Raw genomic sequence first — 144179 nt, 5'->3', positions numbered from 1 at the left:
TCTGTCTGACTAACTTGAGAGACCTTCTTTTTTACTTGAATCTTTTCCTCTGTCTGACTAACTTGAGAGACCTTCTCTTTTACTTGAATCATTATGTCTTCTCCTTCCTCTACCATTGTCTGAACTGAAGGCTTTGGACTAAGCAAACAAGATACGAACGTCCACAATGGCAATGTGCCAACTGGCAGAGTCCCTGGGCTTTTCTTTTCTATTCTTTTTAAATCTTCACCATGATGGTTCCATTGTGATATATTTAACAACTCCTCCTTAAAAAGCCATGGGCTACATTTTTGTATTGTATCAACGTATGCCCTGACTGTTCTTGATTTTACTGAGATGCCTCCTTCCTCTAAGAATTTACTTAACACTCTTTCAGTTTGTTTTTTACTAATTTCTGATCCCGTATTTCTACTATAATACAACCCAACAAGATGACGCCAAACAAAACCGAGACAGAATGAGATAAAAAGGGAACAACAAAAAGTCATTATAGCCTTTCTATCCTCCTGACATGTGCATCCGTCCTTTCTCCCTATCTGTTCCTCAGACGTAAATAGTTTTTCCTCAGATGTGAGCGGTTTTTCTTCCGTCTCACTCATCTCCAGGGACAGGCAACTTAAAACAAAAGTGAAACAAAATAACAAAAGAAGAATCTTAAAATGGCTACCCATCCTCTCGCCCTGCCCTCAGGGGCGAGCAGTTTCACTTACCCTCAGTCGCTCCCCGTGCGAGCCACCAAATGCCGCAGTCTGGCTGGGCACAATCAGGAGCCACTTGTCAAAAGAAACTAACTTTATTTTTAGAACCACACACCAAACAAAACAGCTCCTCAGGAAAAATCCTCAGAGCCTCAACTGCCACCACCGGCTTTTTTCAAGCCTCTCTCTCCCCCCCCAAGCTTCTTCTCCACCTCCCACAAACCTCCTGCTCTTGAGGCCGATTGGCTGGGTCACGTGGGCAGAGCCAAAAAGTCCCCCAATGAGCAGCTCCGTGGTCTGAAAGGGCAGGGAAACAGTCCAATGAGCATCACCGCAGAGGAGCCAATCAGCTAGATGTTGCTGGGGCCGAGGAGCCAATCAGCTAGATGTTGCTGGGGCCGCTGTGAGCCAATCATCAGCCGGCAGCTGGATTGCTGGCAGCTGGAAGTTTGCTGGGGCCCCTTCGGCTGTGGCTCTCAACAGTAGACACCACCCACATTGGAGTCTTAAGATGTTGTCGTTTGAATTGATCCTTATCTTTCTGACCCTTATCCTTTTGTATCCTTTATATCCTTATCTTTCTTGGCCTTTATTTGAACAATTTTCCTCTTTTTTGCAGATTTTCTACACATTCATTGAGTTTCATTTTCTATATTAAAGAAAATGTAGTTAAAAAAAACTACATCCAATTTATTCAGGGATGAAATCATATAGCCAATCTACCTATCCCGTTTGGGGGAACTGATTTTTTAAACTATTTTGTAGGACATATAAATTATGTGTGTGTATATACATACATATACACATTTTAGCAATAGTGTTTGTTCTGATAGTATGAAATCTATATATCACACAAAATAGTCACTGAATTTCTAAAATTCACCTGGGTAATGAATAATTATCTCAACAATTGATGGAATATTTGTTTTCATAAAGATGACTGAAGTATGACCTTTTGCACAAAATAGATTGTTAAAGTATTTCTTTGGAGCAAGATAGAATGAATATATCTCTGAGACTGCACATTTGTAGAGGCCTTTGTGCATTTCAACAAAATGCTATATCCGTAATTTTATTTGATCCTTATGATCGCTCTGTGGGATACTGGTGTCCACCCACTTTTACCTACAGGAGGAATAAGGCTCATAGAGTCGATGATTCATTCAACACCCTCCAGCTAGTACCCAAATTAAACCCATGGCCATTATCTCCACCTGGGCGCACATCAGAATCACCTGGGGAGCTGTGAAAAACTTCCATGCCAGGCTGTTCCCACTAATTAAAGCAGAATCTGGGGGTGAATCCAAGGCCTTGGTAGTGAAATAAGCCCAGCTTGGCGAGACCAATACTAGGATCCTGCTTGTACCTGGAATCTAAAAAGTCAGTCTCGCAGAAACAGCAGAAAGGTGATTACCAGAGGCCAGGTGGGGAGGGGAAGGAAGCTTTTGATCAGAGAGGACCAGTCTGTCTCCTTAGGAGGGGGGAATGGGTTTCAGTGACCTCGGCCGGGGGTCGACAGTTAAAAATAAGGCATGTTTCCAGATTGTTTTCAAAAACAGATTTTTAGCATTCTCAGCCCCCAAATAATAACGTTGCTGAGGTCATAGGTATGACTGAATCTTTCAACTCTGTACCCACAGATCAATATATCACTTTGTAGCTGGGTACAGTGGCGCATGCCCGAAATTCCCGCCGCTTGGGAGGCTGAGGCAAGAGGATCGTGGACATTCAGAGCCAGCCTCAGCAGCTTAGTGAGACTCTGTCTCTAAATAAAATTTTAAAAAAGGTGCAGGGGATGAGGCTCAGTGGTTAAGCACCTGTGAGTTCAATCCCCAGTACCTCCCCCCAAAATCACTTTGTACCCCATAAATATATACAATTATTGTTTGTTAATTAAATAAAGAAAGAAAAAGGAAATAAGGGAAGGAAGAGAGGAGAGGAGAAGGAAAGTGAAACAAAACCTTCCAGGGACTTTCAGTGTGAGCTAAATTGGAGATTCAGTAAATTATCCCCATGCTTTTCTGGAACCCTACTGTCTCCCAGATCCAACCCCCCCCCCAACCCCTTTTAAAGGGTTTTTTACTGAACTTTACAGGGGAAGATGAACCTCTTGGAATCAAGTTCCTTATAAAAGCAAAATTTTAAAAAAAGAACAGAGGAACAATAGCACCAAGTTAGACTGCAGTGTTCTCTCAGGCCTCTGATGGATGCTTCCACATTTGTGGCCAACAGAAAATAAAAGATGTCAAAAAGGCATGCAGCATTACTTGGTAGAAACACCAAAATGTTTGAACCCATTTTATGGGTTTTTACATATCACATGGACATTCATATTCAAATCTTTGAATATCATACGGGTATCATCTACTGTTTCCAAAGGAATTGAAAATATGGTTCTGTTATTGCAGCTTATCCCTTTATTTAATGGCTGGGGATAACATTAAATGATTTGAAGAGGAGCCCAGTGATCTGAACACTTGTCCTAGAAATGTACCCTTCATATATAACATCTGAGAACTGCTGGTTGTAAAGTAAATTTTGCATTCTCTGTTTGTCAGGGAGGTCTGAATTGGAAAATGAAAATTATTCTGCTGTGACAATGAACTGGCTCTGCTTTCAAACATGCGCAGGAAAGAAGCAATGTTGGGAAAACGTAAACCAGTGGCACATTGCAGATTTTCAATTAAAAGAACATTTTCCTTTCAAAGTTGGGTTATAAATAAAAAAATAAATGAAATATTCCCAGCATAATAGTATATTCTGGGACTGATAGTCATAGAAGAAGATTGAAATAATAATATAAAAATTGGATTTAAAAAAGAGGTCTTACGACAGTTCTTAATGATAAAAAGTCTACATTATTACATTATGATTGCAGACCACTGCCTCAGTTTACCAAATTAAAAATGAGAACATACCTCTGAAATTCACACAAACCCTGGAAAGTTTGTTTCTTAATTTTCTCAGCACAGGAAGAATAGAATGAAATCAGATTTTTTATTTTTATAAACTTATTAACTTATTTCCATTATGATAGTTTAAGTGAAAAAATTTAATTATGATTGCTTAGATGACCGATTTTAAGGAAGTTGTCAAAGATTACTCTTATGGCCATTCTTCTCTAGGAATTGAACTGAAAGTGTTGTAGGGGACAGATGAGGCAAGGCACCAAAGATAGCAGAAAACAATTGTATTTGGCTGCAGCCAGGTTCAGAGGGTACAGCTTTTGCTGTTGTAATCCATCAATCCCCTGAACCCAGAGTTCAGGAAGTTTCAGAGTTTTCTACCCAGCATGTAAGGGGAGGGGCTCAAAAGTTCACATCTGCAGAAGTTCACATAAAAGCAGCTTTTTCTTTCTCTGTTCTGGGCAAGTTAACTCTTCAAGGACAACACCTGAGAAGGGGAGAGCTTCTTCTCCCCTTTCTTCCCTCCCCCTGCCAGCTGTTACCATGGAGCCCAGTTGGTAACTTCTCTTATCTTAGAAATGTAGACATCTGTGTGAAGCCCAGCTCAAGGCCAGAGGCCTTGTTTGCACATTTCTACCACCCACTATACTGGATACGTTTGTGAAAAACTAGTAAGAGGGTGTCCAGCACCTGGATTGCTTCCCAGCCAGTGGCTAAGTAAGATAGGGCAACAGGAAAATAGGAAGTTTATCTACATTGAACTCTTTTGCAGAGACTTTTTTGCTGACAGCCATGGAGAAGATTTCTGGAGAAGCTAAGGCTTTCGTGGAGAGGTGGGGTGCCACTACAAAAGAGCAGAGAATATTTTTCTAGAATGTCATCATCACCAGACAAACTCCTGGCTCGAGGATGTGGCTCCCAGATGACCTGGGTATACAAGTGGCCTCTTTCTATTTCCCAGCATCCTCTCTGTCCCAATCAGTCGCTTCCTCCTGTTACTCCACCCACTCCTTCATGCTGATACCCAGACCCGTGTCTTTGTTCACGCAGCGTTCCCAGCTAGATTGCCTTTTCCTTCCTGTTCCTGGGGCACCATTACATCCCCTCCCTGAAACCTCCCCAGCTGCTCTGGACCACACTGGTCTTGCCATTCTCTAAGCCTTGGTTCCCCTCATTTACCATGAGAGCCATGTGTTCTCCTGGCCCTTGTGCAATTTTCTACCCCAAGCGGGGCTGTGGGTTTGAGCTGCGCAGGTGAGTGCACACAGATGCCCAGTGCTGAGACACAAAACCACACAGCACAGACAAGGGCATCGCGCTCACTGTGGGAGGGCAGGGCGCTTCTGTACCCGAAGGCAACTGTGATGGTTAATTTTCGTGTTCACTTGACTGAGCTATAGGGTGCCCAGACATTTGGTCAAACATTATTCTGCATGTGTCTGTGAGGGTGTTTCTGGATGAGATTAATGTTTGAATCAGCAGAATGAAAAACAGATTGACCCCTTAATGTGGCTGGGCCTCATCCTACCATGAAAGGTCTGAACAGAACAAAGAGAATAAAGAGGGCAGCTCCACCTGCCTGAGTGTCTCTGACCTGGGACATCAGTCTTCTGATTTTTAACCAAACTGCAACTTACAGAATCAGTTCTGGTTCTCAGGGCTTTACCTCAAACTGGAGCAATACAGTATTCTCTCCTGGGTCTCCAGCTTGCTTACTTCAGACCTTAAGACTTTGAGCCTCGTAACAACAGGAGCTGGGGTGACCCTGAGCAGATGGAGCTTTCTGCTCCTGCTGGCACAGCAACCTGCTGAAGCCATCACAACTGTAAGGGAGGACCATGGCCCCACTCCCCGTTCCATTCACTCAGGAATAGTTCATGCCTGTACCATGCTCCGTGGTTCAGCTGAGGCACCGCGTTGTGTCTCTGACCATGCCACCCTGACTCCGTGACCGGGTTAGCATCTTTATGAGAAGAGACACCAAAGGCACTCTCCCTCTCTCTGTCCCCCTGCCATGTGAGGACACAGCAAGAAAGTGTCCACACACTAGGGAGAGTCGGAGTCCTCTCCAGGAACCAAATCCTGCTGCAACTTTGAGGACTTCTCAGCCTCCAGAACATGAGGGGTGAATGTCCAGTGTTGAAGTCACCCAGCCTAGGGGATGCTGTGTGGCCCCAGACCAACTCTCCATTTGCATGGCCTTTTGATTAAACAGGAGTCACACTGCCCATCTACATGACCAGGTGGGTGTGTCAGTCTCTGAGAGGACACAAGGAAAGCACTGGAAAACGGCTCTCAGGATACCTTTCCTGCAGCTAGTGGGTCAGTGGCCAGCACACTCAGACAGCCGCCATAGATGGTGAATTACCTGATTCAGTGGCTTAGTCTGACTTCTATAACAGCTATCAGGACGACGTCTATGTGAACAGAAGGATTTCAACAGTACTTTTCTGTTGTCTTGTTCTTTGGGCACGAGCTCAGTGTGAAGGTGGGGGCGGGGGCCATGGGGAAAGAGGCTCCCGTTGTCATTTCCAGTCTGTCAGCTTCCCTGGGCAATTCGCCCCAGGTGAAAAGCAATGAAGCATGGATTCCACTTGTCAGGCCACAGACCCGGCACATTGACCCAATTATTTTATTAAACGAATTACCAAAAATTTTCTCATCAGGTATGATAGTATTACCATTGTATTCCCAAAACTGGAAAAGAAAATTGGAGACTAGATTTTTATTTTGTAAGTATCCCTCCTAGCACACACACAAAAAAAGAGACAGTTTTGATATTTAAAGTCTGGGCTCAGGGATAGGGAATGGGAAAGATTGTATTAGAATTCAATTCATCCAGCATTTGTAAAATGTAAGTGATGTGAAAAGCACTGGTCATGCTTTGGAAAATAGAAGAAAATCTGGGTCCAACTCTGCTGTGGACTGAGAAGCATGTATAGAAGAATTCAGAAGCAATGTGAAGCCCAGCCAGGAAATGATATTTGTGCAGACATTGAATTGCTCCTTCCCAGTCACTACGAAATGACTATAAAGATTAGGAAGAAAAAAAATATATACATATATCCAGAGTTTCAATTCAAGAAAAACACACACACCAATGCTCCTTGGCTTACAATGAGATTATATCCCAATAAGCCTATCATAAATTGCAAATGTCATTAAGTTGCAAATGTATTTTACACACCTAATGGACTGAACATCATAGCTTAGCCCAGCCTGCCTTAGGCACGCTCACAACACTTACATTAGCCTACAGTTGGCCAAAATCATCCAGCACAAAAACTATTTTAAATAAAGTGTTGAGCGTCTCATGTAAACTGTTGAGTATGGTGCTAAAGTGAAAAACAGAATGATCATGTGGGTGTTGAAAAATCACAAACAGAAGCACATGTCAGGGACCATACATATATCTTCCAGAAGTGGGACAGGATTGGATGAAAAGAAAGAACAATCTACTATCATGGCAAGTGGAAGAAAATCCAGCAAAAATTGCATGAAAATCTCATAATGCAGAGGAAGAAGCCTTACGGTGCTGATGGACCCAGAGATGTGGGGGGAGCTGGCCACATGGCCACATACAGCCGAACCTTTCCACCCGAGCAGCACCTATGGGAGATTTTCAGGAGCTGCAATCATAGAAGGGACATGTCAGAGACAAACCTCAGTGGACGTGACTTGGTAGGATTTGCTCTGGGCTTAGATGCTGTATGGTGCCTGTGTTGACCTTGAAACGGGATAGAGGTGAGGCATCAGGGCTCTGCTGTGAAGTAAACCCAGGAGAGCTGAGCTGTCCTGACTCCCTTCAACTAGACTGAAAGTTCCAGAAAGAGATGAGAGCCATTCATTCTTCAACAGAGCATGCACACAAAATCCTCATCAAATCTTACCTGGATTAGCCAACCTGGGCAAACAGACCTCCCTCCTCTGGGAGGAATAAAAAGAAACCTATTGAAACCTCTGTATTTCACATCAACAGAAACAAATGTCATCTTCTGAAATCCACCTTCATCAGAAACAGAGGCATTCTAAAGAAATTGTGCAATCTTTGTTCTTAGTTTACAAAAGAAACCACAGATAAGAGATAGAGCAATAAATAAACTATTAAAAATAAACCATTTAAGACCAGGAAGGAAAATGGTGACAAAACTACAATTTCTGAATTAAAAGTCTTCATGGAATATTAATACTGTGAAGATATTACAGAAGCTCTCCCCAGTGAAGGAGAAGACACACTGGAGGAGTTCTCCAAGAACACAGAAGAAATAAGTATAATGAATATAAGATATGAGACATGGTAAACAAAGATAAATAAAACACACTTCACTGTAGTCCCAGGAATAAAGGGCAGACTGAAACAATATTTTTTAAAAACTTCAAAAGAAAAATTTTCTAAACCAAAGGAAGATCTAAACCTGCAAGTGGAAAGAGCTTACAAGGTCAAGGTCAAAGACATCAGAGCAAATGTTTTAAGACTCAAGGTCAAATAAAATGTCCAAGAGGCATCCAAATGGAAAAGACAGCCACCTTCAAGGGGATGAAATCAGGATGACATCAAGCGTCCTCAGCATTCAACTCTAAAAAGTGAAGCCACACTGCAGAGTTTGTAGGGACACACTGTGACGCCATCATTCTGCACCCCCTTCAAGAACGTTCAAAAGAACAACGGAGAGGCACTGTCATACCTGCAAGGGACAGGAAAGTGTGTCATCTGCATGCTCGTCTGGGAAAAGTCACACAGAACTGTGCTGCAGACACAGGACTACATGAAATGAATGGGAAAAGTGGGAATAAAATGGCATGAAAATGTATAGTGAGGCACGGAACTTATACAGATTGACTGAAGTTATAAAAGTCAATAGAAATATGAAAAGTTTTTTAAAGAGATGGTTTATAATATGAAGGTAGTACCATAGGTCTCCAAATCCCATAGTATATAAATCAGCTTTGAGAATTTAGGATGGGGAATAGTAGAGGTAGTTGTGACAAAAATAAAATATGAAATGTCGTATCTCATGGCTATGTGTTGGTAAATCAATTAATGCTGTCTCCGTTTCTTTTGAGTTTAGGAAAAAATAGATTAAAATGTGATTTTTTTAAAACTTAACAGGTAACCAACAATAGAAAGAGCTTATAGATCGTTGCAGAGTAACTTAATATAAAATAACTCAAATTCATATGAAAAACTTCAAGAAAAAAACCAGAAAACTCATAAAAGTATGAATATTGGTCAGCATAACTTAAGATGGAAATTGTAAGCTAATTGGAGTAATCGCAGCCAATTTAAATCAGTAAACTCTCTTCTACCAAATGACAGCATCAAATTATTTCATGAAATGAATGCCAATGACATAGTTTTATTAAAAACATACAAAAATGATACAAAAAAAGTTAAAAATTTTAAAAGATACAAACACAAATGTAAAATATGAATCATGGAAATGTCAATATAAAAAAACCAAAATCCAAAGACAAAAACATCATATAAGAAAAGAATCATGTTCCACTGGCAAAATAGATCATCCAAAATTTAAAAATAGTTATCATAAACTTTTCTTTGCCATGCAACATTGTACCAAAATACACAGAGCATAATCTTCTCTGAATACAAATAAAAAACAACAAAAATAAAATATTAATGGAATTACTTTAACATACATCCTTGGTCTACAACAGATCAATGTGCAAAATATAAATGATTTGAATAATGCCCTTAATAAGATGGATTAGGTAGATAAAATAGGACTTTTAAACACAAAAATACTTTCTTTTTCAAGCATGCAAAAATGACTGGCATAATTTCCAGAACATTTTGTATTAGGTCATAACAAAAACCAAAATAAATATAGATGAGAGGAAATTGTACAGACCACAATCTCTTGACCACAATGCAATGGAACTAAATTTAATAGCAAAATTTTTTTTTAAAAAATACACAAATAAAAATATTCTGAAACTCCTGGACAATGTTCTAAATAATTCTGGGATCAGAGATCAATGCCACTATTACAGACTATCTGGGTTATAACGACAATGAAAACCCTGTGAACATTTACAGGATGCTACTAAAGTTACGCTCAAATGTGCTCTTTGAGAATTTCAAAGAACAAATTATTCCTGCAGGGTATACATTGCTCCAGAGCAAAGCAGAAGATGGAAAGCTCCCAGTTTCTTTTATGAAGCCAACATATTCTCACCCAGTTCTGAAAACGACAGCTCTAGAACGAAGGCTATGAAAATATGATAAAATTCTGCCGTCATTTAAAAGAATAACAGACCACAGTCAAGGAAGGCTCATCTGAAGACCAGAAGGCTGGCTTCCTATTAGGGAATCTATGGACATAAATCATATCAATAAAACAAAGAAAAAAATGGTGGTCTCATGAGAGGTGAAAAAAAGTGTTAGATAATATTCAACATCTGTGCCTGACACAAACTTTAAATAAAGGAGCATAGAAGTAGTACTCATTACATAATATAGAATATTTATCTTGAACTAACAACCATATCAGTCATATATAAATGCATTGTGATATGCTTGGCATTTTTTTAAGAGAAAGAGAAATAACAATTTAAGTAATGCAATTTATTTATTTAAGTAATTTATAATACCATAAAGCTATTTTGTGTGTTATTTTATGCACCACACAGTAAATCAATATAGTATATATTGCCATATCAGTGTCCCTGGGTTAAAGACGTCACACTATGCATACTTATTTTATGATCACATTAAGGAGCTAGCTGGGTTTAATGTTGTCTACACTTCATTTTGTCCTGTGAGTCCATCTATGGCTACTCCTATCACAGGTGATTCCTTGTATTAGTCCATTTCTTGCTACCATAATGAAGTATCTGAGGGTGGGAGCCTTTTAAAGAAAACAGGTTTATTTAGTTCACAGTTCTGGAGGCTGAAAATCCAAACAGCAAGTCAGGAGTTCTGGTAAAGACCCACCTGGCTGCAGCACATTGGTAGGAGCGTGTGCAAGAGCAATTACAGGGAAGATAGGAGGCCAGAGGGCAGTGCAGAGGTTGGGCTCAGACTTTTATAACTCCCTGTCACAAGAACTAACTCCAGATTCTGGGAGCACTACTTGACCTCCTCCATAGGCCAACCCACTGACCTAAGGACCTTCTGCTAGGCCCACCTTCTCACCTGGTTCAGCCCTCAGTGCCTGAACTCTTAGGGGACACATTCAAACCACATGAAACTATGGCACTGTTACATTTATTCAGGAACCTTTCCTCAGTGGCTCAGTTTCTAGAAGTAGAAGCCCTTTATATCCACACCTAATACCACAGAAACCTTAAATTTTTTAAAAAATGCATCAAAGTAGAATATGAAAAAGCACATGGGTCCTGCTGCTCTTCATTCCATTTCAGAAGAGAGCACATGTCCCGAGACTCCCTTTCAACAGCGATTTCCAATAGGTTCCTAACAGCAACCAACAGCTCATTGTTTTCATTATGAAAAGCAGTTAAACATTGTTATCAAGGATGAACCTGGCACAATAAACTGTATTAGCACCTTGTCCCTCTCATTTGGCATGAAGTCTAGAACAGAATAGATCACTAAAAGAGCAGATCCATTTGGGGACTTAAATTATCCAGATCTACCACAGTGGTTCACCTTCCACTCCAATTTATGTCAGTCAACCACCTCTGGACAATCTGCGCGCAGTGACTGATAAATACTGGTAATGGTACATCCAGCTCCCTTGGCTGAGCCAGAGGAGCTCCAGGCCAGAGGTGGGCCACACTCCTGTGGACACAAATCCATGTGCAGAACATGAAACACCAAAAATGGCAAGGAACCTGCCCAAGAAGAAGGAACAGGGTGAAAGAGCAGGGGGCGAGTAGACAATAAGGACGAGATTTAAAAAAGAAGAGATGCTCGAGGCTGCACACTGTGCCACTGATTCCAATCACAAGACATTCTCAGAAAGACAGAGCTGCAAGATCTGTGGCTGCCAAGGGTTGAGGGGAGCACAGGGGATTTTAGGGCCGTGAACTCTCCTGTCATGCTGTCATGGGGGACACATGGCCTTATGCTTTTGTCCAAAGCCATAAACTGCACAACACCAAGAGTGAACAGTCACATCACATCTGGGCTTTGGGTAATAATGAGATGTCATGTGGGTTGTTCAGTTGTCACAAACAGACCACACAAATGCAAGGTGCTGATACAGGGAGGATTCCAGGCTGGCGGTGTGGAGTGGGACATCCAAGCCATCTGTGTTCCCCTCTGTCTTTCTATGAACCTGAACCTGCTCTAGAGAAGCCCTCTATTCATTTTCTTTTTTAAGTGGATGAGTGCAAGAAAGACACCTCAGAGATCAAAAGAGAATCTGGAGCGGTCTGGTTCTGTGTGTGCGCTCTGCTCTCTTGGCGTGAATGCCCACCCCACGGGGCAGCCCGTGTGCTTCTCTCCAGGCTCCAAGGCCTGGCTTCAGCCTCCTTCCTGACCCTTCCCACCTTCTCCCCTGATTCCTGAAACCTGGGCTTCCCGTGTCTCCCACCTTCCAGGAGGGAATTCTAGCAAATGATCTTGTACACAATGTCTGTTATAACCTTCCTTTAGCAACAAGACATTAAAAATGTCAATGTCCTGTGTCATGGGCAGCTCATCCCAAATTGCATAAACAGATCAGGGAGCAGTCTTACAGTAGGATAGCATGCAGCCTACAAAAATATATTTACAGAGTTTTATAAAAAATTTTAAAAAATATCCTGCTATAGTCAGAATGTATTTAGGAGGGATCAAAAATACCTGGGTGTAATTCTGGCCCCATCATTTGTTTGCATTGTGACACACAGCAGGTTGCTTAACTTCTCTGAGCCTCAGTTTCCTTATCCATTAAAGGGGGACAGAATCAGCTACCTCTTAGGGTCACGCTGATGATTAATTTAGATAATATATGTCAAAAGCTCAGCATTTAGGGTATTTCTGTAAGAAACAACCCCAAATTCCCAGTGGCTTAAGACAGCAAAAGTTGATTTCTTGCTTATACTTCAAATCCATCAGGGTGGGCTGAGGGCTGTGCTCCAGATGATCTTCAGTCAGTCACTTGGGCTGGGCACATCTGCTATCTGGAACATCACCTGCCACCATGGCCCAGGGAAGGAACCTAACATCTTAAAGCTTCTGTCTGAAATGTCTCCTGGCTATGCCCAACCTCAAGGTCAGCATGAGTACACAATACCTGTGATAGGAGAGGACCCAGAAATAAAGGGAAAGAGTACAAGAGACCATTCCAAACAGTGTTCAGTGCCTGGCCCCAGGACACCTTCCCTAATAGATCCACGTATGGAGCTCTGGACCTGTTTACATGCATATTTTGAAGATGCTTTAACATGAAAATGAAATCTGTTATCATTTTAGCAGGAATGACTCAAGGTGATCAGATTATTGGTTGTCCTTTCCTGCTCCATACTTTTTCTATAATTGTGAGATACAATGGATTTTTCATCACTTTAATGAGATAAAAGAATGAGAATAATATTTGTTATTTTATTAGTTTATGCAGCTCTTTTTTTTTTTTTTTTTTTGGTACCAGGGATCGAACCCAGGGGCTCTTAACCAATGAACCACGTCCCCAGCCCTTTTCATATTATAAGTTTTTAAAGTTATTATTTGATTTAAATCATTCCTCCCTGTATTTCTGTCAAACACTACTCTGGATGCTCAGCAAATTACACACACACACACACACACACACACACCACACCCATACAAATTGCTAGCAGAAGAAAAATGAGAACATACACAGCATATGTATAGCTAGGATTAAAGATTCAAATGTTCAAGTGATAGCAAATGCCAAATATGGGAGTTGTGCTGCCCCCAGCGCTGTCATAAGATGCCACCATGAGAAACCTGTGTCGTGGGTAGCTCATTCCAAATTGCTTGATCAAAGTTTACATAAAGTACCCTCAAAATCTCCATTTACTTGTGTTCCATAAAATAAAAATCATTATATTCTCTGGCTGAAAATATCCTAAAGAGGCATATTAAAAATTATAGCTTTGTAATGTTAAGAAATAGCTGGATGTTTTAAAGAATTCCCCTAGGATAAAGAATCTCGAAGCTTGCATTTAATAAAATAGAAACTCCTTTAAATGATATTACAGATTTAATGTCCTCCATTAAATGTTCCCCATTCGTCGAGGAAAACCTTTCTTTCTGTCTCCATGTGCAGTTATCAACCGTGACCCTGCCCCCCCACCCCCCTCCCCCGCCCCGTCTGCCTCCCTGACAAATTCTGACCCCACAGTCTGGGGACAGGAGCTTGTTGCTTTGAGTCACAGTTGTCTGAGCCAAAGATGTCAGTTGTTTTGCTTTGTTTTGTTTCTTACTGAGAACAAGGTTATTAGAGAAGGGACTTTGAGTTAAATGGTGCTTATAAACCAGTCTGAGGCAGCATTATATTGTACTTCTTTCTACCAAAGAAGAGGACACAAGCTAATGGCCTATTTACCATCAACATTTTATCTTCTTTAATACGTTAATGTCGAGTAATAGGAGACAGGAGACTGGTTTTTATTTAAGAAAGAATTTTAAAGCATAGCAACTGAATGAAATGCGTTGCCCTTGATGGGTTCAAACAAACACAGATAGGTAATACTTGGAGGAAGAGTTGGAGAAATTTGTCTACAGACTAGGTATAAAGCAATGTCAAAGAATTATTAATTTTATTTGTTATAAGCATGTTACTGTGGTTATGTAGGCAAAAATCCTTACTTTTTAGAGGTACGTTCTGAAGCATGTAGCAAGGGTGGATGTCAAGTTATCCATAATTTTCCAAACCTAGGCAAGAAATGCATAAAACAAATGTTGCAAAATGTTAATAGTTTTTGGATGTAGGTGATGATGAGTATCTAGATGATTATTATACCATTTGGTCTACTTTCCTGTATGCTTGAATTTTTTTTCATTATAAAAATTCTCATTAAAATTATTTTTTCTATTTTAATTAAAATACATTTAAATACAAAAGTATTTATTTTAAAGTATTTATTCACCATTATCTACTTAAACTTTTATCACAATATTTAATGTCTAAAATTTTTAATGTCTAAAATTTTCATTATAAGAATTAAAATTTTCCATGGTAGGGACACGATAAGGTGTGTGAGTACCTCAATATTATTGGAGACTCTCCGAGCTGGGGAGGAATTCAGAGAACGTTCACTCCAACACCCTCAGTTTAGAGATGTGGAACTTGCTCCCTCAGGGCTTGGCATTTTCCTGCAGGCTGTATGTTTGTGACACCTCAAAGGAGAAACCACGGCACTCATTCCCAGTCACCCCTCTACACTGCTTGGGCTTCCCAAAGCCTGTCAGCCACACTGGCTTGAATCCCTGCAAGCTCACAAGACTGCCACTTCCATGCCATCAGCTGTGGACTTGGGTCCCATCACCACAGTGACAAGAGCTCAGTAACACCACCCCTGTGCCCACCAGGAATTCATCAGTGAGGAACCAGTACAGCCCCCTGTTCCCAACCTGGTATTCCTTCATCTTAGACCACCGACGTTCTCCCAGAGTAGGGGACAGTTCATTGCCACTTTTAACAAAGTGGATTTCCTCCCAAAGTCTTTATTCTCAGGAGAAATATTAATTGAACTACATTTGCATTTCTCTAATAAATGATTCTGCTTTTTTGGGGGGGAAGGGATATGAATCTTTAAAATGTGTTTGTTAATGAGCTAGAGAAAGAAATTACATGGATGAAGTATGTGTTCTTTCTCAGCAGGAAAGCCCCGCAAACTCTTAGACATGTTATAAAATTAAAAATGCCTAAAATTGCAAAAACAAAATTGGTTACATAGATCATACTGATGAGAAGAATTTAAGTTGTAAATTCAACTCTCATTTCAGATTCAGCATATTTCAATCTAAATCTTAATCTTCTTTTCTTCCTTCCTCTCTCTCTCTTTCCTTTAGCTTCTGGGAGATGTCTCTGTTTTTTATTTATTTATTATATATATTTAAGGTATACAGCATAATATTTTGATACACATTTACATAATGAAATGATCACCACAGTCAAGCTAATTAGCATATCAATCATCTCACAGTTAACATTTTTTTTAATGTGGTAACTGCAAATCTCAAGTATACAGTACAATACTATGTACTAGAGTCCTGAAGTTGTGCATTAGATCTCTAAGTGCATGTATCCTGCACAACTGTAACTTAATACCCTTTGACTTCCATCTCTCCATCCCAGTTGTTGTGAGAGTTGTTGATGGCTGAAAGCCAATAAAAATACTGTGCACACACAAAGAGAGAAGGAGAGGGAGTAATAGTGAAACATTGTTTTTTTCTTTTGTTATAACTTTGCTCTATCACAAAACTTTCATCAACCTGTGTTCCTTTGGAAGGCATTTGAGCTTCTTTGTCTCCACTGGGGATGAGTTTCAGCTGCAGAATTTTGCTACTTTCCAGTGCCACTCCTATGACAGCCAACAGGTAGCAGAGAGGAGAGTAAACCATCCTGGGCTCAGAGCCATCAGCTATATGCACATGTCCCACTCTGGAGCACACTGAGGTGGTGAACTCCTGTCCATCTTCCTGCTCTCCTGCTCTGTCTAGTTGTCTGCAACCTCACTCACAGCTCTGGGGACTGGCACCAGCTTCCAAATTCTCTCCCATCCCTGGGATTTTTCCTAGTCCTAAGCCTCCAACAACTGTCCCGTTATTCCTAGTATTTCAGTGTAAAACAACATACTGTGATTGAAAATAGCCCCCCAAATTCTACACCTAAAACAATTTTAAAATATTAAGAATTTAGTTTGAGATTTGTGCCCTGTTTTACTATTTTGGGGGTGGTTATTCTGGAAATTCAGTAATCAAAATGAATGCTTTAAACAGTAGGGTAGACAGAACTGAAGAGAGAATTCATAAATGAGGATAGGAAAAAAACAGAACTGCAAAAAAAATAAAGAAAGAAAAAAAGAAGAGATGTGGGAAATTAGCTCCAGAAGAAAAAAGAAAATGATAACAGCACAATCACTGAAGGGATAATGATTGAGAATTTTTCAAAGCCAATGCAAGACATTAGTCTACAGATTAAAGAAGCCCAGAAAATCCCAGGTGGATAAATACGAAAGAAACTCACAGATACATCAGAGTAAAGTTACAGAAAACTGAAGTCAAAGAGAGGACCTTAAAGGCAGCCAGAAGTAAAAGGATGGAGCATGTTTAAAGGAGTGAGAGTCTCACCCATTTCTTAGCAATGGCCTAAAGCTCAGAACACAGATCATCACCTTCCAGATACTGCCATCTTGGAATTCAATAAAGGTTGGGAATATTCTCCCAAGGTGAAGATTCACTGACAGTTTACAGATCAACAAAAATGATTGACAAAATTGTTCTCAGGAAACCAGTACTAGAAGAAATCTGAAAAAAAATGTCTTTTGGGAAGAAATAAAGTAATCTCAAACAGAAGTTGAAGATGCAGAAAGAAAGGAAGAATGACATAAAGGACAAAGATAAGGGTAAACTTAAATGAACATTGATGTATAACAATAATAGTGTCTAGCTTGGATATTACATATATCATTGAAATAATGTAAAATTCAAGAAAGGATAAAGAGATAAGTGTCCTAAGTTTTCAGAGGAGGGTAAAAATGATCAATTAATATAAGATGTTGATAGGCCAAGTAAACATGCTGAATTTCTAAGCTAACCACTAAAATAACAGCAAAACACTGCATCAATTCCAAACTAACAGAGAAAATAAATGGAATAATAAAATAATACATCCAAAGGGAAGAAAAAGCAAAAGAAACATGGAGCCAGTTGGGTAAATGGAAAGCATATGCTGCAATGAGAAATTTAAATCCACATTTTTACACTAGACATGAATGTACAACATTCTCCAGTTAAAAGCAGAAGACTGTCAAACTGGATTAAAACAGCAGCAACAGAATCCCCTCAGGGATACCTCTGGGTTCCATGAAGCAAGCTTCTCAGAGCTACACACGTGGGGACCTCCAATAATCTGAACTGTGGGCATCCAGCCAGAGTAGCTGGGACCTCCCCTCATATTCTTCCTCATTGGCCCTCTCATACGAATCAGGTACAATTTGGTGTATGTTTGTGTGGGGCGGTTTCGGCTTTGGCAGGTTGTATCTTTGTTAATGGAAGCTGAACTTTGCTGCCTTTTGAGGGGTTATATACACAAGCATTTCTTTTAACCTCTGGGATTTCAGGGCATGAAGCATGCTGTAATTCATTTGGGGTTGCCATTGGATGAAATTTTTTGGTTTGTGGGAGGGAAAAAAATAAAAACCACCCAGGTGTATCAAAAATTGAATTTAGGGAGTCATGATGTGTTAGACCAAGGTGGCCTCAACCAAGTCCCAGAGATGATGAAGGACATGGAGTTCCCTGAAATACAATTGAGAAAAGTGGGAGCCCAAGCTGAAGAGGAGGATTCAGGATGAGGAACTAACCTTCCATATGAAAGAATTAGTTTCTTCACTGAGGTTCATGCTGAAAGATGCTCCAAATCAAACCTCCTATCAGAGTACTTATATCCTTGGGAAATGACTAAGCATGAGGACATCACTGAAAATGATGCCCAGGTAGGAGTATCCTGGCTGAGCTTGGCCCTTGTGCCCTCAGACAGGCTTGACAACTTACATATTAGTCTCTCCCCAGCATGGCAGTCTAACCCAGAGCCACATTAGATAATGGCCTAATCTTGGGAGTGCTGTGCCATTCCTTGCCATATTCCTGTTATTAGAACTGAGTTACTAAGTCCATCCCACACTTAAGAGGAGGGGGCTACACAAGGTATGATTACTAGGAGGCAGAAATCCTTGTGAGCCTCTTAAAGACTTCCCACCACAGGGTTGGACTAGATGATATCACTCCGGAGACTTCAGCAGCCTCTGTGTGTAATAGACTCCCAACAGTGACACTGTGACACTCTGTGGCCAAGAGAAGAAAGGTAGATGGTGATAAAAAGAGTCAGTAGTTATTGAACATTCAGTCCATGCCAGCACTCACCAAATCAATTTAAATGTCGTCATGTACTGAATGTTTGTGTCTCCTGACCCCAAGTTCATGTGTCAAAATACTAAGCTCCATTGCAATGGAGTTAGGATATGGGAACTTTGGAAATGAACTGGATTTAGATGAGGTCACGGGGTCTGAGACCCCCAGTATAATTAGTGTGTCCTTATAAAAATAAGAAGTGAGACCAATGTTCTCCTTCTGTCTCCATCTCTTGAAGATAAGAGAAAAAGGATGTCTATAAACAAGGAAGAGAGCCCTCACCAGAAATCAAATCAGCTGGCACCCTGATCTTGCTCTTTCCAGGCTCCAAACCTGTGAGAATCAAGTATCTGTTGTTTTTAATCCATTCAGACTATAGTATTCTGATACATCCAATACAGCAAACTCATTTAATAATCACAATGACCTAATGGAGAACTGCTGTTATTAGGCACAGTTCACCATTGAGAAAAATGAAGTACAGAGAGGTTAAAGTAACTTGTCCAAGGACACAAGAGTAGTACATGGTATATATACTCAGCATTCAAATTCAGGAAGTTCATCTCAGAGCCTCTGCTTTTATCCACTCTACTCCACTGAGTGGACGCAGCATTAGAACACTGAATGAACGCAAATGTCGCCCTTCAGATTATGGAAACTGTGACATTTTGGAAAATTTGGAATGGGGAAAAAAAACTAAACTAAACTAAGATATCTGATTTTCTACTAGTCTAGCAGGTGGGGGCTTGTGCAAGTGTTAACCCGAAAATAAAGGGATACAGCTGCATCTGTGCCTATGTGTGCAAAGAGCTATGCGGTTGCTTGCTCAGGTCCTAGATGGCTCTGTAGGAGCTTGACTCCTGTGTCCTGACCTCCAGATCCCACTGCTATTGGGGAGCTGTGGTCTGTCTCAGAAGCAGGGAGGTGGAAAACCCCAGCAAAGTAAGCTATGGTTCCTACCAAACTGCTCACGGATTCACCCAAAGGAAGTCCTCTGAATGCAGCCTTCTCCCTCGAGAGCCTGTGGAGGAGTGGAGGCCCGGGGCAATACTTCCTTTTCCCTCATCATCCTGAATGTAAGCGATAGACAAGTCTGGGCTTTCATTAACAGCCTGCTATGCAAATGAGTTGGAACAAATTGTCTTGAGTCAGATACAACCTAAAAGCAAAGATTTTATTCTTCACTTGACACCTCTGGATTTATCCATCTTCAAAGAGCAGTCTCACCAGATACCCCTGCACCTGAAGTTATGGTCTGTCTGTTGGCAGCCCTCACCACCGTCTCCTCATAGGGTGCATGCCCCGTGTGCAGCACAACATGGGATAAGCCTTCTCACAAGCAGGGACTGGAACCTACAGGCCTTTCTCCCTACAAACGTGAAAAATCTGAAACCACTTAGGTCTGTTTTGTTTTTACCTGTGAAATCGAATCTTCTTACCTCTCCAGCTGGCTTAGCTCCAGGCGATCTTTCTTGCAGAGGAGATCCCTGTGGGTACCCAGAAGGACCCAGGATCAGCAGCTAGTAAATGCTTGTCAGATGATGCCATGAAGGAAGCCCTCCTCTGAATGCTTTGCACGATTCTAAGCTTTCATGGGCCTATAAGGAGAATGACTATTTCCATCTGAATTTGGCCTGGTATCAACACTTCTTGCATCTCTGGTTTGGATACCACTGCTACCACTGCCAGTTTCTCATAACTCATCTGGAAGCCTGGGACAACTCAAAATGTCCTTGATAGCCGAAGTAACTCTGGAGCGTGAGAGAGTAATTCTGGGAGCACCAGCCGGCAGCGCTCAGAAACTAGAGACTGGCTTAGATGGAAGCAAACTCTTCTTTTGGAATTTCCGAGCTAGAGGGGATATAAATTGCAAAGGGGAGATGTGTTGCTGGGGTTGAAGATCACTGTGTACCAGCATAAAAAGAAACTGACAGCTGAAAGTAGGAGGGCAAAAATGACATGTGAAAAAGCAGAGTCAGTCAGTGATAGCAACAGATGAAGGTCACATTTGCATGTGATTCAAAATGTAAGCCGCCCCAAGAAACTGCCATATAGCAATGTATGCCCATGTGCCAGTCTCCAAGAGACTTCCCCCTGCCCAACCCACCCACTTTTCCATACCAGCTTTGATCCCTACACATGTGGACTGTCTTTGGGCCCCTTGTAACTTCTGAGGTAGACACAACAACCACATCTAAGTGCTGGTGATGCCCGTCCGAGTTGCCTTTTAGCTGGTAGTGGGATCTGGCTCAGCATTGATTTGGATGCTGAAGGGGATGTTGGTCTTGGTGCCACTTGCCATCTTCTGGTGTCAGTGTGTTCCTTGTGTTTGTAGAATTGATTGCACTTTCAGTGACCAGTCATTGATAAAGGATGACCTCAAACTTTCATTTCATTGGTAAAAGAGCTGTGGGTGTTCTCAAGGTCCAACCATACTCAATGCCAAAAAATGCATCCCATCTCTGCATTGAATTTCTCTTTAGTATGTTTTACAAAGTGTTAATGTCATTATTCACATGCCTTGGGGATCTTGAGGTGTCTTATTCATCTCCATGCTTCAGGTATTCAGCACAGTGCCTTTCAAAGGGGGTATATATGTATGAAAGCCTGGAGAAAAGCCATCTTTAGCAATCTTTGTCCTATATTAAATCTTTAAATGATATAAACAACAGACTCAGGCAAATATGTCAAATGGAAGGAAACCTGTTCCACTCCCTGATCCCTTTACATTCCCTTACACTATTGTGAGGACTGAGAGAATGGGAAATGGGCAAACAGCCTATTTATGTGCTTACTATAGAAAAGTGCTCCTTTGGCTCCCTGATATAGGGTTCTATAGGAGAAATTCCAGAACATCATTAGAGGAGTTTGAAATACCGGGGGACTCCTTAATTGCTCTCACATGCACATTACCAAAGAATGTGTGACACCAAGTATGTGGCCAGCCAAACCGTAGAGGCAGAGGCCCAGTAGAAGCCAGGCCTAGGATGAATTACCCTTTGCCCTCAGTGCAGAACAACACAGTCAGTTCCTAGAGACTCTGTGAATTCTGTCATTCTTTGAGGTACACTGCTTTCAGTGGTGCACAGAAAAAGGCGTAGACACCCTCCCCTGGCAACTTCAGCCTGTGGGAGCATGTGTCAACAACGCAAGTGTCCCCTGGCAGTTCCTGGTACCAGTGCCATAAAATGTGACTCAGTAAAACTAGTCTGTAAAGGACCAAGTTATAATCATTTTAAGTTCTGTGGGTCATGTACATCTCCATTGCATATTTTTTGTCTTTTATTGCTTTCTTGTGTTTTTATAAACTTTAAATTGTTTTTAAAACATTCATAGATGGGGAACTTCTATCAAAAAAAAAATTAGGTAGGTGGCCTAACTTACTAACCCCTGAAAAATGTCAAATTGACCTGCTAGACATCAGCATTATTCTTTCAATTTAATGATATTCCCAACTCAACAACAAGTTCATTTTATTTTGGAAATTTTATTGAAAAGTGACATGACGTAGGTTCAGAAAATCTAGATTTTTTACCTTTAAGTCTGTGTGTGATTTGATCCAGCTCATCTGACTTCTCTCATCTTCATGTATCTCACCTTTCAGATGTGGACCATAATGTATATCATATAGGGTCAATCAAAGAATACGATGGGATAAAGGATTCTTTGAAACTATAAACTATTTAAATGCTCACTATTAATGTTGCTAAGGTTATTGAACTCCAAGGAAACATAATCGGTCTGATGACATATGGTTTAGTCTCTATGTATACAGTTCCAATGATAGAGTGTGGGAAAATCCCAAAGAAATATTGGTTTGAATCATAAATTATTAGAAAGCTTCGAACTTTTCTCAGAAACTATCATTTCGTTTGTGTGGGAAACTACTTGTAAGGGGAAAAAGTTGTGGTTTCCTAACTTTCCACATTCAAATGCTTACAAACCACAAAAGTAAAAACTTATTTTTGTAAAAATTATTTTTAGAGGTCAGTTTTCAAATGCCAAAGATTTCGTCCTCCTGAAATTGAAGAGTGAGGATTTATTTATTCCTTTATAAAAAGAAAAATTGAGATTTTGCTTAAAAGTTTTATATAATGTACTTTAGTAAAGAGAAAATTCACATTCAAATAAGTGATGTGATCACAACATTTCCCTGTCTAATACATGTAGAAATTAAACAGCTATTAAATGTCACACTTTGGCAACAGACAAAAAAAATGAGTTCTTATTCTTCTTATGAGACTTCAGGTATTTCTCAAAAACAAAAGAAGTTAATTAAGAACTTTTAAAAATTGTTGGTTGATGGGGATGACAAAGTGTGTCCATCTACAGAATGCGAATCACAAATCATCTCTTTTTATCTTTAGTATTCAATATTAGATCACAGCTCTCTTTTTAAAACCTTGGAAAAGTTGATACTTAAGTCTCCCATTTATTTTATTCTCTGAATCTTCATCCTTATCCTGCCCTGAAAACATGAGAATTTTCCAACAATTTTTGATTGTCTCCAAACTCTCTTCAGCTTCATCTCTCAGTCAACAAAATCATTCATACCTATAAAAATGATGCCTCATGCACCTATTATTATTGTATTATAAGCTCCATGAAAGCAGGATTGTCTTGTTCCCTGATAAATCTCTATGTAAGGAAAATGGAACTTGACAGTTCCATTTCAGTGCAGTTCCCAGGGCTTTAATCACCACTGTATATCCAATATTCTATGAACTGCATCATGCCACATTTCTTACCAGCAACCTCACAAATTTTCTTCTCCTCCTGGCTTTTTTCCACAAATAGCAGTACCTTAAAAGCATCTCTTCTCTCATCAAACATCAGTTCAATTGCCAACCCTGTCTGTCTGACCATCTGTGCCCCCACACCCTGGTCTCAGCTTCTAATATGAATATAGTGACCAAATAACACCACATTTAAACCAGGGCAATGTTGAGAGCAGAAGAAAGTGATAATTGAATGGACTACCAGGACAATGATATAAATCAGGACTTTATTGAGAAAATGGAGTGTAGTCACCTTAGCCAAGTACTATGCCAGAAATTATATATAATCATGGGAGGAAAAGATGCTAAAAACAGACAAATAATTTGAAAACCACATGAACATGTCCAACAAAGAACTAGTATCCACAATATAAATAAGAACTCCCAATGATCATTAGAAAAAAAAATTCACATAGGAAATAGGCAAAACATATGAGCAGACATTACACTGAGGAGGATATATTGATGGCAAATAAACACTTAAAAAGATATTCAGCATCACTAGGCATTAAGGAAATACAAATTAAAATACAAGGAGAGAGATTCAAGATGGCAGAGTAGAGGAGGGCTGCATTTCTGTTTACTCTGTGGCTCAGTATTTAGAGGGACTATTGCTTCTCAGCAAGGTGGGTGAATGCACTGAGATTCAACATTGGATAGTCAGAGTCTTTTAGAGATTCAAAAACTTTGGAGCATTGCACAAAGAACAAGAAAGAATACATTGGTGCCAAGCCAGTTGCAGCAGTGTCAGGGGCGCTGGTTCACTGCAGAGGACAGGGATAATACAAACAGAGAGAAACACAATGGACAAATTTGGCACGGAAAAACATGTAGATCAGAAAAGCAGCTGAATGGCTGATCCAGAGGCTGCCCACTGATGAAAAACTACTCTGGGTTTCTCGACTGGTAAGTGAAGAGATGAAACAGGAGGCATCGTGAGGACAGCACACTGTGGCTTGCTGCTGTAGGATCCTGGGAGGTCACAGCAAACATCACCATTCTGTCCCAGCAGGTGTCTACCTCTCTCTCCCTCTAATCTGTTTTTCCCCATTTTTCCTCCTCCTTTATAGACGTCACTTGTTATATCTCTTCTGAAGTCTCTCTGCTCACATTTTGAACATTCCAACTTACTTTTACCTTCCTGTCATATTTTCTCCTCTCTTAATTAATTGTATTTTTAGCATCTTTTAGGACTACTTGGTTTATACAACTCCTGCCCCCACCATTCATGTTGTTGCAGGCTCATGACACCTGCTGCTCTTTACTTGAATGCCAGATCTAGTTCACAGCTGATTATTGGTTTTGGTGTTGGAATGGCTGACCTCATCCTTCCTGATTTTTGTGTTAATTAGTGTTGTAGATGTCACAGTAGGCACTAGGCTTTTATTTGAATGTTGCATATTGTTTGTTTTGGTTGCTGCTACTGTTTCTTTCTCCTCTCCCTTTTCAATTGAGGTTCTGGGGATCTACATGGACACAGGAATGTAGGGTGGAGACTCTGCTCCTGAACTAACCCCAAGAGACAGTACAACTTTCACCAACTACAAATTCACCACACTCAAATTTCTGTGCTATTTTAATACATAGTATAGAAGAGACAAAAAAAAATAACAACCAGGCCCCAAGTAAGAATGGCTGGGGGAAGGGCCTCACATCCCACTCAAATACACCCACTCCTGTAGCAAAACTAGAAAGAATTATCACAAAGACTGTGGATACCACACTTCCGAGGGGGTCTCAATATAGATCACTCTAGGACATAGTAAAAAAAAAAAAAAAAAAAATGACTGTCGCTATGATGACAGACCACATATACTGGTGGAAGAAAAATGTATCCCAAAAGATGCATAAAACCCAACACAGAAACACAAGAAATATGACACCTCCTAAAGTTCATAATTCACTAGCAACTGGCTCCAATGATATTGAAGTGAGTAAAATACCAGACAAAGAATTCAAAAGAATGATTATTTTTAAAAGATTAATGGATTCAGAGAAAACACATGCAAACAAATGAATTAAGGAAGTCAGATATAAGATAAATGAGGAATTCAATAAAGAGAGGTTTTGAAAAAGAACCAAACATAAATCTTGGAAATGAAAGACACAATAAAATAAACAAAATTTTCAGTTGAACATCTAATAGAGTAGTCTATGCTAAGACAGAATCATAGCTAGAAGACAGAGTGACTGGCCTTTAACATTCAGACAATATTAAAGAAAACAAAATAAGTAACCATGACCAGAATATACAAGAACTTTGGGTCAAAATTAAAAGAACAAACTTAAGAATCACTGGAATTGAAGAAAGTAGTGAGATGAAAGCAAATGGCATAGATAACCTCATCAAGGAAATAATAACAGAAAAATTTCCAAACCTTTAGATGGATAACCAGTTACAGGAGGCATTCAAAATTTCAAATAAACAAGACCAGAAAGAACCTCTCCATGACACATTATAATCAAAATGCCTAAAATACAGAATAAGGATTGAATTTGTAAACCTTCAAGAAAAACATTCAGATTTAGAGGCAAGCCAATCAGAATTATTTCTGATTTCTGAGCATAAACTCTAAAATCCAGGAAGGCATGGAATGATGTGTTCCAAATCCTGAAAGAAAATAACTGTTAACCAAGATTGCCATATCCAGCAAAATTAACCTTCAGAGTTGAATAAGAAATAAAAACCTTCCAAGACACATGACTACTAAGCCAGCACTACAGGTAAAATATCTAAATAAATACCTCATTTAGAAGAAATAAAAAGCAAATCACAGAGCTCACATATAGACAAATATTTTTTGAAGAGTAGCTTAGCAAATAAGAAAAAGGACCAAATTAAACATTAAAAATAAATAAAAATGGCAGGAATTAATAAACATCTCTCATAACTCTATAATAATATTCAATGTAAATGGTCTGAATTCTCCAAATGAAAGATGAAGACTGGCAGAATGGATTTAAAAACAACACCCATAAAAAAATAAGAACTATATGCTGTTTGCAAGAGATTCATCTTACACACAATGACAGCCACAGACTGAAAGTGAAAGTATGGAAATTGATGTACCATGCAAATGAAGCCTGAAAACAAGCAGGAAGAGCTCCTCTCATATCTATTTTGTTTATTTATTTTTATGTGGTGCTGAGGATCGAACCCAAGGCCTCGCACATGCAAGGCGAGCGCTCTACCACTGAGCCACAGCCCCAGCCCCTGGCTCTCCTCTCATATCTATCAAAGCAGACTTCAAGTCAAAATTAATCAGAAAAGACAAATGTCATTTTTTAACTGGTAAAGGGAATAATCCAACAGGAAGATAGAGTAATATTAAATATGTATGCCCCAAATATTGATGCACCTTATTACATAAAAAGACACTACTCAAATTAAAGACGCAGACCCCTGCACAATAATTCTGAATGACTTCAACACGGTCCTTGCACCAATAGATAGTTCATCCAAACATAAACTCAGTAAAGACCCTTTGGACCTAAAAAAAAAAATTATAAAGTAAATAGATTTAACAGACATCTACAGAATATTTCATCCAACAACAGCTGAACATATTTTCTTCTCAGCTGCTAATGGAAGCTTCTCTAAAATGGACCATAATGTATGCCACAAAACAATGCTTAGCAAATATAAAAACTTGATATAATTTCTTGCACTGTATCTGATAATAATGGAATGGAAGGAAATTAGAAATCAATACCAAAAATACCTACAGAAACTGTATAAACATATGGAGATTAATGATGAATGGGTGGTGACATCAGGGGAGAAAACAATAAAAATAAAATATTGATGAGAGAAATTAAATACTAAAATTTACAGAAAGATATTCCATTATTTATGGATTAGAAGAATTAAAGTGGTTTAAATGTATATACTACCCAAAGTCATTTACAAAGTCAATGTAATCCCCAAAAATTCCAATGGCATTTTCACAGAAATAGAAAAAGTCACAAAATTCATATGAAACCATTTTTAAAAGAAGCAAAATCCAAAGCAATCTTGAGCTAAAAAGAAGAAAGGTATGAGTATCATACTATCTTATTTCAAAACATAGTTCAAGCATAACGGTTCAAGCACAAATAAATGCATTAAACAATGGTACAGAATAAGGAACCCAGAAATTAGCCCATGCGTTTACAGTCCATTGATCTTTGATCAAGCTGCCAAGGACATAATCAACTCAGTTGGAAAAACTGAATCATCACATGCAGAAGAATGAAATTGAGTGCTCATCTCACCACATTCTGTTGGGACTCGCCTCAGCTCCAAAGACTAACTTCCCCATCTCCCAAGTAGAGTTGTCCAATGGTGAGCCCTGCTGGCTCACATGATCCTGCCGTCCAATGGTGAGCCCTGCTGGCTCACATGATCCTGCCGTCCAATGGTGAGCCCTGCTGGCTCACATGATCCTTACCTACCAATCAAAAAGCACCCCATGCCAACTGTCAAACCCTTCAACCATTAAACTGTCATAACTGTCAAACCACCCTGGCTCTATAAATATGCAGAGCTGTTCCTCAATAAACGGGCATTTTCTCCGATGGCAAGCCTTGATCGTTCTTTCATTGGTGCCAAACTCAGGAGGGGGAAAGCCTCGCTGCTCGAGGGCCCCCTCTCTCAAGGCTTGCCGTCCTCGTCCACTCTTTTGAGCACTGCTGCTACTCACACAACACTGGCTCTTCAGTAGGTGAGTTCCAACTTCGGGTATCCAACTTCAGACGGGCTTCGCAGGGGCTTTGACCGTGATCGTCCGTCAAACCTCTGACGCCCAGTCTGGAGGAGAGAACGCACCCCACCACGACCTTCATGGTCACGGTGGACTCTCTGGAACCTGGTTCATGAGCGGGAGGTACTGAGGGGTGGAAGAACAGGCACTCCCCTCCTTCCCTCTCTCTCTCTCTCTCTCTCTCTCTCTCTCTCTCTCTCTCTCTTAACCACCCTTGTCCCTCTCCTGACCTATGGGGGCCTCTTGTTCCCTCCCTGCAGACTCCCCCTTATTAAATTCTGCACACAAGATTGGCCTTACTATCAATTAGACAATCAAAGTCAATGGCCCCCAGGAGGATCCCTAGATCTCGCAATTCTCAGAGATCTGTTTAACTTCTGCGATTGTTCGAAAAAGTGGAAGGAGATGTTGAGGCTTTTTCTCTTCTTCATTCTCACCCCTACCTATCCGGAAGATGAACCCCCTCCCTACCGACCTCCACCGTCCGCTTTGTCCAGCCCCTTAAGTGCTCCCCCTGACTCGGCCGACACCTTCAGTTCCCCCCAAACTAGGTCCCACTCCCTAGTCCCACAAACCATGGCCCCTTTAAGAGAGGTTGCTGGACCTGAGGGCATTATCCTGGTATATGTCCTGTTCTCTATGAATGACCCCATGCAACTCGAGCGAAGGTTGGGATCATTCACCACAGAAGAGTTTCAATGGGTCCTCCAGGCTTATAGCCTCACATATGTTATTGACTAATACTCTTCTTCTTGAGGAATGTACCAGAGTCTGGGAACTTGCCGTCATGTCCTTATGACATATTTCCTCTCACAGAGCTACCCCGACATCTGGGCCAAACTAAAAAAACTCAAACAAGGCCCTGCCACCCCCTAGACTGAGATCTTGGCGGTAGCCTTTAAGGATTTTATGCTCACCCAGGCCCTGCAGGGTCCTTCCTTGGGTTGCCGCCCATCACCAAACCCCCCCTGGGTGCCCACTTCAAATGTGGCAAGGAGGGACATTGGGCCAGGGCATGCCCTGCACCATGCACTCTGAGTACTCCATGCCCTAAATGTCAACAACAAGGTCATTGGGGTCTGACTGTCCTAGATCCCGTAGGAGGCCTATGGCCAGGGAACCCTCCGACCTTCTGGGCATGGCAATCGATTGACGGTCCCTTGGGTCCTTGTCCCCGGCCATAATGATTAATAGACAGAAACCCAGGGTGTGGATTCAGGTGGATGGACGCAAGGTTGACTTTCTCCTTGACACCAGGTCTACCTTCTCAGTCCTGACAGAATTCTGGGGGCAAACAGTGCCGTCCACCTCTCCTATTGTCGGGGTAGGAGGAAAGACCATCTATCCAAGAAAGACTCCCCTATTACTCTGTTCCATAGACAACTTCCCATTCTCTCAGACGTTCCTAGTTATGCCCCAATGTCCAGTTCCTTTGCTCGGCCAAGATATTCTCTCTAAATTCAATACAACAATCAACATATGGGCTCCTGGCATCAGTCAGGCCCCAGAATCGGCCTGTTCATCTTTTCTGGCCCTTTTGGCAGAAGACTGGTCATTCTGCTCCACTTGTGAGGCTGACATGAAATACCATACTAACCTGGTTGATCTGATTGTATGGGATACCCACACCCCCTCCACCATTTCCTGCCCACCAGTTAACATTCATCTCAAAGATCCTAACACCTTCCCCAATCAGTCTCAATACCCCCTGTCCACAAAAGCTCTTCTGGGCCTACAACCTATTATTCAGGACCTTCTTAGCAAGGGGTACCTCTGTCCTGCTCATTCCTCTTACTCCCATACTAGCACTAAAAAAGCCCAACGGGTCCTATCACTTAGTTCAGGACCTACAACTCATCAACACCTCCATTAGGCCCATACATCCTTTGGTTCCTAACCCATACACCCTGCTGTCTCAGATTCCCCAAACTGCCACCCACTTCTCGGTCATAGATTTATCTTTTTGCCTTTAACCTGGACTGTCCCTCCTCAGGGATTTTGAGATTAACCTGGACTGTCCCTCCTCAGGGATCTCAAGATAGTCCACACCTGTTTGGACAAACCTTGGCCTCCTTTCTCCAATCTTTTTACCCCCAATGCCCCGAATCCACCCTCTTGCAATATGTTGATTATCATCTGGCAAATCTCTTTGCCCACCTGTGGGGAGGAAAGCCTTTAAGGCTACGGTGGCCCTCAGGGACTCCTTCCTTGGGCAGATTCCTAAAGTCCTAGTCCTCTCACCTTTAAGACTCAGCCGCTAGAGAGACACTTACCCTTCCTCTCTCTTGCCCTGCCTCTCCCCTCTTTCCGGCCCTGGGAGTATCCGGCCTCTCCAGGAGGGGTCCCGAAAAGCCTTGGCCAAGGTCTCCCACGGCTCCGGCTCCGTCCAGGACGAGAGCTTCTTCGACTGTCAGGATTCGGTGACGACCAATCTCTGCAGCTCAAACCTGCCACTTAGGCACTCCTGATTTTTTGACTCTAGCGGGGACGGCCCTTTTGCCAATAAATCAGTTTCCTCCTTCTCTGCGTCCTCTTCCCTCCTCCTTACAGGAGTAATGTGTCCTCTCTGCCGACTGACTCTCCCCTACAATGCCTCTTGGATCAAAAATAGCACCCGGGCCTGGCCCACTTATCCCTTAGACAACCTAAGTAGATGGCCCCTTTTTGGGTCCCTGGATCCCTCCATTCTAAGGGATCTCTTCCAGGCTTTCTTCTTGCTCCAATCCAATCCTGCTCTCTGCACTTCTTGCAAACCTCTACAAATTCTTCTAGCGCTCAACAGATGACAGAGTTCTCCTACTTAATTTCTTGGCCTTAAAGGGATATCGGGCCTCCCACAAAAGGCCCAAATAGCATGTATCTAGGGTTCTCTATCTCTCAAGGGAAAAAGGCCATTACAGTAGACAGAAAATAGCTTATTTTGTCTATACCTACACCAAATGACTCTCCTTCTTGGGTTTGGCTGGTATAATCTGGCCAAGGGCCCCCAAGATGAACCCCTGCCCTCAGTGGTAGGAAAGCCCTTTACAATCCTTAAAAAGGCCCTCCTCTGGGCACCCGCCCTGCATCTCCCTCACCTCTCCTGACCCTTCACCCTCTATGTAAAAACAGGGACAAAGTCTGGGCATTCTGGGTCAGGATGGCCCCACATTTGCACTAGTGGCCTACCTATCCGAACAGCTCGACCCCACCGTCAGGGGCTGGCCCCCATGCCTCAGAGCCCTAGCAGCAGCCCATGACCTCCAGAAAGAAGCACACAAGCTTACCTTTGGCTCCCCGCTAACCATCTCATCTCCTCACCATCTAAAGGACTTCCTCACTTACAAGGGGCTACAGTCACTTCCTCCTTCCAGGGTTCTATCCCTCCTTGTCTCTCCTTGAAAATCCCTCCATCTCTTTTAAGGCTGCTCTCCATTAACCCTGCCTCCCTCCTCCCATCTTCTCCCTCACAAGATCCCGTCCACAAATGCCTGGAGGTATTAGAGATGATTTTACCCTGCTCTACCACCATTTCTGAGGGACCCCTGTCCTCTTCAGACCTCATCTGGTTCTCAGATGATAGCTCCTTTATACACGAAGGAGTTAAAGTAGCGGGGTATGCTGTCGTTTTCCTCTCATCCATCATAGAGGCAAAATATCTCCCACCCAATACCACCAACCAACAAGCTGAACTCATAGCTAACACAAGGGCATGTGAGCTAGCGGAGGGAAAAACCCTCTCCCTATATACAGATCTCCCATGCAGCCATTTGGAAGAAAGGGGGCTATTGACCACCAGAGGGATGGCAGTCATTAATTCCACACTTATTTCTGGCCTACTATGAGCCTCCAGGCTGCCTTCCCAACTGGGAATAATCCATTGCAAGGCCCCAAACTGACTCCTCCCTTACTACTATGGGGAATTCCAAGGCCGATCAAGGGGCTCAGCTCAATAGCAAGAAAATCACCCAATTAACAAATGGATAAAGGGACCAAATAGGTATTTCTCAAAGGAAGGCATATAAGTGACCAAAAGCTTTATGATAAAAAAGTTAAACATTACAAATGTGCAAACTAATGCCACAATGAAATGTCATCTCACATTTGTCAGAATGGCTATTATCAAGGAGATGAAAGATAACAAGTATTGATGAGATGTGGGGGAAAAGGGACCCGTTCTACACTGTTGGCAGGAATGTCAACAAAATGAAGTTCCTCCAAACATTAAAAATAAAATTACCATATGCTCCAGCAATTCTACTTCTAGGTGTACATCCAAAGAATTTGGCAGCGTGTTGAAGAGCTTCAGCTTTAGACACAATAGTCAAGTTATGAAATCAAACTAAGTGTCCATCCATGAATGAATGGATAAAGAAAATATGGTATGCATACACATGACTTCAATATTAAAAAGGAAAAAATGTGCTATTTGGAGCAGCATGGTAGAAATTGGGGGGCATAACACCGAGTGAAATGAGCCAGGTACAGAAAGATAAATACCAAATAATCTTATGTGTGGAAGCTAAAACAATCATATTCATAGGAATAGGGAATATACAACTATTTCCAAAGGCTAGAGGCTGGGGGTAATGGAATGTTGTGTTGGTCAAGGCACCACGTTTCCAGTGGACAGGGGGAAGGTATTTCTGTTTTGCTTTGCTTTCTTTTCTTTTGTTTGCAGTCTAGTGCTCAGCATGAAGTTAAAAGGAATGTACTGTACATGTCAGAATGGCTAAGAGAATAAATTTCAAATGTTCTTATCACAAAAGGGCAAGTATTTCAACTGATGGATACATTGATTAACTGTTTAATCATTCTACATTTATGCATACAGCATTCCATCTCTTTGTACCACATAGGTATATACAATTAAAATTCCTCAAGTTACAATTGTAAATCTGTATTTAAAAACTAATCTTTTAAAAATCCTGGCAGAAATTACACTATGTCTAGAATTTAGTATAAAAAGAAGGACTTATCAAGACTCCTAAGATGTAGCTAATGGGACACTTAGAAATGAATTTATAGTTATAAATGCATTTTAAAATGCAAGGTTTGGAATCAGTTATTCAACACAAATGACTAAGAGATTAATGGTAGGATAAACCAAAGGTGGTAAAAGGAAAGAAGGAAAGAATAAAGATAATGACAGATTCTAATTTTGTAGAATAAAAATATGCAAAAACTACAAGATATGATCAACAAAATTGCAATTGGTGTTTTGACAAGTCACTGCTACATTGTAGAATAAATTAAACAAGAAGCATTTAAACAATATTAGGACTAAAAAAGGCACAATGAGACATAAAAACAGAGTACATGTTTTAGAAGTTGTACAAAGTTGTGAAAATGAATATGCCAATAATTATAAGGAGTTAGATTAAAATAGAGAAAAGCATAACAAAAAGGACAATAGAACTTATAAGCAACATCTCCCCTGCCCCTTAAAAAGGCATTAGGCCCAAGTATTTCATAATGAATTTAGTTGGTTTGCACAAATTCCAAATAACAGAAGTTTAACCATTAGTTTAAACTGCCAGAGAACAGAAAGAAAGGGAAATCTAGATTTTTTTGTTTTGTTTTCTTAGTACAATTTTAATTCTAGTCAGGACAAAGACAATATGAGAAAAGAAACCCATAATCCAAGCTTACTAGAAAATGTCAGTGGAAAGAACTTCTAAATAAATTACAAGAAAATTAAAGAAAAAATGTAAAAGAAAACATTATATTGGCTTAAAGAACCAACTTCCTCAACAAGACTCCTAAAGCACAAGAAGTAAACTCAAGAATCAGTAAATGGAATGGTATCAAACTAAAAAGCTTCTTCACTGCAAAGGAAACAATCAAGAATGTAAACAGAAATTAAAAAAAAAGAATGTAAACAGAGAGCCTACAGAATAGGAGAAAATCTTTACCATCTGCACCTCAGATAGAGTGTTAATCTCCAGGATATACAAATAACTCAAAAAACTCAACATCAACAAAAAGCAAAACAATAACCCAAACAATAAATGGGCAAAGGAACTGAACAAACACTTCACAGAAGAAGAAATATGATGGGTCAACAAATGAATGAAACAATGTTCAACATCTCTAGCAATTTGAGAAATGCAAATCAAAACTACACTGAGATTTCACCTCATTCCAGTTAGAATGGCAATCTTCAAGAATACAGGCAACGACAAATGTTGGCAAGGAAGTGGTGAAAAAGGCACACTCATACATTGCTGGTGGGAATGCAAATTGGTGCAACCAATATAGAAAGCAGTATGAAGATTCCTTCAAAAACTTGGAATGGAACCACCATTTGATCTAGTTATCCTACTCCTCAATTTATACCCAAAGGACTTAAAATCAGCATACTGCAGTGATGAAGCCATATCAACGTTTATAGCAGCTCAATTCACAACAGCCAAGCTATGGAACCAACCTAAGTGCTCTTCAGCAGATGAATGGATAAAGAAAATGTGGTATATATACTCACAATGAAATATAACTCAGCCATAAAGAAGGATGAAATTATAATATTTCTCAGTAAGTGGATGAAACTTGAGAATATCATGCTAAGTGAAATAAGCCAGTCCCCCAAAAAACAAAGGCTGAATGTTATCTCTGATATGTGGATACTGACTCACAACAAGGGAGGGTGGGGATTCGAAGAATAAAAGTTCATTGAATTAGACAAAGGGGGATGAAGGGAAAGGAAGGGAGGGGAGAAACAGTAGAATTAATCATTCACAACTTTCCTATCCTTGTATATGAATACATGACCAGGGTAACTCCACCTCATGTACAACCACAAGAATAAGATCCCAATTAGAATAAGTAACACTCCATGTATTTATAATATGCCAAAATACACTCTACTGTCATGTATATCTAAAATGAACAAATAATATTTTTTAAAAAACATTATATTGGGCTCGGGATGTGGCTCAAGTGGTAGCGCGCTCGCCTGGCATGCGTGAGGCACTGGGTTCGATCCTCAGCACCACATAAAAATAAAATAAAGATATTGTGTCCACCTAAAACTAAAAAATAAATATTTTTTAAAAACCATTATATTAAGTCCAACTTGTATTCATGTCAGAAGTAGAAGAATGATTCATTACCAAAAAATCCATGTAATTCACCACATCAATATATTAAAGTGAAGAATTTCATAATCATCTCAAGAATTACAAGAATAAAAAATCATAAATAAATGGGAATTTATTTAAATAAGATTGTTTATCAAAAGACATAAAAATATCAAACCAAACTCTAGAAGCATTAAGATCAGAGCAAGAATGTCCATAATCATCCTAAAATTCAGCATTATCCTGAAGCTTATGTACACAAAAGTATAAGAAATCAGGAAGAATAAGAATTTTCAAAAGATAGATGAAATTATTAGTATAGATAGTTGTTTTTATAGAAAATTAAAGATAATTTGTAAGTTAAAAATTGACTGAAATATCCAATTTTACTTTCTTGAGGTGCCAGAGGGCCGTTGAGACTGGCAAAACAGCTGGATAATTAAGAGGCACGCTCTTAGAGAGAAGACAGTCACCAAAGACGTGAACCTAGAACCTAGATATGATCTGCCAAATTATTGATTGTCTGCTGAATTATTGTGACACATGGAGATTCCAAGGAACTCTATGAAAACTAAGCTGAAATCTACAAAGGGAAATTGCAGCTGAGCTGACGTCATTGTTAGTTGGAGGCACGTTAATTGCCTGCTGGAACAAAAGTCACACACTTAAAAAGAACATAACCAAATACAAAGTCCTCAAAATGTACTAACTACAATTTCCAGCATCGAACAAGAATAACTTAGCACTGGGAGGAACATGGAAATATGACCTCTGTTCAGAGAGGAAAAGCAGTGAGTAGGAACTAACTGTATGTCTCCTCAGTGTTGAACTTAGAAAAGACTTTAAAACGACCATCATAAATAAAGTCAAGTATTTCAAGGACAGTCCCAGTAATGAATGGTTAAGGTACATTAACAGGGAAGATAAAATAAAAACTACTATAAAGAAGAAACAAATAGGAATTCTGGGAATAAAAAAAAAATGTCCATTAACAAATTAAAAATCATTAGATAATCTAGCAGAATTTTGGAAACAGGCAGAAAAAGAAAGAATAAATTTGAAAATTGATCCATAGAAACTACCCAGCTTAAAAAAAAAAAAAAAAACAGAGAAGGGAAAAAATAGAAGAAAATGAACACAAACTGAGTGACAATGTGGGACACCACCAAGAAGCTTAACCCAGTGAAATTAGAATTCCTCAGACAGGAAAAGAGGGAGCAGGCCGCAGGAAAAATATTTAAGAGATGATGATTAAAATTTCCCAAAGGAAGTTAAAAAACAAAACAAAAACCCTAAATTTACAAATCAAGAAGGTCAATAGGATAAATACAAACAAAGCCACAAACACAGCATAGAAAAGCTATGAAACTCAAAGGAGAAGAAAAAAATCTTAAAATTAGGAAGAGAAAAAGGATGCATTACCTTCAGGGAAATGGAGATAGAAAATTTCTCCAGAACAGTGGAGGCCAGAGCATCAGAATGTGTGTACTCTGGAAAACCATCTTGGACTACATTTTAAATATTTTCTTTGGATAAAAGTTATAATTCAGCATTGCTCCTTTTTTCCTCTTATCATGCTGAAGTATTGAATATTGAAATAGTTTAATAACTTAGAAATTTTTTTTACAAGTTCTATTTTTGGTGTCATATTTAAATTATCCAAAGTCCAAGCATCATCAGTAGGACTTTCACTAACCTTTCTCCCGTTGAAACTCATCAGTCATATTATTCCCACTGCTATCCTGGCCAGCACAGGAAGCAATAAAATGACTATCTTGCCATGAAGTTTAAGATCAATAGTAATTTTGAACATTTTAGTTTCTCAAATATTGACCCATTATCATTAATACCCGGATTATCCATCTCACGATTTCTGTCATAGACCAATGGTAGCTACAGAATTTCTACAGATGGGAACCAAGAGGTGCAAATCTGGTAGGAGAGGGACAGTGGGAATCTCACCTAGATGTTGATTGACATAAGCAAATGCCATTTTAAACTTAGATTTTTGTGTTTGGGGCATAGTCACACCTAGAGCACTGATGGCAATCAGTCCACTTTGTTCATTTAAACTAGTGCTTAATGTACTTCACTAAAAATTTACTTGCTTTCTTATATTTTAGAAATTCACTGATCACTGAAAATATCAGACAGATGCTAAGGATTCTCAGTTTTCAAGACTCTTTTTTTCAAGTTTTTCTCAGTTGATAATGTAACACTTCTTTCAAGGATTCTCCAGTGACAAGTGGTGCTAAAACCAATTGCCTGGACTTCTGACGTTTTTTTCTTGTAGGCTTATTAAAATCTCCTTCATTGGGTTCACTTGATTGCTACAATGGAATAGGAAAAAAATGATAAAGGTGGTTTCAGAAAAAAAAAAAAAACAGTAAAATTCATTTGCTTGCTGGCTTGCTTTTTCTGATACTGGACAGAAGAACAACAGCATCTTATCAATTTATGTCCCATGTTTTCCAGAAAGTAAAGAAACTGCATCATTGGCAGTTATATTAACAGGACTGGATAAAAACTCTGGATATTGATCCAGAACTCAAGCTTATCCTTCAGTAAGAGAGAGGGGAAAATCACTCTCATTTCAAGCCTGAATGCGGTATTATTTGCTGAACTGCAGTCAGAGGAAATTCAGGGGCTGCTCCTTCCAATGCTCCTGCTACAAAGTTGCCCTTTCTAATAGAATTTAAAATGTATGCAAATTCTCATCTACTTCCTGGGAGTTCATTTCAGTCCGATCACAGGTCCAAAGTGTAGAAGGTAAATTCTCTGAAAGAAGAAGTAGGCAAGGGTCCTTTCATGAGCTCAGCCATCCTGACTCAGAGGAAAATCACCAGTGCACAAACCTATAAACTCCTGTAAGATATACACAAAATAGGGGCAGATCCAGTTCATAGATTACCCACAGATAGATAACTGTTATGGTGTGTTGACAGAGAACTTATGTGGAGACCCTCTCTTTTAGATAAACTCAGGAAGTCTTTCCTGTAAATGTCTATGACAGGAAGGAATGACAACAAACATCATCACAAGATGTCAACATCCTAAATTTATGTATTAATCTCAGTCCTCCAAGAAACAGGTACCAAGATATGACTAATCATATAAAAAAATTACTGGGGAAAACCTGTGAAAGAAAAGGAAGAGGTAATTGGAGAAAGACCAATGGTAGCTACAGAGCACCAGAAAGCAAGGAATCAACAGACTATGAATTGAGTTGAGATCCTGAAGAAGGGGGAAAGGAAGGAGGGAAGGGGGGGGGAGTGTTAAACTTGCAGTTGCATGCAAGTTTTAGCAAGTTTGAGACAATTGCCCTTTCGGGAAATCCTGCATCTTGCCGTAACTTGTCTATGTTAGAACCTCTGCCACACCCAGCCACTGATTGGGAACAGTGCAAAGGATGTGTGGTATGAGCCGAGAATAGAATCTGAAGGGTAAAATCTAAGACTGTCAGTCAACTAAGTTTCCTGCTGCAGGAGATCCAAGTGGCACATTTTCATGGCCACCATAATATATAAGGAGTCCTTAGAAATCAATAAGATAAAAGGGGAAGGCTCCAGTATGAATCGGCAATGAACACTATACCAAATTGTCTATCAGCCACTCAACCATTTCCCTCCTCTGTTCTCATGCCCAGATTGCAATGACTAGAAGAGTTTCTTCCATCGGGATCCTGGGTCACACTCCACCAATGACAGGATTCCTGTGAGACTCTAGGAGTGTAAGAAGCCACACTGTAACTGGGTGCTGCAGGTAGAGACTCTAATCAACAGGGGGCAGGAGGTTTTGCCCTGGACACCTGGATGCTCTCCACAGCACTGGTGCCTGAGGCAGCAGAATGCACCACGTCTTTCTAGATATTTCTGCATGTCTGGATTTTCTTGAAAGCAAGTAGCAGCTTTTCCTGGTCTCTTTCCTAATCTTTCCTAATCATTTCATAAACTTCTAATTCTTCATATTAAATCACTTCCTGCTTAAAATACTTTAGCTGTTTCTGACCAAATCCTTATTGACAGAAACATTGATTAGAAAATTACAACAAATGGAAATAAATGTATGGATACACAATCATCATTTAAACATACAAATATGAAATTAGATATTGCTTTTATTTATCAAATAAGCTAAGGTTTATTTCATTTGTATATAATTACATACTTGTCTGTTTTGTTATAAATACCCAAAGTTGGCAAGACACACACACACACACACATTCGGCCATACTACCTCCTAGCAGTTATGTTTTATTGCCTTCTAGAAGGCAAGATTATTATAGGCTTTTACATATTCATAATCTGTAATCCTCTAATTACAGTTGTGGAAATTGATCTTAAGAAAAAACCTGAGAGTACAATATTAACATATAAGAGTATTTGTCATAGCATAAGTCAAAAAGTTATAGGTCAGAAATTTTTTTAAAAACTTAACTATCTAGATACCTAAATTTATCGTACTGTCTTAGCCCATTCAAGCTACTTTTGTGAATGTCCTAAACCAAGTTATTTATAAACAACAGAAATTTATTGCTTACCATTCTGGGAACTGGGATGTTCAAGATCAAAGTGCCAGCCAGTTTGGTGTCTGGGGGGGACCTGTTCCTCATAGATGGCACTTGTAGGTTTCCTCTCATGGCAGAGAGACAAGAAGCTCCTCATAGCTCTTTTATAAGGGCACAAACCCAACCACTCTCCAAAGTCCCATCACCTTGGGAATTTAGCTTGAGAACTGGGGAGCGGGGAGCAAACATTGGGACAATAGCATGTTCATAGAACGGAACTGCTGTGCAGCTATTATGAATCATGCTTTGGTACAAATTTAAAATATGAGAATGAGTTCGTAAAATTCAGAAGTGGAAAAGTAAGATGTGTAGTTAAGGATGCAGCACGATGACTATATTTCATATAAAGTATATGATAAGTTTTATACCCACACACATAATAAATGTATGCATTTCACACTTTGCCAAACATGGAATGCGACAAATATTTAACTGTGGCTATTTGTTCAGTGGTAGGATTGCAGATAATTTTTATTTTATGTATTTCTGATTTTTAAAAATGTACCATAAATGGCATGCATTTTATAACCAAATATAGGTCATAAACATTTTAATGTGCCTTATAACATTGTAACAGTCCATCAGGAGGTAAAGAAATGAGGATGCATTTCTACCCTTGGTACACATATTGATTTAGGTCTTTTACTTCCCTTTCAGATAACATTTTACAATTTGAGAGAATTCAGTTGATACAGCTCAACTCACACGCGCTATGCAAGAGAAAAGTGACCTCATCGGCTAAGGCTGAGCTAACTCCCTACTCTCACCATGATATTTCTATAGTGTCCTGATGCCATGATGCTAACAGATTAGAAGCAAGCTCTATTCTTGGAGCAACAGGAATTTGGTCAAATAATGCCAAAGATGGGATTATTGTCTCATCAAAGCCTTCCATCAGCATTGTCTTTCTTGCCCTGTGCAGTTTTCTCAGTTCAATAAAGGATTAGAACACAATGCTTGTTTGGAGAATTGTGATTTGATACTGCATCAATATCTTTCTGAGAGGTGTTTTTCATTTTCCTCCCACTGTAACTTTTTAAGCCTTAGGAGAATTAGTTGAAAAGCCAGGTCTTTTGGTGGATGCTAACATTAAGCCCTCTACTTTGTCACTTGGAATCATAAATCCCAGAAAACAGCTCCTAATTCCATTTCATGTTGTTTTCTTAGAAAATGATTGACAGGTTCCTTTTATTTTTTTAAACCTCGACACACCTCCTGCACTTGCTGACTTTCTGGCAGTCATTTACAGAGCTCTGCTCCTCAAAGGCATCAGGTGTGTGTTGATTGCCCAGCCTTCTTCTCCAATTAGACTGGTTCATCCAGTGTCTCTGAACACACCACACACACACACACACACACACACACACACACACAATGAGGCTACTATCATACTCCCCACTTTTGTCCACTGAACTGAAATCCTGCAAGCATTGAATCAAGCAAGATCATCCAATGAACCTTCCTAGAATTTCTCCTAATTTGGATTTCTCAGCATCCATCACAACTGAAGTCTACAGAGTAGTGCACTTAGACCCAGGCAAGATGGGCCCCTGGATTTTAGGCTTTAGAGCTCAGGTATGACTCCTTTTGGCCATGGCCTTCCCTTTGGGACAAAAAGGTCCATAGACTTAAATGATATGTCTGCCTGGAGCCTGTACCCTCCCTTCTGGACCATGCTGTGGGCCCCAGAATCCCCTGCCCCAATGGCCACATAGTCTCTCTCAGGGATTTCATGCCTTTTACTTGGGTCCATCCCTCTGAACAGACAATATCACAAGTGCATGATCCTCCAAGGTCCAAGGCCCAAGGGTCAGGTATCCAGATGTGTGGACCGAGGTATTCCGGTACATTCACATGGTCCCTCAAGATGTCAGACTAGGGGGCAATGTGAAGGAGAAGCAGTCAGTGCCCAGAGCCAGCTTTCCCAGCTCTGCCATACTGAGTCTTCCTGATTTTACCATTAGGCCCCAACATAACACTCAGGCTATTTAGCACATTCTCCAGCTGAATTTACTAGTGTTCATGGGCACCCTGAGTTAGAAATAGATTTCATTTTAAAGTAACACAGAAACATAGCAGAAAGAGAAAGGGTTAATAAGATTAAAAATAAAGGAGGTAATAAGCAGTATGAGCTGCATTCTTGAGAGATGATTTCATGTAACCCCCTAACAACTGTGTGGAGTTTCATTGTCTCCCTTTCAAAATTAGGAAACTAAGGCTGAAAAGAGCTGGCTGAGTTTTGCCATGGTCTCACAGGAGGGGACAGCATCTTCTTGACACCACAGCCCAATCTGTCTTCATTGAACCCTCCCAGGTTCTAGCTCAGACATCTCCTAGGATGTCCATGTCAAACACACTTCAGAGAGTAACCAGCAGATAAGAGTTTCCTGTTTGTGTGTGTTGTGGTTAGCAACTGGAAAGTTGGTTCTAAAAAGTTCATTTTGCAAAGGCTGATGCTCACAGGCTGGAGAGCAGATTTAGAAGATTCGTGGTGGCATAAAGGCGGCTCTTCCTGTCTTGGGATCAGCTAATTAGTTATTGAAGGTGGTATATTCTAACTTTGGAGAGATGGAAGATTGGGAGTTTCAAAAACCTTTGCAGATGTTGACCTTGCAGAGCTGAGCAAGTGTCAGTTTTTTTTTCTTGCAAATAGTACAACTTTCCTTATCTACCATGGAACAGATCTTAATAGAGGACAGACGTTTGTGGCATGAGGTTAGTGAATCTTAAACTAAACAATGTATGTCCCTTGGGTGTGTGGGATTTCTGAAGAAGAGACTTTATGCACATATTTAAAAGTAGCAGGAAATTATAGAGCAGCCTCCTTCACCTGAGGGGACTGAATCCCAGAGGGAGCTGGTGACTTAGCCAAGAGAATAAGTAAGAGCTAGAAGGACAGGTCTCTTTCCATTCCTCCAGGGTACTCCTTCTATAGCCTAAAATGCAGCTGATGGCTGACTAAGCCATGTGTGTATATATTTTTTAAATAATGCTAAAGTCCAATCAAATGTGGTAATTGTGGATACTACACCTATAGATGTGGATGTGAGGAGACTATGTACAAAAGAAAAGAACATTTAACTATTAGGTCTTCAATGACAAATGCTCCCCACCCTGAGCCTTCCAGGGACATTCTTCTGAATCATTGAAGATTGATTGCTGTAAGAGCTTTCAAACCCTTATCTCACTAGGAAAAGGTCTTAATGTTGATAAATTTAAGTACATACCACTGCTTTGTTGTTAGGTTTATGGGAACCTTGTAAATACTTTAAGAATGCTTTGCTTTGTGCGAATCCATAAAAATGAAAGAATATGACCTAGGAGGGAGGAATTGAAGTAGGAAAAAAATCTTATTTCTTTTTAATATTCTGAAATACATGTGGCTTTATTCAACCATAAGGTAAACAGAGCATGGAATTTATCAGGAAAAAAAAAGTCAAGAAGACTGGTTGTGCAGCTTTTCTTATTTCAGATATTAATGAATCAAAGAGAAGTAAAATTTCTATTTACCTGAAGATATTAGATGTCTGATATTTAAGAACATTTCTATATTCTCATTTTATTTTACATTCCTGGAAATGTAGTTTTTCCAAACTTTTTATTGGTACATTATAGTTGTACATAATGGTGGGATTGTTATGTATTCATACATTCACACAGTGTAATAATAGAGTTTGGCCAATATCATTCCCCATTCCCTTTCTCTCTCTCTCTCTCTCTCTCTCTCTCTCTCTCTTCTCTCTCTCTCTCTCTCTCTCTCTCTCTCTCTCTCTCTCTCGGTGGTGCAAGCACTCTACCAACTGAGCTATATCCCCAGCCCTATTTGCATTCTCAACCCTTCTCCCTCCCCTGGTCCCTTTACCCTACTGATCTCCCTTTGATTTTCATGAAATGCCCCCCCCCCCCTTTCCTTTTTCCTCTCTAGCTTCCACATAAGAGAGAAAACATACAGCCCTTGGCTTTCTGAGTTTGAGCTTATTTTCTGAACATAATGTTCTCAAGTTCTATCCATTTTCCTGCAAATGACATCATTTTATTCTTCTTTATATACCATGTTTTCTTTATCTTTTCATCCGTTGACAAACACCTAGGCTGGTCCCATAGTTTATTATGAATTTTGCTGCTGTAAACACGGGTATGCATTTATCACTGTAGTATGATAATTTTAACTCTTTAGGATAAATACAGGGGTGTGGTATAGCTGGGTCATATGATGGTTCCCTGACTAGTCTTTTGAAAACACTTCACACTGATTTCCATAGCTCTCTTAATTAATTTATAATCCCATCAACAGTGTAAAAGAATTCGTTTTTCTCCACGTCCTCTCCAGCATTTACCATTTTTGTATCTTTTTTATTTTTATTTGTTCTTTCTAGTTATGCATGACAGTAGTCCATTTTGATATAATTATACTAGCATAGAATATATTTTATTCTAATTAGGAACCCAGTCTTGTTGTGATGATGCTGAGACATGACTGCCATTCTGACAGGGGATGAAATCTCAGTGTATATGGCTTTTACTTTGCATTTCCCTAATTGCTAAAGATGTTGAGCATTTTTTCATATATTTGTTGGCCATTGTATTTCTTTTGTGACTGTTTAGCTTATTTGCCCATTTATTAATTGGGTTATCTGGGGGGTTTTGGTGTTAAGTTTTTTGAGTTCTTTATATATTCTGGATATTAATCCTCCATCAGAAAAGTAGCAAAGATTTTCTCCCATCCTGTAATTTCTCTCTTCACATTCTTAATTGTTTCCTTGGCAGTGTAGAAGCTTTTTAATTTTATGTCATCCCATTTACTAACTTGACATTATCCTGGAAATATCATTTTATCACAATAAAATTTATGGAATTTTATCTGATTTTACTTGCTTTCAAAAATATCTACAAATAATTTACCTGTATATTTGGCATAACAACATGCTTGTTGATTTTAACAACCCTAGGCCACATTTTAAATAAAGTAACTTTTCTAGGGATTTCTGTGAACACATCATATACACAGTAATGCCTAGCAAGGGTATTATTATTATTTTTTTAATTTCAAATAACTTCCTCTGCGCGCGCACACACACACACACACACACAAATGCTTTTTTTTTTTTTTTTTTGAGCTGAAACCCAATCCACTTAGGCAGTAAGAAAGAAAGTACCGCGGACCTCACTTGTGCCCGCTGCGACAGAGCAATACGGTAACTGCAGGAGATTACGGTACTAGCTGGGCTACAGCCCGTGTTACGTCAGCGAGAGCTGCAAAGTTCCTTGCCCGTTCTTCTCTAGTGTCGAGGGGCTGAATATTGAAAGGGTGATTGTGGAGTTGTTGGTGACTGTCGGTTTTTTTTAATTATTATATTATTTTCACTTTATTTTTAAATATCCAGGTATAGTGGTAACCAAGGAATTTGAAGGCATCGGTGGTAGAGGGGTGAGTCAGCGGGTGGAAGAGGACTAGGATTTGGTTCCTCGGAGAGACGGTCCCCTCTTCCCACGCCAAAGAGGCGGCAGGCGGCTCCGGGAACTGAAGCCCGCCCGCTCCTCCCCAGCGCGGGAGCGGGTGCTGGGCACCGGTGAGTGCGCGGCGGCAGCCTGTGCAGGCGTGCGGCAGGGCCGGGTGGGCGAGGCAGACTCCCCTGGCCTGCAGGTGAGTCGGAATCCCCTCTACCCCAAAGCCTCCCGCTTTTGTCGCCCGATTTACACCAGCACCGCTCCCCACCCGGTTTCCCTCCTGTATTCTGGGAAGTTATCTTCTAGTTAACAAGTGTCTCTGGCCCTCTAGGTATTGCCCCGAAGTAGGAGAGGACGGGTTTCTGCAGTGGCAAGCTTTTACCATCACCTGTGACGGCCTGAACCCGTGGTTTTCACTGTAGCCTTTGCCGGGGATTCCCGCCTCAGAACTCAACCCCTTAAGGCAAACTGGGCACGTCCCCCCGCCTCGCACTCGCGTCCCAAGTCCCTATGGTCGGCTCGCAGTGAAGGAAACCCGGTTTTCTCACGTAGATTATGGTCCCCATCCCAGAAAATCCGAGCGTCCTCTGCCCGCTGGCACGCGGGCTTGATTTTTACGCCTACAAAAATCCGCATTGACTGCCTCTTGCAAAGCCCCCTCTGCAGAGTAATGCGCTCCCCACCCCGTTCCCCAGCAGTCCGGGTGTGGCTCCCGACTGGAGCCTCTGGGGCGGCCAATCCTGCGGCTTGGAAACCCAGCCAGGACCGACCTGACCTGGGTCCCGGTCAGCCCTCGGGATCCGCTCGGTTTTGCTGCGGACCTGGCTTCCAGGCCCGCGTGGTTGGTGAACCCGCTAGCATCCCGCATCCCGGAGTGCGAATTCCTGGGGCGTGAGCGTGAACGTGCGCGTGGCTCTGGCCCTGCGCTTTCCGGGTAGCAGAGGTTCTCTCTCCCAGGCCGCCCCCTCCAGGTGACTGCGTTGCAACCTGTTCAAAAGACTAAGGGGTAGATCCTCTGGATTCCACTGGCTTTGGCTGAGCGCTACGCACGCCAGCCGCAGTCGCGCCTACCGGCTTAGGGATTTTTTTTTTCCCCCGCTGTAGTGGCGCTCCGGGTCCAGTCTCCGGGCACTACAGCTTGGATTGCTATTGATGGGGGTTGTTCGGGGGTTGGGGCGGGTGGTTGTTTTGTTTGCTCCCTCCTCCCACTTTGGATCTTGAACTTGGCCAGAGGCAGCCAAGCAAAGCTAGAGAGGGCAGGTTCCCGGCTGGGGACTGGGGGAGGAGGAGGGGCGTGCCGTCCACTCCAGTGTCGTCTCGGTTTGGGCCGGGCAAGGCGGCTTCTGGCGGGGCTGCCAACTGGTGTCCGCAGTGCCTCACTCCGCAGGGCGCCTGAATCACCGTCCACCTTTGATCTTTCAGGAGGGCGCAGGAAAAGAAGCACCGACGCGGCCACGGTCTCAGCAAACGTTTCACCCCTTTTCTCCCGCCTGCGTGCCTAGAAGCTGGAGCTAGCAGGAGCCTACGGTGGGCCAGGAAACCCAAGGATAACTGAGGGCCGTGAGCAACGACCAGATGCAAAGGGCCCCTGTCTTTGAGCATCGACGGCTGATCTATACTTGCCTGTGGTTTGGGGGAAGAGTGGAGCTGGAATTTTCAATTCCAAATTATGTGCAGAATGCCCAGTTTTCTCCCCACTAGGACGGATCAGACGGTACAGAAAAGAGGACTCTGGTAATTCTGTTTTTGCATTTTGCAAGGTTTCTCCTCGAGCTTTACGTCAAACGTCAGGTAGGGAGGGAGTTGGGGTCCTGGCCAGCGCAGTGAGTGGAGAGGTTCTCTGACAGCCTCGCGCGCCCCTGGCCATGTTGCCTTTACTGCCCTATGACTTAGCGTGGCCCTCCCAGGGTTCCCAGGGCTGGCCGGGGTTGTTCCCCACCCGCGCATTCTCCCTCACCCCCAGCCAAACTCAACTGGCAGGGCTCCGCCGAGGCGAGACCTTTTGACTCCAGCTCCTTCACTCCCGCCTCCGTCCCCCGCCCGAGGGTGGCCCTAGAGAGCCGGATCTCGCCGGCCCGGCTGGGACCATGGTGTTTCTCTCAGGAAATGCTTCCGACAGCTCCAACTGCACCCACCCGCCGGCACCAGTGAACATTTCCAAGGCCATTCTGCTCGGGGTGATCTTAGGGGGACTCATCATTTTCGGGGTGCTGGGGAACATCCTAGTGATCCTCTCCGTGGCCTGTCACCGGCATCTGCACTCGGTCACTCACTATTACATCGTCAACCTGGCTGTGGCCGATCTGCTGCTCACCTCCACGGTCCTGCCCTTCTCCGCCATCTTCGAGATCTTGGGCTACTGGGCCTTTGGCAGGGTCTTCTGCAATATCTGGGCTGCAGTGGACGTCCTGTGCTGCACTGCGTCCATCATGGGCCTTTGCATCATCTCCATTGACCGCTACATCGGCGTGAGCTACCCGCTGCGCTACCCGACCATCGTCACCCAGAGGAGGGGCGTCAGGGCTCTGCTCTGCGTCTGGGCGCTTTCCCTGGTCATCTCCATCGGGCCCCTGTTTGGCTGGAGGCAGCCGGCCCCCGATGATGAGACGATCTGCCAGATCAACGAGGAGCCCGGCTACGTGCTCTTCTCGGCGCTGGGTTCTTTCTACGTGCCGCTGGCCATCATCCTGGTCATGTACTGCCGGGTCTACGTGGTGGCCAAGAGGGAGAGCAGGGGCCTCAAGTCCGGCCTCAAGACCGACAAGTCCGACTCCGAGCAAGTGACGCTTCGAATACACCGGAAAAATGTCGCGGCAGGAGGCGGCGGAATGAGCAGCGCCAAGAACAAGACGCACTTTTCGGTGAGGCTCCTCAAGTTTTCCCGGGAGAAGAAAGCGGCCAAAACGCTGGGCATCGTGGTCGGCTGCTTCGTGCTGTGCTGGCTGCCCTTCTTCCTGGTGATGCCCATCGGTAAGTGAAGGACGCCTGGGCGTGGGGTTCAGTGGCCTTCACCCTCTTCCTCTTCTGGACCCAAGATCACAGTCCCTAGTGGAAGAGGGGTCTGGGTCTCTGTCAGCAAGGGCATTTGGGAAGGCTTTCTGGTAGAAGCTGAACGTTCATTCTCTTTCTACTCCAATCTCGTTTACACTGGGTCCCAGGGCACTTTTCAACTACTGTAAAGTGGCTTCCAACCGGTGCAGATTAATTGGTCTCCATAATAAGAATGTCAACTTCCTTAATGCCTTTAAGTATGTGTTTAATTTAAATCTGTCCGCCCTCTTTGGTGTCTGGGAGTCTCCAAGGAGTACTTAGGCTGACTGTCAAGACAGGGAGTGCAAATTCTCTCGGCCTGAAAATAAGCACCATGCTTATTTTAGACAAATGTGCCATTGTATTATTGCATTAGGTTGTTCATAGGGGTTATAATGGTCTGCTTATTATGTTGTATAGGTGTGCTAATTTTATTTTCTGGATTAAATATGAAAGGAAAGATGGGAAACTTCTAACAACAAAAATGGTTTTATGTCTAAACCAACTTAAACCTTAAGGAGTGTTTTTCAATAATTGAAAATCGTAACGTTTTCAATAAGTAAAAACTTCTACCTTTATTTTGATATTTTATTTTGATAGCAAATATTAAACCAGACACCATTTATATCCAAAATCATCTGGGAAGTTGGAGATGACATTGTTTGAAAATAACAGCATAATATTTCAAGCCCATTTTTTTTTTGCAGATGATAAATTAGCTATTGTCAAAACTAATTAGCTCATTATAAGTATCAGCAAGCTGGTCCACTTGGAATAGTCATCTATCTCTGAAAGGCCTTCAGTGACATCCCAAAATGGTTGTTTGCTATTTTTAGTTGGTGAGTCAAATATAGACCCACACTTTGCTTATCTACTAACTCTAACAAACAAACAGTCATGGTAAAAAATTAATTAAAATTTGTTTCAAGTGCTTCAGAGCCAAGTTTAAATGGCATGGACCTAAAGTATTTAATTTGCACCCTGAGTAAGAGCAGCAGCTATTATTTTTTGAATGCCAACCACATTCCAGATAATTTACCAGACTCTCTATTTCACCAGTCCTTTCAACATCTATTAACCTGAAATCACAAGTGGGGGCAGGGATTCTTCTGGCTCTAATACCAAAGTCACCAGCCACATGTAGCTACTTAAATGTGAGTTAATGATAAATAATGTCAAGATTAAGCACTTCTATCCCACTAGGCATTTTTCAAGTACACAATAGCTACCTGTGGACAGTGGCTACTGTTTTGGTAGGAGAGATATAAACTATTTCTATTATCAGAAAGGGCTTCTGGAGAGGCCCTTCCTGGTCCACCACCTGGCAATCCATTGTGCCCACCTTGTCATCATTACTTGCTCTGCTCCTGGAAGTGCACCTCGGCTTTGTGTTTATGGAAATGACACCCCTTACCTGAGCCACTGCCAGTTTTCCTACCTTCCCACATCCCACCTCTTCCTGCCTTCTGGATTTCTGCACATTTATTCATGCATTTGCTCAGTCAACAAGTATTTATTGAACACTTATTTTGGATAATCAAGGATGAACAGGACAGAAAAAGCCTTGCCCATGATATTCTTGCATTCTTTGGGAGGAGATAGAAACAAACAAATAAATATATGTTTAAAAGTCAAGGATTAACAAACACTATCCAAAAGTTGAGAGAATAAGACAACAGTGAGTGGCAAGGATGACGGTCAGGAAAGTTCTACTGAAGAGGTGATATTTGAGCAGAGCCCTGGCTGATATGAACAGCAAGCCTTGCAAAATCTGGGACAGAGAGCTCCCAGGAAAAGGAACAGCCAATACAGGAATGGGAAGGAACTGGACCTGTTCAAGGAAGAGCACGAGGACCAGGAGGGCTGGACTACGGACAGCAAAGGGCCAGACGAGTTCAAAAAGAGGCTGGGGAATAGGTGAAATCAAAGGCAAGTGGGTCTTCTGGCCCAAAGTAAAATTTGCATATTATTCTAATTCTGTGGAAAGCCACTGGGGGGGGGGGGGTTAGCAAGTGAGTGGCTAGTCTCATTTTATATTTTTAAAGGATTGTTATATTGGTTGGAGAATGAGATTCAGAGTGGGGCAAGAGGGGATTTAGGGAGACCAAAAGTGGAGGGGAGAGAGGGCCTGAGGCCTTAGATTCAGCTGGGGCAGGTGGAGGTGGCCAGGAGCGATCATGTCCAGCACTTACTTCAGAGCTCAAGCTAACACATTTGGACATAGAGTATGGCATAAAGTAATGAGTTATTCAGGACTGTGGCCTGGATAAATAGGTAAATGGTAGCACATTTTACCGAGATTGGGAAAGCCTGAGAATGGGAGGGCCTGGTGGAAGTGGGCATTCAGAGCATTGATTTTATATGCACTGCTGGGAAATATCCGTTAACATCTGAGTGGAGATATGGATATATTAATTTGGAGCTTATAGGAGAAGGCGAGATTAAAATCTGGGACGTGCAGAGGTATACAAAGAAGCAGGAGAGCTCTGCCAAGAGAGAGGAACTGAGAAAAAGAGAAAGGTAAGAAGTGAGCCTTGGGGGTCAGGAGAAGGAGGACCAGCCTGCAAAAGCAATGGAGGAGAGACCCAGGAGGCAGCAGGAAAATGGGGGGAAGTGTGATGGGTCTGCAGCAGGAGGGAAATGGAATAGTCAACTGTGTCCCACAGAGCTGCAGGGCCCAGCAAGGGGGGCAGTAAGGACCAGGGATGGGCTTGGCAATGGGAGGTCCTCAGGGATGGAAGGGGTTCACGTGAGGCTAACAGCTTCCCTGGAAGGATAGCAACTAAAGGCCGACCGTTCTTTCTAGAAGGAATGAGAGATGGAGTGCAGCAGGAAAAAGTGACAACCCTTTGGAGGTTTCTTCCTAGAGTAGTAGAGTGAGGAAAGGGTGTGCAACTGGAAGGCTCCAGAGAGTTTCAAAGGCGGGAAATGTGGCAGGCATCGTGGTGATATTTCAATGAGAACAATGGACTAGAGAGACTCTGGGTGACATAGGCCAGTGATAGGATTCTGTGCCCCAGGGAGGTTGGGAAGTGTCAGGAAGCCTTGGGGCTGAGCACCAGGTGGATATGGAGGGAGAGAGGAAGGTGTCTCCCAAGTGTTTTCACAGCCTCCATGAAACAAGAAGCATCGGCTAAAGTGAGGCAGTGCTAGTCTGAGGAGCAAATGAAGATGTGGACTCTTGGGGTAGGAGAGAAAATTGATTTCGGAAATTGAACGACAGGAGGTCCCGAGGGCCAGTGTGGGATTTATGTCATGAACCTAAAGTAGAACATTCAAGAGTCTGCTCTCCCCCCACCCCCCAGTGAAGCAGCCATGGCTAGAGGACATGACCACGATAGACTGTGAGTTCCAGGGATCGAGTGAAGAGCCAGGTCCCTTCATGGACACGGGCTGGGTCAGATTAGGGAACATGCAGAGTCAGATGACAGAAGGAGCCCTGGGATGACAGGTGACCTGACGTTTGGGGTTGTGCTGGTGACTGGGCTCTGACGGGAAGTGATACACCGTGGCCTGGGTTCTGGTGACCCCAGGGGAAGGTAGACTTTCTGGTCTCACTGCAGACTCCCTCCTGGGTCTGTGCTCTCAAGGTGCTAAGATGTTGGGTTACAGGAGAAAAACAGTTAAAAATCTGACTGGGCTGCTCAGGGGCACAAAGGATCCCTAAGTCTCACCAATCTGGGGTCTGCAATTTCCTCTACCACCCAACAAGGGAGAGGGAGACCATTTGGCAGTTTAATAAGTAATGGGCACAGAACTAAAAGTAAAGGATGAATAGAGCACACTTCATCCCCCCGGCAGGCCCTGCAGGACAGTTGAGGAGACTCTCTGTGAACCATTAGCATAGGTCTGGAAGATGGGCCCTCACAGCGGTGTTATTACCAGGAGGTAAAGAATAGAGCTGTTATCTGCACCCAGAAGTCACTACAGAAGGTTCCAGAAGTAGTGCCGTGGACTGAGCATGTTCTTAAAGACCATACTACTTCTGTTGGCCATCTGCAAAATGTTATCTGTTTTTATTAACAACCTTAAAGCACATTTTTCATGCAAAATGTGATCAGAAAAATAAATACGCCATTATGTTATCATACCCAAGGGACGAGAGCTCTTAAGTAGACAAATGCTCTCTTGGGAAAAAGAGGTTATCAGCCTGCATGAGGCTGCCAGAGAGCCAAGGGATCCAAACTAACCAGGGCAGGGACGAGCGTGGTGTGCGGGCTACAAGGTGATGCGCCCTCATGCGATGGGAACTGACCAGGAAAATCAAGAGAGAGGTTCGCTTCCTGGACTCCACAGTGTGGGGTGGGTGGAGTCTGACTGGTTTCTATTTCAAAGTTTCTGACAAGTTTCTATTTCAAACCTGTTCCGAGGCCCAATCTTGCCAATCTTGCTTCCTTTTTCATCCCAAATGTTTGGTTGAAATTCAGACCCCTTCATCAGAGGAATGCGGCATTTGAGGTTGTTATCCGTCATTGATTCCTTGGGGAGAATGCTTGGAAAAAGCAGCTTGGTCCACAGTGGGATGACTAGAGGGAACAGGAGGGTGTTAGCCTTCATCCAGGGACAAGCAGGAAGACAGAGACCTGCCTCCCAGACCAGCTCCACTGCAGCTGCGTCATCTTCGCCTGTTTTATCCCCTTAGCTAGAGCCCACCAGTTCCAGAGGCCACATCCCAAATGGAAAAGTAGGGCCCTGAGATTTAAACCTAGGCTTTCTTTTCCATAAAACAGGGTATCCTATGCAGGCCAGCTTCCTCCCATAGCACCCAGCACAGAGCAAATGTAACACGTGTCAATCTTACCAGGATTCATAAGAATCACAGACCACTACTGACAGATGTCCACATGCAGATGTTTCCAGGAGAGGTGACTCTCCTTGGAGGTATGAGAAAGAAAGGAGGGACTGAGGAGCCCCTTCTATTGAAGACATGGTTAGGACTCTGAATTCTGATCATGTTATCTGATGTAAATACAAAAGCCAGCATTATTCTTGGACCTAAGGAATTGCTCTAAACCAAAGGGAGCAGTGTCAGGTTGTATGTGGCCTCTGTGGACAGAGAGTATTTGAGAATTCTGTTTTTGAAAAAGACAGGAGGCAGGGTGTCAGTGGTAGGGAGGGAGAATGTCTTCTGGGATGGGAGGTATGAGGAAGACAGAACCCACGAGGTGTTTATCCTTGAGAAGAAACCACAGGCAGAGGTTTCAGCAAAATTTCATTGAGCATCTACTATGTGCCAAGCACTTAGAGAATCACTGAGGATAATAACAAGAAATCTCTTCCCGAATGGGGCTCAAAATCGGAACAGTTAAATATCTAGCAGTTTCAGATGGTGAGATATGAATCATGACAAGAGAGAAGAGCTGGTTCCTACAATGATACACAAATTTTCTATAATGTTGCTGATTCCTTGGTGATGCCCAAGGTCATCAGGAGTTAACTATTGCTTCACCCCAGGCGCACTGGGTTCTGCCCTCTAAATCTCACAGAAAAGCTTGGCCTCCGAGAGAAAATGATGTGAAGAGAATCTAATAGCCATTAGGATTTAATTTAAGATAAGAAAGCAATTTTCCATTACTCTTACTATATCACAAAGCATCCCAAAATGTAGGGGTAAAAAGGATCTTGAGGCTTATGATTCCGTGAGCCAGGCATAAGTCAGCACCCAGCTTGTCGGGCAGTCAGGACTGGCTGGCACTCACGGTGGCCTCTCTCCCTCCAGTGGTCTCAACCAGCTTTCTTATAGGGTGACAGTCCTCTCCAAAGACTGCCAGACCTTTGAAGAGCTGATCCCCATCTAGCCCAGCATCGTAGCTGCCTCATCCTGCAGTCAGAGCCAGTCACGGGATCAGCCTCAGTTCCAGGGGAAGAGAAGCCGACCCACCTCTTGATGGGGGAGCAGCAGGTAGATACACACACTGGGGACTGTCATGGTCGTGGTGTGGACCATCTTCACGAGTGTGTCAGATAACCTTCTGTTTTCATCCGCCAGTTATTTGCGACATCCCCACGTCTGGGCTTAATGCAATGAATTGGCTAATAAAAGACAGGGTTCCTGCCTTCCTGAAGCTTCTGATCTCTAGAGGGAAGAAGAGGGCCACATGACCCAATCCCAGACTGTGTACAGTGCCATAAAGGGGCTCAACACGGTGCCTCAAAAACCTCCACTGTGGCTAAGGGTGGTCCTGCACAGGGAGGGCACAAAGGCTTTCTGGAAAGAAGACCTTTGGGCCAAGATCTGCAGAATGAGCAGGTGTGTGTTGGTTCAGAGGGGGAAAGGGAGGACTCATTGTGCAAAGACTCTGGCAGAGGCGGCCTGAAGCCCGTGGAGATCTTCTAGAAGGTCACGGTGGCCTCAGCTGAGAGACCAGGAGATCACTGGTGTCAAAAAAAGCTGGAAAGAGACTAAACAAGACCACAAGACTTGATAGCCATGTTACAAGTTGTTTACAAGATGACCAGCGAGCAGAGAGGACACGATCAAGTTTCTATTTCAAACCATCAAAGGCTTAGTGAGAAGATCATGGCTAGAACAGCCAGGAGACCTCGGCACGGGCCAGGGTGAGGGGTGTCCTGCCAAGTGTGATCTGGTTAAAATGCCTGTTTCCCCGGTTGCCGCAGAGCCCTGCCACGCCCCCTTCTCGGGGCTTCAGGGGTTAGATTTGGGAGAACATGTTTCTCGTGATCACAAGTATTGTAACCGGGCTTGGCTTTGAATTAATTTTGGCTGTCTCCACCAGAAAAAATCTGTTGATGAGGATTTACCCCCATACTGCAAGGAACGCGCCGCAGAAGACGCTAACAAGGAGTTCTAACAAGGCTTTGGACAAGAGCCAACTTGCAAATCAGGCCATAGCCAGGGAAGTCCTGAACTTAGTAGCGATCCCTCCTTAGTCATTTAACAAGGAAGTCATGTTCTGCTACCTCTGGGTTTCATGGTGGGCAGGAGGACACTTTTCGAAGTCATTTCATCTGACAAGTAGTTCCCTCTATTTTAACCTTCCTATTTCCTTGGCCAATTTGACACTTGTGTAGCGGCTTTTCATTTTCAGCCAGGTGTTGCTGTGGACATTTCTTTCTATGTTTTTATTCATCATTTTTATTTCTCCTTTTATGACATTGCCTGCTTGTGCTTTGGGGCCACTTTTTTTATACGGTGATTTTTTACTTTTGTACTCTCTCTTTTTTTTTTTTTACTGTATGTTTATTTTATCCATTGAAGATATTAATCACTTAGTTATCAAAAAATGCTGAGTAGCCCATGTTCTGAGGCTCTTTTCAGATATGCTGAGGAAATATAGCTTCTTTATTTTCCAAAAACCCACATGACTCTTATAAATTTCCACAGAAACACACACACACACACACACACACACAGTGAAATCCAACAAGCTCCATCAGATCTGATCATTTATGCATCGTTTTATATTCTCAGTCTCCTTGAGATTACTTGGTGTCCTGGTCCACTCTGGCTGCTATAAGAGAATAGCACCCGCTGAATGGCCCATAAAAACCAGAAATGTACTTCAAATCTTTCTGGACCCTGGGAAGTCCAAGATCATGGCCCTGTTATCTAGTAAAGAACCACTTTTTAGTTCACAGATGGCACCTTCTAGCTCTGTCCACAGTCAAAGCAGTTCTCTGAGGCCTTTTTCCTAATCCTTCTCCAAAGACTGCACCTCCTGATATCATCACATTGACAGTGAAATTATCATTGTATACATTTGGAGGGATGCACACACTCAGACCAGAGCATTTCAGAACTGCCCTCTAAGATATTAATCAGGCCCAAGGGCTTACATAAATTCAGGGTAGTCAGGAAGGGACAGGAAGTTAGGATTTGAATTAGTCAGATTTCTGTCACTATAACAAAATGCCTGAGGCAATTAATGTACAAAGAGAAAAAAGTTTATTTTGGCTCATGGTTCTGGAGGTTACAGCCCACGATCATGTGGCTGCATTGTTTTGAGCCTTTGGCTAAAGAATGGTACATCTTTGCTGCAACGGGTAGCAGAGCAAAGCTCTTACTTCATGAGCCAGGAAACCAAGAGGGATACTGAGAGACCAGGGCCCCACAATCTCCTTCAAAGACACCCCCTCACAGATCAAAGAACCAAAGAACCTCCCATAAGGCACCACCTCCTAAAGATCCATAGCACCTTTCACTTGGGGAGCCAAGCCTTGGACACATGAACCTTTGGGGGACATTCAACATTCAAAATGTTATCAGGGCCCTTGGCCCTAATTGTGTCATATTGTGTTTTTGTTTTGTTTGTTTTTGTTCTTTGTTTTAGTGTCTTGCACTAGAGAGGTTGGTCACTAATGCCAGTCTCCAGCCCTTGTCCCCTGATGACTCTGAGGCTCCTGGCCTATGGGCCATGCACCTGGTGGCCTCGCCCCACAGCCATCACTGCAAGAACAGACTCTCGAGCTTGACTATGACTCCACTGGTTCCTGGCGTGGGTGACCCTTGCTCTTTTGCTATTGGTCATGGAGTAACTGTGCCCCTGTCATCCCATAAACATCTCTGGCAGCCTCCTGAGCCAATTCTCAGCCATCCTGGTCTTGGGACACGGAGGCTGGTTGGTTCCTTCCACACCCTGTGGGTGCTGGCCCCACCCTGCTGACTGTCACTTACCAGGTGCAGAAAACACTTCTGCTCCCACCTTCATTTCCAGACATCCTTGAATGCTCCCACCGACCTTGTGGAGAGGAGAACTCAGAACGAATGTCCCCCTGCCTTGCCACCACCTTCCTCCTTTTCCCTATAGTTCCGTATAGGGGAGGCATGTTGACTCCCGGGACCCCGCCCGCCATTTTTTGGTTTTGTTTTTCTAAATGGGACATGGCTCTGAATCTTGCCCCCTCCTTCCTGGGTGGCACCCACCGTCGGTCCATGGACCAGTGATGGCAGTGACTGCTGGCTGGGAGAGAAAGAGGTTATAAAGGAGAATGGAGATGAGGAATTAAGATGTTCTCACCCATGTACACATTTAGCTACGACTTTTTCCCACTGGCATCTCATTGTTTTCGTAGTTTTCACAAATATACAGCCACATATAATTTTATGTCTTGAACGTTTTAATCTGTTCCTTCATGGAAGCGCCTTAGGGGTACTCAGAGAGACCTTCCCTGGTGGAGGTCGGATACCCCATCTCCTCCGCGTTCTTCTCGACCATCATTTGTGTTCTACCTGGAAGTTTTTGTTTGTATCTGTGTGGTTGTTGTCTCACTGTATTAACTTTGAAAAGGATAGCCAGATAGTCTGAAAAGATTACTGAGTAGTTCATCATTTCCTGTCTTATTTGGGAAACTATATTTGTTATGTTAAAAAGAGCATGGAGTCTATTTTATATTTCTCTTCCATTTATCTCTTTCTCTAACACTGATGCCACATTATTTTAATGGCTGTGGTTTCATAATCCGTTTTCATACTTTGGGGCTTAAGACTCCTGGATGGATATTCATTTTGAAAATGGTCTTGCCTCTGTGTGTTCGTGCACATCTATCTATTCTCTCATGAAATCTCAGGACTCACTGGGTTGTCCTGGTTGCTTCCCAGACTACTGATGAACTGTCCGTCCTTGCACTTGGCCACCATCTTCTGAAACACTGATCAATACAATGACCATGAGAACATTAGAGACGACACCCACTATTGTTTTTAGATAAACACACTTCATCACCTCAAGGAAGTATCTTTCTGTAATTTACACACTATACGGATCCAAATTTAAAATGAATTTTAATCTATTTGCCATTGAGAATGCAATTTTATAAAAAGTGAATTTTTCATTTTATCAAATGCTGCTTTTGATACTCATCAGTATAATCTTTTTTCATTGACATGGATGTGATCAATTTTATTTCTTACGATTAACCTGTGTATTCTTGGATTAAATTCTACCTGATTCGGTGGCATTATTCTTTTTTATGTGAATGTACAACCCTGAGTTTTTTTTTTTTCTGGTTGGCACTTACATTTCTATGTGAAGTGAGTCTATTATTCTGTTTTGCTGGGATGCTTTTGTCACGTTGTGATACCAGGTTTATGTTAACTTTAGAAAGCAAATTGTTTTTAAAAATGAAAAACAATTTTTCATTTTTTTCTACAATCTGTAACAGTTTAAATAGTGTAAGAATTATGTGTTCCTGGCAGGTTTGAAAAACTTGCTCATAAAACACTTGGGCACGGCTCCTTTTATGGATGCAATTCTTTGAGACTGGTTTCTATTTCTTCTGTGGGATAGTGATCTATTTTGATTGTCAGATTTGATAATTTTTATTTTCTTATTTTCCTTCTCCTTGGGGTTCAACATTTTAGCTGGGATTTATACGTGAAGTTCTGCTTTCTTTTATTTTCTTGTTATCTCATTTCCCACATCTCATACTTGTAATTTCGTTTTGTCTTCATTTGAGGCTTCTTGGAAGACTGTCAATTTTGATAGTTTTTTCTTTAAAAAAAAATCAAGTTCTAGATTTACGAATTATTTTCATCTACTTGCCAACACACTAATTTGATCTCCAGAAAATTCTCTCTTTTATTTTCTGGTTGTGCCTTGTTTGTCAATATTAGTTTGAATGGAATGTTTAGTTTCTGTATTTTAATTCTTTCCTATCTGAGGTTAAACACGGCCAAAGCTGTATACTTTCCGCTAAGCAGACTTGACTTCTTTCCCCTGTGTTTTGCTAGGCAGTGTTTCCATACAGCGGGCCTGTAACTCTACTTTTAATATTTCTTTTGCTCTGTGTAGACAGGAACGGAGTCCTTGTGTGTTGTTTGTTAATTTGAAAATACTTGGTATTTTTATCTCCTACTTTCTTAAAATTAATTTCTAATTTACTTCATTATTGTCAGAGAGTATGAACTAAACAATTTCTAGCTATGGAAATAATGGGAGGTTTTCTTTAGGACTTATCATAAGATCAATAATTTATAGGTGTAATAGATTTATGTTTAATAGCCTTCTATTAATCATTTTAATAGCAGTGTTTTCCAGATCTTCTCTATCCATTTTTCTTATTTTGATCCTCTATCCATCATCTACTTTATTTATAAAATATTGAGAGAGGTATGAAAACCTTCCCGTTGCTACTGAGTTTCTTCCAATTATTTCTGTATTTTTAGCAGATTGCTGTATGTATCTTGAAGCTGTTGCTTGATAAAATTCAATCAATAATATCTTCTTTTAAAGATCATCATTTATCCTATTAATTACTTTCCATGACATGTACGTTTTTAAAGACACAAATGCTGTCATCTTTAATCTATTTGTTTGCATTTTCCAATGTACTTTCACCATTCTTTCACATTTCCACTGCACATCTTGTATCAAGTGGATTTTCATTTTCCATGTTCCTGATCTGGGTATCTGTGTCTTAATGAGGATTTAACCAACTTTCACTTACTGTGGCAGATCATTTGGTTTGTTTCTGTGTTGTGCTTTCTGGCTTTGTTGTTGTTGTTGTTGTTGTTGTTGTTTTTTCATTTTCTTTGTTAAAGCAGGACATTTTTCCTGACTGTGTTTTGGAAAGCCTGGCCCCTGTTTTGGATTTGAGGAGGGGTCACCTTTGAATTTCAAAAAGCATGTTTTAGCCTTCGTTTCTCTTGCCATCCCCTTGCCCCCTGTGCACATGTGAGACGTTAGGGGTAGCACACTTCAATTCTCTCTTCACCCTGAAACCCACATATTTGGGCAAATAAAATTTTGCATCGTCAATCTAGATTATTTATAGGAGATTTTAGTGTCGCCTACTGTTCTTTTGTATCTTCTTCATTTGGTCTGGTAACAGTAATCGTCTTCTTATCCTACACTGTGACTTACTACTGTGCTCTGGAGGGTGCTTCACCTGCCACGTGGCACGGGGGTGGGTAAAGCCAGGCCTGTTTTTATAGACGCATTTTTCTTGGAACACACTAGTGCTTGTGTTCCCAGCTCCGTGGGTGCTGCTAAGGTGCTGCTGCAACTGGAGTCATCACCAGCAACTGCACAGCCACAAACCTGAAAATGTCTGTTATTATATTAAAGGCTATCTAGCACCAAAACAAATTTTAAAAAAATACCAATAATGCAGGAGCGAGGGGCTGGGGTTGTGGCTCAGCGGTAGAGCGCTCGCCTAGCACATTGGAGGCCCTGGATTCGATCCTCAGCACCACATACAGTAAATAAATAAAATAAAGGTATTGTGTCCAATTACACCTAAAAAAATAAATATTAAATAAAAAAGACATAAGAAACCCATTTTCTCAGCCCTTGCTGTCCTGAGCCTCAGCATGTGAAAGAACACCTATCTGGCCTAGAAGCCACTTGGGTACTTTGTTTGTACTTCTCTGCACCCCACATCGCGCTCTGCTGACTTGTGGCATCTAGGGTCGGATCACCGAGTTGAGGCCAACCTGGTTATTGTTTTTGTTAGGAATCTGCTTTACTGATTCATTTTCCAGACAAGATACTGATAGAATTTTTCCTTATTCAAAAACAAACAAAAATCACTGGTCTGGGGTCACCGTGCATTGCTATTGCCTGCCACCACGGGCAGCCTTTCGCCCTGAAGCCAATGGTCGCCTCCGTGACGGTCACGTGCTCCGCTTTGCTCCTCCATCTCCCTCCACCCGCTTTCTCTTGCTTTTCTCCTATTCTCATCACCTTTGCACTGTTTTCTCCCGGTCTCCTTCCTGATTTCTCAAGTGCATGTTCTAGTTTGTGTCTCCGGGGCTCGCAGCCTTCACTCTCCTCCCCACTCCCTCCGCCCCTCCCAGTTGGGGGCACGTGGTTCTGTTCTCAGTGTCCCCTTCGCCCCTTCCTCCAGCCCAGTTTCTCCCTCAGCCTTGCTCCAGCCCCACCGCCGTCGTCCACATCACACTTTTCAGGGTGGACACTTGCTTCGATTCCCCAGATCCACCTCCTCTACTGAACCTTTTCAGAGAAATGGTGATTTTCCTCTTTCTGTTCCACCTCATAGAAGATGACCTAGTATTAAAATCTGAAATGGGCTTTGGTTCAGACTGCCTGGGTTTCTGTTCAAGTCCTCCAGACCCAGACAAAGGGGAGAAGGAAAAAGTTCTCTTGGTTGCAGTTTGAATTTGCTGGAGCACAGCACAGATCATCCACAGGGAGCCGTGGAGGGCATAGAAGTAAAGGGCTTTCACTTCTCCCAGTTTGCTTGGCCTGGTGCAGTGACCTCTCCTCCAGGGACTCTCTGGCCCCTGGGAGCTGCCCCAGCAAGCCTCGACTCGTCTGCTGACCTTGCCTGGGAAAGCAGAGTGCCTGTTCCAGCCTTCAGGGACCTTAACCAAGTACCCTCCTCAGACCCTGGCATATCCTTGAGGGTTGTCTTTGGAGAGCTGCCCCAGCCGCCAGTCTCCGGCGCCTGTCACTCCAACCCCTGGGGCACGTTACTGAGAAGCCACTGGGAGCCATCTCACCTTTACCCCCTTTTCCTGAGGTGAACCCCGGACTCATCAGACTGTTGCTCAGGGTCCAAGCCAAACTAATTACCAGACACTTCTCAGGAGATTCTGGCTAAAGGAGACTGGTTTTCCCTAGGGATTTAAATAGATATACACCTCATATGTATGAAGACATGAGAAAGGGACCTAGAAGTTCAGTGGGTTCTAAAGTCGCTTTGCCCGCACAGCCTCCTCTCACAGTGGCACCACAGTGTGAAAGTAAATGAGATTGGCTGGAAGGGGGAGCTTGGGGGTGTGTGGATGACAGAGCAGACCTGTCATCCCCCAGCCTTGGCCTGTTGACCTGTTTAGAGGACACGGTGGGGCCAGTCAGGAGCAGAGGCCCAGCGGGACTTTGTTTTGTGGATTCCCAAGAAGCTTGGGAGAAACCGTGTCAGAGGTTTGGAGAGTCTCCTCCTAGGAAAAACAAGACAAATGGTTCTGGGGGACATGCGCTGTGATGGGTGGTGTCTTAGCCTGGACTACCTTAGCACCCAGAGATGGGGGGACTGAAAGCATACCCATATTCCCCGCAGTTCTGGGGGCTGGAAATCCAAGATCCGAGTGCCTGTGTGATATCTTTCTTGGTTCACAGGTGACCACCTTCCCACTGTGTCCTCACATGGCTGGGACAGAGAGAGCATTGTCCCTTCATCTCCTTATACGAACACTTATCCCATTATGGGGGCTGCATCCTCATGACCTCATCTAATCCTAAATACCTCCCAGAGGCACCACCTCTTAATACCGTCACATTGGGACTTCAGCTATGAGTTTGGGGGCACAAACATCTGTCTGCATGGGTGGTGCTCGCATGCTGTTGAATTCAATTCCCAGAACAGGCCTGTGAGATGAAGCTGCAATGTGGCCATGGAGATGAGGAAGCTGAGGCTCACCAGTGACAGAGTGACATCCTGCTGGAGCTCCTGGACCAGGGCACAGGGAACTGGCCACGAGTTCAGAGCCGAGGGTCTCCCCTTCTGCTCCTTCCCCTGCACTCTCGTCCCCTCCCCTGCGGGAAGAGGGGCTTGCTCTGGGGCTGTGGCTCTCAAACTTAGCTTTGTGACCCTTTGTGCAAAGGAGATCTCGTTGCAAATCCCAAGACATAAAGTGGATAAAAGTGGCACCACACCAGGGTTAGTGGCCAGGGAACCCCAAGTCCTGGACACTCAATACTCCTCTCCTGATGGCTGCTGCCACCAAGGGGGACCGGAGCACAGGCTGCTCTCTGTGCTCAGTGTCTGATTCCAGACTCAGTATATGGCATGCAAAGTTCTGTATGGAGCAGGGTTTGCATTTTCAAACGAGAAGGAGGCAGAGTTGACCAAGGGCACATGGGCTGTCATTGTTCTGGAATGCCGGCAGAGCAGTAGTCTTTGCCCAAAAAGGGTTTGAAAAGGGAACATTTTGCACACTCACTATTTTTTTTTAAATGTGCTATCCGCATTTAGCCTATTGCCAGGGCATTTGGTTGCCACTTAGAAACCTGCTGTTTACAAGTTGATGGTGGACTCTTGTCCCTCGTATGAGAAGTGTTCTTGAAGTTTACCTGCTGTTCTACAATGCAGTCCCCTCCCCTCAGCTTCTCTGTTATTAGGAAATGACTAACAGAGGATCTCAAATGAATTTTTAAGGGAAACTGCAGAAGAGGATGAAGTCCCAGAATAACAAACCATTCCTAAAGAGGTCTGAGCAGTTGTTCTCCCCCAGGGGCAATTTTGAACCTGGGTGACACTTGGCAATGTCACCGTTGGGATGGGAGATGCCCCTGGCATCTGGGGGCTGGACCAGGAATGCTGCTCAACACCCTGCAGTGCACAGGTCGCCCCCAAAGCCCAGAACTAGCCATCCCCAAGAGGAAACAGCACCAAGACTGATAAACTCTGCAGATTTCTAAAAGTCATCAAAACACCTTACATACACCATTTTAAAGCAGAACATAAATTTTGTTATCATTTTAATTATTTTACTATGTTTCCAACGTCTTGGCTAGTGTTCAAGAAGAAAAAAAAAAAACAACAAAAAAACCCAAAGACCCTGAAGTCTCCAGACGCCTGAGGGTCCCCAATGATTGCTTTCCATTGTTTTCTTTTATTGTCTTGAAATGCATGTAACATATAATTCTCACTTTAAACCATTTTAAATTGTTCAACTCGGTAGCATTTAGTACACTGACAATGTTGTGCAACCTTCACCACGAAATAGCTCTGAAACAGTTCCATCGCCACCAAATAAGACTCTGTCCCATTAGCAGTCACTCCCTCCCCAAGCCCTGGCAACCACCCACCTGCTTTTATCAGGCACCTTTGCTGCGTGTAAAGGGGATCCTACCCTGTGGCCTTGGTGCAGGTCTTTGACTCTCCAGAGTCACCACATGGTGGCATGCCTCAGGGCTTTGTTCTTTTTTGCGGTTGAATAAAAATACTTCCTTGTGGGCATTTTATTTATCCATTCATCAGTCCATGGAGTTTGGGGTGGTTTCTATCTTCTGGCTAATTAGGAAGAGTACTGCTGTGAATATTCATGTACAAATTTTTAACACCTGTTTTCAACTCTTCCCCATATCTCCACCTAGCAGGGAATTGCCGAGGCACTGGGTACTTCTCTGTTTAACTTATTGAAATGGCCCCCGCTGTTTTCCACAGCAGACCCCCCACTACAGGCCCACCAGGGGTGTGTGAGGGTTCCAGTTTCTCTGCTGCTTGTCATTTTCTCTTTTCTTCTTAGCTTCATCCTTCTGATGTGAAGGAGCATCTTGGGGTGGTTTTGCTTTGCATTTCCCTAATGGCCTGTGATGGTCCTCATCTTCCTGTGTGCTTACTGTGCGATTGTGTAGATTCCTCTAATGATACCTATTTTAAGCCCTTTGTCCATTTTTGATTGGGTTGTTTGTCTTTTTGTTGTTGAATTTCAGGAGTTATTTATATATTCAGATATTAGACCCTTATCAGTTATGTGACTTGCAAACATTTTTGTCCTGTGGTTTGTCTTTTCATTTCATTTTCTTTCCACATTTTCCATTGGTGCATCCCAGTTATACATAATGCTGGGATTTGTCGTCACATATTTATACATGCACAATATAGTTTGGCCAATATCAATCCCCAGTACCTCCCTGCTCCGACCCTTTCCTCTACTGATCTCCCTTTGATTTTCATGAGATCCCCCCATCACATACCTTTCTTTTCCTTTTTCTTCCTGTCTTCTGCATATGAAAGAAAACAGGAACCCTTGACCTTCTTAGGTTGGTTTAGTTCACTTGACATAATGGTCTCTAATTAAGACCATTTTCCTACAAAAGATATCATCACTTTTTTTTGTCTGAATAAAACTCATTTTTGTGTATATACCCCATTTTCCTTATCCAGTTATCCTTTTACTTTCTTGATAGTTTCATTCAATGCACACCTCTAATTTTCATGAGATCCAATTTACCTACTTTTTAAATTGTTGCTTTTATTTTGGATCATAGCTGATAAATCATTGCCTAATCCAATGTCAGAAAGACTTATTCCTCTGCTTCGTTCCAAAGGTTTTATAGTTTTATCTCCTACAGGAAGTCTTTGATCCATTTTGAGTTAATTTTTACGTATGGTGTGGGGTTCAGCTCCAACCTCATTGTTTAATATGTGGAACACCTGTTGCCAAAGCCCCCTCCGGTGAGGAAACTATTCTTTTCCCCTTTGAATGATCTGGACCTCTTTGTGGAAATTCAGTTGACCATAGGTTCGTGAGTTCACGTCTGGACTTTCAATTCTATTCCATTGCATATTCCATATGTCTCTTATCCTCAGGCCAGTACCACATGGTCTGAGTGCTGTAGTTTTACAGTAAGCTTTGAAATTGTCACCCTCTATTTTTTTTATATATTTCTAAAAGCTGAATGGAAGTTTTCAACGTGACTACACCATTTTTTTTGTAGAAAATTATGTCTAATAGTTCAAGAACACAATTTCTTTGTAATTCCTAATTTTAAAACCTTGGAAGATAGAAAGTTCCACATCAATGTATTATGTGCTAATCATTTTAAAATGTTTAAGGAAATGGAAAAGCTAACCGATCTGATCATTACACATTGTATATACATATCAAATTATCACAGCATGCCCCATATGTACGTACATCCAATTAAAATAACAATAATTAATTTGAAGTATAACAATAATTTGGGGCCAAAACCAGAATGGATGAAGACTTATCTGGAAGTGAATCCAAACTCATGGGTCTCTTAGTAGATTTTAAATTCCTTCATCATGTTGCAGAAACATTTATATTTTTAATCATGGGATGTGCCCCACTTCTGGTGTCCCACAGTATGTGACCCACATTACCTTTATAAGATCTGAAAAATCCTGAATTCCAAAACACTTTTGACTCCAGAAGTTTTGGAAAAAGAATGGAGCATGGTTATCTCATGATGCTCAAAACTCTTGACCGTTTTTTATCTTTGATTAGAATAATACAAAGACAAACAATAAGCATGATTTTTTTATGCAACTAACATTTCTGGCACAACTGACCTGTGTTAGCCAATGCACTAGAACGTTCATCACGACTGTGATTGCAGATACTCCCACTCCTCCTGCTTAGTCTACTGCATGAAATGTTCTAGTTTAGTCAGTTCCTTTGGTTTAAACGTTGCCCTTCTGGATTATCCTTTAAAGTAAAAAAGTCCCTGCCATCCATGAGGTGTGCCATCTATCTCTGGGACATCCAATCATATGTCAAGCCTATTATTCAAGTGTTATTTTGTTTAACTCCAAAGTTTCCCTATAAGATTTCAAGGTGATATTTTTATTCCCCCAAATGAGGCTCATAGTTTATGAGGTTTATCCAGTGCCCCCAAGCTAATAAGTGACAGAAGTTCTCTCCATAATTTTTCTCTACATGACAAATAAGGCATTAGCCATGACCACCATTTCCAGGAGAAAACAGAAAATCGTACATGTTCTGCTCCAGCCCTGTCCTGATTAGCTCCTACAGTGTCTAGGAAGAAGGGGGAAAGAATTAAAGTTGGGAAAACCCAGGATGACCCGGGAACTCTGGAGAGTAGGGAGTAACTCATTAACCATGAATCTAATGTCCACTGAGCTCTCGGGGCTCTTCAAGACCTGTTCTTATCCCAAACTTGCTGATTAATCAAGACATGTTTATGAAGTGCTGAGCACCTAGCTGAGTCTCATGCAGGACACTGAAGAAGACCCACTGCCTTCCTCTCTAATACGAGAGAAAAGGTTAGCCCCCCGGAGACAATAGTCACGGGTCAGTTACGTTCGTTATAAATGCCCTAGAAATTCAGAGGTGAGATGTGTCAGGCAGGGCTTAGATCATCATGGAAATCTCCATGGAGGGAGTGAAACTGCAGCTGGGTCTTCACAGGCAGGTTCTGTAAGGCCATTGGAAGCGCCAAGGCAGGAGTGAACACAGCCTGTTCATGTTCCTAAGGTGGGAAATCATGTGTGTGTGTGTGTGTGTGTTGGGCAGGGGGATGTGTGTAGAGAGATCATGGAAGACAATATTGACTGGTTTGGTAGGACATTACCTTTAATGTCTTTTAGAAAATCAGACAAAAGATTTTGGCCTTATGAAAGTGGGCATCGACTGGGGCTTCGGGGTAGATAAGTGTAATAGTGGAGCCATGTTGGAATGAGATTAAACAGCAGCGATGGCAAGAGGCATGGAAGTGAGAGACTCGGACTGATGGTTTGAAGGAGAAGCTGAAAAGGGTGTGGCAGTGAGATGTAGGAGGAACTGAGAGAGCAAAAACATTTCCAAATAGGTCAGTGAGTGTCAGAGGCCACGTATGGGGGCTCAGAGGGGAATTAATAAAAGACGGTGTTGGAATATGGGGTGTGGCATGGGTGCTGGTACTATAGGCAGAGATGTTGGGTGAGGAACTCCTTCCCCAGGCCTTTTGTCTTTATCATATTCAGCCTGAAATCATGGTGTTTAAGTGAAGCTATCTAGAACAGTGGTGTAAAATATGGTAGCCTCTAGCCACCTGTGGCAAGTAATTAAACTAGAATTAAAGTTAGATAACATTAGAAATCTAGTTCCTCCCCCAGGCTAACCACATTCCAACTGCTCCACAGCTAACCTGGGCTGGTGGCTACCATGTTGGAAAACATAGGCACAGGATATCTCCATCCTCTCAAGATGCTCTATTGGACAAGACTGGTCTAGAGAGCAGTAGCTAATGGCAACATTTTGGTGAGGGGAGAGCTCATGAGCCAATTTCCTGGATCATCTCTTAAGGAGGAGAGTCAAAGGCTGAACCTTAGGACATGAATGAAATAGGAAAGAAAAGACGCAAGAACAAGCAAAATTTACCTAAGATGTGGGGAAAGTTGAAAATTCAGCATAACATAAAATCCCATCAAAAAATGAGGAGGAGGAGGAGGAGGAGGAGGAGGAGGAGGAGGAGGAGGAGGAGGAGATTTCAGGGAGGAGGGAGTGGTACCAGATGCAGATGGGAAGGCAGAAAGAGAACTGGAGAAACCATTGTGTTTAGTGACTTTAGGTCAGATCCTGATGCCATGTCCCAACAGGTGTAGACTCTGAGGCCTGGGAAGAGTTTAAGTGAAGTGTTAGGAACACAGGCTGGTCCCAGAGGATGTGGGGAGGAGAGGAGAGGGTGGGAGCAGAGCCAGCTGCTGTGAGCAGCAGAGAAGTGAAAGAGATGGACAGTCACCACTGAGGGCTTCACCATCAAATTGGAGTTTTTTCCTCAAGACAGGGGAGATGGATACAGAAGAAGGGATCTTCCAGGCGTTGGTTGAGAGGATGGAATGCAGAGGGTATTAGTGGGAATGGCTGCCTTCGTTTTGCAGGGAAAACATGGCTCTACAAGGTCCAGTGGCACATCGCTGAAGAGAGATTCTGTATGTCCCACTGTGTCCATCGGAAGGGAATTAGAGCCACAGGCCTTGAATTTGCTAATATTACATCCATCCCGGGGTTTTTGGGCAATCGTGTTTCATAAGGGTCAGGAAGTAGGTCGGGAGGAGACGCTGGGCTTCTGGCCCTTAGGGTAGAAGGAGCAGCTCCGTGAAGTTGGGGCTGCCATTCTCGGAGACTGAAATAGTCCCTTGAAGCGAGACAATGTCTCAGCTGGTTGTCTGGCTTTTGCTCCCGTGTTCCCCACACATCTTCCCCTAGATTCTTCCTTTTGATTGATCTGCTTTGGGCTGTTAGTTTCTTATGGGCAGATACTCGTTGCTTTGTGTGCATTATTTTGTTTAATCCTGGAGAGCTTTTGGAGTAATGGCGGTTTTTTATTTTTATTTTTTTCTGTCATTTCAAAAATGTAGAAACTGTGGCAGAGGATGCTTAAGTAACTTGCCCAGGGTCAAGGCAACCAGTAAGCGGCAGAGTAGGAGTTGAATCTGGTTCTGTCTGGCACCAAATCTCATATCCTTAATGTCCTCTGGACTCTGTGACCAGCATGCTAAGGCAGCCAGTCTATTCCTGCTATCATGAGTAGCTTGGCCTCAACTCTGATCATGTCCACATAAGGATGTGTTTGCTCTCTATAGCCATAATTCTCTTCTCATTACTGAGAGGTGGAAAAACGGTTGTGGAGAATAGCACAAATAACACCTCCCGGTGTCAACCCAGCCCCCATGGGGGACAAAACGCTTAGCAACTCTTTCAAAGTAACCAAGACAAAACTTGACCTTTAAGCACTTTCTCCATTTAGAGTTAAATTTGTCTTCAGCAAATATGGTTTGAATAAATCAGTCCTCCTGTTTTAGCTATTTAACTAGGAAGGTAACATTTCCAATCTGATTTAATTTTTTTTTTCTTTTATCAAATTCTGAAGGGCAAGGGGGGCGGGGGGAAGGAATACTAAAGTTCAGAATAAAAAGGAAACTTCCCAAGAAGTTCATTCTTATAAACTGTTTCCACAGTCATCTTAAATATCACTTTTACTTTCCAACTCCAGTCTCAGGTTTCCATGGTAACTGCCTTTACCCCGGCTGATTTGTATCATGTTCTTTGTACAGAAGCCATTGGCAAGACCCGGCTGTGTCACAAAGTTCAGGTGTCAATATCAAATGGATTATCTGGGACAAATACCAGAAAGAAATACAGTGCACTCCCACACACTGACTTCCCGAACCCTAGCCCTCTGCTACTGCTGACCAAGTGCCCAGGGCTTCCTGGAGCTGGCTGTCCTCTCCAAGTCAACCCACTAGCTGCATCCAACCACGACCTCTCTATATGTGCCACTGTGTCCATCGGAAGGGAATCAGAGCCACAGGCCTTGAATTTACTAACATTACGTCCATCCCGGGTTGTTGGGCAATCGTGTTTCATAAGGGTCAGGAGGTAGGTTTGACAGCCCAGCCAAATCCCACTTGAGAAACCGCATTCTGCCTTCTGTGATACACAGAGGCTTCCAGATGGAAGTGATCTCCAAGGTCAGTGCAAATCTTGGTACATAGGGTCTCATTTAGAAAGCATGGCCAGAGTCTGTTCTGCCCTTGACCAAGGCAGAGCTGGCCTGCCTGTGAGAGCCTCCCCCACGGGCCTCTTGCACCTCTCGTGTCCATGTCCACCATGCTTCACCAGCCCCAATCCTATTTTCTAGTCTCAGTGAGGGAACAGAGGAAGAAACATGGCCCTTCCCATCAAACCATTTCCATTTTCATAAAATGAATCCCACTTCTTCTTCTGTGAAGCCACCCCAAATGGGCTTTGATCTCAAAATATTTGTAATTCAAGAACCATATTGAGAGCTCAGTGGGGGCCAGACACCCACAGACTTCAAGGTCAAGCCCAATAAAGAACAGTGATGGTTGCAAGGGTCCCGTCAAAAGAGGTCCAGTCAACTCGGGAGTCAGGGTGTCAAGCCATCCAACAGCAGTGACGTGGCTAGCACAGCCCACCACCTGCTAGTATAATAGCAGGCAGGGTTCAGTATTGGGTGTGAGCTTTAGGTAAACACAGGTCTGTCTCAATATCTGCTTCAGGAAAGGTCTTGAGAGTGAAACCTGGTCTTCATTACACTGGGTTCAAATTCCAACTTTTCCTCCTGCCCAAACCCAGGGGACTGAGTGGAGGGCACATGGGTAGTTTGTGTGAAGAAGTGACCCTGTGCAGACAGCGGGGAGGACTTCTTCTGTGTGACCAGGCAAGGGAGGAGTGGACACCCAAGAGTGAAGCCACAGGAAGGGACTTTAATGAGCACTTCCGTCTGCTTCCTTCCGTGGGTAGCAACAGCGTCCACTTTTTAACCATGCCTTCAAACTTTGAGTTTCCCTGGCTCTCCCTCCCTCTGTGCCCTTAGGAAGCGTCCTTCTAGAAGCCCAGGTCTCCATTCTTCCTGAGCAGAATGATGGGGCTGGCTGAGGCCATCCGCTCTTAAGCTCCGAGTTGCATTCCTCAGGCGTGACCTGCACGGGTCTCCATCCGCTTTGAGTCCTCAAGGCTGAAGCCCAGCCATGAGTACTGAGTAAATATTTGTTAAATTAAATTAGAAAGAATCAAAGTCCAGTGGCACATCGCTGAAGAGATTCTGGCCAGCTGCTTTATTTAACAAGAGCACAGACCAAGGGCTTGGGTTTTCTCCCTTTCGCTGAGACCCACGAGGTGGTTTTGGCAACTTGGATCGAAGTCCAAGTTGGCATCTTCAGATGTTGATTCCGACCAATCCTCGAGCTGGGCTTTGTTAAATATCTGAACATAAAAAGGGAAAATAAACATATTCTCCAAAGTACTTAAATGAAGTCTTATAAACTAAAGAAAGTCTTCAAGCAGCTTTTTGGTGCCTTAAAAAAAAAAAAAAAAGCATGGTGTGAAACATCTGTATGATTAAATGCCGCTCTGGTTTGTACTCAATTACTTGGCTTAATTTTATGCAGCTTGGAGAAGCAAGAGTCTTGTGATCCGTGTAGACAGCCAACTGGAACAACTCAGGCCAAAAAAAAAAAAAAAAACTGAGTCGATTGTGTGTTGTCCTGCTTACAGTCACTTAAAGACAACTCTTTCTCTGTCTTCTTCAGTGCTTTGTAAGGATGACAGTAATGTATGGAGGTGGGAAGTCACTAAAGGTGGCACCATTCTGAGCAGCACATGGAGCCCCCGAGTCCTCTCTGAACCTGTTAGCTCGCCAGGTGCCATGGGAATAGCCACCGCAGAATGGTCTCTTAGAGCAAATCCCTTTTTGCTGTACTGTCCCTCACCCCCAGTGAAGACGCTGGTCAGACCTCAGACTCTTTCCTCCTGTGGCTGGTGTGGATTTAATGTGACTCCGACCACTTCTTTTATCTGTGTTTCTTCATGTTCTGCATCGTGCCTGAAGCTGTTTTCATTTCATCTAAAAACAGGCATCAAAAATGAATTAAAAATCTTTTAAGAAGGAGCTGGACGGGTAGGTATAAGCAGATCCTGGTAGAGGAAGATGAACTCTATTTACATCTTTTTTTCTATTCAAGTGGACAACCATTTCTGAGTGCTCAAGTGCCAGCTGCTTTGCATCTATCTTTGTTTAGTAACAGCAGGGTACAGGACCACTACCCTGTGAGGGAGCAGCAAGGCTGGGATTCCAACCAGGACCCTTGGATTCTGGAACCCAGGCCTTCCCATACCATGACCCTTTCCTGGGATGACTGAGGCTGCTCCCTGGCCCTCCTCCTGGCTCTTTGGAGCTGCATTCAACTGCCACACAACCTTAGGTGACCTGAGCACACACCTTCACTCACCACCCACTCGAACACCACTGCTGGCCCCTGCTACAGAACACAGGGAAGAGCATCCGCCTCTGAACGATGACAGGAGGCTTTGCTGGAAATCTCAGAGATTCTGTTTGTAGTTTACATTCACAAACATGGCTTACCAGAGGCTACAAGGTGCTCTTCTACATGTGACCTGCAGTTTGGGAAAAGAGGTTCAGAAAAGCGCTTTGGTTACTGAGATGCAGCCTAAATGATTTACCACTTCTCTCTTTCTCAAAGAGTTGAAGGAAAGTTTTTAGTGACTTGGTTTCAATGTAATATATGCTTATTGTTCTTGAGAAATATCCGTGCTTTCTAAGTGGTGGATCATTTGCAATTTTTCTCCTAAAACAGTGATGAGTATAAGAATAACGTCATTAGCCCAGGGGCTCTGGGCCACTTGGTGAGTTTTCTCTTCAAGGATGTGGGATAATGAAAGGCAGGAAGGGGCTCTAGAGCACTTGCTGTGCTGCTACCCTCCCAGCTGTGGGTTAGACTCCCTGAGCCGTGGATGGATAGCAGCTCCAGGCCACCCCACATACATACCTCCATTAAGGATGGAAAGAACCAGGGATCGTGCGTCAGCACATCGGGGGCATGGTGGAGGTGTCCCTGAGTGTCAGTGCAAAGACCTGCAAAGACCTACCCGAGAAACGTCATTTGTAACCAGCTGTCAGTACCTCAGAGAAAAATGACTTGAGGACCATACAGAGCGCCGTGTTGTAAAAAGGGGAGATTGTCTTGTCACACGGGGCGCAGAAGCCAGTCTCTGCAAAGAGTTATAGAACGGTGCGGTCGGCCGACAAGTGCCGCCAAAGAACCTAAGTGTTTAGAGACATTTATGGCAGCAGGACAGAGTAACTTTCTGTCTGTTGAATTTTATAATAACAGCTGGAGCTCGTGTTTTCTTAGCAGCTGCTTTTCCTTTTTTTGATTTCTTTTTTACAATTTATTTTTCTTCCGTTTAAAATAAGTGCCTTGTGGATTTGAAAACGTGGCTCCACATACAGATGCTGTGAGCAGCTCCAGTATGTGAGGCGTCAGGAGTCCAGGGGACAAGTGAAAAATTAATATTGGAGCCTGCACGTTTTGCCTGTCCAGGGGAAAGGCTGTCAGGAAGTGTCCAGCATTCCAAGCGGATGGGCCGCTTCTTCCCAGATGTTTGGTGTCCTGGAAACCCAGTCAGAGGATCTGCTTGGACTCCATGCCTTGGAGACTGAATATCGATAAAAGGAATATAAGTCCCAGGCCTAGAACTCCCACTGCTTTTCCTAAGATGATGCCCAAAGACCATGGGGATGCTGGCTGTTCTGAGATGATGGGCCTGGGGAGGGACCGCCCTGGGACAAAATAGCATCCACGAGAGGCCATGGTCAACTGAGAGAAAAGAAGATGCTAATGTCCACATCCAGAAATGTCAGAAGTGACTGACTAATCAGCAGAAACCCTGATTTGTGCTTTGGTAGCAATATTTATGAGTTTATTCTACTTTAAAATACATTTTAATAACTAATCAGTCAATGTTCACTCTCCCCCACCCACTCCACCTCGCTCTTCATCCATATTTATTCCTCTAGATGAAAGGAAGAATAATTTTGTTTAGTTTTGAATAAATTCTTAGTTGGAATTCTATTAATTTATATATTAAGATGGATAAAATTGAAGCCCTCACAACATTAAGACTCCCATCCAAGAATGTATCACTCTACAGTCAATTTTTGTAGCTTTCTCTATTCATTCCATGTATTTCTCATTAAGTGTATCCCTAGAGTATTTTATATTTTTATGGCTACTGTGAGTGGAACTCTGTTCTCTGTTACATTCAAATTCTAATTCTTGCTAGTATGTAAGAAAGATTTTAATATATTAATGTTTAGATGGATACCTTCATGCTTTCTTCTTATATTAGTGAGCATTTTTCTCCAACTAGTTCTTCTGGATTATCCAAGTGTATAAAAATCATTTACACTTCCTAACTCTTCTTTTTCCTTGGCTAATAACTTTAGCTGTTATTTCCAGAACAACTCTAAAGAGATTACAGCGTCCAGCTGGACTGTGACGGGGTCTGGGCTACTCTTGTGCTCTTGGCTATATTAACAGGAGCCTGTCACCTGAAGCCATGTGCCCGCCTCCTCTTCCTCTCCATTGTTCCTCACACACTTCCTGAGAGGAATAAAATCTCACTCTGAAAGACATTCTTGGAGAGATATTGAGTTGTGGGTGTCCTTTCTGCCCTGCCTTGGTCACAGGTGCAAGGAGAGGGTGAGACATGAGAGGCTGATTGTATGTCTAACCGTGAGGTTTCATATCTTGGTGGCAGGAGATGTCAGCACTAGGGCTTCTTGCTTAACCCTGGGCCAGAGCAATGACCTTAATCTTATAGCACCCTGGGCATGGCCCTGCCTCCCAGGGACAGAGTAGGGTGCCCTTTCTGAGCTCCTTACTTTGTATTTTCTTCCTGGCTCCTATCTGAACCCATATTCAGGTTATCCCTGACAGGCAGAAGGGAGAGAAAATTTATCCCTTGGTTCTATTTCCAACCCATTCAAAAATAGCAAGCCGGCGGAGTTCTCAGGGGCTGACATGTGTCCAGATGGGAGACTGCGTGCCTGGTCTCCCTGTGACAAGGTCAGGGGAGCCACAGGCCTGTGTTACCACCCCCCCTTGCTCAGCCGGGGTTTTGCCTGTGTTTCCCATTGGAATGGAGACTAGTTAGAACTGTCAGTGTTGCAAGAAAATCCTACCCTTCTCTTCTGCTTATTCTTTTGCTTTGTATAGTTATACACACACACACACACACACACACACGTACACACCTGTGACTGTGCCAATATACACACAGGCAACATGCTCCCAGACAGCAGCGCCTGCTGTGATATGGTGCCTGCTCCACCCCCTCCAGGGGTGGGAGTGCTAATGGCTGGCCCTCACAGCTGAGTGTCACCGCCTGGGGACTGCCCTCTGTTGATGGGAGCCGCCTCCTTTCTAAGAGCAGGAAATACAAGGACAGGCCACCTCCTGATTCATGGCCACTCCATTGACTTGGGCTAAGGCTTTTTCCTGTCTGCATTACAGCCCAGCTGTGGCTCTCACAGGTGTGATGCTGGGGCCATTCCGATAAGCCTTCTGCAAGCTCACCTCCTAGAGTCTACCTCCTGGGCTTATCATCTATATACTCTGCTTGAGTTTTTAGAGTGTCATCATTTTTCTTTTTCTTTTTTTCCAGCTCCTCCCATCTCTTCTCCTGTACACACTCTGATGGCCTATGTACATTGAGCTTTTATTTCCACGGGAGAGACCCCTAAGATAGGGACAGCTGGTCCGAAGGGTGTGCATGCTTCCAATTACAGAAGATGTTTCCAGATCACTGTCCCAGGAGTCTGTGACCCATTCCTCCAGCCAGTGCAGGAGGGAGCCTGTTGCTTACTCCACCTTGAGCTTTCCACCTGCAGATCCCTCCTGAAGGTCAAGGGCAATGCAGGCCAGACGCTTCCCAACTGCATCAGTTAGGAAATGAAAGGTGGGTTGGTGAGGGAGGAGGAAGACGATGGACTTGAGGAAAGCCCCTCGGCTCTGCGGTGGCTTCTTCCTCTACCTGGATGAGAGAGGTGGGGTGGAGCCGAGCAGTTGCCATCTCCCAGGGACAGGCATGAGCCAGCCTGAGCATAGGGTTCCCCAAGCAGGGAGCCCAGAGCACAGGGACCGTGGCTGCTGCTGACAGGCCAAAGGACCGTGAAGATGAGCAGCAGAGAGCAGAGATAGAAGGAGGAGCAGGGACGCAGGGAGCCACATGCAGTAGGACTCACAGGGTTCTCACTTCCCTGCGAGTGAAACTGCACTCTTCTTGTCTCTGGGGGGGAAAAGAAGGAGAAAATTTCTAGGTTGCTCACTTGCCCAGGCTGGAAGGGAGGAAAACTGAGACTGTTAAATTTAGGAAAATCCATTTAGGATACCTGAGTACAGATGCACCTCCTCCAACATCCAAGACATTGCACGTGACCTGGAGCTTCCCAACTTTTCAAGTTGGTCATCCTCGGTGAAGGGGTGCTGTTGGAGGCTGGTCTTGGGGCAGGCCCAGAAGGGTTTGCTACCAGCCTGCCTGCTTGTGCCCTGGGCATGGTGTGACAGGCCATCTCTGCTTCAGTGTCACTGGCATCTCCTGTCCCCTTGGCAAGTGAAATGAAACTGACCCTGTGGGTTGCTTTTATGGCACAGAATCATTATCTGTAATAAGCATTTCTCAACTCAATTTATTTCTGCCAATTGTTTTAAATCTTTCTTATTAGCTTCATCAGGCAGGCTATTATCTTAATCTTCTTATCATCCATGTGAGAGTTTGACAGGTCATAGGGGCACCTGCCTTCTCCGCCAAGGAGACATGATTAGGTTACAGCTCCAGAGGCTTGGAATCCTGAGCCCCAGCCCCCAATTTATCTCCCGAGCATCTTTCTTTCTTTGTACCCAGGATTGAACCCAGGGATTGCTTAACCCACATCCCCAGCCCTTTTGTATATTTTATTTAGAGACAGGTTTTCACTAAGTTGCTTAGGGCCTTGTTAAGATGTTGAGGCTGGCTTTGAACTCAGGATCCTTCTGCCTCAGCCTCCAAGCCCCTGGGATTACAGACGTGCACCATCACGCCCGGTTACCCAAGTGTGTGTGTGTGTGTGTGTGTGTGCATTTTAACTATGAAAGTCCTTGGTTTCCTGAAGTCCAAGGAGTAAGTGAATCTGTGCAAACAGATTCAAACTAATACCTTGGGCTTTCACCAATGGTTTAACCTTGTGTAAATCAGTAAATAAGGAGTTGAAAGAGAGAGAGAGAGACCCCTCCAATCTTGGCCTCATCTGGGCAGCCACTACAACAACCTGGGCCTTCTCTGAAAGGTTGTAGAAACAATTGGTAAATTCTGAAGGAGTTAACCCAAAGTCTAGTGGGAACACTTAACACTCTGATATAACTCAGATCTTTCTTTTCCTGGGATCATCTCAGGGTAGGAAAGCAATTTGGGTATTGGCAGCAGAGATGACTATGGTCAGAACAGCTTATTTCTTGGTTAATTCCATAAATAAATCATCATATCTCAATACTCTTGTCATAGCCACAACGGATGAGAAGGTCCAGCTACACTGTCTCCCCAGCCAAATCATCTTTGGTCCTAGTTTCTGTGAACTTTTCTCTTTCTTGTGTTAAGATAATGTTGCCTGGTTCCGGGGTGTCATCATTTCAGATCATTTAGCTTTGGTCCAAATATGTGTCATTCTCACAGAAACAAGGGAGTCCTGAGGACGGAATCTGGGTTCTAGATACTGCAAAAGCCAATTGGCTGAGAGCCAGCTCTTATCATACCATAGTCACATCTCTCCCCTTTCTTCCACATGAAAGCATCCAGAGCATCCAGGGTTCAAAGTGGGTGCAGATGGAACAGTCAGCAAGCATCTTTTGCAGATAGCTGTCTGTGTGTCCATCCAGACCTCTACTTTCTCTGCAGGGGAGCTGCTCAGGAACAGGATCTTGTTCTCTGGCACAGACAGCTCTTGGATGTGCAGACTGGCAGCTCTCACGCTATGATAAGCATCAGAATCCCCTAGGAATTGTGCAGATTTCCAGTCCCCCACCCCACAACCCTGACTCTGGGGCTGGGTCAGGTGGGTCATGGCTTATTGTGACACTGGTTACAAACCTGAGTCTGTTGGAGGCTCAGGACAGTGGTCACTCTCACGTATGCCTGGTGCTGTCTTCAAATACCCTACGCTCCTTCTCCCAGAAATAGCCAATCCACCTCATCCCCCACCCACTTTCAGCAAAATGGGAGCCACGTCTCCCAAATGAGTCAGCCCCTACTTGGCTCATCTGCACCTAAGCCAAGGACTTTCTGCGTTTTCTTTGCAGAAACTACTTGGAGGTGTGTGAGGTTGTAAGTGATGTGCTAAGGAACTGCGTGTCTTTTCCCAGATTTCGTTTTTTTGTTAAGCTGTCCTGAACCTCCTCACTCTGCCTCTCTTCTCATCTTTATAATGAACTCCAGTGCCAGGAGGGCTGCGCATTTTCAGATGTGGAATCAGGGTTGTGGACCTTCCAACTGCATTTCTAGGACCTGTGCTGAAACATTTGATCACATCATCTTTATTTGTTTTCTGTTTTTCCTTTTTCCATGTATCTGATCACTTGTCTTTTTCTTAATCATTTTTTTTCTCATGGATAAATTTTTATACAAGTTTAATCACCAAAGAACATTTCATTAGAATGAACTGCTTTATTCAAAATATGGGCTAAATGGGCATCTTGGCAAGCCTCTCGAGGAGCACCAGTGTCTCCCTCTCACTTTTTAGTAAGTTCCTCAGGAATTTTCTGATTTTCTGATTGCTCATTTGCCAGAGCAATTCTGTGTTACAGATCCTTCCAGGAGGCACTAGAGTTCACCCTGGTTGGTGCCCATTTTTAAATGAGCCCTGCATTCCCCCCGTCTCTGTGCATCTTGCATCAAGCAGGATTGATCCAGACTCTGACTCTGCCAGTGTAGGCAGGCTGCCCATGGCTGTACCAGTCACAGTAGAGGATGGTTCCATCCCTGCTCAGGTGACAGCTGGAGATACCACTGTCCCTTGTGTGTTTCCTAGCAATCATTCCGCTAGTGTGGCTCTGCCATATTGAGATGTGACACTTCTGAGGCATTATTGTATGCCAGACAATGACGACCTCGCACATGCTAAGTACCATCAGCATTCAGACAATAAAGCAGACAGAGCACATCCAAGATTGAGCAGTTTGGCTCATGGAGCTGTCATTTGGGAAGGGCAGAATTGGAATCAGGCCCTGGGCTCTTACCCAGGATGTCCTGCAAGTGGTTATCAAGTGCCCCCTTGAAATGGCCATAGGCATGATTATTTTCAGTGGTCAGGTCAATTGAATTTCAGATCATTGACCACAAAGCCTTGAGAGCATTAAAATACTGAATGTAGAGAAGATTCTGCAGGAAGTGTGATCCTCTGAAGTCTAGAGGATTTTGTCCTTTTATGGTAATGCCAGTGTCACAGGAAAAAAAAAAAATAACAGAAACAAAAGTCAGTCTTCAGAACCCCAAGCCTTTGCCCTGTGTCCTTCCATGCTCCCTCTGTCCCCAGCAGACAGAGCCTGCCCTGGAGACGTGAAGCTCACTGGGGCCAAGTGTTGAGGCCTGATGAGGGACTTCCATGCCTCTCCTTCCAGGCAGGCCGTGTTTTGACTTAGAGGGTTAGGAGCCGAGGAAGGGAGCAGCCTTCTTGCTTAGCACCAAATCTGCCTCTAATGAGCACGGGGGTTTCCCCACCACACCCGAGCAGCGGGTGTTTGTTTAGACACTGATCTTCTTCCTCAGCAGAAAGGAGACAGCTTGGGGCTGGAGACACAGCTCAGGGGAGAACACTCGCCAGTCAAGCACGAGGCCCCAACTTCCATCCTCAGCACCACACAAGTCAAAACAGGAAAGAGACAGCCTGGTGACAGGCCCACCCAGGGCAGTTTTTAATTCTCACCAAGAAGAACTGTTCCTTGTTGTTTTATTTTACAGATGAGAAGGCAGAGTCTCCATGCTATGGTCTGAATGTTGGTGTCCTCCCCAAATCCACATCACCAAAGTGATAGAGTTAGCAGGTGGGCTCTTTGACTAGGTCCCAGTCTGTTATTCTGCTTGGGCACCCTGAATAGACTGACAACCAGAGAGATGAGCCACGTGTCTAACGTCACCGCTGGTGAATGACAGAGGCCACATCTGCCTGACTCCCAAACATTCCCATTAAACCTCAACACTTTCCCCAAACGAGTTCTGGCTGCAGTGAGACCTGAACGTTCTAGCAGTTCTTAGAAACCCAAGTGTTCCACAGGCGTGAGTCATGGTTGTATTAAGTCACAAGATAGAAAGATGAGTATTTATTTAGTGCTTGCCATGTGCCGGATGCTGTGGTAAGCTCCGTGCATTAATCATCTAGTCTCATCTTCAAGTACCAGGAGGGGGATTCAGTTCTTGCACACTGCTTTCAAGATGAGGAAACTGAGGTTTGGTGAGTCACGAACTTGTCAGTCATGCACAGCTTTGTCACCCGTGTGTATAGAGCCCTCGCTGTGGGCAAGGCGCAGGGCAACATGCCGGGGAGCTGCCAAAGGGCCCACGAGCTGGCTGGCTGTCTGGGGAGGCCGATGTGCACACCCCAAGAAGCAAGGCAAGCCAGGTAGCAGGAGCTGGCAGGAGGACCTGGGGCTGATCAGGCCAGAGGGAGATGGCCACAGCAGATGAGCAGCCACCTTCGGACCACCGAGCTTTAAAGCCTCTTGGAAATGCTTTTATTTCTTGAAGATCAGAATAAAAGTAAATTTTCAGATCAAGGAAAATGTACTGATACACAACCTAGCCATCTTTAACCACCTGAGTTGTGAAATATAACCCCACTCTCCTGCGTGGCAGAGGGCCATGAAGACAAGAGCGGCTGGAACCATGAAGCCACGTGTGACCCTCCTGGATGTGGGTCAGCCCAGAGGGGAAGGAGCAGAGCCACAGGGGAAGGAGGCTGGGTCCCTGGAAGTGGCACACGGAGAGCTGCCTACTTATCAGAAACCCAACTACAAAATGGAAATCAATTCAAGAGATCACGCATGTGGCGCCCGTCAATGGCTCTAGCATGCCTCGCGTCATTTTCCTAGGAAAGAGGAAAGACAGGTTCTGAGGGAAATCACAGAAAGAAATTCAACTGAGCATTGACAGACAGGATGCGCTGGCTCAGCAGGGGCACGCCTGCCAGCTGGTGGGTGACGGATCTGTCCTCAGGAAGAGCAGAGGAGTGCTCTGGGACCACAGCGCGCCCCTGGCGTGGCCAGGGCCCAGCTCAGTGCCCAGAATCCTGGAGGAACTCAGGAAGCACTTGCCCTTGGGCAAACCTCAGCCAGCAGCACCTGAAAGCACGTTTTCTGTTTTAAGCAGGTGTTGTATAGGTCACTAACTTTGTGCCCAGTCTTGCACCAAGACACCCGTGCAGAATACCCGAGAGACGGAAGATCGCGCCCTCCCTCAAGAATCACAAAATCAGGGTGGGAAGTTCAAATTAACCTGCATGAGAGATACAGCTTGCAGGAATTATGAGCTAAACTTTGGTGCATTCTACAGAAGCAGCAGGAGCTCGGTGAGGGGCTGAAGTTGCTAAGGAAGAGTTTAGGGGACCTTTGACCTGGGACTTAGGTAGAAGTGGGATGTAAGTAGGAGGAATTAGGCAATTTTTGACAAGAAGGGATGAGGGAGCCCAGGATGACCAGGGGAAATACTCATGGTCACTTGGTAGGAAATGCATGATCTCTTAAGAAATGTAGGGAATCACCTTCCTCCCCCTCTCCCTCCTCCCTCCCCCTCTCCCTCCTCTGCTCCCTCCTCCTCTCTCTCCTCCTCCCTCCCCATTGTGTAGAACACCTGTTCCCCTTTGATAAACGATTGGCTGAAGACAGAGAGGAGAAGGGAGAAGAGAGGGGAAAGCTTCAGTAGGAAAGAAGAAAACAGGCTTGGGAATGAGGAGCAGCGCTCTGCAGCAACCCCTGTGAAGGAGTCCCCGTAAAACCTTGAAGAGGGAGCTCTCCCCTGGCCCCCTCCCAGCACAGCCCTGGGGACTGACTTAGGACTCCCCGAAGGTCCAGCCGCACTCAGGGAGAGGTGTGGGTGAGGTTCTTGCATTCAGAAGGATGAGATGCTGACAGGGGGGCTGCCACTTGTCACTTGTCCAGTATTGAAGGTGCTGTGCCTTCTTAGGAGCAGCTACCAACGTGGCTGAACTCCCATGCTGGATGGGAAGTGGCAGCCACCCTGCTCCATATGACGAAGCCGCAAGCTCTGGTGGACTGGACAGCCTTCCTGCCTTTTCTTCCAGGAATAAAGATGGGCTCATTTAACATGATTTCTACCTGTTCTCCTGCGATTAGTGTTTAAGTGACTGTCTCTGGGTATTAGTCACTCCGAGGAAATGAAATGATGCCATGGTAATTGGCCATGTGGTTCTTGTCGATTCCCTGGGGATTTCGCTTGGCTCAGAAATCATTTTTTCACATAGACCCTGTCTGCACTCTTTATTTAGCTAATTAGAGAGCTTAAGGGAGCGGCTGGCCCTGGAGGTGGTGGGAGGCAATGGGAGGGGCAGCATATTAAAACTGGAGGGGCACTTGATTGAAATGAAATACTGGGTTCTGGTCCAGACTATTGAAATTTCTCTTCTATTAGGTTCTGATTTTGCACAGCTGTGTTACATACATTATCTCATGTAATCCTCCCCAAGACCCTACGTTGAGGGCATTAGGATCCTCTTTTCATGGATAAGAAAATGAAGTTCAGAGAGGTTGACTCACCCTGTTTCCAGTTGGGCAGCACAGGGATGGGACCAGCTCCCTGGTCTTAATTCTGGGTTCTGCTGTCCATCACTGGCTTCTACCTGCCTCACACACCTGTGTTGCCCGGACCACACCACTTCACCTCTGTCCTTGCTGCTTTGTTCATGATCTGTCCAGGTGCTGGCTGCTCTTCTGAGACTCCAAGTGCCTTTCCTTCTGAACAGGTGGAAATGATAGGCATCCTGTCTCCCTTTCCTTCTTTTTGCTTCATACCTCTTTTGATCTGTATTTCTTTGCCATAGTCCGGCTGCAGCAAACTAACCGGGGGGTGACGAGCAACTTGTGTGCATTGATACAGCAGGAGTGGGAGCCGTTTATTGTAGGACAGGAGGGGTATTTATACATTCCACACAGCTTATCTTAATTAACATAAACTGGATACAGCAGTCAACCAATCAGGAATCTCCACACTTAATGGCTCGCTGGCGTTACTTCTCAAACCACTCCCTCTGGCATTTTGCCAGGCGCCATCCTGACTTGTTTACAGACCCTAACATTTCTTCTCCTCCCTCCCACATCCAAACTAAGGCTGGTGCAGCAGGTTAAGCAAGGAGGCAGGCAAGGAGAAACAGTTTGGTGCTTTAGGTACTGTTTTCTAGTTCTAGGCAATGCTCTCTTCCACACGAGCTCAGGGCCGTGTGGCACGGGACAACAGGTTTCCACTTTTTCTATCTCATTTTATTGTGGAGCTTTGACTAAGCCACGGTCTTTTTCTCCAACTATAACATGCACCAGAGAGGGGTTGGTCTCTTGAAGTCACAAAAACATACAACTGTCCAGGTGTCTATGATGGAATTATGGTCCTGGTGGGGCTCTTAAGCCATCTAGTCCTAATGGCCTACTTTATAGGAAGAAGGGAGGTGAGCTTCCTGGTGCCACATAGATCCTTGGTGGCATGAATAGGTCAAGAGCGCAGGCAGTCTGACTTCAATCCCAGTGCTCCTGGGGCCACTCCATTTCCCCCACTTCTGGGATGGAGGGAAGGTTCTTTTTCATCATGGAATTTATACTCTTTATAGGGAAATAATGAAACTCCTCCACCTCCCCTGGCCAACTGAGAGGAACCAGAGATAGGGCTCACCAGGGACCCATTTCTCACGCCTGAACACATCCCCATTGGTGATCTATCTGGATAATGAATTATGTAAAGTAAGCCTCACTGCCCGTGCCCAGCCCCTAGCCACCTAGTCCCCGTGTCAGAGCCCAGAGGGTGACAGTGTGGAAAGCAAGCATCTCGAATGTGCGTTGCAGCAAGGGCTATACTTGGCCGGCCAGTTTGCCTCCTGACACCACCTCCCACATCTCATTCACTTATTGTTAGCATTGATTTTTCTATTTATACCTAAAACAAAAAATGGTGGTTCACAATTGGTGTGTGCTGAGGGCAGTTTCTTGGCCTGTACCCTAAACATTCTTGAGGATTTTTTATTGATTATTTCATTAGTCAGAGTTCTCTAGAGGAACAGAACCAACAGAAAATATAGATAGATATGTGATTATAAAAAGAAGATTTATAAGATCGGCTTACACAGCCAGAAGCTGGATAGTCCACAGTGGCCGTCTGTAGGCTGCAGAGCTGGAAGAACCAGTAGCTGCGCAGTCCAAGATGCTGAAGCCCTAGAACAAGAGGGATCAACGGTGCTACCCCAGGCCCCACCAAAGGCTTCTGGAAACTTCATTCTGGAAATCATTATTCTTAAAACAATACAGGGTAACAACGATTTATATAGCATGTACATTGTATTAGGTATTATAAATAACCCAGATATGGCTTAAAGTAAACAGGAGAATGTGCATCGGTTATGTGCAAATACCACAACCCGCTGTCTAAGGAACTTCAGCATCTATAAATTCAGCATCTTGCATTTGGCATCCTGATAGGCTGTTGTAGTCAGCATTGTTTTGCTTCTGTGGCCAAAAAACCTGACAAGAATCTTAGAGGAGGAAAAGTTTATTTGGAGGCTTATGGTTTCAGAGGTCTCAGTCCATAGACAGCTGGCTGTATTCCTCAGGGCTTGGGGTGAGGCAGGACATCATGGTGGAAGGGTGTGGTGGAGGGAAGCAGCTCAAGACCCCACACCAGGAAGTGAGCTCTGCTCAACAAGCCCAAAATATAAACCCCAAGGAAAAAATAAACACAAAAAATAAACCCAATGACCCACCTCCTCCAGCCACACCCTACCTGCTTACACTTACCACTCAGTTAATCCCTATCAGGGAATTAATGCACAGATTGGGTTAAAGATCTCATAATTCAATTATTTCACCTCTAAACCTTCATGTATTGTCCCACACATGAGCTTTTGGGAGACACCTAATATCTAAATCATAATATAGCCCCCCCACAGATATTCAAACATTACTATACTAAGATAATAATAAAGGTGTTATAATTATCTAACAAATATTTTAAATAATCTATCGGAAGATGCCTCGATGAGCAATCACAAACATGCTCGAAACAACTGAAAAAATTAAAAGTCCCAGGGAAAACAATGTCTCAGTCCAAAGACAAAAGATATCAAGGAGAACAAAATGAAATTGTTAGAACCTCAGAATATAACAACTGAAACAAGCCAGCAAACACAAAATCCCTCAGTGGATGGACTCGTAAGCAGAATGGGGGAAACAAGAAAGAACTAGTGAGCAGGAAGACAGAACAAGAGCAATGGTCCAACCCGAACAGCAGAGAAAAAAATAGATCTAAACCAAGCGAACACAGCTTCAGGGACCTGTAGAGCCATGAAATATCTAACATTGCATTGCCACAGTTATGGGGGAAAAGAAAGAAAGAAGGCTGGCCTGAAAGAGCACTCAAGGAATAATGGCTGACATTTTTCCAAACTTGGCAAAAGCCAGACATACAGATTCAAGAAGCTGAGTAAATCCCAAGTGGGATAAACACAAAGAAACCCACACCCAAACACATCACAGTCAGACTTCTGAAAACTAAAGACATAGGAAAGAAGTCCTGATACAAGCCGGAGATAAACAGTGCATTGCCTATGAGGAAAGCCACCCCAGCGGCAGCAGATGTCTTATCAGAAACCAAAGATGCCAGAAAAAATGTCACCACATTTTTCAAGTTCTGAAAGAAAAGAACTGTCAACCTAGAATTCTATACCCAGTGAAAATGTGCCTGAGGGATGGCAGAGTCAAGATATTATCAGACCACGACAAACAAAGATAATTTGTCACCTGCAGACCTACCCTAAAAGAATAGCTAAGGGAAGTTCCCCAAACAGGAAAAAGAATGATAATGGAGCATCAGAAAGTAAGAAATAACATGATATACAAGAATATGATTACATACTGTAGACTTTCCCCCTCCTGAGTATTCTCTGACATATGTTTGGTGATTGTAGCAAAAATTATAATGCTGCCTAATTTGTTTTCAGTGTATATAGAGGAAGTATTTAAGACAAAATTATAAATACATGACAGTAAAAAATGGTAATTTATGCTTCATACTTTATACTCTATACTTCACTCAGATAGGTAAATGTCAATACCTGTATATATTGATAAGTTATGTATGTATGATGTACTACCTATAACCAACCACCAAAAAAAGTACATAAGGAGATGCACTCACAAATCCTGTGGATCAGTGAAAATGGAATTAGGAAAAAAAGATTCAAAATATCATAGGAAGGCAAGAGAAACATACAGAGTAAAAGAGAAATAGAAAACAAAAACAAAATAACAGACTTAAGTCCTCTCATATCAATAATTACAATAAATGTAGATGGTCTAGATACATCAATTAAAAGATGGAAATTGGCAGAGTGAATTTTTAAAACATTAAAAAACTTTATAAGCCATTATTCTGGTAAAAGGTCCACAAGAAGACATTGTGATCCATAAGAAATTAATCTCAAATGTAGTGATGTATGTTAATTGAAAGTAAATGACAGGAAAATATAGCATGCAAACATTAATAAAAAGAAATCAAGAATACTATAACAATATCAAATAAAATAGACTTGACAATATGGAAATCATTCTGGTAAAAAGAGGACATTGTGATCCACAAGAGGACATTGTGATCCTAAATGCATGTAAAGAACCAAAAGGAAAAATAGAAAAATCCATAGTTATACATTGATATTTTGACTTCCTTCTCCCCCGACAATTAATACAACATTTTCACATCAAATCAGGAAACATATAGAAGAACTCAACCACACTATCAACTGACAAGATCTAACATTTAAAGAACTTCCTACAGAAAGACAATAGGATATACACTCTTCTCAAGCCCCCATAGAATAAATTTCATCATGAACTTCACTTTGGACTATGAAAATACACATAAACAAATTTTTAAAAAATTTTTAGAATTTTATATGTGGCCTCTGACCAAAATGGAATCCAACAAGAAATTAGTAACATACAGATAACAGAAAAAAATACTTTGAAACTAACCAACACATTTATAAGTAATCCATGGGACACTGAGGAAATCTCAATAGAAATAAAATGTTTATCAAAATGAATGAAAGTACAGCATATCAAAATTTGTGGAATACAGCTAACAAGGCAGCAATAGCAATTTTTCATACTAAAAGCTTACATTTTCCAAAAGGAAAAGCTTCAAATAAATAAACTAAAATAAACCAAAGTTAATAAGGAAGAAGATGAAAAAAAATAAAAACAGAAATAATTAAAATTGAAAAGAGAAGACCAATGACAGAAAGGACTGGTTCTTTTAAAAGATCAGTAAAATTGACAAATATCTAGCAAATCTCAGAGAAAGAGAGAAGACATAAATTTCAAACATCAGGGATGGGGTAGGCTATTATGATATACTGCAGATATCAAAAGGCAAAGGAATACTACAAGCAACTCTACACACATCGGTTTAATAAATGAAATGGACTAATGTCTTGGAAAGTGCTAACTACCACAACTCACTCAAATAGGTAATTTAAATAACTCTATAACCAACTTTTAAGGAACTTGAATTCATAACTTAAAATCAGCCAAAAAAAAAATCTCTGAGCACAGATGGTTTTACTGAAGCATTCAATCAAAAGAAGGATTAACCACAATTCCATTCTATAATCTTTAAGAAATTAGAAGATAGAATACCTTCTAATTTATTCTGACACTTGTGTTACACTGACACTATAATCAAAGGTGGTTAAAAACAAAGATAACTGTGTAATATTACCACATAAATTTAGTGCAAAAATCCTTAACAAAATAATAGCAAATAGAATTGAGCTATACATAAAAATATTTCTTTATCATTTCCAAAAGGATTCATTTCAAGGATTCAAGTCTTGTTTATTATTTGAAAAAAGGTGTGACTCATCATGAACTAAAGAAGTAAAATCACATGATTGTATCAACTGATGTAGAAAATCATTTGACAAAATTCAACAGAGTCATGAAAACTCTCAGAAACTAGGAATAGTTGGGGTATTTCTCAAACTTGATACAGAACATCTACAATAAACTACAGACTGTTAAATGTAATGGTGAAGGAACAAATGCTTTTCCCTGGTATCATAACAAAGCAGGCTGTGTAATCTCACTACCTTTATTTAACATATTGTTGGGAGTTTTAGCCAATACAGTAAGGTGAGGGGAGAAAAAGAAAAGAAAAGACAAACACATCAGAAAGGAAGAAATAAAAGTATTATTTTATATAAAATATATGTTGAAAATTCCAAGGAATGAATATATATATATATATATATATATATATATATATATATATATATATATATATATTATATATATATATATATATTATATGTATTTGTATATTTATAAATTATATGTAATTTATATATAAATTATATATATATATATTTATATTTTTATATATACTTATATATTATATAATACACACACACACACAAACACACACACATATTTAAAAACTTCTAGAACTGGTGCATTTGGCAAGCCCTCAGGATACAAGGTAAACCAAGCAATCAATTCTATATTTATGGAATACATGGACAGAAAAATTTTGAATGTAATACCACTAACAATTGCTCTCAAATGAAACAGGAATCAATCTAATAATATTTGTACAGAATTCGTAGACTGAGCACTCCAAGATGTTGATGACAGAAATCAAAGATCTAAATAAATGGAGAGACACATTGTGTTCATGGGCACAACATAGTAAAGATGTCAGTTCTCCCCAAATTGAAATATAGTATAACAATCCCTATCAAAATCCTAGCAGTATTTTTATACTTATAGATTATATGACTGTTCTAAAATTTATATGGAAAGGCAAAGGAAGTAGAATAGCTGAAACAATTTGGGAAAGAAGCTTAAATAAGGAGGATCATTACTGAATTCCAAGACTGATTATATAGTGATAGCAATCAAGACTTGAGGATTGACAGGATAGACATACAGCTGGATGGAACAAATAGAAACTCAGAAACAGACCCAAACAAATATGTGCAGCTGATTTTTGACACAAGGTGCAAAAGCAACTCAATGAAGGAAAGATAATTTTTTCAACAAATGGTACAAGACCAATTGAGCATCCATAAGAAACCAAACCTTTATCTAAACCTCATGCCTTACCCAAAAATTAACTTGCAATAGATCACAGATTTAAATTCAAAGCACAAAACCACAAAGCTCTTGTTTTAAAAGAAAAAGAGAAAAACCTCTGGTATCCAGGGCTAAGCAAGAACTGATACCAAACTACTATTCACAAAAGAAAAATTAATACAGTGGGCTTTATGGAAATGAAAAACAATTTTTTTGCTCTTCAAAAAACCCTGCTAAACAGGATGGAAAGTAAGCTACTGACTGGAAGAAAATATTTGCAAGTCATATATCCGACAGAGGACTGTTGCTAGAATGTCTATAAAACTCTCAAAATTCAATATTAAAAAAATCAAAACAAGCCAATTAGAACAGGACCAAAAGACATGTACAACCATTTCACTGAAGAGGATAAACAGATGGCAAATAAGCACAGAAAAATATGTTCAGCATCATTAGCATTTAGGAAAATGCAAATTAAAACCACAATTTGATATCATTGCACAACTAGTAGAAGGTTAAAATAAAAAATAGTGACAAACCAAATGCTGGGGAGGATGCAGAAAAACTGAATCACTTGTTGGCAGTGTAAAATGGTACAGGCGCCTTGCAAAAATTTGGCAATTTCTTAAAAACCTGCCATACAACAGTAATTACATTCCTGGGCATATTATCCCAGAGAAGTGAAAATTTATCTTCATACAAAAACCTATACAGGAATATTTACAGAAGCTTTATTTCTAATATCCTCAAACCAGAAAGTACTCAGATATTTTTGAGTAAATGAACAGTGAAGCAAATGTGATACATTGCTATAAGCACTATAAAGGAATGAGCTATTGATATATTCTCTAGAAGAATCTCCAGAGAAAGTCTATTTTGACTGGTATAAGAAGTATAGTCACCCTTGGTCTCTTTTTCATTACTCCATAATACTTCAAAACAGTATTCTGAATTTGACGATACCCGTACTTACAAGAGGGGTTTGCACTTTCATATGTTTTCCTGTAACTAATTAGTGTCCTTTCATTTCAACCTGAAGAACTCCCTTAGCATTTCTTGTAAGGTAAGCCCGGTGCTAAACTCCTACAACTTAGGTTTGCCTGGGAAAATCTCTGTTCTTGTTTGGCTGTTGGTTTTTGTTATTGTTTGTTTGCTTGCTTGTTTGTTTACTTTCAGCACTTTTAATCAGTCATCTCACTCTTCTCCTGAACTGCAAGGTTTTTGCTGAGAAATATGCTGAGAGCCTTATGGGATTCCCCTAGCATGTAAAGAGGCGCTTTTCTCTTTCTGCTTTTAAAATTCTTTTTGTCTTTGACTTTTGGTAATTTGATTATAATGTGTCTCCCTTTTTGTGTGATCATTTTTGGGATCATCCCTTTTAAGAATCTCTGAACCTCTCAAATGGGTTCTGGGGTTCATTTTCCCTAGGGCAGTGCCCTGGGGTGTGGAAGGTTGAGTTCCTTTCTCTCAGTCCTGCTGAGTTGAGCCAGCTGTCAGATTAGCTCCTGCACAATCTACAAGGCCTGCATGCACTGTCTGTGCATGGCCACCAACTACGAGGGGAAGGAGCACACAGAGTGGCAGGGTTCAGATTGGTAGTGGGGAGGAAAACTGGTGATGTGTCCAGTGAGGCTGTTAATAGGCCTCATGGTGAAGGTCACAAGACAGTTAGTAGAAACTATGATCCTTTGTTCAATTCTTGACTCCAGTTGCTGTGAGTCCCTGCCCTTTTTCTCTGCTCCTAGCTGCCATCAGATTGTACAGCTGTGCTGGTCCCTGCGGTGTTCAGGTTGGGTGAAGAGTAGTCCCTTGGGCAGTGTCCTGCAGGGCTGGGGACGCCAGCTACTCATTACACTGTCGCTTTCCTCCACTGCAGAAAGCACAGGCTGAAGAGGTCTTTCTTGGCCCTGAGCTGACATAGGTAAAGTGAAACTGCTCTTCAGTGTTTCTATTCCCAGATTTTTTTTTTTTTTTTTTTTTTGCTCCAATAGGAACAGGGTAGCAGGAACTCTCCTATTGGACTCCTAAGCTCCCACAAAGTTACTTTCTTCTGTGGATGATGTTATAACTGGTGATTCTGTGGGAGTGAGATGAGAAATTAATACTTCTGTTCCACTACCTTGTTGATAACACTCCATAATTACATTTAAGAGCTTTCTGAAAAACTTAAGCAACTTTTTAGAATAAAACAGATGAGCAAATTGATCGTCTTTCCTAACCTTTATTACTTAAATAATTCTAATAGCTATTTCAAAAGATAATTGTGAAAAATTAGATAACAGAATAGACATGCTAACCCAGTGCTTGGCACATGGTAAGAGATTAATAAAGGTAGGTTTTTATTATAATGACAAGTTCCCTTTGGGCATTTTATTGAGGTATAATTTATTTACAGTAAGATTTATTCTTTTTATTATTCAGTTCTATAAATTTTGACAAACATATACGTACCAGTCATGTAACCCTGCCACCAAAGAGGTATAGAAAACTCTGTCACTCTAAAACTTCCTTCATGTACCGCTATAGTTAACCTGTCTCCTCACCCCCCATCTCTGGCAACCACTGATCCACTTTCCTCCTGTACAGTGTTGCTATTGCAAGAATATCATAAATGGAATTATCATCATCTACCCTTTGGGATCCTCTTCCAGTTAGCACACTGGCTTTGGAATTCACTATTTTTTTTTCATGAATCAGTATAAAATAAGATACTGGGGCTGCCTGGAATTTATTCTTATGTACTACATGAAATTGGGAGTCAATTCACCTTCCATCCATTCAGGTAACAAGTTTACCAGTACCACCTACTAAGGTGTCTTTCTTTCCCCATTAATCTGTAGTGGAACTTCTGTCATACATTAATATTCCATACGTGGAACTGTTTCTGGGGTCTGTATTCTTTTCTCTTGATCTATGTATCTATTCCTAAGTCGATATAACATCAGCTTTTTCATATCTTTTATATTATTTTGTGGATTATTTAAAAATATTTTATGTCCATGAGAAAATTAAGCAGAAAGTACAAAGACACCTCCGGCCACTATACATGCAGGTACATCCATACTTTTCCTCATTATCAACATCCTCTACCAGAGAGGTATATTCATTACAACTGATGAGCCTACCTTGTTACCTCATTGCCAGCAAAGTCCATAGTTTATATGTGGCTTCACATTGCTGTTGGACATTCCATGGGTTTAGACCAATGCTTGATGACAGGGACCCACCTCTATAGTATCATACAGAGCGGATTCACTGCCTGTAAAATTCTGTGTTCCAACTATTCATCCCTCCCTCCTCACTAACCACAGGCAACTATTTATCTTTTCACAGTCGTCTTAGTGTTCTCTATTCCAGAATGTTGTATAGCTGGAATCCTACCTTATTTAGCCTTCTGAGGTTGAACTCTTTTCCTTAGTAATATGCATTTAAGATCCCTCCATGTCTCTTCCTGGCCACTTATCTCACTTCTTTTTAGCGCTGAATAGCATTCCATTGCCTGAGAATAACACAGTTTAATATTTATCAAGTCACACACTGAAGGACATCTTGTTTGCTTCCAGGTTTGGGCAATTATGAATAAAGCTGCTAAAAATATTCATGTGCAGGTTTTTGTGTGAACATAACTATTCCTCTCCTCTGAATAAACAACAAGGAGCACAAATGCTGGATAGAGTGTGGTCAGAGTGTGTTATTTTTGTACAAAATCACCAAGCTGTCTTCCAGGGGGGCGGTGCCATTTAGCGTCCCCACCAGCAATGAAATGAGACTTTTCATTGCGGCAGGTCCTCACCCTCTGTAGGACTAGAACACGGTTTATCTATCCGTTTGACAGGCAACGGACATAAATGTTGTTTCCTCTTTGGGGGATTATGACAAACAATGCAATTTATTTTCCATCTGTGTATTTGTAGTGATCCATTTTAAAATCAGGATGTTTGCTTTCTTATTGTGCCCTGGCTTATTGTGTGAAAGCTTTAAAATGCCTTGATATTTAGAGAGTTGAGTCCTTCTATCTTACTTCTGATCCAAGTTTTTCTGGGGCCTAATGGAAGGAGTTTAGGGCTGGAGGATCCACCTGATGAGAGGGTTAATGTCGTGATCAATGCACCTGAGACTGTGGATCTCTGCTCTTGCCATCTCCTTCTGTGCATCCGTGGAGTGATGCGGCCCAAAGGCCTTTGCCAGGTGTGGACCTTATGGCCTTGAATTTCCCAACCTCCAGACTGTAGTAAATAAATCTGTGGAATAAAAAACGCTCCACTGTGGAGTGTTCAGCTACATCGTCACAAAACCAACCAAGACAACTACTGTAATCTTTACTTGTTGGATGTGAGGTGCCCGGAGCAGGATGTGGGTGTTCTCTGTGTTCTGATGACACCTTGGGTCTCAGGGAGGAGTCGAGGTTCTCAATGATCCTGCCTGTCCCCAGCCTTTAGATCTGAACGCCTCCTCATTCCCTTTCCCAGCTTCTGTGGGCTTCCCCAAGTCCTTAAAGATGACAGGGCTGTGGCCCTCCCCATAGCAACTTAAGACCTGCCATCCGTGGGAACTAGAGGAAAGACAGACAGGCACGTGTGTCTTTCCTGCAGGGGCTCCTGCCCCACTAGGCCGACCTGAGGAAGGGTGTCTTCTAGGGATTCTGTCCTGAGTCACTGTTTCTCTGTTTAGCCTTTCTGGAGATGCAGATGGGTACCAAATGGCACCCCTCCCTCCAGCCAGCCGTCTCACAGGGGCTTAGAGCAGCGACCTTGGCTAACGAGTGGGCTTGAATTTCACTTCTCAGCCTTCCTGCCCCGTTTCCCTTTCTTCTAACTCTTTCTGCCCGGCCAGCGGACCTCTCAATAAAGCATGAGCTCTTAATCCTTGCCTTAGTCTCTGTTTTACAGGGAATAGAAACAGTTACTTTGCTCATTCGTTTTCAGCTCTCATGAAAGTATTTCATATAAAAATTTCAAGGGCCGCTTTGGTTTCCCTCTCGGCCAGTTTTGCTGTTTTATTTTTGCTCTTGTTCCATTCTCACAGAGGCCTTCCTCTTCCACAGCAGTGCCCAGGCTGAGATGGACCAGGTTGCTCTTCACGGAAGCCTTGTCCTTGGAGGGCTCCAGCCCACACGCAGGGGTCTCAGTTTTTACTCCCCAATCTGACCCAAGCCCAAGGCTTCATCTTTGGTCTTTGGTCCTAACATGGCTCATGCGGCTCATAGCTCAGATGCCCACAGGGCAGCTTGGGCTCAGCGTTCCTTTAATACCTTGGTTTTCAACTACTTCTAATTGCTGATCCCTGGAGAGTTTTCTGTCTTGCAAGTTTCTACCATGTGTAAGGAGCTGGTCAAAGCTTACCCATTATGCCTGTGTTCTGTTGCAGATTTTTCAGTATTCTAAGTTGCCCCTATTTCCAAAAATAGAAATCTGCACATAATCTTTAAGTGTCTATGAAAGGGTATTATTTTACTCTTTTACCATGTAATTTAGTCTGGTATATATCGGTGAGAATTTGATAATTGAAATCTTTGACACTTTGGTCCAACTTTCTAGATAATTTTGACCAATAAAAGAAATGCATGTCTTTCTAAATTAGTAAAATGTGTTAAATACAGAAGGTTGATATCAAGGAAGGAAGCTGCTCAACAGGGAATTCAGATTTTAAAATTGTCTTATAATCTGCAAATGAAATTCACCCTTAATTTAGATTTCACTTCATCTTGTCAATGATGAAGTGAAATGTCAATTAAAAATTCAGTCAAGAGAGAAAAGAATAGGGACGTATTTTAATTTTGGAAGACTGTTTAAATGATAAGGACAATTGTTATATAAAAATGATACAAATTAAGTACTAAAAATCTAAACTCTGAAAAGTATAAAGAGAAAGTAAACATCTTACAAATCCCATCATCCAGGAGAACAATGATCATCATTTGAGACCACACAAACCTAAACATCTCTAGAAGGACAAGAGATACGTGAATGAATAGATAGAGAGTAAAAAAAAAATACAAATCAGAGTTATGTATACTTTATAAACAGAATTATTAAATTTAAATTTAGAGTATTTAACAGAAAGGAATCACTTGATCAGGAAGTGTTTTTTATTTTTTGTTTGGTTTTGCACCATAAGAGACAGAAATCTTTAAAAATGCTTTTTAAAGCAAAGAAACAAGATCATGATAATCATTAAGCACCCTCTTTTTGTTAGGATTGGCCAGATTCAGATTTTTTGTTATACTCTAATTTTAAATTTTGGCAAGTAATTTATTGTTTTAAAAATCAGCCAAATAAAGCACATCTGTGGGCTCTAATCTGAGGCTCAACTGGACTTGCTTTGGGGATCATGTCACTTGTAGAGAAATCCTTCTCCTGCTCCAAGTCAGAGAGGGAAAAAAAAAAATGTCAGCTCTGGACATGGTGCTCATTTTGTCCAGGGTTTTGAGTTGAGTCTTAGAAGGCTTTTACTGATGAAGCTACCTTTTGTTTTCAATATCTTCTTTTCCTAGTGGTTGCCAAATTTTGATAGCAATGGAGAATAAAATTATGAGAAGAATAAAAGAATGCCAATTTATCAGACTCATTTGCTGGTTCCTCTCCAAGGTAACATTGTTACCTGTCACAAATGAGCTGGCTGTGTGGCTTGGGTAAGTTGCATACCACTGGAAAGGATCACACATTTCCCAAAGTGAAATACTAGCCTGGGATCCAAGCCAAGAATCTGAGGCATGGTTGGATGGATGGATGATGGACAGGTGAATGACAGTTGGTCTGACATATGAATGGATACCAGCGTAGTTAAGTTCCCTTTCAGCCACAGGGTTCCCTTCAAGTGGGGTCTTCATGAATTCCCTTCTTTGTGAAGAAGCAGCTCAATGAAGCAGAAAGTTTGGGGAGGGTTTGGGGAAAGAAAGACAAAAGATGCCAATTAGTTGCTTTGTCTTTTTTACATTTTTCTTTAAGAGATTGGCCCCATGATGTCATCTAAAATAATTTTACCTCCTCCTTGGTGACTTGGGTTCTTTTGCTTACCATGGAAATAACAGAAGGAAGCAAATCATTGTCACTTTGTGCCCTTACGGAGAAACTGAGCAGCTTTCACGTTCTGAACTCTAACTGGAAAATTTTAGTATGTTTTACTATTTAAGCAAGTATAATCCTTCACCCTGTCTTTTAGCTAGCAGTTGGCAAGATAAGTATGGCTGCAATTAATGCTAAGAATTTGTGGATAGACTACAGCTGAACTTAGAATCATAGGTATAACTAGTGCTTTTGGTAGCTTTAAAAATCAGATGAACTCTAAAAGGGAAACCCCCTTTTCAAGGTATGAAGAGCTGACTTCACAAGAAAAAATGTTTATGGCATCATTTTCTGGTACTGAAAAGTCTCTTCCCTCGGAAACTCTCCTGATCCTTACTGACTTCTAAAATTTATCCATCAAAAAATAGATCCCTTTGTTTCCTGTAAATATGCATGCTTCACCAGCAAAGCAATGCCATTATTATGTGATCCCTTTGTTTTATTTCTGAACTATCTGGGGTCCAGTAGGATACATACTTGTCAAAAATACTTGCAAAACCTGCCATCCAGGGAACCAAGGTGCATTGGCCATATGCGATTCTACAGGAGTGGGCCTGTCAGGGCTGGAAGGTGGACCCAAAGAAATGGCTCCGGTTTCTTCTAAAGCCTCTCTGTCATTTCATGAACAACTAGTTAATTTTCTATAAGCAAAGTCACTGTATATCTTGAAGCTAGAACATTTAGAGTTACCTCACCAGAGTAACATAGTAATGGGAAGTTATTCAGAGTTCCCTTCTTATTTGGGTTGTTTTAGATTATTACATAAGTAATCCATTACCTTTAACTGAGCTTCTTGGAAATGCCCCCCCACACCACCACCATCTCATTTCATAGCACATTGCTGGAAGATTCCAGCAGATGGTTCCATTCAGGATCCACATGCAGCCTCTCTCCCGGGTGAAACAGAACAGCTGTGTTGGGCTTGTTGCCTGTCACCAGCTCCGTAGATGGAGCAAGGGAAAAACCCTACAATCATGACTGTGCTCAGTAGACACTGCAGTGGGAATTCAGAAGTGCAGCATGAAGTTAACCCAAAGTAGAATTTGCCTGGATTCCCAGAACTTGCATGGCGATCCTTTTGTAAAAACTGCTCTGGTCCTTGTGATGATCACAACTGGTCAAGATCTTGGCATCACTGCTTTGACCTTGGAGCCTCTTAAGGAACTATTGGTTAGTGAGAAAGACTTGTGCAAGCCGAGGAGCTCCCTTAAGGGCAGGGCAGGAAGTCATGGGCAGCCAGTTTCAAGGGAAGACCTTCCTCTTGGAGGCAGAGTTCCACTGTGACAAATGCTGCAAGCTGAGAGAAAGAACAGGGCATAATAATATAATCCATTAACAATCTAGGGATCTAAGGCCTAAATTGCTTGAGGGACTGTGCCAAAATTACACAGCAAGCCATTTAGAGAGATAGGCAACGTCCAAGATTGTCGCTGTTGTCTTCCTATGAGCAGATGGTATTGTTTTGCATTTTTGAGACTAAACCAATGGCCATGACACTCTTACAGTCCCCCTACCCCTGCTTCAAGGGAAGAGACCATTCCAAAATAGCACATTGCCCAGTGTATAACAGGAGGAGCAGCTTGATACACGTTTATTTAATGAAGTAGATGTGCACTATCTATCTATATACTCTACCAAAGCGTACGTGATCTTGTGCTTTTATAAATGGCTCTGGTATCTGTTATTCTGTGGGTCCTTCCTATTCATCAATAAAGCTGTGACCTCCTTGGGCAGGATGGCATGGCTCACTGGCCCATAGAAAGGGTGGTTCCCCACGTTGAGTCTCCTAGAAGACTGTGTTGAGGCTCATGGAAGCTGATGATTCTGGTTCCGTTCCTCCATGGAGAAAGTACCTTCTTTGGGACCTCAGTGATTTTAGGATGATCAGATAGCACTTCTCAGAGGTGCTGGGCCTGGAGATGGTGGGATTCCAGTTTGGGGCCAGAGTGGCTTAAGAGGAAGAGGGAAAATACTTTGGCAGAGAGAATGGCATAACACACATCATGAAAGCTGAAAGGCATATTAGAACAGTAGTCCAAATTGGCTTTGGCGTAAAATTCATTTGAGGGAGTGGAAAGATTAGAAATGCCCATTGGAATTACAATACAGAGACCAACCCAGCATTGTCTCATGGGCATGTGCCTTGTGCTCCATGTCAGGCAGGAGCTCAGGAGAGAAGGGAGAGGCGCTCACACAACAGCAGGGAGGTATCCACATCGGATTACAAAGAGCAACATGAACTTTCTTCATTCACACTGGGATAACCCTGATGTCAGAAAAATGACCCACTAAATGTTAGAGTCTGTAAACAAGTCTGGATGGCGCCTAGGCAAAATGCCAGAGGTAGTGGTTTGTGAAGTAACGCCAGTGAGCCATTAAGTGTGGAGATTTCTTATTGGTTGACTGCTGTATCTAGTTTATGCTAATTAGATAAGCTGTGTGGAATGTATAAATACCGCTCCTGTCCTACAATAAATGGCTCCTACTCCTGCTGTATCAATCTACACAAGTTGTTCGTCACCCCCTGGTTATTTTGCTGCAGCCGGACTGTGGCAACTAAAGTCATGGGCTTTTGTGCCCAGAGCTTTCTCCATGGTTATAGAGCCCAAGTAAGTGGAAGGTAAAAACAGATAAATAATTTGCTGTATTTAAAAATGTGCAGGTGTGAATTAGCCAGAGTGACAATACTAATACAAAGACACATGCTAAAATGCTGTTAAAAAAACAATGCCCCACGGAGGTAAAGGTCAAGGAAGGGAAGAAATCACAGGCTGGAGTCTGTCGTCTTAGTGGGTAGGAGAGCAAGCCGGACCTCTCGGTGTGCACCTTTTTATTGGGCAAGAACAAAAAGCAGAGGAGAACAGGAAGGAAAAGGGGTGTCACTTTTAGAGACAGCTGGGATGTTTGCAAGAGGACAGATTCGTGACACCAGGCAGGCAGCTAGAAGCAGGGCAGGAGAGAAGCCAGCAAGAGGGCTTGGGCATCCACACAGAAGTGACCAGTGAGGTCCCAAGAGCAGCCGAGCCACTAAGGACAAAAAGGCAACAGCAAATACATTTAAAAGCCAAGTTCAAAAACTCCTCAGAATTACTAGTTTTTCATTTCCACAGGGCATCTAACAGGAAAGATAGGGAGTAACCTAGTTATGCAGCAGTTGGGGCTGGTTAAATGAACTGTGTTAAGTACACACAAGAGAAGACTATGCCCAACTACCAGCAAGGTTGAAGATCTTTATATATTGCTGGGGGAAAGAGGGCCAGGCTACATTAGTGAAAAAAAAGCAAGATGTAGATTGTATCCAGATGTTGCTTTTGCATTGGAAATGTAAGGAAGTGAGAATGCATAAACATTCCACTTCTTATACTCTTGTATTTCTGTAAAATAAATCAGTGGAAGTATCAACAAGAAACTAAAGTGAGATTATCTGTAGGGATTGGAAAGGAACCAAAGAGATGGAGTCAAGCGTAAAAACATCTCAGAGTACGTGTAGTTACATGGTTCTAATTGTTTGATCTTTTTTATTAAAGCATTAGTTGTGCATAGTATTGAGGCTCGTTTTGACAGAATCATACAAGCTTGGATTACAGTTTGCTTCCCTTCATGCCCAAGGCTTCCTCTTGTCCTCCCCCCTCACTCCCCCCATTCCCCTTCCTCTACTCTACTGGTCTTCCATTTATTTATTTATTTATTTGATTGATGCTTTATAGAGACCCACAAGGTGAAACTCACTATGGTCTGTGCAGATCTGTGCATAGCATAAGTTGGTCCGTTTCATTCGGTAGTTTCCTGCCCTTCCTCCCTCCCTCTGTCTCTTCCTCTGCTCCACTGATCTCCCTTCTATTTTCACGGGATTCCCCACTTTTCCCCCTTTATTTTGCTCAGGCTTCCACCCATGAGAGAGAACATTTGATCCTTGGCTTTCAGGGTCTGGCTCATCTCACTCAGCACGCCGGTCCCCAGTTCCATCCATTTACCAGCGAGTGCCGTCACTTCCTTCTCCTTTGTGGCTGAGCGAAACTCCACTGGACATATTCCCATTTTCTTCATCCATTCATCTGTGGGTTTTTAAACCAGGTCAATGTGCTGGTGACTCAAAATGTGAACTGAGGAAGATAAGGAAGTGCACAGTGCTTAGCTCCGTGTGACTGGAGAGCTTGGCTCTGTTTCCAGAGAGGAGCAGGGGCGAGGGCGGGAGGTGCATCTCGTGAGGCTCACACCTCGGAGAGGAGGAGGGGCAGAACCTACAGGAGAGAAGCAACTGAGGCCTGCCCTTTGGCCTCCCTGTCTGTCTGTCTGTCTGTCTCTCTCTCTCTTTCTCTCTTTCTCTCCCCCAATCCTCCTCAATCCCTCTACTGTCTTTTCCGGAACATTCTAAATATGTTCCTTCCAGAACAGCTTCTCAGATACGTGACATCACTGTAGTCAAATTCACCAGGGGGCTCCCTCCGGTCTGGTCAGACGGAAGCAGAGTGACATCGCTCTTCCCAGCTCCACAGTGCTCGCCCTTGCATTTCTTTGATTTCCTTGACTGGTATCTGTGCCACCTGTGTACCTCGATGCCCTCCTTCATTCTTGACCCTGCACCGTTCCTTAAGTGGATAAAGAAGGGGAGACGTGGAGTGCTGAGTGGCACCCCAGGGCCAAGCCCATCCTTAGGAGACGATGCTTCATGGGAAGGGGTTGGGTGTGTGACCACCCCGGGGACAAGTACTTACTTGCTGTGGAAAGTATTGCCAGGCTCTTGCTCCGTCATAGAACCTCGATAAGCCAAGGGTCTCTGGAATTGTAGGAGGCCCCCATGTCTCTGCAGCATTGTCCCCCACGTGACTTGGGCAGTGCCACCAAAGCCAAAGCAAGCCAGGCTGGCCTCAGTCAGCGAGTCCTCCAACCCTCCTCTTCCCCTGTGGCTCCCAGACACTGGCCCCTGCCACCACTCTGGTAGCAAGGTGACGTCTCTTCTGTTTCTTGGATGACCTCCTCAAGCAGTCTGGGATGCTGCTGTGCTTTCTGAAGATTTTTGACTGGTATTTCTCCTTTTCCAAGACTTTCCCTCGGGCCACTTCCTGCAGGAACCAAGGCCCTTGGGCTCCTGTTCCATCCTTTAGGTATGTGGCCACTTCATGTAACGACTGAGCTCTTAATGAAGCCTGGGTAAAGAGGCGCGGGGGCCCCGGGACTGTCAGGGGCTCTGCTGTCAATCATATCCCATTTCGTGTCTGACCCCGTGTGAGGCATGACATCTCCCCACTCATGACTGACGACCCTTCTTGGTGATGAGTTCCTATCTGGGTTCCCATAGGCCATCTGGAGAGGAGCCTGGACACCAGAGACTTCCTATTTTTATCAGGCTCTGGCACGGCATTACATTCCCTTAAAACTGAGCCAGAAGTCACAGAAAACTAGAATCGTGCTCTTTTTTCCCACCTACAGCCAATATGAACCGGACAAGGGGCTGTCGCTCCCACGTTGTCTCTCAACCACGAGGCAAGAGCAAACAGAAAGCAGTTTTCCACTAGAAAAGCAAAACACTTGGGGGGCTCCACCGTTTCTGGGGTCATTCCACCTAGCCCGGAGGCTGGAGGGGGACGATCTCCACGCATACACAGTCAGCAGGCTGAATGACAGTGACACACAGCCAGGGCAGTGAACAGGGCAGTGACAGTTCCCCGCAGGGGGTCTTGTTGGAGAGGGGGAGAGCACAGGTGGGGTGGAACAGGACATGAGAGGAATGGTCTCTCTTCCATCAGAGGAAGAAAATCTTTAGATGGAGTTTCCAGGTTGTTCTCCGAACAGTGAGGACATGGTGACCACGGTAAGTCACTGGGTGCAGAGGAGGGGAACTCAGGTGTGGGAGGTCACATCCACTTTGCCTTACTAGTTGCATGGCCTCCGCAGGTTTCTTAGCCTCTTGGCCTGTTTCCCAAGCTGCAATAGCATAGAGGTACTAGTAGCCTCCTAACACTTTTGTAAAATTAAATGAGATAATATATGGACAGCAGTTTAGAACTCTAGCCACACAGTGACCACACGAGAAGTACCAAGTCTTGCTTTACTTAGAATTTTGGTCTTCCAAATTCTCTACAGCAATGTGATAACCCAATCCAGAGGTGATTTGTCTTATCTTTAAAGTGGACATAATTCTCACCTTGTAGATTCTCATCAGTAAATATGAATTTGGTGTTAATTTATTGTCCAGCCCATGACACTCTGAAGAACAAAGAAAGCACTATTAATAATTATGCCAAGATGACCACCATAAATCGAGACCACCCAAAGCAAACCAGAAAGATGACTGTAAATGGAAAAATTAGTTGGGCGATCACAATGAGAAACCACCTAACTGATCTTTTAGGACTGGATTCCTAGCCTAGAATGAGCATTTGGATCACCAGTAGCATTAGAAAAGAAATTTCGTGCCCTTGCCCCAAACTTGTAGAACCAACATTGATGGAACATGAGGTGTGTGTGTGTGTGTGTGTGTGTGTGTGTGTGTGTGTCTACAAAGCCAATTTCAACACAAAGTCATGGCTGCCTCACTGGTGAGCTATGAAATTCCAATTTCATGGCTTCTCGCTCGTTGTTAATATCAAGCCATAAGAATAAATTAAATTTCTATCAGATCTTGTCATTGCAGTTCTTTTCACATGTCATGTCACTGATCTCTACCACAGCCATCCTCTGGAGCCCCAGAAGTTCTGCCAACGAGACACAGAGATGGTCAGTGCATTCTGGAACTAGACCCCAAACCTCCAGTTTAGAGGTTTTCCATTTAATGTGATCATTTGTTCGTTAAGCAAACTGGTATCTGTTACAATGATTCAGAACACAACTCTGAGGCCCAGGGAACCCACGGATTGTGGCCTCCTGTCCCCAAACACTGATCTGTTTTCTGTTGCTGCATTGTGGCTTTTGTGACTTCCAGAATCACGCCCAAATGGGGCTGTGAGCCGTGGCCTCTGTTTTGCCCCCTTTCTTTAATTCCCCCTAATGATCTAGGGACTTGTCTATGCGGTACACATAAATAAATCGTCCTCTTTTTTTCCAGAGTGTAACATGCATATTCTAATTTTGAATATGTTCACCTATCGATGAACAGTTGGACCATTTCCATTTGGGGACAGTTACGAATACTGTTCCTGTGAACGTTCATATGCACGTCTCTGTGTGGATGTGCTTTCATTTCTCTTGGGAAAGTATTGAGGAGAAAACCAGCTGGGTCTTATAATAGGTATATGTCTAACTTTTTGAGAAATTTCCAAAACGTTCTTCTGCAACGTGATTGTAGTAGGCTTATAGAAGTGTCTTACTGTGTGATACTTCACATATTCCTGAAGACTAATGGTGCTGCTGTGGTCTGATGTTAAGTGTCCCCTGGAAGCCCCTCTATGACATATATACTGTGCCGCCATAGGGCCAAAGCAATGGAGCAGCCAATTGGTCATTGCCTGAAACCTCCCAAACTGTGAGCCAAAATGAACCTTCCTCCTCTTAAGTTAATTAGATATTTTCTCAGGTTTTGCTGCAGTAACATAAAACTAACAAACACAGAAATTGAGCCTTGTTTTTGTGTACTTAAGGTCATTTGTTTATCTTCCTATTTCAAATGTGTATTCAAGTCTTCTACCTGTTCCTTGAACAGGATTTTTTTGTGACTGAGATGTGATATCTCTGCATACATTCTGGATACAAGTACTTTTTTTGATGTTTATATGGCCTATATTGTCTCACAGATTATTTTGTCCATTCACTTCCTTAATACTATCTTCTGATAAAGATAAAATTTTTGGTGAAATTTATTTACCTATTTCTATGTTTATTACTTTCTAAGTCCTGTATTTCCCTACTCTAAAATCACAAGAGAATTTTTCTGTTTTCCTCTAACAGCTTTATAATCCAAGCTTTTATATATATATATATATATATATATGTTAATAATATATACCAAATTAATTTTTGATGTAAGACATCAGGCACAACTCACGGGTCATCCTACATATGGTATTCAATTATTCTCACACCGTTTGTTGAAAAGACTTTCTTTTCCCCCATATAATTCTTTGTACCTTTGTTGAAAAAATCAACTCACTCACATGTGTGGTCTGTTTCCTGGAGCCCGATCTCTTCTATTCATTCATTAGTCCATCCTTACATTATTGCAATATTTCTTTGATTACTGTACCTTTTAATAAATCACAAAGTCAGAGAGCATACCTTCTTCAACTTTGTTCTTTTCCAAATTGCAATTCTAAATCATTTGAATTTCCATATAAATTGATTGATTCAAGTGTCCACTGTCTTCTTAAATCAATTTTGAAAATTTGCATATTTCAAAGAAATTTTCCGTTTCATCCACATTATTGTATCTATTGGCTAATAATCCAAAGTATGCACTTATTCTCCCTGTTTTAAGAGAGATCCCAGAGGTCACACGTGTGAGGACGGGAGACCTTGTCACATAATCTGGGCTCGGCTGACACCCCAGATAAGCACATCTTAGAAGCAGGCTGCCTAGCCCCAGAAGCAATGGCAAAGCCTAAAACCAGGACTCAACAGGATCTCCTTGCAGGCACCTACCCTGTGCTTTTACAGCTAAATATTTGGCCAGGTTCAAGGGCACCTTTCTGCAGATTGCTGGGACTTCCCCGCATAGCCTCCTCCTCTCGGCATCTTGGCGTGCAAATTCCATCCATCTCAGTACCCCTGAGTAGCAGCCTGTTTCCTCGCCCAGAGTATGCTTTCTGCTTGGGTTCCACTTCCCTGCACCACAGCTGGAAAATGCTCCGAGGGAGAAAGTCAGGGTAGCACTGAGCTCATCTTGTGTGCTTCTTCCTCTAGAGATCAAAACCCCGTATGCTTACAAGTGGCAATTTTGCATAATACCCACTTCTATTATTATGCAATGTATGGATATATATGCATCAGTGTGACATGGCTGGAACCCAGCCCTGAACTTTTAAGCAACTACTTACATTAGATAAACAAGTGCAGTGCAGCTGACCCTGATATTTTTTAACTAATTAAATTTCACATCCATTATTGAAATTTGGTACATAGGAGTCTCTATGTAAGGGGTATTGGGAAGCATATGAAGAAAGCAAAATATCTTCTATGAAAGATGTCCCTGGCCAGGAGGGAAAACAGAAAGAAGTGCAGCCAGCTATAACATGCCAGAGGCTGATAAATGCCATCAGAGGAAGATCAAAGTGTCACAGGAACACAGGGAGAAAATCTAATGTAGAAATGGGATTGGTGGCAGGTAAGTGAGTGTTTCAGAAAGTATCTTAAAGAAGAATTTTTTTCATCTGGGTATTGAAGAATGGTAAAGTACATACGCCCTCCCACCAAATGTACCGATTTGTAAACTTTACTATATTTTATTAGCTGTGTCTTTTTTTACAGGCCAGTACCATGCTAGCTCTATTTTTCACTAGGGTCCTGAGAGACAAATAAATGAGCTGACTTTCCCTGCGCACACATTAAATGACCTGTCAAGATAACTGAGCTATTATTTCTGCCTGGGAAAATAATTAGGGAATGAAAAATGTCCTTTGAACAAAAAGTAAATGAGAAGAAGCCAGAGGTAGGTGAGAGCTAACGGCGCTCATGCCTTGTGTAAGCAAAGGGATAAGTGTGTCTAGATCTGTTTGATGTATTGGGAGTCCTTTTTAAAACATGCTCTTTCTGCATGGGTTAAGGAAACTGTGCTTTTCTGTGTTGGAAAAATAATTGAAACTGAACTTGTTTTCCCTTTGTGAATCTCTTTAATGTCTGGCTACAGTAGACAGCTCAATTCTCCTCTCTGCCTCCACATTCAACCCGTTGCAGTAGGAGGCATCAGATCCTCTCTGGAGCATTCCACCACACTCTGGTGAGAGAACGAGAGCAAGAAAGGCAAACAGTGCCTCAGCTTTATTACAACCGTGTTCTCCACCTTTCAGACCCTTTGGAGAACACTGAGAACCGATGCTCTGATAGGATTCTCTTCATTTCACACTTGATTCTGTTCTCGTCTCTGTAAATATTTGCTCCTGAGTGCATAAACCTCTCCAGTCGGTCCTGAACACAGCTGCCTCTCAAACAAGGCCATGTCCAAAGGCTTTCTGGGACCACACCTCACAGCCGCCCCGGTAATCACTGCACCCCATCTGAAGGCCGCACCTGACCTCCAGGCCTTCCCTATCCTCCCTTTCCAATTTAAGAACGTCTCTACCTAGGTCCCTGGCATGGTTCCCTGTGCCAAACGCCCTCCCCTCCCTAGTGCATGTGTAAGGGCATCTGTCCCTGAATCTTGCCTCCATGAAGCCACCCTGCCCCAGGGACAGTCTCCTTTGGCCAGGTTCCTGGCATTATGTCCTCTGAGTGACTGTGGGACTTCTCCATTCATAAAGAAAGACTCAGGGTGGGGGGGGGTGTCCTTGTCTTCCCTGGATTCCTCACTCCACCCAGATTCTTTTGAGGCAAATTCCAGTTGAAATACAACTTCATCTGTAAACGTTTGGCTGGGGACCTCTCCACTGCGCTCTTCCCTGAGAAGGATGGCGGCCACAGGATTAGCCTCTCTGACCAAAAACCCACAACAAGCCCTCCTCATCAAATTCCAGTCAGCGGTCACCTTTCCCCGATTTCCTTCTAATGCTTTTAGGATTTTTTTTTTCATTGAGATCCAAATAAAGTCCATATACGATGATTTGCTTTGTATTTTCCAAGATTTTTTGTTTAATCAAGTTCCCCTCCAGCATGCTCTCTGTCCTTTTCCTTGGAGTTTTGGTCTTTATTTGAATGGGCAGGGTCTCCTCGTCTGGATTTCCTGCCTCATCTTCGTGGTATTGCTTAATATCTTCCTGTGTTTCCTGGAAGTCGGTCGTTGGCTTCGGAAGCCTTCATTCCTGTTTGTTGTGAAGCTAGTGCTTTCCTGGGCCACCCTGAAGCACGTAGGAATTATTGCTTTAAGATATTAAGTATGATAATCCTTGCTAGGTTCAGGAACGTGTAGCTGACATTCTAACTGACGCTCTATCTTCCTTTGTTGTCTGGAAAAATCTATGAAGAGCTTGGGACTATAGATTTTCCTGAGCAAAACAGAATTAATGCTAGAGTCTTTACTCACTTATTTTCAAAATCATTAGCTGGTTATTTAAGTTCCCTCAAAGATAATCAATGAGGCTTTCTTGTTCCCCAGGCTTCAGTAAGAATTGACAGATTGAGACACATTGCTACTCCTTATCTCCATTTTTCACCCTGGGGGACTCCTCGCCCAGTCTCACTCATCTGCCTTGAGTGGCAGCTCTTCCAAGTTAGTTTTGAGCCCTGTCCTTGTGGCCCTGCAGTGTCCTGTGGCTGTCCTGCCTGCAGACTGGAGTCCCTGTTCTTGAGCATGTCCCACCCTGACCTGGAATCAGACACCGCTTCCAGGAGTCTTGGTCCTTCTTAGTAGGAGACAGAATTTATGGGACACAGTCTAATGAGATGCTCATTGCACCTGCATTGATAATTGTCTCTCAGTCATTTTAAAAGTCAGATGTAGGAAAAAAAGTTGTTTGTTTTTTTTTTTTAAGTTAAAGCACCCCTTTTATTTTCCTGGTAACAAAGCATTAGTATGTAGTTATACAAATAATAAGTTTTTTCCATTGTGTGTGTCTCCTTTTCTCCTCTTTTTGCATCGACTTAATGTTCTAGAATATCGTTCTAGAAATTGTACTTTTGAAATTGCTTCCTGTTGCTAACATTCTTTTTAATATATTTTTATTGGGTTTTTTTTTTTTGGTTACACATGACATTAGGATTCATTTTGACATAATTTAAAAAGCGTGGAATATAATTGGTCAAGTTCCGTCCCCAGTCCTTCCCCTTTCCCTCCCTCCTCTCCCTCCCAGTCCCTTCCCTCTACTCTACTGATCTTTCTGCTATTTACTTTTAGATTTCTTTTTCTTTTTGGTTAGTGTCTTGTGGATGAACATGATGGCGAGACTCACTGTGGTACGTTCACGTCTGTACGTAGGAAAGTTAGGGCACATTCGCTCCTCTTTCTTCCCTTATTCTGTCTCTTTTCCCTTCCACTTCATCCCCTTTATCCAGCCACCAGTCTTACTCCTTTTTTGATGGGAATCCCCTTACCCCCTTCTATTTTTCCTTCTTATTTTAGGCTAGCTTCCACATTTCAGAGAAAACATTCAACCCTGGGCTTTCTGAGTCTGGTTTATTTCACTTAGCATGATGCTCTCCAGTTCTGTCCATTTACCAGAAAATGCCATCATTTCATTCTTCTTTATGGCTGAGTGATACTCCACTGTGCATAGATGGAAAGACCTCCCATGTTCTTGGATAGGCAGAATTTATGTTATTAAAATAGCCACACTGGGGCTGAGGTTGTGCCTCAGTGGTAGAGCATTCGCCTAGCACATGCAAGGCCCTGGATTCGATCTTTAGCACCGCATAAAAATAAATAAATAAAGGTATGAAAAAAATAGCCACACTACCAAAATCATTACACAGATGAATGACCATCAAATGACCAATGACATTCCTTGCAGAACTAGAAAAAAAATAGTTTGGAAAAATAAGAGACCTAGAATAACCAAGGCAATCCTGAGCAAAAAGAGTGATGCAGGAGTCATTACAATACCAGGCTTCAAACTATACTACAAAGCTACAGTAACAAAACCAGCATGGTACTGTTGATGGCATTCGTAATAATCAAGGTGTACAAGAAACCCATGTGCTCTCAAATTCCCCTTAAAGCAAGAGCTAAATCCTTCTCTGGGTGTTAGCAAACCAGCCCATGTGTCATATCAAAAGTGCCTCCTTTTTTGAATGGACCATGAATTAATAATGATTTTTTACATTTTAAATAATTGAAAACAAAATATGAAGAATAAATTTCATGACGTATAGAAGTGACATGGAATTCGAGTTTTCCTGTGCACAGGTGAAGTTTTCCTGGAACAAGCCACATGGTCATTTGCATGATGTCTGTGGCTACTTTCAAGCCGTGTAGTGGAGGAGACCCTGGGGTTTGCAGGGCCTGGAATCTTGGCTGTCTGGCTGTTTCTCAGTCTAGGCTTCAAGATGGTGCTGGCCTGGAGGTGAATCAGGAAGATTTCAGCATGCTCAAGGGCTCTGGAAATACGTACACAGCCTGACTATAATCTGTTTGGATCCAACAACTTGTAAGGGTAAATTTTGTCCATTTTTATGCCTTCTGTAATCATTATTATATGGAGTATCCTAGACATTAGTAACTCCATTTTAATTCTGGAACTACATCTTAACCCAAAACCAAAATTTATAAACTGCCAAGAAAAAGAAACTTAAGACACCCTGTTCCTATACCCCCCACCCCAGGTCACTAAATAAAAAATCTGTTGTTACCCAGACACCTGCACCCAAGGTCATTTCCAGCTTGCTCTTTTCCCTTCTTTAACAAGACATATAAACTTCGATTGAAGGGACTCTGACTGCTGTGCCACGCAACTGGGCAGCCTGGCAGGCCTTCCCTGTCAATAACCTTTGCTTACTCAGCGTGGCACCAGGTCTCGAGAGATTTCTTTGAGCATTCTGTCCTAACAATTATGGCAATCAGATATTCTCCCTCTCTGAATAGAACTTGGCCAATGACTTCAGTGCTGTCCAGATTCTTCAGATTATCTGCAGGCGGTGTGTCGCTGAAGTTGCCTTTACTCTTCTCACCATTTGAAAGGACCTCCTTTGATTACTGGTGGACCAATTGCACTTTTTCTCCTACAACTGTGGTCGGGCTTCTCAGGGGCATGTCCAATCTGGGGTCTGTTCAATGAATCAAATTAAACGTGCCAGTTAGTTTCGTGGTTGTCTGCTTTCCAATTCTTTGATTTATACTTTCTTTGTTTAAATTCTGTTGTTCTTTTCCGCTTGTTCGATCAAACGTCCATTTCAGCTACTCCTGTCTTCCCTGTGTAACCAGGAGTATGTGTAGGCTCAGCAGAGAGCCAGCTTTGGCTTCCTGCAGGGCAGGAGTTGGGGGGGCGGGTGCTGTCATTTTCAATCTTTCCAAGTTGCCTGCATTGTAATTTTTATTTACTCTTCTACTGAAAAATTATTGATAGATATTTTTGTGTGCATCTTAGTCATTGTCTTTGTGAATAGTTATATCAATGTTTTCTAAAATCCTTCAAAATATACATACTTATACACATATGCATATATCTTTGATATCATTTGGTACATAAAATCCAACAACTATACTTCCTATTGGCAAGTGCACCATTTATCAAAATGAAATAATTGGTGTGGCAGCGCATGAAAACCTAAGAGCTTGGTACCTAGTGAGCGCTCACTGTCATTCATTGTCGTCATCATCACCATATTGTCATTATTTTTCATTGCTGGCACAAATGCAAGGATATTTGCCTTCTCCAAAGAGAAATTCGTAAACATGGATCCAAAAACTTATATTTTACAACCCAGAATCCTTTTCTAGAATTTGTCTTGAGAAAATGTTCCAAAAGGTACCTCCAAATCTAGCCACACAATTGTTTACTTCATAGTTATTTTTAACAGAGAACACTTGGAAAGAACTAAAATGTTCAAATTAGCAAGAGCAGAAGAAATAAATTTTTTATAATTCATATGATGAAATGCTAAGATGTCCTGAAAAATTGTTCTCTGAAATAAAATTAAAATAGAAGAATGTTCATGATGTATTAAATGAAAAAAGCAGGTCCTAAAAGAAAGTGTTATCAATGCAATCCCAGTTGTTTACAGTGTGTTCTTATTTCTGAATTATAACATCTTGGCTGATTGTTATTTAGCGTGTATTTTTGTGCATGCACACACGTGTTCCTGTGCACAGAGCGGGCACACCAATTGGAGATATTATAGATTTTACAGATTTGGCATGTATTAATTTGTAACTTAAACACAATAATTGTTTGATGCAGTGACTTTTTTCAAACTGTTTGGTGCCTGGACACAGATAAACTCATTCCCAAAAGAAAGCCACTATAAATTATTATATGAAAAAGTTTCAGTAATTTCTACTTTTTTTTTGGGGGGGGGGGGTACCAAGGATTGAACCACAGGGGATGCTTAACGACTGAGCCACATTCCCACATCCCCAACCCTTTTTATTTTTTTTATTTTGTGACAGCATCTCACTAAGTTGCTTAGGGCCTAAGTTGCTGAGTCTGGCTTTGAACTTGTGATCCTCCTGCCTCAGCCTCCCAAGTTGTTGGGATTACAGGTGTGTGTACCACCACACCTGGCTGGTAGTTTCTTAATAATTGATTGAAGCGGCTTTGTGTCTATTGCCTAAATTAGAACCCAATTTTTGCTGGTGGAAACTTAACAGCAAGCACTCAGCACTGTTAAACTACTACTCAGCAGCAGGAGGCAGCTGAGCAGATTTTCAGCAAGTGCAGTGTTGGGACAGGGAGCAGCATTCGGAGCCAGGCATGCGTGGGCTCAACCCTACCTAATCTTACAGGATGATTATTCTTTGGCAAAATTATTAAACTCCCTGGGTCTCATTCTGCACTTCTGTAAAGTGGAGATGCACAGTGCATGCCTTCTGGGGCCAAAATGGGGTGAGATAGTGAAGGGTGACCAGCATGCACTTAGTGCTTGGTAAGCTACATCCACTGTGAAGGTTGCTGTCCTTAGAGCCACCATCAGTGCCCTCACTGTGCTCTGAGGAACTCTTTCAGGTGTCATGGGATCGTGAAACTTTACTTTACAAACCTAAAATAAATTATGTCTGACTTCTGGGAGGCTTTCATCTTAAGGAGACAAAAATACGGACAGAGTTTCTGATGTGGCAGAAAGCTCAGGTGTCCTTTCAATAAATATGTGGCCTCAGTACTAGCCTGAAAACAGCCCAACTCAGAAAAAAGGCTACTCTTCACCTAACTGAACTCAACCTAGTCTAGAAAGATTCTCAAATGGACAAGACTATACATCAACTTTTTATAGGTGCAGTTAGGTATGACCCCAATACTCTGAATATAGGAAGTTCTCCCAAAGTGCACTAGTCACCCCTTATCTGCAGTTTTCCTTTCCATGGTTTCATTTACCTGTTGTCACCCACAGTCTGAAAGTATCAAGTGGAAAATTCCGGAAATGGACAATGTACTAGTTTTTAATTGCATACCATTTTGCCTAGCGGGATGAAATCCCATGCCGCCCCACTCCATCCGCAAGGATGTGAATCCTTCCCTGTCTAGGTTCTTCATGCTGTATGTGCTACCCACCCTTTAGTCACTTAGCAGTGTCTTGGTTATGAGGTCGACTGTCATGGTATCACAGGGCTTGTGTTCAAGTGACACTTATTTAATCATGGCTCATCTTTCTGTCACTGTGACAAATACCTGAAATAATCAAGTTAAAAGGAGGAGAGGAAAGATTTACTTTGCCTTATATCAGAGGTTTCAGTCCATGGTTGACTGACTCCATTGCTCTTGAGTCTGGGAAGGCAGAACCTCATGGTGAGCAGCACAAGGGGGAGCAAAGCTGCTCGCTTCATGGTGGCCAAGAAGCAAAGAGCGACAGAGGAGCCAGGTTCCCAGTGTCTCCTTGAGGGGCTCACCTCTATTGACTCAACTGTCCCCCTTTGGTGTTAGAGTCTGTAAACAAGTCTGGATGGCGCCTGGCAAAATGCCAGAGGGAGTGGTTTGTGAAGTAATGCAAGCAAGCCATTAAGTGTGGAGATTCCTTATTGGTTGACTGCTGTATCTAGTTTATGTTAATTAGATAAGCTGTGTGGAATGTATAAATACCTCTGTTGTCCTACAATAAACGGCTCCCACTCATGCTGTATCGATCTACACAAGTTGTTCGTCACCCCGCCACCCCGGTTATTTTGCTGCAGCCGGACTGTGGCACTTTGGGGGACACTTTTGATCTGTAAGAGTCCCAGGACAAAAGGGAAGCAGTTTGAATAAGTTTGAATCTGCCAAAGAAAAGCTCTGAAGTGCTTCCAGGAGTGGAAGGTCTTGACTTAATAAGGAAGGAAGAAGTTCACATCTGTGACTGCTAAAATCTACACTAAAAATGAATCTTCTCCCCATGAAATTGTGAAGAAGCAAAAGAAACTGTTCCTAGTTTTCCTGCTACACTTCACACTGCAAAAATTGCAGCCATGGTGTCCAATAAATGCTCAGTTAAGATGGAAAAGGCATTACCAAATGTGTGCATTATGTGTAGGGAGATGCAGAGCCTTCAGAGCTGTCTGCAGTGTCAGGCATCCGCTGTAGCCTTGAAACATACCCCTGGTGGATAAGGGGGAACCTGTGTAGTCACAGATGGTCTGAAGGTCCAGATCCTGGCCTCTCAAAGTATCCCTGAAAATTAGCAATAGGGTGGGCACTAATGAACCAGTGGGTACCCTGGGCACAGGTGCAGAGCTGGCAAATGTGAAGAAGAAAAGCAGTGATCCCAGGTTGGAGGTAGAACCTGCTCACAGCAGGCCCTATGCTTCCACAAGCTGGGAACAGAGACACAGAGACAATAGATAATAGGTGTGCCTCTGTCACTGACTACTAAGCAAACTACCCCATTGCCTTCCCAGGCAGCAAGGATAAGGAGTTGGAAGTCTGTCAGGAATGCACACTTGGATGCCACGCCCTAGAGGGTAACTGTTTCTGTCGCCGTGTCTCCTTCCATTTCCCTATCTCCCCGCCCTCACCCTCGAGAGCTGAGGATTGCAGTTCTCTGGGTAGGCCTCGACTTTTGTAATGTTGTATTATAAATGACAGATGATACTTTCTCACCTAATACCTCTGTTTTTAGGCATGCTTTATTAATAGAGTTTCGTTGAAGGTTTTTTTTTTTTTTGATAGAATGTAGTGTACAAAGCTTATCCTGTGTCCAAACATGCCTTTTCAGAACACACTTGATTATTAATATTCAAGAATTTTATTTTTGTTTTAATGATTCGAATTATGCATGTCTCTACTTCCTTAAAAAAAAATAGTCCTCGGGACATGTGATTAATTTTTTTAGCCACTTGGATAAGCGTCTTTGCTTTGGACTCCAAGTACTGTAACACTATGCACCATGTTCACCATAAAGCCAGCAAAGAAGGGACAGATTACATAAACAAGAGATTAAATACGAAGTGTGGATATCCATCCAGATATGAATCTGAGCTCAGCTACTCTCTTTATTGTGAATTAAACTCTTGAAGCCCCAGATTCCTCATCGGTAAAAGGGGGGTGCTACTATACACACATAGGGTTGTCAGGAGAGTTAAATGGGATGCTTGTGAAATATTTTACATGATGTCTGGCACATAATCGGTGGTCAATTAATGTTTTAATCTTTAATAAATGTTTATTAAACACCAACAATATTCCAGGCAGAATTTCCATCTTCATGAACTTCATGAAGAGAGACAGTGAAGAAATCACAACCCACATAATCTCATAAGAACAATGGTGATAGGTGCTTCAGAAAAACATGGGAGGCTTTGATGGTGTTGAACAAGTGAACTTCTCCTGGGCCAGAGTCTGGGGTGTGTGGATGGGTAGAGGGGATCAGAGATTCTTTACCCAAGGAAGTGGAATTTGAGCTAAGACCCGGACAGTGAGTAGGAGCTGGCACCACAAAGCAGATGAGGAGAGGCGAATACTCCAGGCAAGGAGAACAGCAGGGGTGAAGGTCCAGAACAGAGAATCGCCCACAGCTCAACAGGTCGGGGTGACCAGAGAAGGCAGCCCAGGGAGGGCAGGAGGACAGCATGGACAGAGGGCCTTGCCAGGGATTTTGGATTTCATGTAAGGGCACTGCAAGGTGTCGGAAGCACATGAGCACAGATGTCAGCAAATCGGAATTGCAGTTCCCAAAGATCATCTGGGGGAAAGGGAGGGAGGGGCAGACCCTCCAGAGATCAGTAAGAAGGCTCCTGCAGGCAACAGGTCAAGTGGCTTGGAGTCGGGAGGACAATGGAGACAGACATGGAGAGACCTGAGCGACATTCAGAGGTATAATCTATTGGTGACATCAGGGAGGAAGTGCCAGGGTTTTTACAGCCAACAAGTGAATGAATTTTAAAGATCACTTATGAAGATGGGAAACCTTGCAGGCAAACAGATGAGTGCCTCACTTTGGACTTAAGACATTCCTGTGAGGCACCCAGATGCACGTGCCTGTATAGGTCATGAGCTCAAACCATTTTAAGGACTAAAGCCACATGTTTGATGGCTAAAGCCAGCTACAGATATTAGTCTTGAAGGTGTCCATGATTCAAGCTAAGTGTTCTGAGACCTCCCAAATAATTGGAGGACATTTTCCCTCTTGCAATTGATACCTTCCATGTATTCATGAGTGGGACCCTTTCTAAACCTGGAGTCTGAAGACCCGAGTTTTTTCCTCTGATCCAGTTGCCAGTGTGCAGCCCCCAGGGGGCACCCCCCCCCCCCCCCCCCCGGTTCCGAGCATTCATGTCCTTGCCTACTTGTAGCCCAGTCGGCTTTACTCTGGGTGACTCAGGAATTTTAAAGGAGGATAATAAATACTTCCAACAACAATTTAGATCAAAGTGTGTGTAATGGATTCCAAATAGAGTACCCAGAAAATTTAGGAATTATGGAAATACACATCTAGATGAGTGCTGCTCTCGGAAACAAGAAAATCATGCTAAGTGAACTGTCATGTCCCACAGTATATCCGTATTCTTATAATACGCAGGCTTCTTAAAATGCTTCTGCTCTACAGTTTCTCTATTGCATTATTTTAAAAAGGAAGCAAAGACATTCAAAACAACCAAATTTTCCTCCTACAATAGTGTTTGCTTCTTAAAAACTCCAAAACATCAGGGTTAGAATCCCCCTAAGGAGAAGTTTAATACGATGTTTCGATGCCTCAGAGACAGGTTATCTGATGTACCGTACCCAGGGAGGCCAAGCTCTGTGGTAGCCCAAATCTCTCTTCCTACAGTTTTTAGCCATGGGTCAGAATTCTGTCACAGGACCCTAGGGCTGTCTGCTGGTTGATCTCCCTGACCCCACCGTCTCCCTCTTTAGTTATAAGTAAATTTTATTAAAATGTAAAACATTAGGAAAGCCAGCAACTTGCTAACACTTAACACCCATCCTGAGCCATAAAGCAGGTGTGATTTCTAACTCATCAAAATCAAACCCGAAGCAATAACAACAAAAAGTATCATTATCTTCACATTGAAGTGCCAGGGTTGATCTGCATGTTTTTATAGCCAACAAGTGAATGAATTTTAAAAATCACTTATGAAGATGGGTTTCTTCTCCTCTCGTGGACATTGTTCTGTGAGAGAGAAACTAACAACTGCAGCTGGGTGAGAGGTCGGCTCCCATGATTCTTGAAGAATCAAAGCAGGTGCTGGAGTTGGTGAAGAACTCAATGGCTTCCTGACAGCACATCCAGAAGATGCTGTTTGTGGTCACCTGGTGCGTCCTCAACTAATCACTAATGGGAGCAGACACTGGGTGGGCGTTTCAGAGGGGAATCCATAGTGGGTATGTGAGTCAGCTCTCCATCACTGTGACAAACTACCTAAGAAAATCATCTTGGAGAAGAAAACATTTACTTTGCTCGTGGCCTTAGAAAGCCTAGTCCAAGCTGGGCTGGCTCCATTGTTACCAGGCAGAACGTCATGGAGCACGTGGCCAAGCAAAGATGCTTGCCTCATGGCAGCCTGAAAGCAGAGAGAGAGAAAGGGGCAAGGACATGATGATAGAGTCCCTAAGGGCATGTCCCCAAGGGCCCACTCCCTCCACCTGGGCACTATCTCCTACAGTTTTTACCACCACTTAATAGTCCATTCTTCTATGAATCCATCAGTGGATTAATCCATTGATGAGGTCAGAGCCCCCATGATTCAATCACTTCTTAAAATCCCTCCCCCTAAACACTGCTGCATGGGGGACCAAGCCTTCAACACATGTGCCTTTCAGGGGACATTCGAGATCCAAACCATCACAGTGGCAAACACCTTTCCCTTGGAAACAGGACTGTGGACTCTTCTGTTAGAAAACCGTGCCCTCCACGAGGGGTGGGCTCTTCAAGGCAGCCCTGAATGCATTGGCTCTGCCTTTGATTTGCCTTTGCCACCTTCCATGTTTATCCTTAGGGCGCCTTCAGTCCTGTCTTTGGTCTTCCAGGCATCACTAAGCTCCCAGAGCCACCATCATCGCTACCACTGGAACAGTTGGAAGTTCATGAGGGGTTTCCATCCCTGGCCTTGGGAAGACTTCAGTGTACGTGCTGCTGCCTGGAAGCCACATGTGTATTCCTTGGAATCAAACTCTGATACCTCGCCCCTGATTCACATCCTGGGCACAAAGAATGCTGAATCACTCCTCGGGGTAAACAATTAGAGAGCTGTTTTAGAGATCCTGCCAGTTGACATCCTCCGTCTTCTATGATATAAACTAAGACTTTGGATGGCACTGGGGATCTCTGTGCTCAACTAATTAGTTACCCAGCAAAGTGGATTTTCAGTCTCCCAGACCCACGGGCCTAAGAAGTCATAGTGCAGAATTGGTACTTCATCTTGAATCCAGCGAAGAGGCGCTGAGATGGTTACTCCAGAGAGGGATATAATCGGGTTTGTTTTCTCGGAATCTTCAGACTGTAGTGTGGGAAGTAGGTTGGAAGGAGACCAGAACAGCAGCAGGGAGCCAGTTAGGACGCTGATACAGGGGACGAGCCAGAGGTGATGGTGGCCTGAACTAGGAAGGGCCGTGACAGGAGATGGAAGTTCCTGTGGACAGAACTAGATGCGTGGCCATCATGAAGGAGTCAGGAGATGAGGAGCTGACGGTGGCAATGGGTTTCTGGCTTGGACAACTGAGGGGAATGGCTGCCATCAACTGAGGATGGAGCAGAGACGAAAGGAAAGGTTTGTGGGAGACGATGAGTTCTATTTGGTTTTAAGGGTGAGATGGTTTGGGAACATCAGGAGCATGTCTGGTAACGGTAGTGCGCGTGGCTCAAGTGCCAGATACGATGAGCTGCCCGAAACTTCATCTTCCCCCCAAAAGTACCAGACAGTTCTCAGATGAGACAGCAGAGGGCTTCGTTAAGATGGAAGAATGAGAATGTCCCCTTCAAGCAAAGCTGAGCTACCTAAGTTTTGCATTTATCATGAACGATGGAGACACAGCCAATTCTTGTTTTCAAAGATGCCTACGATCAAAACAGGACAATACTCTATTGCTTTTTTAAGACTAAAGATGAAATTGTCCCAATCCCGTTTAATATTTTAAAATTCTAGCAGAGCCATATTATAGATTCAAAAAAGACATATTTTATTTGTAAAATGAGCTATTGAAATTTCTGTATGTATCTATTGCATCCATTTGAATACTATCCGTGTTTCCTGGAGGTCAGGGTTGGTGGTGGTCTAGTCCATTCTGAGCCTAGGGCTGTATCCAGACAGTCTGCAGTCCTGGCTTACCCCAGGATGGGGAGGGGACATGCAGGAGCAGGAGTGGAGAGAAAGTTATCCACACTTTAAACAGAGCCAGACAAAGATGCTAAGGGATGGCTACCATATCAGGACACATGCCCCTGGGCCAACCGGTGGTCACTGAGGGGGCCCAGTATGTCACTCCCAAGTGGGATTGTCCTGAGGACTCAGGTTAGGTATCATATACAGTCTGATAATAAGCGTCCACCTGCTGGCTCCTCTGTTCACTTCTTACTGCATGGGCACCAGCCAGCTCGCCTGTGACCTTGCTGGCAATGTCAGGACTTGGACTTCTCCTGGCCTTTAAGCTGAGCGTAAAGAAACGTGGTCCTGAAAAGTCTTGCAGTTCCTCCTGGGAGACCGATTTTGGTTGTTTGTGTCACTGCTTTGGATTGAGGGTGTCTGGCCTCAGACTCGCATCCCACAAATACAAGAGGAGATGATGGCTATCGCATCTTCATGGCAGCCGTCAACTCCTTCCAGGGGACCCTATAAAATGGCTTTATAAGTACTGGAAGTAATAATTTTATGATGTGCCTGCAACTTAGCCGTATAAAATTATTTGGAGAATGGTCTTGTTGTCATGTAAATGTGAACATCTTGAAGATCAGGAAGATAAAGTTTTGGAATGTGAGTGAAGACAGACTCCTATTTAAGAGTGTATTTCAGCTGTGAGTGGTTGAAGCAGGAGTTTTCATTCAAATGCCATTTTCTTCCATCAACAAATGTCACCCATCAACTCAATAAAGACCAAGAATCGAGAATCGAGCTCATCACTAAGGGGGATGTAAAGAATCACAAGTAGTGTGTGTTTTAATCCTAAAGATTGAATGACATGCATTCAATGATAAAGTCAGGAGGTTACTATATGCTATCAACTATTCTGGGTTTGAAGATATAGCACCGAAACAAACAGACAAAAAGTTCTGCCTTCAAATTATAGTCAAAAATGAATTTTTTTAAACATAAGTCAAGAACAAAAGACGGTGATAAGTACCGTAGAGAAAAAGTTACTGGTGCTAAATACCCTCCAAGATGGTCAGAAAACGAGTCAGACGATAATGGAAGAAGGGCTCAGGGGATGAGCTGGATTTTGACCACAGCCTGGAAGACAGAATTTGAACAGATTCAAGTTGAACAGCTGTAGACAAACAAGACAAAAGTCACCCAGAGAAGAGCGGGGACAAAGAACCACAACCACACATGGTTCCTTCGGTGGATCAACAAAGTTGCAGTGAAATGTCCGCCATGTCAGGAAGAAAGCTTTAGAGTTGGAAATTCTTGATTCAGCTTAATATTCATTTATAGATATATTCATAGAGGGTGAACTCCAGCCTTGTGTGTGTTTCTGAATTCTTTTTCCAGTATCTACAACAGCGGCTGGTCCAGAGAAGGTGCTAAGCAAATTATGTGTTAAGCAAGTGAATAATTGGAGAGAGGATTGTGAAGGGTCTTGAATGACAGGGTATTATTTGATAAACTTGAACCTGACCCTATCGGCAACAAAAAGATAACGCCTAACGCTGTGTTGGCCAATACTCCATTGTGCGTTTCCCTAGCTATATCCTGAGCCCCTGGCAAAACCTCCACTCCCTTTAGTTATTTCTGGGAATGGTCCCTCATGCCTTCTGCTACTCTCTTCTCATTCTGTGCAGTGCACAGCTCACCTATTATCAAGGAGTACACGAGCTCTGGAGCCACCAGCATCCCTGACCATTCTGAGCCCCATGCCCCAAGAAAAGCAAGCTCCATCCTTTCCCAGAGTAACTCAGTGCTGAAGGGCTTTAGAGAGCTATCAGTGCCCTGTATAGAGGTGCATCTCCAGCCACCAGCCTTGGATTTCTCCTTCCAAGCCTTCTTTTTTTTTAAGAGAGAGAGAGAGAGAATTTTAATATTTATATTTTAGTTTTCGGCAGACACAACATCTTTGTTTGTATGTGGTGCTGAGGATCGAACCCGGGCCGCATGCATGCCAGGCGAGTGCGCTACCGCTTAAGCCACATCCCCAGCCCTCCAAGTCTTCTTTCCATGAACAAAATCAGGTGTCCTCCCTTAAATGCTCCCCAGTTCCCCTGTCTCCTAAAGCCTGCCCTCTTCCCTCTTCCCCCCTGTGTTCTTGCATCTTTCTGATTTCACCTCTGAATATTCCTGCATTAGCACAGGATATTTGGGGGGATACCTCACATCCAAACCATAACACCACCCTTCCAGGTAGATACCCTAAAGACATCTGGTTGGCTGGGAACTGTCCAAAGGTGGCCACACACGAACCCCAGGAGGGCTCAGTCAGGTCACTGCAACACAACAGCCAGGTAGCAGCTCAGCACCTGCCATCTGGTAGACCCCAGCAGGGCAGAGCTTGGACCGGCTCCTACACTGATTGCTGTGGCTCTTCTCTGAGGTTCAAGTGGATGAGGCAGTTTTCTCCCCACTATCAACTGGTCTGGTCTGAATGTTTCCTGGCACTGGAGGTTCTCAGCCCGGGAACTGGCACCTACCTGTGTGATGGTTGTTTCCCTCCTCTGCTCCTTGGACCTGTGCCAGTCCCATGGGAGGGGCCATGGGTAGGACAATGAGAAGCAATTAAGGGTGATTTTCTCCCATGATCATATAGCATCAGCTTCTCCTTTGGAGTCCACATTTTTAAAACAGAAGTTATTTAAACTCCAATTTTCAACATATGACAGGCTGCCAACATGCCTTCTGAACATTGTGTCCCAGCTTCTTACATAATGTACTTACTGATGATGCTACTTTCCTCCTTCTTTCCCATCGTACCTGCAAAGCCTGCCGTCACCCAGTGAAAGCTGCACATGTCACCATTTGTACTTTCCGCGCCATCGTAGGGCTGCTAAAGGGCGCACAGAGATGGGGAGTGGAAGTGGAAGTGAGCAGGTTCTGGATCTGGTCCTGACTTGGCCACAAAAGAGCCAAGTGACCTTGGGAAAACACTGTCTTCCTGTGTAAAAGTGAGATTACTGATCCCTAAGTTCCTGCCCATCTTCACAGTCTAGCATCCCATGATTCCTGTGTATTAGGGTTCTCCGTAGCCCCCGTCTCTCAAGGATATCATTAAGGTGCCAAGTTCACAGGTGGATAAGACGAAGCACAGACGCTGCCAGGAGGGAACCAAGGAGACTGACGCACGGCTCTCTGCTTCAGCACCACTTTCCCTCAATTCTGGAAGAAACCGCCAAGCCAAAAAAAAACCCCTCTAATCACCAGTGCTGTGTTAAAATATAAGAACGCTTCTGTTCTCACTGAGTTTGGGAGTAAACTGAAGCAACAGGCATAGAAACCTCCCACAGGAGGCCAATGTTGGAAGAAAACTAAGTGTCTCTTGTTGGAAGCATTAAGTCAAAACTTAGTTCCCTTGAGAGCTGAAATACGACTCCAGTGGCTAAGCCTTTCCTGGGATAAATCCCAGTGTCCTCCCCCCACTCCCATCAGCCCACCAGATGAGTCCAAGATCAAAAATGAGAAGCAAATGTTCCCAATCGACAGGACATAAAATGACAAGACGTAAAGGCACCATTGGAAATCATCCATTTTAACTTCTTTTGGGAATCTAGAAGCTTCTACAGTGGAAATGAGGGTTCTGAATCTCCCAAGGTGAGGAGACTGGCCGTGGTGGTATTTAGCCATTAGCACCCTTCTTGATCTGGCCAATCTTAAGTTGGTCGGGATGTTCACAGGGTGTTCAAGGATTAGAAAAAACTCCTCAACTCTACAGCAATTAAATAGCGGCAGGGAACTCAGTGAAGGGAAGGGTTCCCAGAGGTTTGGGGATTTTCCAAAGCCCAAGAATTAAATCAGGCAGATTCACATGCAGAGGCCAACCTGACCTGCAGGGCGAGGTGTTCCGGGAATTAGCAGGGAGCTGCTGGCTCCCCTGAGGCCGACTCTGCAGAGGTTGTTGAAAAGAAAACCTAGCCCTGGTGACAAGAGAAACAGGAGCCCCTATTCTCATGCGGGTCATTCAAAAGTCTGGCTCTTCCTACGAAGCTTGGTGAGGAAAGCTAGTGTGTTAGGTACGGAAGCATGCTGGGGCGGGGGCGGGAGTGACATATGGGAGGATTGAACAGAAAGAGGGCACAAATCAAAGGGAACTCAGGCAGCAGGAAGAAGGCAGGGTCGGGAGAGAAAGAAGAAGCTGGGCTGTTGGTAGAGAAGAAGCCATGGGCCACACTGAGGCAGAACCACAGGGAGGCAGGAGACCCGCCATGCAGTCAGTCAGGAGGTCGGCCACTCTCAACAAGTCCTGAGCCTTCAAGGCCCTGCATTATGCTGGATTCTGCAGCTCCATAGCTGAGCAAAAGGGACCTGGCCCTGCTCACCCGGAGTTCAAAGCCTAGTGACGAGGTCCGAGGCACCCATCCTGAACGGGCTGGTTCCACCCTGGTGCTCCTTTCCTTGATGCAAGAAGAACTTTTCAGCTGTCTTCCCCTCTAAAAAGCATCATCAGTCATCAAGAAGGAAGGAATCTGAGAAGCAACTGAGGCTGGGGCACAGAAGTGGTGGGGTTCAGAGGAGGCTGCAGGAGGAGGGACTCAGATGGGGACCAGGTGACAGCAGCTGTTTTCCAAGCTGGATTCCAGCTCCAGCTCCCCTTCCTAAGGAAGGGGAAATAAAGAAAGAGATCTGGGGATGCGAACAATGTGCAAAAGGAGGGCAGCAGCCCTTTGCTATCTTCTCTCACCCTTTGGAAAGTTGCTAAAGGTCTTACCATTCATTATGAGTCCTCCCCTAACCACAGCCTCAGCAGCTCAGAAAACCACATGGCTCTCCCAAGGAAGGAGGGATGAACTCTCAGACCTGGCCCTAGTGGAACTGTCAGATTGGGGAGGGAAAGTCTGCCCTAGGCTTAGACACGTGCCTAGACACACTTAATGGGGGGGAAAAAAGACACCAATTACGGGAAGTTGTTTGGCATCTCTAACTCAAGCGTCCGAAAAGTCAGTATCCAGAGAGTTCTTGGTTTAACAGGAAAATACCCCTGAAGGATTAAGGCTGGGGACTCTCTTACATCCTTATCTCAGTATAAATTAGTTTTTTAACCAACTTCTTGTCTCATCCTCTATATCAGCTGTCGTGAAAACATGGGTGTTTTGAGTGTGATACCATGGTGAGCGAGCTCTGTCATTAACATAGACCAAACATGTGTGTGTCTTTCCACAATGTCAGAATTTATTGAATAATAACAAATTCCAGGGCTACACCACCTTCATCAGAGGCAATTCACTGAATCCTTGTGGGTCACCTGGTGGTCAGAGCAGGGCAATCACAGGTTCTTTTATTCCAATCTTGATTTCTAACATCCAAACCACACCACACTTTACACAGTGATACACATGTAGGTCACAGAAAGGCCAAGGAAGGTTTAAGACAGACACAGGTTTCCAAGCAGAGGCAGAGAGCAGATAAGAATGCAAAGAATCACTGTAGGTGGTTAGATAAGATCATGAACCAGCCAAAGAACTTGTTCGGGACACAGAGCCAGCAAAGTGCTGGAAAATCAAAAAAAAATCAGACAAAATGCTGGCATGTATTCCAGGCCAAGGACAAGAGGATGGCAGTTTCAGAGTGTCAGTTTGGAGTGGGCCACGTGTGATTGTCACCGGCAGAAGAAACCACACTGTGCTGAAGCCCGAGGACAGAGATTCAGAGGTTCATCTCTGTAGAAATTTTCCTAGGCAAGGCCTGTGACAGGTGACCAGGTGACAGAGTCAAGGTGCTGCTGTGTCCAGTCTCAGGGTGCTCCTCCTTTCATGGGCCTCGAGTGAGGGGGCTGCTTCATTGCATGGTCTGGTGTATTCGATAAGCACAGGAGCCTGGTTTTCCCAATGAGTTTGATTCATCCATACATCTAGGTGCTTCTGATTAATTTGATGAGCCACACGTGGTCATTTTTATCAGCATGATTAGTTTACTTATCAGTTGGTGCCTCACGGTTGTGCTAGGCCGGTGGTGGTTGTTTCCTTGTACAAACGAGGTGCAGAGTCATTCCATCTCAGCACTGAAACTCAAAATGGAGTCGCTCAGGACAAGCTGCTGCTTTACTAGATGGAGTGACACAGGTTTCGGCACAGCCCCCAAACCGCTGTTCTGTGCATCCTGGAGTAGCTCACAGGAGGGCACAGCCTGCCCTCCACAGGTGCAGAGAAGGGAGACCCTCTACTTACCTCTGGGTCAGCCAGACCTGCAGTTGGGGACACAGGCAGAGAGGGAGGAAAGGGGGTGGGAGGAGGCCACCAGGAGGAGAGGGTGAGACTCGTCTTTGCAAAACCAGACTCTGTAAGCAGAGGTCCTTGGAGGGTCGTGGGAGATTCCAAAGCTCTCAAATCACTTCAGTAACATTCATATTCATAGCTCATATATATATATATTTATTTATTTATTTTTTCCTGTTAACTGAAATTCCTCAAATAAAGAAAGTCTAGCTGTCTACTGGTATACAGAGTGACGAAATTTCCAGGCGAGGTGGTTTTTGCTACACCTGCTATCATGAAGCACAAGAAAAAGTGAAACAGGTTCCCTTAATCACATCGCTGTCCCTATTTGGAGGAATGACAGGAGATATATAGGCATCATAATACAGGATGAATGCCTCCTACAGCTGACCATAGTCACGCAGAACCGGTTAACACTGACGCTTTCTCTGCCTCTCAGGTGAAGTTGGAATGGAGCATCTTTCTGATTCAGCTTCCCTCAACAGTCGTCTTCATCTCTTCATCTCACCCTCTTTCCCCAGAAATCCATGGCTCTGATGTATTTTAAGATTCCATGAAAAAACAGTCAAATCAGACGGTCTCATTTCAAATCCCAGCCCTACCTTACTGTCTGAATGACCTGAGTTATTTGAATTCTTTAAGCAACAGCTTCTTCTCTTGTAAAGTAGGAATATTAATAGGTGTCCCATTCTTCCTGTGTCACTTGAGGATGACTGAGTTGTATGTCATGAGTTGAACCCCCACTTGGCTGGAGCTAAAGAACAAAACTTCCTCATGTGTTTTTTTAAGTCAGCACCCACCATCTGTGCACGTGCGTGCCTGTGTGTGTGTGTGTGTGTGTGTGTGTATGTTTCCTCGAGACACACAAAACTCAGCAGGAATCATGCTTCAGTGGTACGTGCTCACATCAACCCCAGCACCATTCTGGCTCTTTGTGGGCTCTACGGTATGTAGGTTGCTGTTCCACTAGATTCCAGCGCTCTGTTTGCCAGAGGAGCTTGCAAGTGTGCCCAGCAGATTGTCGTGAGTCTGAAGGGTCCACATCACAGAGAGGGAAAGAAAGACATAAAATCAAGACGGTCAGAAAAAGGTTGTGTGTGTCCATTAGAAATTATCATTCAGCCTTTATTCAGGAAGAAAACGTGAGGCCCACAGGTATGTTGAGACTGTCCCAAACCCGCTCACCCCGGTGTGCATAGAACTGTAATTAAAGGTCAAGGGAAGAAGGAACAGGAGTTGGGAGTGCAGAAGGAAAAGGAGGAGGTGCAGGGAGGGTCCTGGTGTTCTTCCACAGCCCGTCCAAGAGGAACGGAGAGGGCTGTTTGGGGTCTCATGATCCATGCGGTTCCTTTGCTGGGCACTACTGGGGGTCTGGGAGTGGCCGATAGGGCACACTGGGCCAGGAGGGCTGCAGGCCTGTGCGCGATCAAACTGACCTGATAAAAGAATCCGTGAGACTGTTTCCACTTTAGGGCCCCATGGTTTTGTCACTGTGCTGCGAAGGGTTCTGTGTGGTTACTGTGCAAGATGTAAAGGACCAGGCCTGATTCCCACAGTGCACATGAATGGATAAGGTTTGAGTAGGTAGAGAGGAAAGAAAAGGGCATTGAAAGGGGCATTTAAGACACAATGACTCAACCAGAGAGGACCAAAAAAAAAAAAAAGAGAGAGAGAGAAAAAGTGGTGGTGAGTCGGGCTAGATTAATAAGAACAAGAAGCAATAATGCTCTAAAGCTGGTTAAGCCAGGGACTGGGGGGACCCTGATGGTCAAGCAAATGACAAACATTAGGAGTCACAGGGAACACTGAGAAGGCAAGCCGACTGTAGCATCAAAGGCATCAACAGGAAGAACGGTTGAAGGTCGCTGGCCGTAAGCTCCCAGAGCCAATATTTTGTACAGTGGGGGTTTTCATCAAAGTACAGAACTCCAGCATAGAGGAGGGAGGGAGGGAATTCTGAACCATGTCCCATCTGCATCAGAGTAAAAGGTGGCTCCAAGGAACCAATCTGTTGTGTTGTTGTGTTGTGTTTTGCTTTGCTTTTGAGAAAAAAAGTAAAAGATGTTTTATTGCTTTGCTAGCAAAGGAGAAGCACAGGGGACTCCTGTTGCAGGGGCTCTGATTCTGCCCATCAGGGGGAACAGAAGGCTTTTAAAGAGCTGATTCAAAGGCTACCTTCCAGGTGTGCCCTGATGCCGTCATGATTCACTTGTTAATTTGAGAGATGTCTTAGACCTTCTGGTGCCATCCCCGAAATCTGAATTATTCATTCCTAAGGACAGATATCTCAGCCTAGGATGGGGAAGGAGGTTATCTGTTATTTCCCGTCCCATGCATAAACACCCCCCAGATTAACTAAGCGTGGGTCAGCATGGGAGAGGGAAAGAAAGAGAAAGAAACATGTCCATTTTAAAAATAAGTCCCAGCAACACAGCAGCAAGGGCTATATTCAAAGCATGAAGTAGACCACTGTTCCATTTCCCCACAGTCAATTCCCACCTTACATTTCTATGAAAAATGGGCAATGATATCTCCAAGCCGCTTCCTGCTGAGGGAGGGGAAAGGTGACCTACAGTCCTTGTTCTATCAGGTGGGGCATGGACTTACAGGTGTCCAGCATCAGGGCAGTGCATAGTCCATGGTGGCTGTTGGTAGGAGATAGACAAGGCATACCTAGGGCAGGGATCATGCTAGGACAGCAATAAACGAGACAGCAGAGCATTACTTTGTTTTTTTGTTTTTTGTTTTTTTGCAAACAATTAGCACAAAAGCAATTAGTATTTCAGCCAATCTCTGAAAACCAAGAAGATAGTAACTCATTGAAGCTTCAGGTGGGACCCAACATACCTTCAATCTGTGAGTGGAGGCCACTTTGTGCTTTAGGAATGTTACCAGAGTCATTGGAAACATCCACAATATTTAGTTTTTATAATGGCACGTGTCCCCTTGAACTGTAGTTAAAATATCTAGTGTCAACTGATTTCTGTAAAATAACTTGCTCATGATCATCACCTCTGTGTTTAGTAGAGAGATCCCTTTAACTGTGTCATTTAGGGCTCTCTTGGTAAAGCTAGTTAGGGCTTTTGTGTGCCACATCACATTGTTTAGACCAATCTAAGGGAGAAATATCAGGGTTAAGTCATCACACAAGAGAAAAACAGATCAGGTTTATCTATGTAGGAGCTTAGGAAGATTTGTTGGTCAATGAGATCAGGCTCGAATTGACTCCGGAAAAATTTGTGACTCTGGAGTCCTTTGTGATAGTTATTATTAGGCACTCCCAAAGAACCAGATTTTAAAATGGATTATTCAAGTAGATTCCAACTTGTTTCAAAATTCAGACAAAAATATTTGTCTTAACCAGTATTTAATATTTCATTATTCAAGTCTTCACAGGAACCACCCAGTTATATTCCATCACTGACAGAGCTGATGTCACCTTGTCCTTTGGGCCTGCTGTCATATTGATGGCCACACATGGGCCACATAAGAATGGTCTTTGAGGATATGACCAAGAGGTTTCTGGCAAATGTGATAAACTCTGATGCATCAGGAATCTTCTAAACATTCAAAAATATAAAAAGATGCATATTGGTTTGTTTTCCTAGTCACTTGGCCTATTGAATTGCAAATAATATATGTATGACTCTGTGTGTTTTCTTCCAGGGTCTTTCTTTCCTGATTTCAAACCCTCCGAAACAGTTTTTAAAATAGTATTTTGGCTTGGATACCTAAACAGCTGCATCAACCCTATCATCTATCCATGCTCCAGTCAAGAGTTCAAGAAAGCCTTCCAGAATGTCTTGAGAATCCAGTGTCTCCGCAGAAAGCAGTCTTCTAAACACACCCTGGGCTACACCCTGCATGCCCCCAGCCAGGCCCTGGAGGGGCAGCAAAAGGACATGGTCCGCATCCCCGTGGGATCCGGGGAGACCTTCTATAAGATCTCCAAGACGGACGGGGTCTGTGAATGGAAATTTTTCTCTTCCGTGCCCCACGGATCTGCCAGGATTACAATGCCCAAGGACCAATCAGCCTGCACCACGGCTCGGGTGAGAAGTAAAAGCTTTTTGCAGGTCTGCTGCTGTGTGGGGCCCTCAGACCCCAGCCTTGGAGAAAACCACCAAGTTCCAACCATTAAGATCCACACCATCTCCCTCAGTGAGAATGGAGAGGAAGTCTAGAGGACAGGAAAGGTCAGAGAAAAGGGGTGACCCTAGGCTCCCTCCCCACTTCCCACACAGAAGGCCACTCACCCTTCCTGCAGGACAAGAGGGCACCATCCAACACAGGCCCATCTGGGAATGGGGTGGGGGAGGAGACCCAACTCATCAGGCAGCAGGTGGGTCTCATGGAAGAGGCAGGATGTCTCACCACCACCTGGTTCAAAATGAGCCAGATGGCATTTCCCCCAAGCTAATATCTCTCAGTCATTTTCTGAATCTGCTTTCCACAACTGGCCCTTTCAACGAAAAACACCATGGGAAACAGAATTTCATACACAATCCAAAAGACTATAAATATAGGATTATGATTTCATCATGAATATTTTGAGCACACTCTCTAAGTTTGGAGCTATTTCTTGATGAAAGTGAGGGTATTTTATTTTCAGGCTAAACCTACTCACAGCCACATTTGACATTTATGGAGACAGGGCCGAGAGAGGAAGAACTGTAAGATGGCGGCCAATACCCGGGCACGTTCTTTTAAATTGAGTTTTAAAACTCCATCATTTCTTATCCAACGAGTTTCTCAACTTGGGTGCAACTGGACAGTGAGATTTACCCTTGGCTGCACTTTGGATATTGTTCCTTGTCCCCTAAAGGGACATTCATGTCTCAGAATGAGACAGAGACACATTCTCTGCCATTGGGCTTGGAGAATGTGGAAAGAACCAAGCAGGAAAAGCAGACTTTTCCCAAGAGACATGAGGCTCAGTTTTGCAAATTAACTACTAAGGACAGAAATCCTTCCAGAAGCTCCCAGATTAGATGAAAGAAAGCTCCTTCTGCAACATTTAAAGATCAAGAAGTTGGGGTGGGTGCTCATTTCCTCCTAAGGTAAAGATTGCCAAATTACTCCACAGCATTTTTGATGTGGCCTAAAAAGACCTTTCTTGACAAATCACTTACCTTTTCCAGAACTCCAATTTGAAAATACAGAGCTCATTCTCTTTTGACTTCCATTTCTTTTTATCTGCTTGCCAACTGCATATTGAGGTGAGGTTTACCTGGGTTGTATTGGAATGAGCCCAAGGTCCAGGTATATCCTTCCTGAACTTTGAAAGACACTAATGCTCAGCCTTGAACATGGAATGACTGATGGCCAAAGAACTGCCCAGAGCATGAGTTTGCAAACGTTTTTGACCAAAACCCATCTATCCTGGTAAAAGATCCAGTAGCCTATTCAATTTCATCTATGCCTGCTTTCTGCAAGAACCTGGGGAGCATGCTATTTTTCAATTATATAAACACCGAATTTTGACAAACCTTAATAACTCAGATGACTGCTAATGACGGAGATGGTAACCATATGTAAAAATTCAAATATGCCTGTCATTCCACATTAAGAACTTAAAAAGTAGGATTTAAGAATTCCAGAGCAGGTTGAAGGGGATACGTAAACTTCCAGCAAGGCTATGGCCCCAGTATCTTTCTCTTCCTTCCTTGCTGCAAGGTGCTTGTTTCCTTAAATCTTTCTCAAAGGCGACTCTCTTTCCACGCTGCAACGGATGGTCTACATGCATGTGGGTTGGGGCTTTGTGGTGGGTTGTGTTTGGATTTTGAGTAGGACTGCTTCCTCGGTGTTATTCTGCCTAGAGTCCTCTGATTGTCCAGAGGGACGGATATTTGGCCTTGTGTTCAGAACTTGGATTCTGGCACTTAGAAGTTGGCTGGATTTTTAGACTCTCCTGGTCCTCTCTGCATGTCCCATAATGCTTCTACCAGATGTGTCCTTCGTATTCTCAAGGCAGGCATTAGGGAGAACTGGAATATGCAGGCCTCACTAATTTCTGCCTTGATAGGAAAGATAAGCCCTGTTGTCCAGAGAGCTTCTTTCAGATTCTGAATTGGGGGTGGGGGTGGGGGTCATCACGCTTGGCCCTGGTTTCCCCTGCAGGAAGGGTATCCTCATAGATAATCACTTTTCTTCAGCAAAATGTTATCCCATGTTAGAGATGATCTTTTAAACACTTTTACGGATAAATCTAAATTTTAGATATGGGAAAATGAAGAGCACCAAAAAGTCAGCATGCCACTTTCAATCAAAGTAAACCCCTAAGAAATCTTTTGACCATCAGATAAAAACCATGACAATTGTATTCATGTAAAGTTATCCATAAATAATTGTCTGCTCCACTGTTCTCCAGCACCACTCTCTCTGTGGAGGCAAACTTTTCATGTTTTTTTTTTCTTTTCCCATAGCATGATAACTGGTATAAACATGCCAAGAATTGGTCATGTCACCCAAAAGTTAGTAACAATGTGGATTAAACAATACACAAGTTATGTTTTACTCATCCACAAAAATATCTGTACTTTTAAGCATGCCAAAAATTATCTAAAATTGTTACAGCTAAACAAATGATTGTCATATTTATACTCACATGTTTACTGTTTCTATTTGGAGTGGGAGGAATTTACCCAGAGTAACAGTGGTTACAATGTTTTCTCCAATGTGTTATAAAAAGCAGCTGCTCTGGGATTGTCCCGACATCACAAGAATCGATGTTGATGTCACATGGGAGAGGCGAGATGGGCCTTGATTCTGCAGATCATATTGCATGCGTTGAAAGGGTCCTTGAAGTTCTTTATTCAAAAATTTCCCCAGACTATTTGCAAGGGTTTCAGAAGAGCATTTTACTCACCCTCCTTTTCTTCTCATTTGCTTCTGGGGCGAGACCTGCCTAGGTCCTCATACCCACACTTTAAAATATGGTTACTTGGGATTGACTGCAAATTAACCTTGGCAAGTAGGCTACCAAATCTCCAGTGCAGCCAAGAGCAGGTCATCATCAGAAATTTGTATCTACAATTCCATCAGACCACACCACTTTTTTAGGGTTGATTATCTAGAATGTTGTTCAGACCTTGCAAGAAGGGACAAGTATACCAACTTGGGAGAAGATGGGCACATGAGAGAATGCAGAAGAGGCTTCGTAGGCCAAGAATGGAAAACACAGTCGTGGCCAGGACACCCACTGGGAGGTGTGTTGAAGTTATTGATTACCAGCCGTGGTTCATAGGAACACTCCGGAAGTGTATTTTTTTTTTTTTAAAATGAATGTAAACAGATCCATTGCTTACTCTCACGTGTATTCCAACTTTTTTTTTTAATTTTGTTTTGAGTTGGAGAAAAGGGAAGGGATGATAGGTTTTCCACCATGAATTGCAGAGAATGTGTTGAGCATGGGAAACTCATGGATGCCACTGTGAGAGAAGGGTTCAGAATGGTGATTGCCAGGTTGCCAGAGACCCAGGCAATCTGAGGCACCCATTGGCAGCTGTGCTACTTGCTAGATGGCAGCCCCCTGCCTCTGGATTTTCTTTCCCATATGAAAGCAGCACATCGCAACCATCTTGGTCTCTCCTCTCTTCAATGTGCACCATCATGCAGATCTTCTAGCTTCAGTGGGTCTCTTGGTCATGGCCTGGGGTGAGAACATTTGGGGAAACTATTTGCTTGGGCAAGTAATCGTTCATCCTTTAATGACAGCTACTTAGTCACAGCTGGACAAACATTCTCAGTTGCTTCTGGGGCGAGATCTGCACAGGTCCTCCTGCCAAAAAACGCTGCCTCTTTATGTGAACATTTGTTGATGTATTTAAGGACAAGAGCTCTGCTCATCAACAAAGCGGGGAGGGGTGGCAATCAAGGGGAAGTCAAGCAGGTGGAAGGCAAATCTCCTAGAAAAAGCCAGGGAAGGCAGAGGTGGCAGAGGTGGCACACATGGAGACATCAGAGCTGTACTCACTCGACCCTCTGATCTCTTTTACACTACTAGGACTTTTAACCATGAAACCACCTGTACACAGCTCCCGACGAGCCCAGTTGGAACACTGTTGCGCCTGCTCGGTGTCTACAAACTAAGCTGTGGAGCAGGGCTGAGTCCACCATCTTCCAAAAGCAATGGCAGCAGTGGCCTCTGGCCCTTCAAAGTCCCTGCAAGATGAGTGAGTGGAAATGACTGTCACCCAGCTGAGCCAGGAAAACAAGTTAGGATGTCAGCAGAGGACCCTGGCCCCTTGCCCGGGTTGCCATCAGCACAATCTTATTTTTGATCCCCAGACCCAAATGTCATGTGGGTGGACTGGGAATCGCTGCATCTGCTCTGGGTAGGACAATGTCATTTCTTCTTCACCACTGCAGCCGGATTATGGGTTCTCCCACCTGCAGGGAAGGCTGCGGGGTGGCAGGGGGGCTGAGGGGCAGGGCGTTTAGTGGTGTTTTGCTGCAGCTAAGAAGGAAGGAACTGCCGTTAGGCTGGAAGCTTGCTCATTTCAAGAGGCAAAATGATTCCTTTTCCTTTCCCTGTGGCTCAGGAGTTTCTACATTATCTCCCTCCATATCATGTTCAGTGTGGACATGTTATAATCTGGAAATAATTTTGGCCAGACTAGGAAAGCTACAGACTTCATTAGGTAAAAAAAATCTTAAAGCAGTTGTATACTGTATTTAGAGAAAAATATGCCGAGGGCATGGGCCTATTAGACAGCCTGAATACAGCAGGTGCATTTGAATGTGAAAGAGAAGACGTGAAGACTGAAAAGCCCAATGTGAGTTTCTTATTTTCATCCATGACTTTGCTTTTTATTTGCCCAGGTGATTTCTCTTATCTCGGGACATTCCCATGTGGCAGAAAGAGAAGCAAGGGCTTCACTTGGCATATGAAGAAATAGGGGAGTGAGCGGAGGGGTTTCTTTGAATATCCCCATATTCAGCCTCCACCTCCTTTTTCAACAACACCTCCATGTCCCCGAGGTCCACAACCTCTAACTTTCCTGTTTTGCCCCTCCATCTCTAACCCATAATTCCAGCTGTGTTGGCACCTGCTCCCCTGCTCTCTCTGGCAGCACAGTATCATCCCAGGGGCCAAGTGCAGGTTTGTCCCCATTTCTCTCCGTGGCTACCAGACAGGACATGTAATTCTGCTCCTTCTCCCTAGCTAGAACACCACGGAGTTAAGGAAAAGTTAGGAAAGGAGGCTCTTGGTTTGCTCAATTTGGTGGCATGTAAGCCACAGTCAGCAATGACTGTCACCATAAGGTCCTCAGGAACACAAAGGTCCCAAAGGGAATCACGGGAACACTCCTACTCCCAGTGAGCCTGCCAGTCACTGCGGACACTGATGGTCAGCAGCAAACTACCTCCCTGTGCCAAGCACTAACTTGGCATGAAAATCACAGAGAGGCACAGACAGTTCCCAACTTAGGAGCTGGATGGGTTCCAAGTTCACCTGCCTAGAAATCAAGAATGATTTTCCAACAGGCATTGTTACACATGGGGAGGGGAGGGCTGTTCCCAGATGAACCAAAAAATAAAAGTCTATTTAATGTTCACCAAGACTTGGCAAACTTTTTCTGTAAACAGCTAGTTAGTAAATGGTTTAGGCATTATGAGTTTTATGTTCTCTATCACACGTATTTCTCTGTTTGGACTTTTTGGGGGTAGGGGAGATCATCCTTTAAAAATGTAGACCCATTCTTAGCTTGACAAAAAAAAAAAAGGTGTGGACCAGATTTAGCCCATGAGGATCAATTTGCCACCCAGCACAGCTTCCAGCACAGTACAAATAATAGGAAAGAGTTTGGGGTGTTCAGCATATAAACATTTTTTAAACATGTCATTCATTGACACATCTCCACTTAGCTAAATCTATGCTCCCAACCTGCATGAGTTGCTAGTCAAAGTGACAAGTTCAGGTCCCAGGGTGATTTTCTGAGCAGGTGCAAAAAGCAGAGGTGAGACCCTCTGCACTCCCTCACTGTCCCTCACAGAGCAGACAGGTCCACAGGAGCCCAGGTGAATGGGTTTCTGGCTCAGCCCTTCACCTCCTGGGCCTGACTCAGAGAACAGCCACAACTACATGCCCCTTGACCAAGGCTAACCTCAAATTCCTCCAAGCCCTTGGAAACTACTAAAGGGGAGGTCCACAGAAGTCTTTGGGGGCCACACTTGGCTCCTTGGAGAGTCCTCCTGACCACAGTGCCCTGTACCGGGGCATTTGCAAGCCCTGCCTGGAGCTCACTGAGAGTCATGGGGTACAAACGGAGGACATCTGCCAAAGGACAAACAGAAGGAGGAGCTCTTCTTCTCCTCTTCTTTTTCCTGTTTTTTCTTTTTTCTGTAAGTCAGGGGTCCCCTAACTGGGAAAGACGTGGTGTTGCTATGGGGAAATGTAGTTGGCCCTCCCAGGCACCAAAGCCAGGTTCCGAGCGAGGTGTGTGCTGGGGAGCACCCTGCCCTTCCCTCTCCAGCCCTGGTGGGTGCTGAGGGGCAGAAGGACATTCCCAATTGGAAATAAGCTCTGTGCTCATGGCGCCCGGCAGGGTGCCTGCAGTGCTGAGGAGATGCCTTCACTGGGCCTGGGTGCAGTGGGTGCAGAACTGCTAGAGAAGGACCTGGAAACATTGGGGCTCTTTTAATGACACTGCTGCCTCCTTTGAGTACAAAAGGGGAGCTTTGGAAGAACACTGTGCGGCAGGGGCCCTTCCCCCTCCCCTGCTCTTGATCTTGCCTTTCCCAGCCTCCTGTCCTGTCCCTTCCTCTGTCTCCATAACTCCACCCTGAACTTCCTGCTGACTTTACTGACCATGTGAGATGTTGGGGTAGGCACCCTTCTCCGTGGAATGTTCTGCTCTGGGTGACAGGACGGGGCTTCCCTGAGTAACAGCCCTGACTCAGTGAATTCTGGTCCCTGCAGCCTCCCTGCCCAGGGCGGGGGACCTGTCCACAAAGGTGAGGATGTTCTCAAGGCCCCAGTCCTCAAGAACATTCACCCTCTCCTTGTATTGCTGTCTCTCTGGGCTTACACTGTTGGTTCCAATGAAGGTGCCAACACTGTGTGCGGCCACGTGTTAGAAAACAGCTGGTGGTCAGAGCGGTTCCTGGTGTTGCTGACCACACTCCCGGGGTGGGCACCTCTTCCGTTGCCAGTAGTCGCCGCTCACTGACAATTCAGAGTCTTGAACTGAGCCTCGCAAAGTCACCTTCTGTCCTCTTGCTCCTCATCTTTTGTCTCTTGCTTTTAATCTTTCTTTTCTGTTGGATTTTCCCTGGGGACTTCGAGGCCTTAATTCATCCTATAAAGTAAACCTGGCTCCTTTAGCATTGGGCACAGGAGGCACACCCCAGGCAAAACTGTCAGCTAGGCAGAGATGTTCTTCCCTTCTGGGCTCTGCTTCTTCTTCCTGTCCCCACCAGCTCATCTTTGACTGGGACTTCTTCACTCCCCTTGTCCTTGCATTGGGAACTTTTCTGCCCCAAGAAAAGAGTCCCCTCCCACCGAGTGTGTTCTGGCTTTTGCTGCCATGGCTCCATGCATCTGTAGACCCCCGTGTTCGTCCAGACCCATCATTACAAAGCACTGCAGACTGGGTGGCTGCAGCCAGACGTCTCCTGTCCTACTGCTCTGGAGGCTGGAAGTCCAAGGTCAAGGCATTAGCAGGTGGTTTCTTCAGAGGTCTCTCCCTGTCTTACGCCGTCTGTGCATGCACAGGTCTCTGTCCCAACCTCTTCTCAACAGAACACCAGGCTTATTACAGCAGAATCTACCCTCATGACCTCCCTAAAGACCCTATTTTCAAACACAGTCCTGGTGTGAGATAATGGGGGTCAGGGGTTAGGATTTCAATAGGAATTTGGGAGGCACTCAGCTCACCCATATGAACCTTCCCTGCTCTCTTTCTTCTAATAACAACAACAACAAAAAGTATCCATAATTCTTTTCCCAGATCAGAAGGTCAAATTTGGCCCTTTCTGATTACCCCAACCCCTCCCCAAGTTCTTACACCAATTCTCTGTAAAATATATTTGTCAATTAATCGTGCACTGTATTTTTAAAATCCATATCTATTTAGTGTACTTTAAAATGTGAATTGCATACACTGTGCATATATAAGTTCTGTCTACTCAACTAGATAAAAACTCCTGGGGAGCATGAATAGCCATGTCATTTAATTGGACTAAGACCCCCAGTCCCAAGTAGGCAAGGAGAGAGAAGAGTAGACTAGGGTCTGGAGACCAGGCCCATAGGGACATGGACATACCCCGGAAGGCCCAGGGGAAAGGTTGAGGATCCTGGGGTTTCTGAAAAGTTATAGTAAAGCCATCACAGTGGTGCATGCCTTTAATCCCTGTGGCCTGAGAGGCTGAGGCAGGAGGATCGCAAGTTCAAAGCCAGCCTCAGCAATTTAGTAAAGCCCTAAGGAACTTAGCAAGACCCTGTCTGTAAACAAAATATATAAAAAGGAATGGGGATGTGGCCCAGTGGAGAAATTAGGTTCAATCCTGGTGTTAAAAGAAAATATTTTTTTAAAAAATCATAGTAAGATCCTAATTAAGGGGAAGATCACAGCCGTGGAGACTCACAGGCCAGCAGCCACCTCAAGTCAGGGGATAGATGGTCACCCCAGAGACACCGGCGCCCAGGAAAGCAGAGCCCTCTCCCTGAATGTGGAGACCCCAGACCCTAAGGGCAAGGTGGAGTCAAGGACCAGCTGCAGTCCAGTCCTGAGAACCAGATCTGGGAGGACCTTCGGGAGCCTGTGGTCAACCCAGGCCTTCCCAGTCTCAGGTGGATTAAGGGTATGTCGATGGGACCTGCCCGACTTCAGGATTGGCTTGGAAAATGGGTACCCAGGGTGGCTTCTGCAGGGTCTTGAAGCACCTTGTGTGCCCACCTGGCCTTTCTTGTGAAATTCTCCTATTTCTGTTTCATCAGCCTCCTGAGCTGTTGTGGACATATTCCTTGCCCTCCCAGCTCCACCTGACAGCCACAGAGGGATATCTCCTCCTCTGCCCTGGTTCCCGCTGAGAAGCGGAGGGCATTTATCCTCATTAGGAAGACTCAGGGCGCTGACACACAGCATCTCCTGGCTGGCGTTCTGCACAAGAGACAAGGCTGCTTGGGTTTCCCCTCCCCCCCCCCAGTCCCAGGGGACTCTCAGATTGCAATTGTTCCTCGTCCCCCAATATCAACAGCAAGGAAGCACCCCTATTGCTAGAGCAACACCGTTCATCAGCTTTGGTCCAATCTAGAAATAAGGGAAAGAAAAGTCACATGAAAAGCCAGGGCCGACAGAAGAATTCAGTGTATTCAAGCCAGATGCCACCCAAATACAGGGTGGCATGCCTGTAGCGAGCGCTTACTGATTTATCCACTTAAAGAAAAATTGTCTTTCTCCCCTAACCTGGGTCTGCATCCTTTAGCTCAACCTGGCCTCACCTCTCACCATTGCCATCGCCAGGGTTGGTGTTCATCAAACACCAAGCATGGGGTGAGGACTTTTTGCCCCCCAGTGTCTTCCCTTCCCAGGGCCCTGTGTCATACAGGAGAGGACAGTGGTGGTAAAGAGCAGAGACGGAGGTGACGTTGACAAACGGTAGGGGAAGGAGCAGTTTCAATTTACAAATAAGGATGCCCAAATTCCAACCAACAAGTAGGGAAGCTATTAAAAATATGCTAGAAAGCATTTTTATGAGCAAAACATACCAGCATTGCAAGTATTTAAGTAACAATTTATTGCCAGTTTTCTACAGACCTTTTTTTAAAAGAGATAAACATTGATTAGAAAATAATTGAATTAAAAAGTGGAGTCCCATGCTGGCTGACCCCTCCATTTCAGCAGTTGGCAACCAAACATGTCACACAACCCCGATTCCTAAACTTCAGTGGAGAGCTGACATGGGCAGCCGGAGTTTCGCTTCCGACTTGAAAGCCCAAAGGAAAGTACTTGCCTTCTTCATAGGACGGGAAGGAAAACAACTATCTTTGTATCTGGGTGTAAGAAGTCCCAGCCGTTCGCTTTCCAACATGTCCACACAAACTCAGCCCAACCTTGCTGACAATGAAAATTCATCCCTAACACGCACCGATGGTGGGTCATACAGAGATAAGGCTTGAACTATACAAGCTCTCTTTTTGGAGCACCTGCTACATGCCAAGCCCCCTGCACACTGTGGGAAGGTGAGGAGCCAGATCTCACAGTCACATTCCCAAAGAACATTCTCACAGAGAACAGTGCATGAGAAGAGGAGGGCAGGGAAATCTGTATGGAGTCAGAGAAAGAGGGAAGATGGGAAAAGGGGGGCTTGCCTGCCCTCCCCTGGGGCTCTCCTTGTGTGAGCTCTCTACCTGCGGAACCTGACCTCCCCTGCCCTCCCAGAGCCCATCACAGGAGGGCAACTAGAAGGATCTTGAGAGCAGTGTGGTGGGAAGAGCTGCGGACAGGGTCTCAGATCTGCCTTCCGCACTGTCTGCATCTCTCAGTGACCAGGCAAGTCTTTTGACCCCTCTGCCCCCGTGTCTCACCTGTGAACTGGGGAGCGGGTGAAGGTATGCAGGAAGATGCCTCATGTGCTGATAAAACCTATGAAATTCAGCAGGCCCCCAACACACGCCAGACACACTCTCTCCAGGTCCCCATTTCCCCTCCCAGTTGCTGTCCACCTAAGACGATTACAACACAGCTTACCTGTATCTTCAAGCCCTGAAAGAAACCACATGCAGCAAGAGAGAGGCTGGATCTCCCCCTCCTTTGCTCTTCATCTACTGCAGCTTTACCTGTTGCCAGAGGTTGATTTGCACTCACTGAACACTCACTTCTCTTTATCTAGGCAGGAAGTCACAAGCAAGCATGTGCCAACCTGGGGCGCTGACATGTCTAACTCAGGGTACTAAGCATCAGATTCTCGATTATCCACCTCCAGCTCCCATGCTATTTTATTTGAGTTGGAAATATTCCTCCCTGGATTTTTTTTTTTTTTTAATCAGACTCCTGGCACTACTTTGAAGCTTTCCACCAAAATCAGGATTATAGACACCGAGAACATGGGAACATGGGACCAGGGCTGGCATGTGTTATCTTTCTCCCACCAGCCACTCACTGACATTAAGAAGCGTTTTATGTTCTCGCGGTTGTCCTGTGAAGGATGCTACATAAAATGCAGTCGTTCTAAAAAAGGTGTGGGTGTGAGTTTCCATAACCGACGTTATGGAGAAAAGAAGTTGTTTTGACCGCTGGAAGAAGGGACAAGATTTGACACAAAGCTGAGGTTTAGAATCATCTAAGGAGACAGGGCTGAGCACTTCCTGGTAAGTGTCAGAAGTGAAAGTTTACAAGAAAAAGCAGTCCCCACCCCACCCCCCACCCCCCGCAGTTGTGAACAGAGGGAGGTTTGATTTTGTGGAATTGAGCCCCTGTCCTGGGAACTCCAGAGCAATCTCACTTCTGATTTCAGACCTGCCCCTTAGGTCCAGGACTGTCGTGGAGACTTGAAAGGGTCTGCAGGAAGCTTCTGGGCAGGGGGTTTAGCAGCAAAGTCCCCACGGAGCTCAGCTCAGCAGGGCTCCGTCTGATGGGGCATTCAGCTCTACCCAGAGGCTATCATTAGCAGGGACACAGCCACCATCTTCCTGCCAAATGGTCTTTTGTGACTCAGAACCTCAAACTTGCTTTAAACGGAGGAGAAAGTCACTTTCAGAGATGGGGTTCTTGGCCCAGCCCTCCTTTGGATAAACAGAGTCTATGACTATTTTGGTCCTCTGGGTTTTAAGAAGCAGCTGCTAAGTTATGGCAAGAGCGAAGGGATCAGTGTTGGTCCAAATTAAAGTGAAGAGTTTCCAGTTCTTTCAGGGTTAGAGGGGGAAAAAAAAGCTAGAGCAATATGTCACAGGGAACAGCACATGGCTGGCCTGGAAAGGGGGAAATGAGCGCGGCTTCTGCTGAGATGACCCACCCCTTTCCAGGTCTGGCCTGCAGAAATGGATACTTCAGCTTTGGAGTAAGAATTCCCACTCTAAAAAACGGATAAAATTTTGATCACATTGATGCATGAAGCTTAGTATATTAAAAGTAGAATATGATTGTTTGAAGGTCAGTCCACGTTGTTTCATCAGGGGGCATTACCCCCATTACGAGGAGTCAGCTCCCTGTCCATGAATTCCATCTTTCCTGCCTCACGAAGGGCGTGCAACCCTGCCGTCATTCCTGCTCCCCTCTGAGCTTTAGAATCCTCCTCGGGAGCTGCCAGGTCTTGCTCTATCAATGCTCTGTCAAGTTTCATCTGACTGTAGCTCGAATCTCACATAGGACTGAGGTCCCCGCTGGAACAATGGCCCGAGTTTGGAGATGTCAGCTTAGCAGAACTCCCCCTGCTTCTTCTTAGAAGGTAGATGCTTGTGTTTCCTGAGTGTCCTCAGATTCTAGCACATCCACAGAAGTAGAAGAAGCCACACCACAAAACAAAATCGCCTTCTCCCAAAGCAGCTGCCATTGCATAAGGCTGCTCTCTCAGGCATTTACCCAGCCTGTAATACCCAGTGCAGACTGACTGTGCACCAGGACCTGGAGATTAACAATGGCAGAGACACAGTCCTTGCCTCAAAGCCCCTGTAGCCCATGGAGAGCACAGCCAAGCCAACAGGTACAGGAGCACATGGCAAGCGTGTGGGTCAGTATCCCTGCAGTGTTATAGAGACCTGGAGGATGGTGCCTCCCAGCCTCACTGGGGCTTCTCATGAATGGTAACCTTTAGTGGCATCCCTATAGAACAAAACTGAGTGGGGAGCAGAAGGTGTTGTTCCTGGCAAGGAAGGAACACATCCATGCCAAGGCCATGGGTTTGGTGAATCTCAAGCATGTGCTGGGGTTGCCCCCTCTCACTCTACCAGGAGGGGAAAAAATCAGCCTTGCTGATCATGGTGGCCAGTCCCCGATACCTGTAGGCAAATTCACCTTCTTGCTGTTTTGAGGCTGAGGAAGAGCTCACTGGGTGAGTCTGTATGTACATAGCGAGCACAGGACTTCCCTAACAGAGCCACCGTGTTTGGCTTGACTGAAGATGGAAAGGCCTTGGTCTTCCAGTGGCCCGATTCTCTGTTCTTCAGGTTGAGCACAGCATTGCAGTGGGTGGCTGAACAAGAAAAGAAGAAAAGCTATTTCTTTCTCTTTGTGCAAATAAACATTGCCTCAAACGTGCTAATCCATAGAACAACCACACCATTTGGAAAATCGAACACAAGGCAATTCTGCATTATTAAAAGTGGAGGGATTATTTGCAGCAAGAAAACATTGTGCAAGGTGTTTTTAAAAAGAAAGAGTTCTGTCCTACAAAACAATGCAGGAGAAAATGGCTTCACAGAGGACCCCCCTGGTGGGCTTCCCCGTCCTCGCAGGTCAGCAGCTCTTGCTAAGGGGCTCCTGCCTAGCAGAGGTGGCTGGCAGCTCACTGCAAGGCAAATGCAGCAGAGGTGGTGGCAGAACAGAAGACTTGGAGCCGCACTCCGCCATCAGTAGCAGTTAGGAAGGATGTGACTTACTGGGGCGAAGGAAAGCAAAAGGCGAGGCTCATTTTCCCTGTGAAATTAAAACCGAAGTTGAGTAAACAAGACAGATGCATTTAAACTTGGACTCTGCAACACTTCCTGACTCTCTCCAGCTTTTCTGCTTGTATCCTCCTTAGGTCTGCTCAAAATACAAACCCAGCTTGTCCTCGTCGCCTGAGAAGTAGACGTGGGCTGGCTGGCTGATTTTAGCTGCTATGGTTTTCCTATAACCTTTACAACTGTTGTGATAAGTGAGATCCCTGTGAGGTATGATGTCTAGCTGCACCGTGTTTGTGAGCCATGCCCACCCGCTCCAAGCTTGCTGTTCCGTCAGTCCAGCTGACAATCTCATTACCTTCCCTTCTATATTAAAAAAAAAAAGTTAGTCTGAATCATACTGAGAGTTTGGTATGTGCTCTGTGCTATACGAGAGAGAATTCTCTCCTGCATCTGATTAATATGTTCATGTGTGTGAATTGTTATACTTGAATTATCTGCACCAATTGTATTAAGGCATATATCTGACACCCAGGCTGTCTACAATGGCTTCAAAACATTTTATTTCTTTTAAATGGACTGAAATTTGCTTGGAATGTGCTACTAAGTGTTCCTGAATTTTCTACATGCTATTTTTACAGGTTCATTTGTTTATAATGTGACATGGTGATCATGTTGGTTTTCTGTTCTATTTTTCTTTGAAGAAAATGAATGTACATATTTCAAAGCAAATGAATAAATTATTGAGAAACTATAAGGATCATGCCCATTGTTAAAAGTGAATTTATTTTATTTGTTTAATAAAGTGTTCAAATAACAAGAATTTATATTGTCCTTATTCATATGGATGCCATGTATTTAAGTGTTGTTCGATATTGATATATGTTCTCTAATAAAGTATTTAAGCCTCTTTCTTTTTTTCATGTTTATTTTTTAGTTGTAGTTGTCAATACCTTTATTTATTTATTGTTATGTGTCGCTGAGGATCGGACCCAGGGCCTCACACATGCTAGGCAAGCGCTCTACCATTGAGCCACAACCCCAGCCCCTAAAGCCTCTTTCTTTAGACACACAATGTCCACGTGCCTCAGTCATGATGTGCTGTCACTGTGTCTGCTGAGACCCAGCCTTTGAGACAAAGAGAGTTGCTGTCTTCGGCCAGTTAAATAGGGCAGATGGGACATAGGTTGGTTGCATTCAAGACACAGCCAAGAACCAGAACACAACTGGGTCATCAGGGGTAGATGCTGGTAGCAGGAGAAGGTGGGAGGGAAGTCAGACACGTGAACCTGTTGACTATTTTCAGGGTGGGGTTGTATTAAACCATCCGCCAAGACAGCGGTGGGAGTTGTCAATCGTCAGAGAAGCCATGGGCAACCCAGCCAAAGAGCGCTCTCGGACAGCACTTCTTGACTGACTGTGGTCTCAGAACCCAGCCCCACTTCCTCAAGGAGACTCCTCGGCATTGAGGTGTCTTGCTGGGGACGTGAATTCTGGAGTCAGATTGTCTGGGAGCCATTACAGGCGCCAGATTCCCTCAACCATTTACCACCTGCGTGATCTCAAGTCAGTTCTTTAAGATGTCAAAATCT

General features: G+C 43.4%; 1 protein-coding gene across 5 annotated transcripts; it reads left to right on the top strand.

The window, feature by feature from the left end:
• Positions 1-45011: 45011 nt before the first annotated feature.
• Adra1a (adrenoceptor alpha 1A) lies at positions 45012-142065 on the top strand. Of its 5 annotated transcripts, none has more exons than XM_071610602.1 (3): positions 45012-45329; positions 46630-48177; positions 128709-142065. In XM_071610602.1, exons 2-3 carry the CDS (start codon positions 47295-47297, stop codon positions 129224-129226), a joined length of 1401 nt encoding a protein of 466 aa, XP_071466703.1. In that variant the 5' UTR covers positions 45012-45329; positions 46630-47294; the 3' UTR covers positions 129227-142065. The 5 variants fall into 5 exon arrangements, 4 of the variants coding, with proteins under 4 accessions (XP_071466703.1, XP_071466704.1, XP_027782856.2 ...); XM_071610603.1 differs by having other exon boundaries at positions 45317-45403; XM_027927055.2 differs by lacking the exon at positions 45012-45329 and having other exon boundaries at positions 46501-48177; positions 128709-129094; positions 133048-142065.
• The last annotated feature ends 2114 nt before the right edge of the window (positions 142066-144179 follow it).

The sequence above is a fragment of the Marmota flaviventris genome, chromosome 3 (genome assembly GCF_047511675.1).
Source record: "Marmota flaviventris isolate mMarFla1 chromosome 3, mMarFla1.hap1, whole genome shotgun sequence".
Classification (NCBI taxonomy): domain Eukaryota; kingdom Metazoa; phylum Chordata; class Mammalia; order Rodentia; family Sciuridae; genus Marmota; species Marmota flaviventris.
Note: the sequence above shows the minus strand (reverse complement) of the source record. Positions and strands in the feature narration are given on the sequence as shown.

Excerpts from the sequence above, each read along its gene's own strand:
- Adra1a (XM_071610602.1), top strand. The coding sequence starts at position 47,295 with ATGGTGTTTCTCTCAGGAAATGCTTCCGACAGCTCCAACTGCACCCAC. Across the intron at positions 48,178-128,708 it reads CTTCCTGGTGATGCCCATCG|GGTCTTTCTTTCCTGATTTC; the intron begins GTAAGTGAAGGA and ends GTTTTCTTCCAG.